General features: G+C 41.2%; 1 protein-coding gene across 1 annotated transcript; it reads right to left on the bottom strand.

The window, feature by feature from the left end:
* Positions 1-55397: 55397 nt before the first annotated feature.
* LOC148024669 (uncharacterized) lies at positions 55398-133389 on the bottom strand. Its single transcript, XM_087693600.1, has 7 exons — positions 133383-133389; positions 133042-133240; positions 101599-101806; positions 101378-101514; positions 91763-91843; positions 56111-56177; positions 55398-55986 (listed from the first exon to the last, which is right to left on the bottom strand). The coding sequence occupies exons 1-7, from the start codon at positions 133387-133389 to the stop codon at positions 55693-55695; spliced, it is 993 nt and encodes a 330-aa protein (XP_087549726.1). The 3' UTR covers positions 55398-55692.
* Positions 133390-144179: the final 10790 nt, after the last annotated feature.

The raw sequence follows: 144179 nt of genomic DNA, 5'->3' as shown, positions 1-144179 counted from the left end.
TGGCTCCCATGACATCACTATAATGAACAAATCCATTGACTTCCAAACCTTGCACATGTCTATCATAAAAATATCTGTACTCCTTAAGTTTATCTTCAAGATCCTCCAATAACTCCTTCAAATCAAAAGGAACATTGAAAATTTCCCTGATATAGCCAAACTTGGAAGAACTTCTAGTGGTGTGTAAGAAATCAAAGAGCCTATCATCAGATGTCTCAATTATCTCCTCCTCATCCATTCCTTCCAGAGATAGCTTCCTCTTTGTCATCTTGACCAGGAAAATAGTTATCCCTGAAAAAAAAGCAGAATAAAACCAATATCCAATAAAACAAGATGGAACCATGGAAAGAGGCCCCAAAATTGATTTTCCAAGACAAAAAAGTCAAAAAAGGAGAAATTTTTTTAGTTGACCGGTGAAACGCGAAAATTCAAGTGTCCAAGGCAAATGCCTGTGAAGAAATCGCGTTTCACCGGACACTACCTTGAAGACAAAAATTATTCCAATATCTCGCTGGTGAAACGCGATACTTAGCAAAATATCACTAACAGGGACATTGTTTCGCATTTCACTGGTCAAAAGATGCAAATCAAGAAGAGAAACATGAACTATAAATTCATTCTATGGAAACACAGAAATTGATGATAAAATCATTTTAGGAAAAGCTATGCTGCTTTTAAAAGATACAAAGCACATAACATCTATAATTATTCAAGTGTTATTAAAAATTCTTTCTATATTAATCAAATTTATTTTGTTAAAATACTTGTAATTAAAAAAAAATTGTTACCTATCAAAGATTGTTGAACTGCTCTCCACACAGGAAGCAAGGACCTTGAAGGGAAGTCGAGACGAAATTTTGGCAGAAAAGAAGACAATGTCGGAGAAATGGCTTTGAAATGCTTTTATATTGACCATTAAGCATGTGGTGATAGTTCCAACGAAAAATTTTGTGTAATAATGGAAAAATACGTGTACACGTGTCTCACTTAACTCACCGTATCAAACTCCTCAGAAGACGTGCGCATTCTCTTTTTCCAAAAATATGTCACACGTGTGTTACATAACCCTTTTCCAAGTAAAAAAGAAATTCCGGTAAGCAAGAGTACGTCACACGTGTGTTATTAACACTTTGCCAAGAACGTTGAGTCCATACAAATTCACCGCCTTTGCCTTTCATCGCATTTCATCGCTACTCCACCTTTACCTTTGGTGTTCCTTCCAATCTCCAAGCATTTCATTGCTTCCCCAACAAAGGAAACCTTCGAGCATATTGTCGTCTTTAGGCTGAGATTGTGAAGAACAAGCTAAAAAGAAGGTATGGTTTCTGCATCTTGCTTTTCAATAATAGGCTCCATTCAATGCATTCTTTTGATACTTTTCCTTAATGATTTATGTTATTATGAGCTTATGACCACTACACAAGAATTTTTTCCATAGTGGGAGCATTCCTTAATGTTGTGGAGATTTAAGGAAATCTTCAAACTTCTTCCCTAATTCTGTGGATATTTTATGTAATCTTAAAAGCTTTCCTTAGATCAAAGCTCTTTTTTTCTTGGTTTTGTCGATTTTTATGCTATCCATGAGTTGTCCGGTGAAACACGAAAATAAGGTGCTTCAAGCAGGTCTCCTGGCTTAAATTCGCATTTCACTGGACACAATGGACAACAAGTCCGGTGAAATGCGAAAAGAAGCAGCTGCAAGGAGGCGCCTTGCTTGACACTCGCGTTTCACTAGACACCTCGAGAAAAATTCAGCTGAAACGCGAAAACGCCATGCAGTATGGATACCTCTTGTCTGGACTCGCGTTTCCTGGACATGCTGGAGAAGAAGGAACATGTCTTTTTTTGGCAGATGGCTAGGACTAAGGCAACAGCAAGAAAATAGAAGATTGATCCTAGGGATTTAGCATCAAAGATTCATCAGTCTTCAAAGCCTCAGAAGGTCTCTAAAAAGTCAAAGCCAAGGAGAAAGTTTTCTCAGAATGTCAGGTGCCTAAGGGAGATTAGGAAGGAAATAAATGCTCTTGACAATGCAATTCCAAAGTTGTCTTTTCAGAGGCTTGTCAGGAAAATTTGTGACAGATATAGTTTAGATAGTTTCAGATGGACAAGAACAGCTCTGAATTGTATACAAGAAGCCACAGAGGATTTTTTAGTTGAGTTTTTTCAAGATGCCTACATTTGTGCTGCTCATGCTCATAGGCTCACACTCATGGACAAGGATATGGTAATTCTTAGGAGGCTAAGATATAGATTTTCAAAGGTCATTGAGCCAATTCCCCTCACTGATATGAAGACATTTAATATCCTTAATGTGCCCCCAGCTAGGAGAAAGAAAGATGATTCTGGTCTCAGGGTTGAGGATGTCACCCATGAGAAGGATACAAGGCAACATGAAAAAGAGGAGAAAGCTAAAGAGAAACAAGCAGATAAATGGAAAGAGTATAGGAGGCAAAGGGTTGAAGAAAGGGAAACAGAGCAACTAGAATCCTTTGAAAATGAGCTAGCCACCCTTCTTGAAGCAGCTAATCCAAAAGGATTCAGTGTGTTTTGTTTCTTACCTGGTGACTTAGGCAAAAGAACTGAGGTTATCTCCTTTGATGCTGCATGTGTTCAGATTCTTAAGGATAAAAGAAGAGAAGTAAATGACAGTATTATTCTTGTTGGCCTAAGGTATGTCCATCCATAATTACTTATACTTTTTGATATTTTTTTAACAATAAGATTTTTCTTGTTTATACTCACTATTTCTATGCCTTTTCTAGGTGTATAATGCATGAGTTTCCTTTGGATATACAACAAAAAATTGAGGTTTTTGATCCATCTATCTCATTCTTTATGAGGAATGAGCTTGATACAAGTTTTATTGAGCACTGGCTCAATTTGATTGACTTCAATACTTTGGAGCTCCTTATAATTCCATATAATGAAAAGTAAGTGATTCAATATTCTATTAGAGTTTTTGAGAATTTATCCTACTAATTTGTTGAGATATGATTGCTTTTAGTTCTCATTGGAGCTTGACTGCAATAGACCTTGTGGATAAGCAATGTTTGTAATCAACTCTATGAAAGAAAGCCATGGAAATGCTAAATTGTAAGTTATATTATCCAAGGGACTCCTTGATATTTCAATTCTTTTTTTTGTAAGTACTCTAAATTTGAACATATTTTATATACAGAGGTGCCAAAAGATTAATTGAAGAGCTAGAGAAAAGACCCCCTATGCCATCTGATTTGCTTGCAACAATGCAATATAGACAAGTTGCGGTAAGTTATTCATTAAAATAATTGAAACATGAGTTTATTCTATGAACTACCATTCGTCCTCTTTATAGTTTTACTTTGTGTTGGTGGTTGCAGTGTCCCCATCAGGATGATAGCCATTCTTGTGGCTGGAGGGTGATTGCAAATGCTAGAAGAATGGTTAACTTTGCTTATCTTAATGATGATAAACATGTAAAGGTAATATGAAAGATGCTAAACTTTAAGATAGATATTAATTGCAAATAGTCCATTGATGATAAAAATATAGTCTATTGTAAGAACAATAATGAACTAAAACTCTTTTTTCTATAAATGTGTGGCAATCTTCGAAGGATTGCTATACATCTAAGCATGTTTGGTACATCAGAGCAAAGCTCTTGAAGTATATAATGGTCAATTGTATACAACCAACAACAGAGATTGGTGGGGATTTGCACCATGAAGGAGATGCGGTGCCTATAACCACGGAAGGCAAATCCATAGCTTCAACACCTTCTATACCCAAGACATCAAAGAAAGGCAAAAGGACTCCTAGAAAGGATAGTTCTCCAAAAAAGAAATAGCTTTGCCATATCGCCTTGTAAGCCTTCATATATAGAAATTTGCCCTTCATCCCTTGTATATCTCATAGAGATGGCAGATAGACATCTGCTACAAAATTTGTACATATATTTTATATTGATAGTAAAGATATCTTTTCTTGAATGTCCTTGCGGTGTATATTATTTTCTCTCCTTTTCGATATCTGCAAAAAATAAATTACAAATGTTTGTTAGTTAGAAAGTGAGATCTTGATATACATCTAAGTAGATATAATATGATGTGAAAACTTACTCGTTTCTTGTCAAGTTGGAATACAAAGGAGCATGGTAGTTCAATGTCTTCATTTTGTAAATCCATCCTCACTTGATGTAGCGTACATGATTTTCTGATCTTTAAGATTGCAATAATATCCTCGTTGAACCAAATATCAAGATCCACTATAGGATCCTTGCTGAAATCATTAAGATTCTGGTCTAAAGCAACTAGACTACTACCAACAAAATGCCATCGACTATAGTAAAAGCTACGGATAAAATTTTGAGTAGCAATCATATATTTACAAGCTATAGAGTCTTGATCTATCTGACATATAATCTTTTCTTCTGTCCTTGTATCCCATCCTTCATCAACAAATTGTATGATATCATCATATGTTAGTCTCTTCACTGAAAGCATGGTTTTTGTTATTCTTATCTCCATATTAGAGAAGAAATCAATAAATATATTAATAGGCATAAATAAAGTAACTTTGCTTAGCCTACTTGAGATATTAGATTTTAGTGCTTTCTGGGTCTCAGAAAATATATTACATCTATAGCCCTCACTAGTAGCTGGACTTGGCAAAGGCCACTCAAAGCTTGAAAAATCTGGCAAAGGAAGGAGTTTTATTGATCCCCATTGGCAACGCCGCATAGGAATAACATAAGAATGGTCATAAAAGAATATTCCATTCTCTGCGAGCTCTATCTTCTTTCTGTCTCTATACATTTCTTCTCCAATTGAACCATGTATAACATCAATAACATCAATAATAGATTCCACTGGTTGCCATTCCTCAAGATTAGAGGGATAGACATCTACAAGACAAACAAATATTATAATGGAAAAACCTAAACCATGTTTAAGAAAGGAAAAACCTTAAGAATCAAATTCTTACAATTTGGTCTATGCATTGGAAGCTTTGAAGATCCAGGTTTCAAACACAGCTCTCTATGCATGAACACATGTTGCACTAGTACCTCTTTGATGCTATTCTTATTTGCTCCAAGCTTAAAATCTCGAATTCTACTCTTCCAAGCAGAAATAAACGAGCTCTCATGTCTTTGCCTTTTTCCACGTTTTGCTTGTTGCATGGTGATCCAATTACCTTTGCTAATGATAGTAGGAATCCATCTTCCATCAGTTTGGAATGAGTTAAACACTGATATGGATGTGATTTGGGATCTTGGACGCCTTGTTGAAGGTCGAATTTCTGTATCCATGGTAGAAGAGAGAGATACATGCACAGAGAGAGAGAGAGAGAGAGAGAGAGAGAGAGAGAGAGAGAGAGAGAGAGAGAGAGAGAGAGGACTAGGCTACCATAACGGAGGGAAAAACAATAGAGGAATAAAAGAAAGGAGGGAAAAAACTGAGCGCCATGCTTTTCACCAATTTGAATTTCGATTACATCAGTCATTATCATTAATCTAGAAACATCATTAAATAAAAGTAGCCGGGACTCTATGCCATTAATGCAAAAGATGTCATAATCACGAATATAAGAGACTAAAAATACATAATAAAAATACAAATTCGTAATATTATCATATTTATATATTTTTGTAAAATGATTTTTTAATTTTTTTAATAGAAGTTCCGTTACGGAGGCTTTGCTCTTATTGGTCTAGAGCACTCTCTCTCCACATCCTAAAAGGCATTTTCGAGACCTCAAAACTCCCCTAATGTGAGGAGTGTGATCCTGTCAAAACTAGAGCCATGAACTTGCAGTGTTAGAGCAATGGGAGAACCGTTGCCACCCTTTCAAGTTCTCCTTCACTTTCCCTTGCAGATTGGATAGAGTATTATCTCCTAGGGTGGTGGAGGACATCATCAATATTTTAGCAAGGCGAGGAAGGAGAGTTGGTGGAACATGCCTGCAAGAAGTTTCAAGCCAAGACATCACAAGTTCCACAAGTGGTCATCCCTCAAAGTGAGGAGCACAATCCTGCCACTTGGAACTAGGAACTCGCATTGTGGGAGCAATGGGAGAATATATGCCACCCCTTTGAGTTCTCCTTCACTTTCCCTTGCACATTGTATAGATTATTATCTCCTAGGATGGTGGAGGATGTCATCAAGCTTTCAATAAGGCTAGGAGGAAGGCACCCCACAAGGTGGCAATAGGAACCTACAAACTATTGGGAAGATAAAGTTGTGGAGGTATCCCAAAGGGTAGAGGCATATGAGACACAACCTAAGTGTGGCGCAGGAACATCTCGGACTCTAGCTTAGAGGCCTAGATTGCTTTCTGTAGCACCCTATCCCATGAACAAGATGATCCTATCTACATTCCCTACCCAAGAACGTTTGGAGTTGATTTTAATCGAGAGGTGCATGGTAGATATGACTTCCCTCTAATCTACAATATAAATGCCTCAAACCCTAAGAAGAGAGCTTGATCTTCATCGAAAGGGACCTCGGCCCATCTATAGCAGGTTTCCTCAAGGACTTCTCCTCATGCCCTAACCCCGCTTTCATCACCACATGTAACTACCTCTGCCTACTATGGATATTACTAAAACAAAAACCTACTATAGAGGAAGAGCAGTTGCCACCCCTTTTTTTTTATCTCAATGCTAGGGTAGATAGTCGTGTGATGGTGCATCTCATGATGAGAGCCGCTCTCTTGCCAACATTTTGTATGAACCTCTTAGAAGATATGAGTGATAGTAGATTCACTGGGTCTAACCACCCATTTTTGTTGTCTACTCCACTCAATGTGAGAACCAACTTGAAGGGGTATCTGTAGAGCAGAGCATTCCTTAGTAAAGCTCTCAGGTCGGCATGCAACTTGACCCTTGCTCATCAATGGGATGCCTCCTAGCATGCTTCCTTATTAAGTTAAATTTAGAAAAAAAGAAAAAAAAGAGAAAATAAAAAGATGAGACAAAGAAAAAAGACAAGACGGAAAGAAGTAGAAAGAAAAGAAACATAGCAAGGAAATCACCCATTTGTACTCTGCGATGAGTGCCGCACAAGCACTGCATCTAGGGACCACCCTAGCCCTTTCCCCATTGCACACACTTAGGGCACATCAAGAGTAGAACACACCTAGTGAGCTCTTGCTCACCTAGACATGTCTCCCTAAGTCACATCCACAACACCTCCTTTGCATACGAACTGGGTCCTCAAGTGTGGGACAACACTAGGGACCCCGACCCAACTCCTAGTTCCATGAGCACAGACACCATACATCACTACACAATGAGGTAGGCATATCCCCAGGTAGTGCACTTCCTTTTCCTTTCAGGTATATTTGGCAACCTGCAATCAACCACCAACATTGGAGGCGCCCATCATCCACTCAATCCATCCTCGGCCTCCACAACTCCACATCCATTTTGGTGTGTTTCTTATCCATAGCCAACCTCCCCAAAACCCCATCATTGATCCACATGATAGGCTTTCAACCACTCGAGCCCTTACCAACAAGTGCCATGAGACTAGCACTCAGCTAGGAGGGGGTAATGTTACAACACAAAAAGAAGTCCAAGATGGAAAAGCCCTGAAAAGTCAAGAACAGAAGACATCCCAAGGCGAGAAAAATGGAAAAGAAAGGCAAGCGTAGACAAATGTAGGAAAGCCCTCAAATGTAAAAGGAAGCACACAATAATAAGTGCACCAAATATTCTAGCAAGGAAAGTGCTATGGATGCATTGTAATTTATTTTGTAAAAGAGCATCAAGCTCCCTTCTATGCAATTTGTAAATATAGACAAGCATGGATGAAGGAACCGTGAAAGTAGGAAGGAATAAGGAAAGAGGACCTACGCTAAAATGGTCGATCATATAAAAAGGGATGGACGTCCAAAGAGAAGGAGGGCATGTATAAAAAGGAAAAAAGTGAATGAAGAAGATCATTCTTGTGTGTGGTCAAAACTAGGTCTCTTATTATTACTATTATTATTATTATTATTATTATTCTTCTTCTTCTTCTTCTTGAGCTTGTACTTGAGAGGGGGAGTGAGAGTGAGAGTGAGTGTGTGAGGGTGAGGGATCGTGGTGGAAAAGCTCACCATCTTCTCCTCTCTTCTTCTTCTCTTCTCTTTTCTCCTCTTGTCGTGTGTACAACAATGGAGTACGGAGCTTAGAGCTTGAGGATCGAGCTTTCTTGAGCTTGCACATTGGATCATGGAGCCAATGGAGTACTTGGGAGAGGATGCGACTAGATCGAGCATGGAGATAATCTCACTACACTCGTAGGGCGTCAGAGCATGTACAGCTATGTGAGAGGTAGCCATTGCACTTAGCTTGAAATGCTTAAAGCAATAAGCAATCTGTGGGTCTTGGGAGTGAAGCAAGAGCTCCCACACATCAATATCTGAAAAAATATTTCTTTTATAACATTGATCTAAGCAATCATTCCAAATATACAAGGGGGGATATATACGAGGTGTTTTGTTTTATTCCATTAGGCTAAGAGGACCGGTTCTTTTTAGGGTTTTAATGCTTAGGCTAAGAGGGCCGGTTCTTATCGAGTTTAAATGCTTGATTTCTTTCGGCCAAGAGGGCTAATTTTGGTAGGTGTGAAATGGGATATTTCCTTAGGCCAAGAGGGCCATATGTCTATTTGGTACAGGTACATTTTTTTTTCAAGTGGAAAATTTGCATAGATTTGTGTTCTGTACTTGCACGTGCAAACCTTCAATAGCGAAGGGAGAGAAAACAAAAATTTCAAATTTAAAAAAAAAGTATTGACCTACCCATCGCATTTGTTGCCGGCTACCGTGGACTGGTCGCCGTGTGAAAGTCTTGTGGCGTGCTGGTCCTGGTCGCATGTGCCAATCCCGTTTGCATGCTGGCTACATGCCCTCAACTGCCTAACCCCCCATCATGACTTATCGTGTGCCCTATGGCGTCTACAAATTGCCACTTACTACTCATCGATCCCGCCTATGACTCCTGCAACACCTATGAGAGAGCATGAGTTTGCTCATCTTGACAGTCTCCTGGCCCATCGACAGGCCTGCGTCCCACGTATCAATATGGAGATGCTCGCCTATCCCGTGGCCTGACACCTATTCACTGACTCTAATACCAATTCGTTAGAGCATGATGGATCTAGACTAAGTGAGCTGAGGGTGAGCGTGTCATATATTGCACAAAGAGTAGAGAGGAGTGTGAGCAAGACAAAATGGATGTTCGGTACAAAGACGACTTTGAGACCATCTGATATCGGATGAATCATACTCAGACAGCCCAAAATGGATGTCCAATTTTGGGAATCGGACTAGAACCTACAAATTAAACAAGAGAACAAAACATCAATTTCTAGCAGTTTTTTACCTTCCCAGATCTTGTAGGGGCCAAACCCTAGCTGTAGGACATCTTAGTAGATCCCCAGGCAAGTAGATAGCGCAATAGAGCCAACTGACTCAAGGGTTGAGACTCGATAGTCCAAGAGCGACTATGATCACTGACCACACTCTACTAGAGGTCTGAACTGACAATTTGAACCAGCTATCCTTCAAACCACACATCAATCATACAATAGGGACCTAGAGTGGACCACTAAGAGTGGCCGCCACTTGTACGGGAGAACTGCAACTAGCTGACATTAACTAAAGGAGTGTGTTTTGCATTTATTATGATTGCACTCACACACTTCATCACATAACCACTTGAAGTACACAAAGAAAGATAGAAGGAATGATTTGGCACCTGTCCACTCCACCACGTGTGTGTTCATGTAACACTGCAAACTAATTTGTATAATAAGAAACATACTAAAATAGGTCTAAGTAAGAAACAAACCCACTAATAGGAAGAAAATCCAAATATAGCCTAAGAACTAGAACTTGAAGTGAACAACTTAGAACCAACACAATTAGGGATGCAACTTTGCCCAATTTGAACAATTTGATCGATACTCTAGTTGCTCAGGAAACCATCGACAAGTCATCGTGAGCCATCACCAATAATGCATATGACAAGTTTGACTTGGAAGAATTCCCTAGTCAACATTCAACAAATGGTACACTAGTACGGCCTACAAACCAAAATGATGCATCATGGTAGATCAGTTGAGAACATCATAATCGATCTTGAGGAAGAGAGAAATTTGGCAAGGAAAGTGTGACAAAGCATGGCTGCCTACAACCAAGAGAGCAATGAGCTAAAAAATTGAGACAAGACATAGAAATGTGTAAGGTCCATTGTATCTTGGCTCTCGCCAATAGAACTAGGACATGACCAAATGCTAAGAGGGAGAGAGTGCTAGAGGCTAAGTGAGCTTCTCACGAAGTGACTCTCAAACAATATAGTTGCAAAGCAGAGTGGAGCAACCCTAGTGACTATGTTTCTAGCACTCCAAACTCTAAGAGCCATTTCTAGTGCAAGACTAGGGATCAATCCAAACTCTAAGAGCCAGATCAAAATACCTATGGTTGCTAAGCAGCTCGATAAATATCAGCCTAATAATGACCCATATAGCTTTATAGAGCAGTTGGAGCAAGTATGCGAGCCAAACGGCCTCATATACCTTGCTCAATGAGCATAAGCTTTTGCACTTTGCCTAGGAGATAAAGGACAGACGTGGTTTACTAGCCTAGAAAATGCCAAATGTAATAATTGTAATAACCTCAAGAGTCTCTCCATCAAGAGGTTTTTTGAAGCGAGATACTCCGACAACCTCATCATCAAGTTGATGAATGTCAACCAAAAGGATAAGGAGGATATCCAAGATTATGTCACCCTTGTACAGAGTCTCTTTAAGAGAATCCCAATAGAGTAGTAGGATGACCTGACAAATAAGCAATCTCCACTGTATTTATAAATGGAATCCAAAGCAAAGATCTCTACAAGACCTTAGTGAGCAAATCGAGCCTATAAAGAGACGTGCTAGCTAGGGTATTTGAAGAAGCCATACGTGTGGATGGCTTGATCAAGGAGAGAAGCTCGAGAACCATGACTTGAGATGGCACTGCCTCTAGATCCTCAAGGAGAGCTACGCCCATTAGCAAGAGGTCTGTTGGTGGTGAGAGCACACAAGACAAGGGAAAGGGTGTTAGGAGTTGGCAGACATGAAGCTAGAGTTTGCTAAGCTTCAAGAGATGATGAGAAGGCCCACACAACCTCACATGCAATGCATGCATTGTAGGGGAAATCACCTCCCAGCTGAGTGCTTCGATCCTAGGTTAAGATCATGTGCTAATTGCAGTAGATTTGGCTATAATGTGATTCACTGCAAATTGTTAAGATGATTTTCATACTTGCAATCATATAATTAGCCATACTACCTAGGGAATAGGCCATCAAACTTCAAAAGGGGAGCTCCATTTGCTCCGTGAGCACCCAACAACTCAAAGCTAGCCATGCCTAGGATGGACATTAATCCTACAAGGATACCTAGACCACTTGGGCCCATCATGACCCATCCACTGAGCGATGCTCCAATAGATTACATAGAGGAGTCGAATGAGGACGAAGCATATGTAGATCCTTATGTCTTGTACGATGAAGAGGGTAACCCCATCTTGATGGATTTCAAACCAGTGTTGGTGATGGAATTAGGCAAGTGAAGAGGTAGAGGACTAGGAAGACATCAACAATAACTTGCAGTCACCTAAGGCATATCTCATCTCGCTGCCCCAAAAGGGAGCAAGCCAATCGAGACAAAGCTAACCTGAGATGTCCAAAGTGTGGGATCACACACTTGTACATTGAGTGCGCTAGGCAAAAAACCTTCCACCAGTTTAGCAATCATGCCATCCATACCCTTGGGGTTGTTTGGAGTCAAGAAACTTGATAGTGAGGGCACAGTGATTTCATTAAATGTCATGACTTGAGCACAAACAAAGCAAGCTGGTATCTCATTATTCGGACCTAACAACCTTGACGCAGCTTCAATAGGAAAGAAGAGTCATAGGAGAAGGAGAAATAGGGCTGAGATGAAGGTAACTCTTAAGATAGATAGTGCTACCACATTACCCAAGGGGAAACAGAAAACGTCTGCTTTTAAGATGGCAAAAAAGGGGAGTACCAAGATTGAAAAATATCCTAGCCCGATGTGTCAACAACCAGAAGTAGTGGATAAGGTCAAGAAGTGGGTCAGAGAATCCCAAGAGCACCTCAAAGATACTAAACTTATCCTAGAATATGAGATCAATGAGCTCTCTAGCGTGAGCACATCAATATCGCCAATGTAGTTAAGATTAAGAGATGCATATGCACTCCATGTAGCACTGCATGGACAAAGCCTAGACACCACAGGCAAGCAAATTGGTCGAAGGTCACTAGCGAAAGAGTATAGAGCCTAAAGAAAAGCAAGCGGTTGGAAATCTACTCATGAAATTGATATTAGCCCTTGTAACTCTATCTTTGGGGGAGCTACTAGGGGTAGAACCCAACACTATGGCAAGGGTTGAAGCAGTGGGTAGAAAGACCTGACGATGAGCTTGGAGTGATCGACTTGCCTGACCATAAATGCAAGAAAACACACATACTGAGCTTAACCTTGAACATAGCGCCAAGTATTTGCACATAGATTCTTTTGGGAAGCATAGAGATGCACACGGTACGATCTTACCTGCCAATGTATTAGGAGATGCCACAAGGAAGGGAATTGTAGATATAGGAGTGGGAGTCAATATGCTTAGGCATACAGTTCTGCAAGCTTGGGGTAACCCACCTGTGGAGACCACTAGGTTTAATGTAACACTGACTAATGAAATTAAGGTGAGACCATTCGGAGTACTAAAAGACTGGCACTTGAAGATAGCTAGAGTCTAGTTCTCAATGAACTTCATAGTCATGAAGAGAGTGGACTATGATATTCTATTAGGTCGACCCTAGATGCGAAATGTACGAGCAATAGAATACTAGGGCAATGGTCTAATATTCTTAGGAAAAAGATCAAAAGTTGTAAGAATCAAGATGGACACTTGGAAAACCACATGCATCAATCTAGATACGATCTTTGCTATTTTGAAAGGAGACTCATAAGTCAACAATTCCTACATGCCATTAACAAGGTATATCCCTTGCTCCAAGGATGAGTGGGATTGGATGCATGTGCTAGCCACCATTGATCTGCCATTCTCAAATGATAAGGAGAATTATAAGCAAGCTACTAGGGCAGCCATGAGCCCCACAAAGTCACACCATCTCAGCTGCCAAAGAGTAGGATCCCACCATCAGTACCACTCTATATGATGGCTAGGAGCTCTAGCAATCGACCACAACATATGCCCCCTTCCACGTCCCATCTAACAGACTCAAACTCCAGGGGATTCTTGAATACTTGATGAGAGAGCTGGCTCATAACCCAGCTACCAATCTCAAACCCCTCAAGGATCTCATGGATGAGCAGAAGTGGCAATGGACCAAAGTGCATGACTTGAATCTATTGTACAATTGGCCACTAATCATGGATAGAAAGAATGCTAAGAGCAAAAGCCTAGGAGATGATGAGCAATGACAATTTGGACAATGAGTACAAAGACTACTACTCTAAGAATGAGGAAAGTGAGAAAGAGGCTAATATAGTAGAGTATGATACGAACGGCCGGGATCAAACAGATACAAGTAGACTCCAAGCCACAAAAAGCCAATGTCTTTAGGATTGAAAGAGGAGCCTTTAGGATAGAATGCGACCATAATTGGTTGGACCACTTGGGTGTAATTCACCATGAATAAGATGGATTAGTTTAACCAAGTACCGCACCACTCTTTAGAACTAAATCATGCTTAGTATTATGGCCACCAAGGGAAACTCCTTATAGAAAGGGCTATAAGTTTAATTCCGAATCCAAAGTGAGCTCCGAGAGCGATCCAGAGATACCCCAACCACCTAACACCAAACACACCAAAGGGGATCTACCGGTCTACCTAGACGTAGGCGATTGAAGGAGAAAAAGAGGAGGCACTCAAAGGGGTTAGAAGTTGAAGAGAAAAGGAAGCCCCAGGATCTATGGAATCACTTCACAAGGTTCAAAAAGAGCAACACGATAATGATCTTGCTAGGAGATAAGAGGCAAGGATAGGCAAGAAAACCAATAGAGGGGCTTGCAAAGGTCAATGAGGCCAACTTAGTAGGGGAAGGTGAAAATCCTTGACCGTATTCATAGCTGATGACCTAACTAAGCAAGAAGAGGCCGATCTCATCGCTCTCTTGTGAGAGTACATAGATGTGTTCTATTGGTCCTTGGACAAACTAAAAGGAGTAGATTCAAGGGTTGTGACTCATAACATCCATATAACTAGACTTGACGAAACGCTAGTTAAATAGCGACCATACCTGATGAATCCAAAGCTTGCACACACTGTTAAGGAGGAGATAGATAAGTTATTGAAGGCCAAATTCATCTATGAGATTGAGCATATAGACTGGGTGTCACCTATAGTGATTATCCCAAAGAAGAACATGAAGATTTGAGTGTGTGTGTGTGAATTATAAAAAGTCAATGCTACAACTAAGAGCGACAACTATCCACTACCCTACATGGAGAACATACTTGAAAGAGTAGTAGGGAAGAAAGCCTACAGTTTCCTGGATGGCTTCTCAAGCTACAACCAAGTGCAGGTCCACCCTACCGATAGACATAAGATAGTGTTTGTAATTGAATGAGGTGTATCTACTGACATAGTCATGTCATTTGGACTAACCAACACACCAACTACCTTCCAGCTGCCTCATGTGTGCCATCTTCAAATACATACTTAGGCGAGTATTGGAGATATTTTTTGATGATCTATGTGTCCACTCCAACCGGAGGGATCATCTAGATAAACTTCATGTAGTATTTAAGCAATGTAGATTGTATAGTCTCTCCTTGAACCCCCTAAAGTACCACTTCTAGGTAAAACATGGATGTATCCTAGGGCACGTGGTGTATAAGAACAACATTGCCATCGACTTCTCCAAAGTCAAGGTCATTGTTGGTTTACCACCACCCATGAACTATAAGGGAGTTCAGTGCTTCCTAGGACACAAAAGACACTATCGACGATTCATTCTAAACTATACATTGATTGCTAGACTCCTTTACAAATTGATGATTATATTCAAGTGGATCGAGGAATGCCAACATGCCTATGAGGAACTACGTGGGAGCTATTTTGTGCCAACATGGTGAAGATAATCTTGATTATCCTGTGAGCTTTGCTAGTAGATAATGCATAGATATGGAGATGAATTACTCCACGAGCAAGAGAGAAGGCCTAGAGATGGTGTTCATTGTGAAGAAGTTCCGTCATTATCTTTTAGCTACGCCCTTTATCTTCTTCATTGACCATCGGACTTTTCTTTATTTAGTAAACAAATCTTACACTACAGGACACATAGCTAGATGGTTACTTTTGCTTCTAGAGTTTGATTTCTCTGTGGTTGTATGCAAGGGTAAGAAACTTTTAACTACACCCTTTACCTTCTTCATTGACCACAGACTTTTCTTTATTTAGTAAACAAACCTTACACTACAGGACACATAGCTAGATGGTTACTTTTGCTTCTAGATTTTGATTTCTCTGTGGTTGTATGCAAGGGTAAGCAACACTATATGGCAAACCATATGTCCCGCATACCCATAAGAGAAGTTTTTGACCAAGGCATGACCTACCAATTGTGCACCTTTTTAGCATGTCCAATGAGAGAGACCTATTCAGGGCCGATCTAACACCATATTGGGTAGATGATATAGTTCAAATCCTAGAGCATGGATTTCCTAAGAGACCTATAGAGAAGGCTAAGCAAAAGCACCTTATTCTCAAGGTTTAGCCCTATCAGTTGATAGCCGAATAGCTCTATAAACTAGGATATGATGGGTTATTATACAAAGATACATGTGTGAACACTGAGATGCACGATGCACTTACTAAAGTGTATGGTGGAATTGTTAGGGGATACTTCAATAAAGGTAGTATGACATGCAAGATGCTACAATCTCAGTTGTGGTGGCCCACCCTATTCTGCTATGTAGCTAAGTTCAAAGCATTGCAACTAGTGCCAGAGAACCAAAGTCCCCATCCGTAAGGAAAAGAAGGAGTTAACCTCGGTAATAGCAAAACAACCCTTTGAAAAGTAGGGAATCAACTTCATTGGGATAATCAGTCCCACAGTGCAGTACTCACAAGTGAAGTACATAATTGTGGCAAAATCATCTTACAAAATGGGCTAGCTCGGGCCACTAAAAAGAATGATGCTAGGACCATGGCTAAGTTCCTTTCAGAGTACGTGATCTCCTGATTTGGTTGCCCCATTGAACTAGTTAGTGATCAAGGCACACACTTTATGAATGAAGTGATTGCCTATTTGTTATCGACCTTGATCATCCATAGGAAATCTTCACCATATTACCCTCAAGCTAATGGCTAGATAGAATTTACAAACAAGATCCTAGTAAATATCCTGACTAAGAGAGTCTCCACCTTGTGCACTAACTAGAACAATAAGCTCATGGTAGTGCTATGGGCCTATATGACAGTTTATAAGATGGCCTAGAACAGACACTATTCAAGCTGACCTATGGGATTGAAGCAATCTTTCTAGTGGAGTTCTTCATTCATAGCTTGAGAGTGGCAATATAAGAGAGATGGGATGGAAAGGAAGCATGGAAAAAATGTCTATGCCTCTCTGAAACCTGACTCTTGGAAACCCATGCATTGATTTGCAAAAAGGCAAGATGCAAGAGTTTGTTTGACAAACATCTCAAGCAACATGACTTTGAGCAAGGCGACCTCGTGCTCATGTACTCTATGAGGGGCCATAAGTAAATGATGAAGTTTAGAGGAGTACCTTTCAAGGTCCCTGATATTAGTCGAGCTGACAATGTAGAGCTCAAGACTCCTGAGGGAGAGAGTATAGGCTTCTGTAATGGCAGTCGCCTCAAGAAGTACTACCATCCAAAGCACCCAATGTATGAGCCTCCAATGTTGGACCCACCTATGAATGTAAGAGTAGCCACTATTACTGAGTTAGAGGACAAAGATGAGGAAGTAGTGGCACTTGTATACTTACACATATTAGTCACTAGCCACAAGACATGTGCCTTTGATTTACTCATTAACAAGGGAGTTGACTACTAGGACATGCATTCAAGAAGTAGGCACACTACAATGTCAATTATGACTCACACCATATTTACTTTACCATTGGCAATGTTTGGATAATGATGGCTTTTAGCAAGGGCAATGCCTCTATCTAAGACTACAGTGCCACTAGTAGAGCAACTTAGTGCCAAGCATTAGGGGAGTTTTGAGGTCTCGAAAATGCCCTGTAAGCGATCCTAGAGAGATAAAATATTTTAGAAAATAATTTTTTTTTATTTTTAAAAACTTTTATATTTTGGTAAGTAAATATATTTAAAAAATTTAATAAGTCATTATCGTGATATTCTCGTGGTCACATCAAACCTAGAAATCTAGGCTGCCATAAAGGTGACAAAGATTGCATAATCAAGATCTTACTCATCCTCATTAAAGTGAAAACTAATATTCAATTTAAACTTTGTTCGACATTTGATTAGTTCCCTCCATTCTCACTCTCTTCTTTCTTTCATATCCTTACTAGTTTCTTCTTCATTTTTCTTCTTGTTTCTAATTCACATACTTTTTCAATCCAATCTTCTAATCACATCCTTAGCTATGGATCAATCATCCAATGATATCTGTAGCTCTAGTAAAAGGCCTCTCTATCATCTTCATATTGAGCTGGATAGCGAGTATGAACCAATAAGGAAGATAACAAAACCCATTACCGTTACAAAGTCTACGAAACATATACTTAGGTTTGAAGGAAAGAAGAATCTTGATCTTTGGTTAGATGGCAAACTATATCTCAAAGATACTAGGAAAAATAACACTTTGCCTTTCTATAATAGCTCTTCATTGTTGAGGTTCATTGATGATGGTTATAATGGGTTTCTAGGCTATACAGTTAACTTGGTTGCAGAAAAGGATGTCCTCAAATTGGAGAACCATCTTTTATCAAAACATAACAACGAGTTACTGCAGATGCTAGAAGGCTATCAACAGAGGATTCATTTTTTGGAGAAAGGCATCAAATCTTATCAACGAAAGCAAACTATTTTAAGACTTTGAAATTGAGAAAAGGCTCTTAGAAATATTGAAAGTACTTGTCATTCAAAACTAGAGAGGATCTCTATTACCTTGATGAATAGAGTACTTTCATCAAATCATTACAATCACTCAATGTCATTCAATGTTCAATCAGAACACAACATCTGGTGGCTAGAAGCATTCGAAGTAGATACATAGGATTTTGATATATTGTATTGGGTTTTTCATCGAACACCAATACTCGATGTTATTAAGAGACAACAAGCAAGAGAAGAGCTATTTGTTGAAGGATTTGGGAACTATAAGATTGAGTGGTACATAGTGTCAGAGTACAGCAGTGCGGAAGCGTAGGACTGAGAGAGAGAGAACGCAGAGAGAGAAAGAGACAGTGGACGATGAAAATCTGCTGTATAAAGAATGCTGAATACAAAGATATGCAGATATATACACGGGCGCAGTGCGCTGCACTGCGTGTCTCCACCTCGACGATTCAACCTGCTGTTCACCTCGAAGTCCGCTGCAGTCTGCACTGTCTGCTGCCTGAAATCTGTGAACAGAGACGGAATCTATGTGTGTCACCGGTCTGTAATCTGCGAGCAGAGAAGTGTACCAGACTGCTGAAGAAGTCGGGTATAAATAGCCAAAAAACCGGGCAAAAGAGGGCGCCAGAAATGCCCAGTCGGCTGCATTAAATGCAACTGACTGACTGCTGCAGGTCGGACTACCACGTGGCAGTCCGATTGCATGCAGTCCGACTGCACCAGGCCACCTGCCCTGCTACCCTGATCTGATCTCTAACACCCCCTCTCAGAGCCTGGGCAGGGCAGAAGCCTGAGGGATCTAGAATGTCTCCGAAGGAGAGCCTGAGGAAGTGCCTTTGTAAACAAATCCGCAAGATTGTCCTCCGTCTTGCAGTACTCCACAGTGATGGTCTCATCCAGAAGCTTTTCTCGGATGAAGTGGTACTGGATCTCTATGTGCTTCGTCCCCCAAGCTCCTCCAATAATCTCCGAAGCCACACAGCCTCGCAGCATGTGGTGGAAGATGCGGCCCGATACTCCGCCTCAGTAGACGAAAGGGCTACCGTGGGCTGCTTCTTGCTACTCCATGAAATAACACCTGCACCCAAAGTAAAATAGTAACCTGTAGTAGACCGCCTGTGGTCCACATCACCGGCCCAATCCGAGTCGCTCCAACCTACAAGTACAAGATCTGACCCATCTGTCCCTGCGGGGTAATGAATCCCTAAATCAGACGTCCCCCTCAAATATCGAAGTATCCTCTGAGCAGCCTGCCAATGCACTGTCTGAGGTTCACTCATGAGCCCTGTCAAGAGCCCAACAGCAAAACATAGATCAACCCTAGTGTTGAGAAGCCAAATCAAGGACCCAATCAACTGAGATAGCAGGACGCATCTGCCAAAGGAGAAGCTGAATGGGAAGTGGCCTTCCAGTTCGAATCCATAGGAGTAGATAGAGCCCGACAATCCTCCATCTCAAAAGACACCAAGAGCTCCTGTACATATCTCTGTTGAGAGATAAAGATCCCCCTCTGAGATTGATAAATCTCATGGCCCAAAAAGAAATGGAGGAGACCCAAGTCCATCATCTCGAACGTCCGATGTAAAGCTGACTTCGTCTCTTGGACCTGCTGTGCATCATCACCTGTGACAATCAAATCATCAACATATAAGACAAACAGCACACAACCATCCTCGGAAGTGTGAACATATAGCTGCGGATTGGCCTTGGACCGCCGATATCCCAACTGAGATTGGAGGAATGAATCAATCTTCTCGTTCCATGCACGCGGAGCCTGCTTGAGGCCATACAAGGCCTTCTTCAACCTGTAGACTTTCCCATCTGAAGATCCAAAGCCAGGAGGCTGCTCAACATAGATCTCCTCCTTCAAATCACCATTGAGAAAGGCCGACTTCACATCCAGCTGATAAACAGGCCATCTCCTATGGCCAGCCAAAGCAAGAACAGCTCTAATGGTCGCCATACGAGCTGTGGGAGCAAAAGTATCATGACAATCAATACCTGGGCACTGTGCAAAACCTTTAGCAACAAGGCGAGCCTTGTGCTTATCCAAAGAACCATCACTAAGGTATTTGGTCTTGAACACCCACTTGACTCCAATCACCTTCTTCTTCGGGGGGCGGGGCACGAGTGGCCAAGTGCCATTCCTCTCAATAGCCTCCAACTCGGCTTCCATAGCTTTCTTCCATGGTGCGGTCTGTAAAGCCTCCTTCACGAAGGTGGGCTCTCAATCCTGCATAACACGGGTCATCAAACAATAGTTGGAGCAAACAAGCTCCATAGAATGTGCCTGGTGCCGCCGTGACCGCCGCGGACCATCCTGCGGTCCCCACTCCTCAGGAACCCCCTCGATCCCTGAATCACGGAGTGTGTCACGGGCCCAGCGAGGAGGAGGCCGAACCTCCCCTCGTCTTTCTCCATCAGCAGAAGACTCTGGAATATCCACTGGTGGTAACTCCGATGAGGTGTCCGGTGGAACAGTAGACTCCGTGTCAGAAACAGAATCATAATCAAAAGGCACGGGCTCCAGTGGAACTGTAGAAGGAGCCCAACTCTCCCCTGGATCTCCAAGAACGGGATGCTCCTCACCGGTTGAAGTAGTCGGAACCTCCACAAACCGCACATCACAGCTAGTGTACACATCCCGCTTGACGGGATCATACAGGCGGTAGCCTTGGGACTGGGAGCTGTAGCCAACAAATACCTGTTTTCGGGAAGTTGCTTCAAATTTATCACGGTGAGCCTTGGGAATGTGAACATAGGCATCACACCCAAAGACCCGAAAATAAGAAACATCTGGCTTTGTCCCAAAATAAGCCTCAAATGGGGTCATCCCTTCCACGGCCGAAGTAGGGGATCGATTAAGGATATGGACTGCAGTAGCCACAGCCTCAGCCCACAAAACCTGAGGGGTCTGTCGGTGCTCCATCATGGTGCGCGCCATCTTGATCACACTGCGGTTCTTCCGTTCAAGAATACCATTTTCTTGAGGAGTGTTGGTATTAGCAAACTCTTGGTGAATTCCTCTATCTGCACAAAATCGAGCAAACTCATTAGAAACAAATTCACCTCCCTTGTCGGATCGCAAGGTCTTCAACTTCCGGCCCGATCGGTTCTCCTCAAAGAGAAGACAATCCTTGAAGTGCAAGAAAGCTTCTGACTTTAATGCCAAAAAATAGGCCCATGTCATCCTGCTGTAGTCATCCACGATCAGCATGAAGTATGAGCTCCCACGCAAGGACTCATTCCTCATAGGGCCACATAGATCCGTAGATACTAGCTCCATCGGTGAAGTAGACCGCCACGAAGCTGTGTGGGGAATGGCATCCCTATGCTGCTTCCCCCGAATGCAGAAGACACATGGCTGCTGGCTCACCACGATATCCGGCAACCCTCGAACAAGCTATCCACGTGACGCCCTCCGAAGATAATCATAGTTCAGGTGACCAAACCGAGCATGCCATAACTCTGACTGTGACAGAGAGGTAAGAAGAAGAGTAGAGAGGGCAATGGAAGGCTTCAGTTTATAAATGCCGTTCTCCTCATATCCGGATGAGAGAACCTTCCTCTATCCACGATCAAGGACTCGCACCGTAGTACTGTCAAACTCGACCAAAAGACCAAGGGAGCAAATCTTATGAACTGAAAGGAGATGGTACCCTAGTCCTCGTACATGCAAAACCTCTGAGGTATGGGTACCACCTCGTCCATCGGGAATAAGCTGCATCTTACCCCGACCTGCAATAGATACTGAAGAGCTGTCTCCAATGAGAATCTACCCACACGAGGGTTGCAACTGGGCAACACCATCTGATGAAGGAGTCATGTGCTGTGAGGCACCACTATCAACAATCCACTCTCGAGCTTGGGGAGCCGTCATCGCAGCATCAGAAGCATTCGGTGAAGCGTCCTCAATGACAGCTAAATGAAGAAATGCAGCTGATGAGGGTGCAGCCACCGCTCCAGAATCCTTGGTGTCCTTCTTCTTGGTGTCCTTCGTGTCTTTGTAAGGGATTCTTCTTCCAATGGCCAGTCTTTCCACAAATATGGCATGTGGAGTCTTTGTCCTTGTCCTTCTTGGACTTGTTATCCCCCTTCTTCTTCTTTTGGTCCTTCCCCTTCTTCTGAGAGTCTTGACCTGTCAGCGCCTCCGACATGGAAGCATTCTGTCCCTTTAACTGTTCCTCTTGGTCCAAGACCATAGGAACCAACTCTTCCCACCGAAGAGTAGACTCTCGCCCCGAAGCAATAAGAGCAGAGTAAAATGTACCGAATCATGGCGGCAACTGGGACAATAGTGTGATCGCCATGTCTTCGGAGGAAATCGGCTTCCCTGCATTTTGAACCTGCATCTGAAGCTGCCTTAGCTTGTTAATGTGCTCCCGTAGCGAAGAATACTTATTTATGGACAGGGTCCGCATCTGTACCTCCAAAGAAACCTGCTTCATTAGGGTCATCCGATTGTACATCTGATCAAGCTCCAGCCATATCTCCCAAGCCACCGTCAAGTGCTCGATGTGAGCGATCACGGCTGTAGTGCATGATAGAAAGAGAAAGGATCGAATCCTGGCATTCAGTTTGTCCCAATGAGACTGGGCCTTGGCAAACTCCGCACGAGCATCAGAAGAGAGTTTGGACTCATCTCTTACCGAGGGCCGCTCAATCTCCTCCTGTACCAGCTCCGCCAAATCATAGGACTCAAGGATGGCCAACATCATGACACGCCAAATGCGGTAGTTATCGCCGTCGAGCTTTTGATCCGCAGAAAGAGCCGGTAAGACAGGCACCTTCTGGTTCATAATCGCCTGGAACTCCAAGTCAATCTCTGTAGACATCTTCACCTGCAATGCCTTCACAAACGCAAAAGTAGCCCCCTCTGACTGGGAAAACTTAGCCTGCTAAGGCTCTTCCGCGTCCTGAACCTTCTTCACCCGCCGGAGGCGATGAAAAAGCAAAACCTGCACTTGTAGGCTGAAAACTCAAACTTCCTCCGCATCAAATAGCAGTAAACAGTAGCAAATCCACCACCTGTGCGCCCACACTCGTTTCAGCCTTGTTCCAAGGCGCAGCCCTCCTGTCTGCCCATAAACGCAAAAAACACAAATTTGTGTCGCGATGGAAACTCCTCTTCAGGTTGATTCTGCGCTCAGTCAGCCCTCATACACTGCTCTGATACCATGTCAGAGTGCAGCGGTGCGGAAGCGTAGGACTGATAGAGAGAGAACGCAAAGAGAGAAGAGAGAGAAAGAGACAGTGGACGATGAAAATTTGCTGTATAAAGAATGTTGAATACAAAGATATGCAGATATATACACGGGCGTAGTGCGCTGGACTGCGTGTCTCCACCTCGACGATGCAACCTGCTGTTCACCTCGAAGTCCGCTGCAGTCTGCACTGTCTACTATCTGAAATCTGCGAACAGAGATGGAATCTGCACGTGTCGCCGGTCTGTAATCTGCAAGCAGAGAAGTGTACCAGACTGCTGAAGAAGTCGGGTATAAATAGCCAAAAAACTGAGCAAAAGAGGGCGCCAGAAATGCCCAGTCAGCTGCATTAACTACTGCAGGTCGGACTGCCACGTGGCAGTCCGACTGTGCAGATCTCTAACACATAGCTGGTGACTTAAAGACACTTAAATGTATGTGCGATGTATTAAAGGGAGCCAACTCTAGATCTCCTTGCCTATAAGCATGTCCCCAGCTAGAGAGTTGAACTCAAGAAATTGGAATAGAGCTCTCTCTAGGCACAACAAGGATCCATAGTTTAAGCGAGTCCTAGATATTCCTTTAGTGAATGCCCATATCTGTACACTTCATGCACTTTGTAGGATATTTAAAAATCATGTTCATCTTTATATAGGATTTGCATGGAAGCTGAAGCCATTATCAGTTGGAACAAATGCTATAACAAAGATTGAAAAAGTATTATCTGCAATTTGTTTGCATGGTGGTAATGTTGTTATTGAACCAGATCTTCAAAAGTCTAAGGATGGCGATTGTGTCCCCAAAAAGCCATCTATTGGTGGAGTGAAGCCTAGAAAGTTCCTAGACTTTCATGGGAGACTTGGTAAGATAAACTCTAGGAATGGTGGCTCAACTATTAGATACAATCAATGGAAGTGCCTACATAATGCAGTTAAGGATCATGCTGATAATGGACAAGCCTGGAATAGAAAAGCCAATGTTTGGGAAACACTAGACAAAGTATTCTTTTATTGTGATAAAATAGAGTGGAATGATGATGATCTCAAAGACTTCAAAAACCAATTGAAACTTTTTAAAAAGGCAATGACAGAAGCTTGGGGTAATCAACACTTCACTCACTATATGGTAAGAAGTTTTCATATGTATGTCTCTTTATTGTCTACTCATATAAGGTTTTCTAATTGAATTTCTTTATTTGTTAACTATGAAACATATTCTATACAACCATGATCCATATTTTATCAAGAAATATGGATCTCTATCTATTTGGTCAACCCAAGGTATGGAAAAATCACATTACCAAGCAAGAACAAAATACTTTAGACACACAAGACATGGACGTGGAAGATACAAAGCAAAAAGTTTATTAGAGGTCTTTCAATGGTTCTACAAACAAAAGTGGCACAAATTCAAGCTCAAAGACACAATCGCATCATGTAATGCATCACCTTTGGCAAGGACTATATCCACTGTTACGCAAAGAAGAAAAGAGGGATATTTAAACTCTTGTTCAAAGCAAAGATATTCTGAATGGTTACAAACTAGACAAAGAGATGGAAAAAGATGGATTTCAAGAAACCCTTAATATATTTTAGTCAGACTCTATTGTTGCAGAAGAGTCTTTAGTTTAAGGGAATTCACTGGGTTCTCTAAGGAAATCTTTTGTTTCATCCCACTCGATGAGACCTCTACATTTTAGGAACTCTTGTTTCCTATAGCCTGGAAGGAGCTTCAAATTATTGGCATCTTCTACATGGGAGAGCAAATAAGAGGCAAGAACTCCAAAGTATCATTCCCTAGATCCACTGTATCCAGGTATGAAGCCAAAAACTCGTACAGCTTCTTCCTTCTCCACCAAAATTATCTTGTCTGAACCTCTATTGAAAGCTTGGGATCCAATCACCTTGGAGATAGCTTTCAAAACCATTATTGGTAAGCTTGGAGAGCTTGACAACCTGCTATGATAAACTGCAACTGTTTGATTATTAAATCTTCCAATATAATGACCAAGGCCTTGACTTTTGCCAAGCTTCAATGGCCTTGAGCCCTTGGCTCTTCTAAGAAAGTTGTCTGCATTTTCAATTTCTATCTGCATAGTAAACCACAATAGTATAAGATGTCAGTAGATAAATATCCAAAAATATTTGTGTATAATGCATAACATACTCTAATATAAATCACAATGGATATCTTAGAATTATCTTTCATACCTTAGGGTTTTCATCTTCTTCAAGAAGACTATTATCATATAGATTTATTGAACTTTTTGGTTTCTCCTCTAATGGAGACTTCAGTTTCTCTTCATACCCCATATTATCAATACCAAGTCTATGTTGAATTTATAAGTACTCTTCCTCTGAAGGTATCCCCCCCCCCCCCTTTTCATATTCCACGATCTGATTAATACAAGAACGCAAGGCTACATAACTGTCTTGAAAATTCTCTCCCTCAACATCAAGAGTTGCTAGCAATTCCTCTTCATAACCTATAAAATTCTTATCATTTTGACCCCGTGCAGCAAGGATTGCCAAGCAGTAATCTTCTCTAAGATCAAAAAGGTGTTGAATATCATTTAGCAATACATATCTCTTTTTGTTGATGAGATAACTGGGAAATATTGGGACACATTCAAGAGGATCTATTTCAATCTCTGCACTCAACTCTATCTCATTTTCTTCCACTTTTGTAATGTTCTCACTTTTAAACAAAGCAACATCAAATCCTTGCACTAACTAGTTCTCAATATCCTCTTGAAAACATTTCACCCTTCTCTTCAACTTCTTTGTCTTTGCATGCAATATCCTCCATATTCTTCTCTTGTATTGTATCAGAAGAACAACTATCCATATATTGAATGTATACAAGAAATCCAACATCCTTCTATACAAGAAGACATTATTGCTAATTCTGATGAAAAGGGCAATCCACTTTGCACTTCTTGAATTCTTCATCATTAAGGCTAAACCTTGTTTGCAAAGTTGTTCTAGCAGCATTAGGAGCTTCCATTACATCGCTATAATGGACAAATCACTCAATCTCTAGGCCTTCCACATGTCTATCATAAAACACCTTAAAATCCTTCAGTTTATCTTCAAGATCCTTCAAAAGGCCTTGCAAATCAAAGGGAACATTGAGCATATCTCTTATGTAAATAAATCTAGATGAATTTTCAGTTGCATGAAGAAAATCAAACAACCTTTCATCACAGGTGACCTCTAGATCCTCCTCCTTCATTCCCTCTAATGACAACTTTCTTTTAGTTATCCTAATTACTCACAAAAGAAAATTCCAAAAACAAAAATAAGGGTCATAATATACAAATCCACATTTGCTCATATGCAATAGACTAAAGAAAGATTGCTAAGAAAATTAAGGAAATACAAGATGAAAGAGATGAATTAAAATTTTATGCAGCAGAGAAAGCATGCAATTACAAGTCTCATCGATCAAACTTTGTTTAAAATTTTCGACTCATGAAACGCGAAAACAATGATTCGGACCGCCTCACAGTTTATAAAATTGTGAAACTATGTAGTAAATTGAAAGCATAGAATGTGCCTATTGAAAGCTATGAATGAGAAAAGGGAGGTAGATCCCCTAAATGGCTATGGATATGCCTATTAAGAGCTGTGAATGAGAATAGGGATGTAGATCCCATAATTGTCTATGGCTATGTAGGCTAGGGTTTGAGTTGCAATGGAGGAGAGATTGAGGACAATCAGAGGCAAGGATGTTCCCATGGCTCTAAATGCAATGACAATAGAATTCTTCATTCTTCATTAATGTCATGCCTCTTTAAATAGTCATATAGATGATAGGTAGGATCATTAGCATGTCTTAATGGACAACCCTAGGGCATGGATACCTTTCTCTAAAAGTGGGGAGTGACTTCATGAACTACTCCACCTCCTTAACACTTCCACAATCCCAACAGACTAGGGATCTTTAGTTTACATCAATAATCCTATCCAAAGATGATATCTAGAAACAATGCTTGGGAGTATTTTAATAATATATTATGATACTAATATAATGTACTATACCGTTGCTTCTTAATCAACAAAATTGTAAATTCCATACCAAGCAAAAGATCCAACTCACCTTCATGAATCAAGTTTGTTTCATTTTATACTAATTGGTAAGAGTGCATATCCAAACAATATCTCATGTTAGCTTGAGTTAAGGATAAATTTCGACTATGTAGTAAATATGATGTGCAATGGTAGATGAGTTGAACATGACTAGGATTGCCATGTTTGTCATGTGACGTATGAAACGTGAATGGTGTTATGTTCTTTTTTCTGAGTAAGGCCATATCGCATTTCATCCATTTTGAGCCTACATTGTTCCCCTTGTGCCGTGTGAAACGTGATATGATGTTGAGTTCTCTCTGTCTTCAAGGCCTACTCGCATTTCATACGTCTTCGTACTATTTTATTGAGATTGTATTTAGACTTTGTGATTATTATTTACCTGTTGCTTCGTGATTGAAGATATATTGATATGAGAGATTAGGAGATCTTTCCTAATTTGTTAGTATTATTTGTTTTTTTGGATGTTCTCGATGGCTAGAACTAAGTCCACTACAAGGAAGTAGAAAGTTGATCCTAGAGGTCTTACTTCAAAGATACATCAGTCCTCCAAGCCTTCCAAACTTTCAAGGAAATCAAAGCCAAGAAGAAGGTTCTCACAACATGTGAGGTGCTTTAAGGAGATTAGGAGTGCAATGAAGGCTCTGAATAATGCAATTCCAAAGCTGTCTTTTCAAAGGCTTATCAAAGAAATCTGTGACAAGCATAGTCTACAGAGTTTTAGATGGACTAGGGCAGGTCTCAACTGTATTCAGGAGGCTACATAGGATTTTTTGATTGAGTTTTTCCAAGATTCTTATCTATGTGCAGCTCATGCACATAGGCTTATGCTTATGGATAAAGACATGATTATTCTTAGGAGATTGAGATACAGGTTTTCAAAGGTCTTTGAGCTAGTCCCTCTTTTTTATGTTAAGGCTTTCAATATTTTAAATGTACCTCCATATAGAAAGAAGAAAAATGATATTGGTCTAAAGGTTGAAGATGTTATGCATGGAAAGGACACAAGACAGCATGAGAAAGAGGAAAAGGACATAGTAGAGTAGGGAGATTGACCTTTTTGTTGCAGTTAATCTAAATATTTTGATATTTCTTTTGTAATAACTCTAAATTTTATTGCCTTTTTTGGTACAGAGTTTGCAAAAGATTAATTGAAGTGCGCTAAAGAAAAGGCCTCCCATGCCTGCTGACTTACTTGCAACAATGCAATATAGACAAGTTGCGGTAAGTTCTTGATTAATATGGTTGGAATATACTAAGAAAATTTATTCTAAAAACTGCCATAAACAAGTTACTCTTGTTGATTGCAGTTTCCTCATCAGGATGATAGTTACTCTTGTGGTTGGAGAGTAATTGTAAATGCCAGAAGATTGGTTCATTTTATTTATCTCAATGATGATAAACTTATAAAGGTAATGTGAAATATACTAAACTTTAAGATAGAGTTTTATTGCAAAATATTCCATTGTAAAAAATGACAATGAAGTAAAAATATTTGTTAACAAATGTATGATAGTTTACAAGGGATTGCTATACAAGTGAGCACGTTTGGTATATAAGAGCAAAGCTCTTGAAGTACATAATGACCAATTGTATATAACCGACAAGAAGTGGGGGCTTGGGCATTGAAGGAGAGGAGGTGCATGTAGCTATAGTAGGTGAAGCTATGCCTTCAACAACCAAAACATCAAAGATAGGCAAAAGGACTCCTAGAAAGGATGTTTCTTCTTTACAAAAGTAGCTTTGCCTTAGATTGTAAGCCCTTGTGTATAAGTCATGGAGATGATTGACAAAAAATTGTATATGTATTTTATATTGATAGTAAAGAGATCTTTTCTTCAATATCCATGCATTGTATATTCTTCTCTCCTCCTTGATATATGTAAAAAAAAGTTACAAATGTTTATTAATCAGGAAGTGAAATCAGATATACATCTAAATGAATATAATATGAAATAAAAACTTACTCATTTTTTATTAAGTTGGAACACAAATAAGTATGGTAGTTCAATATCTTCATTCTGTAAATCCATCCTCACTTGATGTAGCATGATGATCTAACCTTTAGGATTGCAATAATGTTCTCATTGTACTAAACATCAAGATCCACTATAGGATCTTTGCTAAAATTATCAAGATTTTTGGTCTAAAGCAACCAGACTACCGCCAACATAATGCCATCTACTGTAATAAAAGCTAAGGATGAAATTTTGAGTAGCAACCATATATTTACAAGCTATAGAGTCTTGATCTATCTTACATATAATTTTCCCTTTTGTCCTAGTGTCCCATCCCTCATCACAGATTTTATAACATGATCATGTGTTAGTCTCTTCACTGAAAGCATAGCCTTTGATTTTCTTATCTCGGCATTAGAAAAGAAGTCAAAAAATATATTAATAGGCATGAACAAAGTAATTTTGCTTAGCCTACATGAGATACTAGGTTTTAATGCTCTCTGTATCTCAGAAAATATTTTACATCTATAGCCCTCACTAGTAGCTGGACTTGGCAAAGGCCACTCAAAGCTTGAAAAATATGGCGAAGGAAGGGGGGATATTGATCCCCATTGGCTAGCTACATGGGGACAATATAAAAATGGTCATAGAAGAATATTCCATTCTCTGCAAGCTCTATCTTCTTTCTACCTTTGTACATCTCTTCTCAAATCAAGCCATGCATCACATCAACAATAGACTCGACCGGTTGCCATTCCTCAAGATTAGAGGGATAGACATCTACAAGACAAATGAACGAATATTATAATGGAAAACCTTAAACCAAGTCAAGAAAAGAAAGACTTTAAGAATTAAATCCTTACAATTTGTTTTATACATTGGAAGATTTGAACTTCCAGGTTCCAAATATAGCTCTCTATGCATAAACACATGTTGCACTAAAATCTCTTTTATGCTATTCTTATTTACTCCAAGCTTGAAATCTCAGATTCTACTCTTCCAAGCAGAGATGAATGAGCTCTCATATCTTCGTCTTTTCCCACGTTTTGCCTGTTGCATGGTGATCCAACTGCCTTTGCTAATGATTGTAGGAATCCATCTTCCATCTTTTTGGAATGAGTTAAATACTGATATGGATGTGATTTGGGAGCTTGGACGCCTTGTTGAAGGTCTAATTTCTGTATCCATAGCACACACACACACACACACACACACACACACACACACACACACACACACACACACACACACACACACACACACACACACACACACACACACAGAAGACTAGGCTACCACGAGAGAGAAAAAAGAAAGGAGGGAAAAAAATATGTGTCAAGCTTTTTACTCATTTGAATTCAGAGTAAACATGTCATTATCATTAATCCAGACATATCTTTAAATAAAAGAGGCTGGGACTGTATATCATTAATGCAAACAATGTCATAATCACGAATATAAGAGGCTAAAAATAGATATTGATAATACAAATTCGTAATATTATTATATATATATTTTTGTAAAATAAATTTTTACCTTTTTTAAAATAGAAGTTCTTTTACAGAGGCTTTGCTCCTATTGGTCTAGAGACTCTCTTTCTATCTCCTAAAAGGCATTTTCGAGACCTCAAAACTCCCCTAATGGCCTAAGGAGGGGTCGTGACTTATCCTGACCCAACACAACAAATTGGTCGTAGCCACTAGCAAATGCACCCAAAGCCAATGAGCATCGGCTCAAATGGGTACCAAATGATGATCACAACCACCTAGAAGCCAACCCACACAAACTCATAATCCCAGGACCTCACACCTTAGGCACAAGTCTACAACTTGCTAAAATACTGCAATGTTAGCAATTTGGAAGAGCTAGTGACCAAGAAAGGCATGAGAAAGAAAATAGTTGATCAATACAATCTCCACAAATACATAGAGAAGATTGGTCAAAAAATTGACCATGACAGCTGCACTGAGTTCCTAAGAACTTTTGATACAATAAAGAATAATGGTACAGTAACCATCAGGTAAGGAGGCTTACCCAAAAGGATAGAAGTTGTACTTAGCCTTGAAATAGTGGAGAAGGCATTAGGATTGGTAAACACATAGGGAAAGAGACCTTACGGCATGCTAAAGATGTTGAAGACAAAGGTCCACACCAATTATGGGATTAGTCTAGTAGACATCCCTAAACCCACTGTCTAGTTACAGGCAAAGATGGTGCATGCCCTTTTCTCTAGTCACCGATACAGAACACTCATGGCCTAGATACTAGTGCCAATGCTTGAAAGCATCATAGTAGGGGCCCTAGATGAAGTGAATTTGAATGTATACATCTGCAAAACGATTGAATGGTCAGCCAAGGCATTGTCATCAAGATAAATACCTACAGAAGGTGAGTTATCACGGCTACCACAACTAAATCACACAGAAAAATGTTGCATCGAAAGCATCCATGGTAGGGTTTGGAGGGGTGCTAAGAGCAATCATCCAAGAAGTGGTGGGAGAGATGAAAAGGGAAGAAGAAGTGGGGGAGACACTAGAGAGATCTCCTATTCAAGCACCTCTCCTCGGTCACAAAAAGGTCATCAATGTCTCCATAAGTGAGAAATGCAGGGGACGAAAATGTTAGCAAGCCACAAAAGAAAACAACAAAGCAAGATGTAGGGAAGGAAGGAGCTCAACCCCAAGCAAAACACTAATAGAAGGGTTCCAGTGAGAGGACTATTAGTGACAAAGGTGAGGAGGGTTCGGTTCCATTGACCAAGAGTGAGTAGGGAAAAATCATGTTGCAACTCTAGAGCAAGAAGAAGGGAACTACAATAGGAGAGGACAAAGCCTTAGCAGCCATGCAGAAGAAATCAAGGAAGCTAGAGGAGGAATGGAAGAAGAGTCAAGAAGAAGAGCAGGAATGCCTGCGGCGAAAGGTAGAAGAAGAGTCTGAAAGGTCGAAGGAAGAATGAAGGAAGAAGCAACAAGAGGAGGAGGGACGACTAAAGAGAAAAGAGGATGAGTAGATGGCTCTTGCCATTAGGCTATCAGTGGAGCAACCCTCTCGAATAGAAGAGTTGGCTAGGAGGAGCCTATAAGATGCACTTAGTACTAGCTCCACAGTGACAAAAGTGACTCGAGGACCTGTAGTGGAAGGCAAAAGGAAATCCCCATTAGACCCACCCCTGCCTATCATGGTTTTCGCCACTACCACCACACAAGAAACCATAGATGTAATAGTGAACGAAAGCAACATGACTGCTTGGGTATAGTATCTAGTCAACATGGTGGTGCAGCAACTTTTGGTCCAATACCCAATGGAGGAGCCCTAGTGCAAAGTACAAAGAGGCTTGCCACTGTGGATGAAAAATAAAGAAACGACTTGAAGAAGGTCAGAGTAGAAGCCTCAATTATCTCCATACCCTCGGCCATGCCAAGGTCGGCACACTATGATGAATATGTCCAAGAACTACTAGGCCAACTAGAAAGAGTGAAAGAAGAGAGGAGGGCAGCAATGGCACAGTTGGAAATAGAAAGAGAAGAATTACCAGCTTACCAACTTAAAAAAACATGCCAAATAGCCACCTAGAAGAGGCAGATAAGTGACCTAAGGAAGGAGCTGGAAGCCAAAAAGAGAGTAGCAGGAAAGAAGGAGGAGAAAGATGTAAAAGAGGCCCAAGGTGAGGAGAGAGGAGAACAAATGATACTAGAGGAGAAATATGTAAAAGAGGCCCAAGGTGAAGAGAGAGGAGAACAAATGATACTAGAGGAGGACTTTCAGTCCTCTTGCAATAGAACAAGGAGATGCAAGAATACCTCGACCAACTAAACAAAATCAAATATGAGCTCGTTGAGGAAATGGAAAGAGTAAGGACCTAAGCCTACATTGAGTGCCATAGGAAGAAACAACAAAAGGAACAACTGATTATTAAGAAACTACATGAGGCTAAGGCACAAATAGATGAGATGGCCAAAAGGTTGACAAAGGTGGAGAACCAACTCCATGTGGCCCTCCTAGATTAGGAATGATTGGCAAAGTAGTTGAACTGCCTCAGATAGTAGAAAGAGGAGATGCTCAAGATTCAGAAAGAGCAACAATAGATACTCATGATGCTATCTCAATGCTAGAATCAAGGCATAGAAAGGATGGATGAAAAGGCCAAGGCTTGGGAGGAAAAGACCATTGAAGACGCAAAGACCTTGTTGAATGCCTTGCCTTGGTGGAAAGCGAATGAATAGTGGAATTTGCAAGGATGAAAGCAGTGAAGGCAAGTCTCGAAGTCCAATAGTAAGCCTTCCTGAACACAGTCCTACATGTGTCCCATGCCACGAGCAAGGATACAATAGAAGAACTAAGGAGGAAGTTGTAACTTACAAGATGAGCCTTGAAATACGGTCTCCATGAAAAGGTACCAGGGTTGTGGAAAGGAAGCATAGGCAGAGAGAGCAGGTGGAGCTAGCAGGAAGGAGACTCCAAGAAAAGCCATAGTAAGTTCTTGAGGTCCAGATTCTACAAAGAGAGAAATGCTATCCTATAAATTGGGCCTAGGAACTAGCTATCTGGAAGAAGCACTGGGAGAACAAAAGCCAACCATTCGTCTTCTCCTTCAAGTACTAGGGAACTGATGGACATAGGAAAGAGCAAGACACCCTACAAGGTGGCAGAGAGAGCCTACAGACTATTTTCAAGACAAGATTTGGGAGATTTCAAAGACCACCAATGGATATACGAAGCCCAACCGAAATGGCGACAGTGTTTGAGACTCCAACCTTGATGCTTGAATGGCCTTCTACAGCACCATACCAGACAAGTGCAATGATCCCATCTAATTACCATGTCCATAGAAAATATGGGTAGATTATAACTCGGATATGCATGGCTGGCAGGTATGATTTTTCAAGAATATACAACATGAATGCAAAAATTCTAAAGAAGTGCTAATCTTAACCGAGCATGACATTCACTCATCCATCACGTACTTTCTCAACAAATTTTCATCCTGCCTTGACCCCACCTTTATTACTACATGTAATTATCTTAGGGTACTTAGGATTTTGCTCAAGCAAAATCCCACGGTGAAAGAGGCCTAACTACCACCACTCTTTTTTTATGTAAATACAGGAATTGATCGTTGTGCAATGGCTCCTCTTATTATCAAGGTCATGCTCCTACCTTCCTTTTGTATGGCCATCCTTGAATATATAAACAACAGCTGCTTCACCAAGTGCAGCCACCCCTTCCTATCGACGATACCCCTAAATGCATGCATTAACATGAAAGACTGCTTGCAGAGTAGGCCCTTTCTTACCAAGTCCCTTAGGCCCCCTCGTAGTGTAGCTCCCGAAGAGCATAGGGATGATGTCTAGCGTGATTTCTCCCAATGTATTAAATGTTTTTTGAAAAAAGAAACAAAGAAAAAAAAAGCAAAAAAGAGAAGAGAAAAAAGGAGAAAGAGGGCAAAGATAGGACAAATGATGAAGCATAATAAAAGGAATAAATGAAATGTTCATATACCATTAGAGTGCCACCGATACTGCACCTAGGGACAATTATATCCATATCCCTTGTTCGCACTTCACACTTAAGGTGCATCAAGGGCACGACACACCTAGGTAGTTCCACCTACGGTTATATACCTATCTCCTCAAGTCCCATCCACAACACCTCTCCTTATACACAAATTGGGTCCTCAAGTATGGGACAACACCACAAGCTTGCCTTAGGTTTGTCAATCCACAACTCCCAATTCCAATGGCACGAACAACATGCATTGCATGGTGAGGTAGACACACCCCTAGGAAATACACTTTCTTTTCCTTTTTAGGTACATTCGAGAAATCATGATCAACCATTGACCTTGGAGGCCCCCATCCCCCACTCATATCCTCGGCCTTTGCAACCTCTTATCCATTTTTTTGTGCTTCTTCTCCATGACCAATCTCCCCCGAGCTCCATCATTGACCAACATGGAAACCCTTCAACCACCCAAGCCCTTACCAAATAAGTGCTATGGGACTTGCACTTGGCTAGCGGGGGGGAAATATTAACCCCTATGCAAAGAAAGTAAAAGAAAATAAAAAAGACACAAGACAAAGTAAAAGAAGGTAACCCAATGGAAAAACAGGAGGAAAAGGGTCAAAAGCACAAGAAGCAAGCTTAAAAGTTCAAGGCAAGTGCAAAAGAGAAAATATGCATTTTAAATACAAAAACACATCCTAAATCCTTGTAAAAGAGCACTAGGCTCCCTCCTATGTAATTTAAATGTAGACATGCATGGATGAAGGAACAATGTAAATAGGAAGGGAATAGGAAAAGAGCACCTAGGCTAAAACGGCGACCATGTAAAAAAGGAATGGGCACCCAAGAGGAGTAGGATATATATATAAAGTAAAAAGTGAATGAAGAAGCTCATTCTTGTGTGTGGCCAAAACTAGCTCTCCTCTTCCTCTTCTTCTTCTTCTTCTTCTTCTTCTTCTTCTTGATTGTGCTTGTGCTTGAGAGAGGAAGTGTAAAGGAGTAAGTGTGTGAGGGTGAGGGACTGTGGTGGAAAAGCTCTCCATCTTCTCCTCTCTTCTTCTTCTCTTCTCTTCTTTTCTCTTGTCTCATGCACGGCAATGAAGCTTGGAGCTTGGAGCTTAAGGATCGAGCTTGCTTGAGCTTGCACCTTGGAGCATGGACTTACCGGAGAGCTCATAGGAGGAGGCAACTCGATCACGCATGAAGGTAAGCTCACTACACTTTTAGGTGTGAGAGTGCGCACGGCTATGTGAGAGGTAGACATTGCACTTGGCTTAAAACGCTTGAGACATTTAGCAATCCGTTGGTCTTGGTAGTTGAGCAAGAGCTCCCGTACCATACATAACTCTCTTTGTTCCAATCCCATAAATAATATTTATTTAAATGAGAGACATTTCCATCATTCCTATGCAATGGTAAGTTGGCTTAGTAAAGGAAAGTCAACTTTAGAGGGAGCACCTGGAGTTCCCTTGCAAGTCATTGATTGTAGTCTCTAGCTTAGTACTCTCAAACTTTAGTGATACTTCCACTTCTAAAGACCTTAATACTTCTATGAAGTACACTCCGGTCTTACATCTATGGATTGTCTTCTAATTTTTCGTTGCGCGATCACAAGGATTGATGTAAAAACTCGCAAGGTGATTAATCTTACTATAAAGAATTTGTATAAAGTATCTCCTTTCTTTTACCTATTCTCTACTTCTATTTTTCTCTTCTTCCCTTCCTTCTCTCTTTTCTCATCTTCTCGTTTTGCTCCCCTATTCTCCTCCTCTCTCTCTCTCTCTCTCTAGCCGTCTGTTCTTATCTTTTTCTTTCTCTCTCTTATTCTCTTCTCCTCAACATTCTTCTCTTCCCTTCTTTTACCTCCTTCTATCTTCTCTTCTTCTTATTTCCTCCTCCTCCTACTTCACCCCTCTCTTTTCTATCTCCATATTCTTCTCCTCACTTCCTTTATCTCTTTCTCCCTTCTTTTCTTCTTATACCCTATCTTCTTTTCTCTCCCTCTTCTCCTCTTTTTCTCATTCTCTTCCCTTCTTCTACCCCTCCACCCTATTCTATCTTCTTCTTTGTCTCTTTTGTTCTCTTCTCCTCTCTTCTTCTACCCCTCCTCTCTCTTCTCCTCCTCCTTTTTTTTTATCTTCCCTTCTCCTCTTTCCCTCTACTCCACACCTCTCTTCTTCTTCTCCTCTTCCTACTTTGTGTGTGTGTGTTTTTTCAACATTGCTTCAAATTAATAGTTCCATGCCTCCCGCCCCCCGAAACGCCTTAATTATTGAGGCTTTTATATAGCCTTAGAGAGGGAGGGGTATCCCTCTCTCTCCCTTGCTATCTTTGTAATAGTGTTGTGTGTTTGGTGGCATGGCGAGGTCTGCTTGTTTTACAAACATCGAACTAGGGGAGGAGGATGCTTATGAGAGTGGTACTTGGGGGCAAACCAGCTGGTAGACTTCCATGGCAATGAGGTGTTTCAAAAAAGTTTTAAACATTTCAATTTTCAATTAATCCCCCCTCTTTAAGTCCCCTTCATGAGAGGGGATTTAGGGATATCGCATACAATGAGTGTAAGGGATCTAGGGGCCTTAGTAACCCCTCAAGGGATAATGAACACAATATCATTCATATATCATAGAGTGTAAGAGATCTAGGTGGTAACCCCTCAAGGGGTCTAGGTGTAAGGGATCTAGGTGGCTTGGTAACCCCTCAAGGGAAAATGAGCACAATATTGTCTACATATCATAGATTCGTATTATAACCCCAACAAGGCTTACCTTGTCATATCTAATGTTTCTATTTAATCCAAAACACCTCAATTTATATCCCTAGCAATGTGGGATGTGACAATGGGCATCCTTGATTTGACCCAATGGTGTTGGTTTATTATGTTCAAAAACCCACTAAGAGCACGTCCATTAACTATTGCTACCTCATATAATGCATATACTCCCCATTGTATGTCCTTTAGAGGCCCAAAATAGTCGAGTCCCATGACTATAATCCTCATTAGATGGCTTTGGGACCTCAATATCATTAAGTCTCATGAGCTTGGCTTGTGGTATTGTACCAAGTGTCTTATAGTAGTCTACAAAACAAGAACACATCCTCTTTCCATGTGCTTCATCCTCCTCAATGAGAGCCTTAAAGTTGAGTATGTGATCCAATGCCATATATCCTCTCCTAAATCTAACCAACCACTCAACTCATGCTTTGATTATGTATCCATTATTAGCCACAACGGTCATGATGGAATTGTTATTGTTGGATATCATATGATTGATGCTTTTGAAAAGTCATACAATAGGATAGAATGGCTCTCTTCAATAGGTGTACTTGCAATAATAGCAAAGTATCCCATGCCTAAAGGAGATGTTTTGTGACTAAGCCATCATGATTCTAAGCTCATCCAATATATCAATCACATCCATTAACATTCACTAGGTGAAAAAGCTAATATGATATATCGAAATTATGAATGGCTATGAGATGAAGTGGGATCCCACTACACTATTTGGAAAATTTTTAATTTATTTGAATTTACACTTATGTCTTATAATCACATCGTGCCTTGATTAGTATGGAGTGGGTTGTTTCTTTTCTCTTATATTACAATTCCTCTTATTGTCCTTAAAACTAGCATTCGCCGCTTCACGGAAGCTTCGCTGCCTCCAAGCGGCGAGCAAAGTTGGCTCAACAATCCATTTCTCATCTTTCTCTCTCCTATTTTTCCTCTTTATTTTTACTTTTTTAATTTACTCTTTCTCTCTCTCTCTCTCTCTCTCTCTCTCTCTCTCTCTCTCTCTCTCTCTCTCTCTCTAAATTTCCTATGTCTAATACTCTCTCTCTCTCTCTCTCTCTCTCTCTCTCTCTCTCTCTTTGCCTTCTATTTTAGTTTATTTTTTCTCCTCTCCTAGTTCTCTCTCTCTCTCTGATTTTTTTCTCTCCCTACTTCTCTTCTCTCTCTCTCTCTCTCCTTTTATTCTCCCCCTCTCTCCTCTCTTTTCCTTCTCTCTCCCTCTCCTCTTTTTTTCCTTTTTTTCCTTCTTATTCTCTCTCTCTTCATTCTCTTTTTAAATTTTTTTCTTTTCTCTCTCTCTCTCTCTCCTTTTCTTCTCTCTGTGCTTTTCTTCTCTCTCTCTCTCTCTCTCCTTCTTCTTTCACTTTCTTTCGTCCCCCCAATCTCTCCTAAAGTATGTAAATTTTATTCTTTTTCTATATATAATTCTCTCTTTATGTTTATATTCTCTCTCTTCTTCTCCTCTCTCTTTCTCTCTCTCCTTTTATTCTCCCCCCTCTCTCCTCTCTTTTCCTTCTCTCTCTCTCTCTCTCTCTCTCTCTCTCTCTCTCTCTCCTCTTTTTTCCTTTTTTTATTTTTCTTCTCTCCCTCTCTCTTTTAAATTTTATACTCTCTCTCTCTCAAAAAATATTTAAATTAAAAAAATCTTTTCTCTTTTCTCTTTTTCCCTATCTCTCTTCCTCTTTTTCTCTTTCTTCTTCTTCTTGTTCTTCTCTCTCTCTCTTTCTCTCTCTCTCTCTCTCCCCCTTCTCCTCTTTTTTCCTTCTCTCTCCTCTTTTTTCTTTTTTTTTCTTCTTCTCTTTAAATTTTTTTCTTTTCTCTTTCTTTTAAATTTATCTTTTCTCTCTCTATAATTCTCTCTCTGTGTTCAAGTTCTCTCTCTTCTTCTTATTATTTTCTCTCTCCTTTTCTTCTCTCTGTCTCTCTCCCCCTTTTCTTCTCCCCCCTCCCCCCTTTCTCCTCCCTTTTCCTTTTTTCTTTTCCTCTCTCTCTCTTAAATTTTATATTTCCTCTCTCTATAATTCTCTTTCTCTATGTTCCCTCTCTCTCTCCTCTTCTTTCTCTTTTGCTCTTTCTCTCTCTCTCTCTCTCTCTCTCTCTCTCTCTCTCTCTCTCTCTCTCTCTCTCTCTCTCTCTCTCTCTCTCTCTCTCCCCCCTTATTTTAATTTGACAAGCTTAAATTAAAAAGTTTAATCTAACAGAGAGAGACAGAGAGAGAGAAAACATAGGCCCTACACATGAGAGAGAGAAGGGAAGGGGGAGAATAAAAATGTTAATTTAAAAAATACTATTCTCTTTCCTATTTTCTCTTTCCCCCCTCCTCTCTCCGTCTTCTTCTTCTTCCTCTCTCTCTCTCTCTCTCTCTCTCAAAGTGTGTGAAAAACTATGTTCGAAAAACTTTAAATTAAAAAATCTTTGAAAAATATTTAATTAAAAGAAATTTTTAAATTTTAAACAAATATATTTGAAAAACTTTAAATTAAAAAAGCTTTTAAATATATCTAATTTAAAGAAAAGTTTAAATTAGAAAGTTTAATCAGAGAGAGAGAGAGAGAGAGAGAGAGAGAAACTTTTGATTTAAAAAGAAGTTTGATTTGATTAAAGGAGAGAGAGAGAGAGAAAAAAAATTGATTTAAAAACAAGTTTCATTTTATTAAAGGGGAGAGAGAGAGAGAGAGAGAGAGAGAGAGAGAGAGAGAGAGAGAGAAAATTTGATTTAAAAACAAGTTTCAACCTAGGCCCTACACATGAGAGAGAGAGAGGGAGGATGGGGGGAGGCTTTAATGAGAGAAGGGAGGGGGAAGAGAAAATGAGAGATTACACATGAGAAAGAGGGGAGGGGAGGGAAAAAGGAAGTAAGGAAGGATATGTGCACATATCCTTCCTTGCTTCCTTTTTTTAGAGTAAGAGAGCTTGTCTTACCCTTGTCCTTTTAATATATTAAAGTAAACTTTCCTAGGTGTTCATCTCCTACCTGAGTTACATGAAGCACAGTATTTAGAGAGGCTTGTTGTTGGATCTTTAGCTTGCCTCCGCTGCTTCGGCCCTTGTCTCTGCCATGATCCAATCCATTTTTTTGCTAGAGCAAGGCATTTGGCTAGGTCTATGATCCTTCCAATATTTCTCTCTTCCCAATCTTTTGCCTTCTCCTCCATCCTTCCATGACTGTCACCTAGCTCTCTTGATAATGTTGCCATCACTTCTTCTTATTCTTTCCGAGTGTCAAACTGTTTTTCTTTGTCTTGTCTATGGCGGGCCAACTCTTTTTGTAGTCTTTCTTGCTCTTGGAGAGTCTTGACGAGTCGATTCTCCACCTCTAGCAACTTTTTGGTTGATTCATTATCCTTTTGGGCCTTAACCTCCTGCAACTCCTTGAGCAATAGTTCTTTTTGGCTTCTCTCTCTCTGTGGTATTGTGTATGAGCTTGAGTCTTCACTTTTTTCAGCTTATCTATGAGCTCATCTGTGGTTGTCTTCAATTGCTGAAGGACCTCTTCCATGTCCTTTTGTCCTTACAGGAGGCTTGAAAAATCCATTTCCAAGCTTGTTTCTTCATCTACCTTCTCTGACACGAGAGCTTCTCGACCTGCCCTAATTGGAGTTCCTGTGTGCCTTCTTCTTTTCTTAACTCCACCTCCTTCTTTGTTTCTTACTTCTTTAGGTCATTCAACTGCCTTTGATGTCAGTCTCTTGTTTTGTCTTCTCGAGCTGATAGGTAGTGAATGCCTCTTTTTCAATCTCAAGCTTTGCTATAACGGCCTTTCTTTCCTCTTTCATCTTCTCCAACTATCCTTGGAGCTCCTGCATATTCATCATATTGAGCCGTTGGTGGCAAGGCTAGCGGCATGGATGTTGTTGATGTTTCTACCTTGGGTTTCTTGGGGTCCTTCCTTGATTTAGCGTCCTCTGCGGCTACGGCCTCTTTGTCCCTAGCATAAGATCTCCACCACTAGGCACTAGGCCTAGCTGCTTTGAGTTCAACAAGTACGGCGCCCACATTACCACCTTGCTTTGGTCCACTTGGACTCCTGAGGTCTCTTGAGTGGCGACAAGTGTGATAGTCAAGGGGGTTGGAGATTGTGGGTGCAACGGGGTTGTTCCCTTGCCCAACACAATGGGTTCTTGAGCCCTCTCTTCTGCAGTGGTGCTTGATCTTGGTTCTTCTCTTAGGCTTCTCTTTGTTGGCTCTCAAGGGCAGGAGGCCTCCTCAATCAATAGCCTCATGGCCAAGGCCAGCTGCTCATCATCTTCTTTTTTCCACCTCTCCTCCTCCTCTAGCCGCTTCCTCTTTCTTTCCTCCTTTACTTTTCACAATTCTTATTCAATCTTCTTTAGCCACACATTCTCTTCCTCCTAATTTTCCTTCGCTTATCCTCCTGCTTCTTTGACTCTTCTAGCTGCTTCCTCTTCCTTGCAGCTTGCTCAGCTTATTCTCTTTGTACCCATGCTACTTCTTTGTCTCCTAGGTTTCTTGTGGAGAAGGAGACTAGAGTCTGCACCTATAGTGGTGAATGAGCTAGTGATTCATGGGCAGGGGAGCACTCTGGAGTTTCTTCCACTACTTCAAGCTTTTCAAGGTCTCCAATGGTCTCCTAAATGATCGTGGTGAGCACATCTCCAAATCCTATGCTGAAGTCCTTGCCCGATAGTTTCTTCCGTGCTTTTCTTGCTATGGAAGCTGAGGACTCCCCGCCTATTAGTCTTGCATTTGTGGCTAGTGCCTTTGCTGAAGCTTCAATGGTTTTCCCCACATAGTTGTTCCAATTCACTTCGTCTAAGGACCTGGCCACAAGGTGCTCTAGCAATGGCACTCCAATCTTGCTAATTAAAGTGTTGTAGCTCTGATCGGATAACAAAGCATAAATTGTTCTCACTTGCAGGGGTGACCTCAGGGTCTGGGATGTCAGCTAGACTGACTCTATCATTGGTGTGAGCTAGGGTATTGTCCATTGCTAGCATGCTGTAGACATCCCTTTTCGATTGCCTCTCAATTTTGTTAACCAAGCCTAGCACTCTTTCCACCAGTTCGGGGCTCAGTTCAATTTCAACCCTGCGGGTTTCTTCTACTTGTCTCACTTTTGCAATGCCATGGTTCCTGTTAACATCAAAATTTTGTAGGAATTCCACGCACTTGCTATAATCCACAGCTTGTCTGACCTTCTCTACGTACTTGCTCAAGTTGTATTGGTTGACAATCTGCTTCACAGCTTGTTCTTCCATGACCAAGTCTTCCAAGTTAGGTAGGAGCTACATAATTGGGGTCATACTCAGAGGGTTTGATGGTGTGTCTCTGTCCAACATTGGTCATAATTGGGAAGTCTTCTTGTTCCCATTGGAGACGAAGAGCATACCATTTAGGTAGAAAGGAAGAGTCAGTGACAGCCAACTTTTTAAGTTCTTCTAGCTCTTAGCTTGTGGCAGAGACTTTGCTCTTGCTATAAGAGGTGATTAGCCTTCGTTCACAAGCTTGCTTGTGAGAAATCTCATTAGCAATTAGTTCCTTGGCTACCATGGGGACTTTGATGAGCATGATTTCAAATTCTTCCTAGGTGCATAGGAGTGTACATATATCAGTTGCTAAAGGCTCTTCTAGGAGACTTAAGTCCAAACTGCTCATAGCTTTTAGCAAGCATAGTGAAGGTGACATACAACCATTTAATGCAAGTGACCAAGTCATCCCTCATGTTTTTGACTAAATCCGAGGCTAAAGTGATAATAGATCGATGCTCATAAGAGGGTCTAAGACTTGCAGAGGCTGGATAACTCTGCAATTGGTGCCTAGTGTGTGGATTGATCGCGGTAGAGCGCTCATCAGCGACATGTGAGGGGCTTATCTAGAGGCTTTGAGGTTGCACTGCTTCTTGCTTGTGGAATAACAAAGACACTGAGTGTCAGGTTGCATCAGTTGTGGAGTAGTAGGCTACAGTTTTGGTCGATAGACACGTTGAGACTCCATGGATTCTATGGCTTTTAATTCAGGTAGTTTCTCAGTTCTAGGCAACTTTGAGGTTTTTGAGATGGGCTAGGAGGTAGCGGATGAGGGGTGTGTATAGCACTTATGATCTTAGGCAACCAAATCTAGTTGTTGCCTTCGTAATAGCCTTGAGCATGCAACAAGGATTTAAGCACCCAACACAGCTTGGTCGTTTGTTTGGTTCTATACTGCCGACTATATCGCCTAGGCTTAGGGCGTGATGTTCGAGGATTACGGGTCCGTGCAGGTTGGCTTTTAGGTGGTTGTGATTGTAGTTCAGGTACCCATTTGAGCTGTGGCTTAGTGGTTTGGGCTATGTCTTCTTTGTGTTGTGGTTGGTTTGTCCTGGTGGGGTGGGATGAGTCATGATCCCCCTCCCTAGACTTTGCACTATGTTCACCTACCGGTGGCTCTGCGGCCTTAGATGGAGCTATGCTGCCCTTGTTGAAAGCCATCACTATGCGAACACTGCCAACAGCAAGGTGAATGAGTTGCGAGTCATACTCAACATTGCAATGGGCTTGCTTCTTGAAGGCGTGGCTTGGCAGGGATTTCCTACCAACGGCCTTAGTGTTAGGTAATACATAGAAGATCATAGGGAGGCTTTCAATCTCGATGGAGACTGCTACTTTGCACTTTCCCAGCAGTGGGTAGGACCGCCCCCCAAACGGGTTGAACTTAGCATTCGTGGGCTGCAATTGGGGCTGACCAATGAGAGTCCAATGTTCATGGATTAGGATGTTGAAGTCAGCTCCCTCATCAATACGCACGTTGAAAACATTTATTTTTTTAGCAGCAACTATTATCCACAAAGTAGGCAGGTGCTAATGCTTCCTCGTCCATGTCCTCCATCTCTATGATAGTGGCTACTCTTACATTTATAGGTGGTTGCAGTATTGGAAACTCATTCAATGGATGGGTTGGAGCGTAATAGGCGACTACCATTGAAGAATCCTATGCCCTCTCCCTTTAAGGTCTCAAGCTCAACATTGCCAGTTTGACTAATGTTGCGGACTTTGAAGGGCCCTAATCCTCTGAATTTCATTTTATACTTATGGCCCTTCACATAGTATAGCAACACAAGGTCGCCTTGCTCGAAGTCACGCTGTTTGACATGCTTGTCAAACCAACTCTTGTATTGTGCATTTTCACATATTAACACATGGGTAGATAAGAGTCGGATCTCATAAAGACGTTCTAGCTCTACTAGGCGTTCCATCCATGCCTCCTTTCCATCCCATTTCTTTTGTACTACTAGTCTCAAGCTTGGAACAAAAAACTCCAATGGCAGGATCGTTTCGGTTCCATAGGTCAGCTTGAAGGGTGTTTGCCCCACACTACTGTCTTATGGGCCCATAGCATTGCCACGAGCTTGTTATCCAATCATTGCACGAGGCAAAGACCACTTTAGTCAAGACATTCACTAGGATTTTGTTCGTTGGTTCCACTTGACTGTTGGCTTGAGGGTAGTAAGGTGATGATTTCCTAAAGGTTGATTAAGAATGTGGATAGCAAATGAGCAATCACTTCATTACTGAAGTGTGTGTCTTGGTCGCTAACTAGCTCAATGGGGCAACCAAATCGTAAGATCACCTACTCCCAAAGGAACTTAGCCATAGTCCTAGTGTCGTTCTTCCTAGTGGCTCGACCTTCGGCCCACGTTGTGAGATAGTCAGTGGCCATTATGATGTACTTGGCCTGGGAGTACTGTGTCGCGGGACTGATCGTCCCAATGAAGTTGATTTCCCATTTTTCAAAGGGTTTTCATGCTATGATCGAGGTCAAATCCATCTTATCTTTACAAACAAAGACTTTGGTCCTTTGACACTTGTCACAATGCTTTAAAATTTTGGCAGCATCGCGGAATAGGGTGGGCCACCACAATTGAGATTGTAGCACCTTGCAGATAGTGGTATCTCCGTTGAAGTGCCCTCTAGCAATTCCAGCATGCACTTTGGTTAGCACATCATGCATTTCGTGCTCACACATGCATCTTCGCAAGAAGCCATCTTGTCCCAATCTATAGAGCTGGCCAGCAATTAACTGATATGAATATCATATTAGAGAATTTGGGAATCTCCCAAGTTCCACTTTTAAATAAGGAGTAAAGATTTGAGCAAGTGGCTAAATCTTAATCACATATTTGAGAGTGAGACTTGGGGGGATTTCTTGTATAGTATCTAAGAAAATTTTCACCTTCAAGGGGATAAGATTTGACCATGTGTCCAAATATTAATCACATTAGGAATTCCCAAACTTTATGAAAATTCTCAAATTCTTTAATATGTGGTTTAGGGCTGAATCTTAAGGATAAGGTGCTTTAGTCTGGCCTTTTCGATAGGTCTCCCAGATAATCTATACTCTAAGATCTAGACTATGTCATTTGCCCAATATGGTGTTAAGTTTGCCCTGAACAAGTCTTTTTTGATGGGCATGCTAAACAAGTATGTATCAAGTAGGTTGTCTATAATCCCTTGTCTAGCGGCTTCTCCTGTGGGTATGCAAGACATGTGATCGGCCATGTAATGCCGCTTGCCCTTGTGTACTACCATAGAGAAGTCAAACTCCAAAAGCAAAAGCAACTATCTAGCTATGCATCTTGTAGCACAAGTTTTATTTACAATATAAGGCAAAGTTTGATGGTCCACAAAGAAGGTGAAAGGCATAGCCAAAACATAATGTTGAAACTTCTTTACAACAAATACCATGGCTAAGCCTTCCCTCTCGGTTGTGGAGTAGTTCATCTCTATATCCATGAGTTGTCTGCTAACAAAGCTCACCGAATAGTCAAGACTGTGTTTACCAAGCTGGCACAAAATAGCTCCCACGACAAACTTTGACACATCAATGTGCACATGAAATGTCATACTCTAATCTGAGGCTCGCAGAATAGGTGTGGTAGTGAGATCCTTTTTCAGTTTCTCATAAGCACATTGGCACTCCTCGTTCCACTTGAATACGATCAACAACTTGTAAAGTGGTCTAACAATCAATGTGTGGCTCAAGAGAAGTGCCGATAGTACCTTGTGTATTCCAAGAAGCACTGAACTCCCTTATAATTTGTTGGTGGTGACAAGTCAACAATAACCATGATTTTGGAGAATTCAGTGGCAATGCCATTCTTGAATACCACGTGTCCTAGGATACATCCGTGTTTTACCCAGAATTGACACTTAAGGGATTTAAAGAGAGACTATACAATCTACACTATTCAAAGACTACATGAAGCTTATCTAGGTGTTCCGCCCAACTAGAGTGTACGCATAGATTATCAATGAATACCTCTAGTTCTTGCCTAAGCATGTCCTTGAAGATGGTACACATTAGACACTAGAAGATGGCAGGTGCGTTAGTCAACCCAAGTGGCATGACTATGTAAGCAAACACGCCCCATTCCGTGGCAAATACTATCGTTTGTCTATCTTCAAAGTGCACCTGAACTTGGTTGTAGCCTCTAAGAATCCATCTAAGAAACTGTAGACTTCTTTTCTTGCTACTCTCTTGAGTATGTGCTCCGTGTAGGGCAATGGATAATTGTCTCTCCTAGTTGCACCATTGACCTTTTTGTAGTTTACGCACACTCGGATTTTTTCGTTCTTTTTCAGGACAATCACGATGGGTGATAACCAATCCGTGTTCCTTGACAGTGTGAGCATGCTTCGGATTCATCGTGTAAGATCATTGCTCAACTAGTGTTGCATCCAGAGTCATTGAAATGTTATGTGTTACGACTTTTAGATCAACTCCTTTGAGATCATGTAAGGATCAAGCAAACATGTCTATGTACTCTTTCAAGAGAGCAATGAGATCAACCTCCTCTCACTTGGTCAGATCGATAGCTATAAACACAAGTCGGGGCTTCTCCCCTTCCCCTACTAAGGTGACTTTCTTGACTTTGGCAAGCCCTTCTATCAATTTGCTTGCATGTCCCTACCTCTTTGTTCCCAACAAGATTACTACCCTATCTCCCTTCTTGAACTTAGTGAAGCACTTTGGTAGGTCCTCAGGCTTCCTTTGTTGTTCGGTCTCTGACCCCTTTGGTTGTCCTCTCTTTTCCTCTTTCCCCCATATGTGCCTTAGATGGACCAACAAGTCCCCCTTGGTGCATCTAGTTTTAGATGGTCGAGGTATCTCTAGTTTGTTCTCAGAGCTTACTTCCGATTCTGAGTTAAACTTGCAATCCTCACTAGAGGAGGGAGTCTCGCTTGGCGATTGCATCCCTGAGGCTGATTCTGTTCAAAGAGAAGCATAGCACTTGGCTCGACTAGCCCTACTTTCCCATAGTCTATCACGTCTAAGTGATTCAACCAAGTGTGATCACATTCAGTTCTCAAAACTCCTCTTTCAATTCTAAAAGCATTGGCTCTCTGCGGCTTGGAGTCTACTCTTATTTGTTCGACCATTTGTATCGTACTCTATTGTCTCAGCCTCTTCTTCACTTTTCTCATTCAAGGAATAGTAGTCCTTGTACTCGTCAACTGAATTGCTACATTTTGACTGCTCATCATTGTCTACGTCCCTCTTCTCAGCCCTCTTTTCATCCGTGATCAGTGTCCAATTGTACAAGAGGTTTAGGTTGTGCACGTTGGTCCATTGCCATTTCGGCTCATCCATGAGGTCTTGGAGTGGCTTGAGATTGGCAACTGGGTTAATGGCTAGCTCCCTCATCAAGTGCTCAAGAATCCCTTGGAGCTTAAGTCTGCTAGAAGGAACATGGAAAGGGGCAAGAGTTTGTTATCTACTAGGGATTCTGGCCATCATGCAAAGTGGCACTGAATGTGGGGTCTTACCCTTTGGTAGCTAGGGTGTGGTGGCTTTACGGGACTCATCTGCTCTTCTCCATCCGAAAATGGCAGGTCAATGTTTGCTAGCACTTTCATCCAATCCTGCTCGTCTTCAGGACATGGAATATACTTCGTTAATGGCCAATATGAATTTCTAGCCTGTGACAAGATAGAAGAGATGACATCCAAGACGACTTGCATGGTCTTCCAAGTGTCCATCTTGACTCTCAATGCCTCCGACCTGTTACCTAGGAATATAAGATCATTATCCCAATCTTCGATTACTTGTGTATTCCACATCCAGGGTCGGCATATTATCATAGTCCACACCCTTCATAACTATGAAGTTCACTAAGAATTGGACACCTACTATTTTCAAGGGCCACTCCGAATGGCCTAACTTTCATGCTATTAGCCAGCGTGACGTTAAACCTTGTGGTTTGCACTGATGGGTTACCCCATGCTTATAGGACTGCATGGCTAAGCACATTGACTCCTGCTTCTGTGTCTACAATCCCCTTTCTTGTGACATCTCCTAATGCTACCACTGGTAGGACTACATACATCTCTGTGCCCTCTCGGAAAGCATTTACTTGCAAGGACTTAGGCACTAAATTCAGTGTTAGGCTCGGTATCTACATAGCTGCGTCGTGGTCATGCAAATCGGCTACTCCTGGCTCGTTAGATCCCTCTACCCACTACTTTAACTCTCGCCATAATGAGGAGCTTTGCCTAAGCAAATCCCCCATCGGTAGAGTCATAGGGGCCGATATCAACGTTGTAAATAGGCTACTACCTGCTTGCCTTTCATTATGCTCTACACTCTTTTCCCATTGCTCTTGGGCAATCTTCACATCTATGGCGCCTAGGCTTTGTCTTTGTGGTGCTGCTTGGGGTATGGATGCTTTTCTAGATTCTATGTGAGGAGGCAAGATAGGTATGTTCACACTAGAGAGCTCATCAATCTTAACTTCTAGGACGGACTTGGCATTCTTTAGGTGCTCTTGGGCCTCTCTCACCCACTCCTTGACCTTGTCAACCACTTCCAGTTGGTGCCTTAGATCGGGATATTCCCCAACCTTGGCACTCCCCTTCTTTGCTGTCTTGCGAGCAAATATTTCAGTTTCTACATCCATGACTTGCTTGCCTTTCAGTAGTGTAGTGGCACTCACTTTTGAGTGCGATTTGTGTCTCATGTCTCTTTCTTCTCCTCCTATGACTCGTCTCCCTATGGAGGCTGCATCAAGGTTGCTAGGTCCAGGTAATGAGATGTCGGCCTGCCTTGTCTATGCCTTGGTCATGACATTCAACGAGATGGGAGTGGTTTCGCCATCAAGTGTCTCGACTCCAAATAGCCCCAAAGGTACGAATGGCACGATAGTTAAACTAATGGACGGTTTCCACTTAAGGGCACTCAATATACAAATGAGTGGTTCCACACTCAAGGCATCTCAATTTGGCCTTTTCTCGATTGGCTTGCTCTCATTCAAGGCAACGAGATGAGATGTGTCATGGGTGGCCACAAGTCCAACGTGCGATAGGTTATTAGTTTTGACCTCCTAGGCCTCTACCCCTTCCCCGACCTAACGCCATCATCGGTACTAGTCTAAAGTCCATTCGAATGGGATTATCCTCTTCATCATAGGAGACATAAGGGTTTATGTATACCTCTTCCTCACTTGGCTCCTCCACATAATGCACTAGAGTGTTGCTTGGTGAATGGGTTATGAAGGATTCAAGTGATCTAGGTATCCTTGTGGGGTTGATGTCCATCCTAGGGATAGCTAGCCTTGAATTATTGGGTGCTAGAAGAGCTAATGGAGCTCCCCTTCCGTAAAGTGGTGGTCTATTTCCTAGGTAGTAAGGTTGATTGTATAGCTATGGGTATGGTAACTACCTCGTTAATCAGCAATGCATTGCATCATGACTAAACCTACTGCAATTGGTACAGGGTCTGGATTAGGATCCATGCACTCGGTCGGAAGGTGGTTTCCTCCACAATGTACACATTGCACATGAGGTCTTGAGGGCCTTCTCATAATCTCTTAAAGCCTAGCCAACTCTAGCTTCATGTCCGCCAACTCCTGGCTCCGATCGACATTCTTTCCTTTCTGCTAGGCACTTTGGCTCAATCCTTGATCGTGGCTCTCTCTGAGGTTCTAGAGGTTGCACTATCTTGGTTTCTGGTCCTTGAGCTTCTCTTTTTGAGCAGGTCATCCACTTGTATGGCTTCTTCAAGGACCCTAGCTAGTACATCCCTTTGCATGTTTGAATTTCCCACCAAGGCCTTTTAAAGCTCCTCACTTTATATTCCACTTATGAACACAATGGAGACCACTCGTTCACTAGGTCACTCTGTGGTTGGGATTCTCTTAAAGAGACTTTGCACATGGGTGATGTAGTCTCAAATGTTCTCTTTGTCCTTTTGACCAATCAAACCCCTACCTTAGAGAATCTCTTTATGAAGAGACTCTTGAGATTGTTAAAATTATTCCATTCGGTATTGTCTAGGCTAGTGTATCACATCTATCCTTTATTCCCAAGGCAAAGACCAAAGCATGTGCGCATTGAGCAGGGTCCATTAGGCCGTTTGCCTTACAAACTTTCTCAAACTACTCTATGAAACTATATGGGTCGTTATCAGGTTGATACTTATCGAGTTGCTTGGCAACTACGGGTATCTTCATTTAGATTTTGGAATTCAGAGTAATACCTAGTCCTATTAGCAACAAAGTTGCAAGGGCTGCTCCGTTCTGCTCCGTAGCCATGTTATCTATGAGTCACTTTGTAAGAGTAATACCTAGTCCTATTAGCAACAAAGTTGCAAGGGCTGCTCCGTTCTGCTCCGTAGCCATGTTATCTATGAGTCACTTTGTAAGAAGCTCGCTCAACATAAGGTCGGCTTCAGCATTTGGTTCTGTCCTATTTCTATTGGTAAGTACTAAAACTCATTGAACCTCTCGCATTTCTATCTCTTGCCTCAACCTCTAAGTTTGTTGCTCCTTATTATAGGCGGCTATGCCTTGCTTTCTTTGCCAGTCTTTGCTCTTCCTCGAGGTCTGCTATGATATTCTTGACTAGTCTACTGTGGTGCTCCATTTTGGTCTACAAATCGTATCGATTTATCATTTACTGGATGTCGACGGGGAAGTCTCCCAAGTCGAGCTCACCCTTTTTGAGATCAGTGCTTGTCAGTCTCTTGGGCTTCTAGATTATCGATTAAACTGATCAACTCGGGTAAGTTTGAGTCCCTAATCATGTCAGCTCCTAATGTTCTCCAAGAGGCTTGCTCAGATGCTTTGTGTCCTCGGTCACACATTCAAGATCTGAGGGTCTTCTCCTATTAGTGGGTTCGTTCAATCTTGCTTATCTTGCATGTGAGTTCCTTGTTATTTCATATAGTTCTCAATTTTAAGTGCACTCGGGTGCTTGTAGGGTGTTTCCCTTCATGCGGTGCAAAATAAGACTTTTAACTTTTTAGGTGCACTTCAAATGATCATTCATGCAGTGTGATTGTGATGAAAACAATGTGGTGCAACATACTCTTCTACTCCACTCATGCACAAGTGATGGTCGCTTTAACATATCTGTTTGGGTCCTTTAAGACATCTCGGATAGGTGGTCTAAGAGGTTGTATACGCAGCCGCTTCCTAAGCCGCTAAGTTGTGATCTTTGGGGTCTTGAGGCTCTATGAGCCTTTCGAGGTGTCTGGAGGCCTAGGGGGGTGTTGCTTAGCTTCGGATTGGGCTCTATCTAGTCTAGGGTATGCTGGTTTTTCAGCTTTCGAGTTGTGGTTTTAATGTTCAAGTATCAGTTGTCTGATTCCTAGAATCGGACTCTCCGATTCTAGCTCTTGTTCAAGTGGTTGGCTCGAACAGTCTACGTCTGAGGGGTCAAGTTGGGCGGTTTGAGACTGAGTGCTTGATTTTGGACATTTGAGTGTTTTGGGGTCCAAGTGATTGGAACTCGGGTCAGATTGTGTCCGAGTCGGATAGTCCAATCAATGTGGTCCCAATTGGGGGGACAGATGAGTGTGTCCGAGTGGACAAGTGGTTCGAGTCCGAGTGTCTGAGTATGGTGACTCAAACGAGGAGAGAGGTATCCAAGTGGACAAAATTTGTATAGTTCAATTAGGACAATCGACAACAAACATCCGAGTGTAGTAGCTTGTTGTTGAACAACAAAAAATCTTTAAAAACCCTACTCACACCTTGTTAATGATTATACCAGGGAGTTGACATTGATCAATAAGCACCAAGCGATATCCAAAACATACTGGAGGGTCAAAATAAGCTGCGATGAAGATCAACGCGCACAATCTCTCTTTGCATGTAGCCTCTCTCTCTCTCTCTCTCTCTCTCTCTCTCTCTCTCTCTCTCTCTCTCTCTCTCTCTCTCTCTCTCTCTCTCTCTCTCTCTCTCAGATGAGGAAATGAGCTCCCCTACCTATTCCTAGCTTATTAAAGCCCTTCTCTACTTAGTTCTGATCTTTCCTCTTTCTTCCTTTTGATGCATTACACATTAAAGCTCTTTTTCTCTCCCTTTTTTCTTGCTTGACTTGTTTACAACAATGAAAACCCTATTGTGCATAACCTTCTTACTCCTGTGTTTTTCTTGATCCTAATGCATTCAAATCATAACCAAGTGCCTACACTAATCCAACCTACCCATCTAGATCCAAAAAATCATAAAACTTACTTGCTAAGGAGTTCGAATACCTCTTTGAACTCGCTCGCTTTGTACCTATCTACTTCAAGTACCGGTTCGAAAAAAACCCTACTTTAATGCTTGATTCGAAGTATGCAAGCACTCAAAGCTTGAATCTATTTGTCCTAGCAATGGAACCAAAATGTGGAAGCTCACGCTTGATTGCCAAGACCCACAGACTACTTATTGCTTCAAGTGTTTCAAGCCAAGTGTAATGGTTATCTCTCACATAGTCGTATGCGCTCTCACACCTATGAGTGTAGTGAGCTTACCTCTATGCTCAATCGAGTTTCTCCTCCCTTAAGCACTCCAATAGCTCCACCATCCAAGTGCAAGCTTCAAGCAAGCTCGATCCTCAAGCTCCAAGTTCCATGCTCCATTGCCACGCGTGCGAGACAAGAGAAGAGAGGAGAAGATGGAGAGCTTCTCTACCATGGTCCCTCACCCTCACACACTCCCTCACACCCTCACACTCCCTTCCTCAAGCACAAGCACAAGCAATCAAGAGCAAGAAGAAGAGGAGAGCTAGTTTTGGCCACACACAAGAATGAGCTTATCCATTCACTTTTTAGCTTTTATACATGCCCTGATCCCTTTTGGACACCCACCCCTTTATTACATAACCGACCATTTTAGCTTAAGTTCTAACGCTATTTTACAAGGATTTAGGAGTGCCTTTGCATTTTAAAATGCTTCCATTTTTGCACTTACCTTAGGTTTTTAAGGTGTCTTTACACTTTTGGCTCTTTTCCCTCTTATTTTTGTTGTCCGCGGCCACTTTTTTCTGCTTTGCCCTATATTTCAAATTTTTATTTTTTGCATTTCTTACATTGGGGTTAACAATCCTCTTTTAAACCTTGCTTGTCTTCATGCCTGATGTTGGTGTTTTTCTATCCCTTTGCTTAGCCCATGCTTTAGTATCGATCCATAAAGCTTGCCTAATAGCACGAGGCCAACCATGACCTTTCTATTGTTCGTAGGAACCATGGGGTCTCCAGCTTTCATGTAGATACTAGTATTAGTTGACCAACTGGTAGGGAAGCCTTCATATAAGGTCTTGTTGAACAAATGGGCTAAAAGGGATGCAAGAATATCTTTGCCATGAGATAGATGCTTTGCTACTAGTCCATGAGAGAGAGAGAGAGGAAAATTTAAGAAAGAGAGACCATTGAGAGAGAGAGAGAGAGAGGAACGAAAATGTAAGAAATAGAGACATGGAGAGTGAGAGAAAAAGAAAATAGAGTATGTGTTAGTGAGAGAAAAGAGAATTGAGAGGAGAAAAGAGAGAGAGAGAGAGAGAGAGAGTTGAGGTAAGCAAAGTTGAAGTGTGGTAGCACGGCAACTCCGCTTCCTTGATGAAGCAACTTCGTGGGAAGTTGCCATCTTTATGGCCTAGCATTCACTAGTCTTCATAATAGATTAATTAGATGATATGCATTAAAATGGAGCCTCTCAATGCGCTAGGGTGGTGACCTTGAGCTTGACCAACCTCAAGGAAACTGGGAACACAAGCATAGGTTTGTATAGACGAACTTTGGGTGCTTAGATCCAAAGTTAAAAGGGAAATAACGTGATATTTGCATATGATATGTCTCTTTCTTTCCTAGAAAATTAGAACCTTCTAACCTTCAATCAGTCAGCTGGCTATAAGCAGTTACACCCTCGGTAGGCATTGCACATACCTTACCCTAGCTTAGTTTTCCCAAATACTGTCTCATACGTAACTCATTGGTAGCACTAGCCTGCACCTATGCCACCCTTTTACCATTAAAGCGCATTGGGAGCACTGGCGTGCAAATATGCCACCTTTTTACCCTTTCTTTCTTGTTTATTTTAGGGACGGCTTCTTCTAGCAAAAAGCCGTGAATTGTTTGCAAGAGTATCGTTACAACATATACAGCCTCTGGAATGTTCTATTACCGTGTACATCATGTTGATAGGTTGGAGATCAACAAGCATTGCTATATAAGCTGTTTTCTGCTCCTCTACTAACTCCACATAATTGCGATGAAGTCATTCATGTCCATGCCAGCAAGCATTGGGATATTGCAAGTCAGCGACACAGTCCACAAAATCTTGTCCGAAAAGGCATGTTTGAGGTTGAAAAGCTCAAGCATTGTGTCAGTCCTTTCCCGAGTAGAAGCACATACTCTTTAGACAACACCACAATAAAACCAAATGTACTCGTTGCATCACTTCACTTGCAACAGAAGAACATTTCAATGTTGGTCCCTTGGAAAGGCTAAAACTCATATTTCACAGCGTCATAAAAAGGCTCCACAAATATTGCAATCTCCAAACGTTCAACCCAACCATGAAGGTTGTTTTGTCTAGCTCATGATTTGTAGACACAGCATTTTAATATAAAATATCTTTAATGAAAAGTTCAGAATTTTTGTTTTTCATCCTAACGCAATAAAGGTAACGCTTCCTCAGTTTCCTCTCTTCCCACACACTAAGATTCAAGAACACTACTAATTGATCATTCAAAGGAAAATTTTCAAGATGTGGAAAGACCACATTCTTCTTAGCATAGCTGCTACTGAAGACTAACTGCCTTCTAACCAACAACTTTCTCGTTATTACATGCGATGCAAAACACCCAATCAAGGATTCGCAGATATTTTGGATGGAAAAGTTCTCGCTGTTGTGCATAGCACTGCATGATTATTGCTGTTGAAAAGCAGAATATTGCAACTTCCACAAGCTTTGAAGCCTTAATCAGATTAGAGGGCAATACATCCATATCACTAAGACAAATGACAAAACTCTGGAGAGCTCTAGCAAAACAATAAAGAGCAATTTCCATTCGACGGTTTTTCTTCTCAATCAAGAGTGCCAAACCTGTTGGGAACTGTCAAATAAAATGATGAGGGGTTAGTTATCAATCGCTTTTCTAATTAGATTATACATTATCATGTCCTGCAACTGCAAAGGATAATAGCATCTACAGCAATTCCCATTATACCCTAACGCACCGTGCTCATGGCAACAAGTGTGGGAGTGCAACTCCCAACTATCTGAAAGACACCACACGACCAAATCCTGTCAAAAATGGGCCCAATATAAGCTTTAAGAGTTCAACAACTAAGCCTTAAGTGTTTTTTAGTTACACTATTTTATGTCCACCTCACCCTCTTAGTCATTTGAGCTTAAATGTTTGGCTTGAAGAGTAGATTCCCGTGTCCTTGGCTAGATTGTGAGATAAGGACAAAAGGAATAGTGAAACACAGACTTACACCTGTAACTGATGTCTAATATTTCATTCAAACACAAATTGATCCAAACCTCACCTAAAGCTGGTGACAAAAACCATGGTATCATACAATACTTTCAAGGAAGACTCGGTGACAAGAGAGGTGTTAAGGGTAATATATATGTAGTTCTTGGGCATGGGAAGCATAATGCTGAGCATGGCATTGACTTGTACATGGAAGGGACTGCACAACTCAAGACGTAAACTTGGGCAGGATGAGGAAAAAAAGGTGTGCCCTTCAAGAAGGATCTCTGCACCCAGGCCTATCAGGAAGCTCTAGAAGGATCTCTGCATCAAGGCCTATCAGGAAGCTCTGAAATGTTTTTGCATGAGCAAAGGGGCTTATGCAAGCACACTATTTCCCTGGTTTGAATGCCAAGCTCGTCACGCAAACACCATACCAGAAAAGCTACCCAAAGATTGGAACTAAAAGATTAAGCATGTGGATTGGGTTCCCTAGCCCATGCTTTTTGATACCCATAACACTTTGAACATAGGGTTTGCAAATAAAACAAAAAGTGTATAAGCAGGACTAACGTGGTGAATTCAGACAAGAATGCAAAAGAAGAAGAAGAAACTGAAGAATGAAAGAATGCTGTAATGAATGAAAGATGAAGGAATGAGATACAACTAAGGGTGCTCAAGGAGTGGAGGCTGCCCAACAGCCACTATGTCACATGGGAGAGCTGAGGGGGAGTGTTTAAGAGTGTCCTCCCTTAAGAATGGATAGTGCAGCAAATCATCAATGTAGATGAAGATATCGGATGCAAAGGGCTGAAGATAGCAGGGCAACAGGCTGGATGCCAAAAAGTAAGAGTGCTTAGGATTGGAACTACAAGTTGCAGCAATGTACTGCCTGGCAACAGCCTGTGTGGGTGAAGCACAGCTGAGATCAAAAGGCAGCCACCAAATATAATGCCAACAACAGTCAACAGCAGCATTGGCAGCACCAAAATGCAGCTGTGAAGGTCCACATGCCACTACCAAGGGGCAAGCAGAAGCAGCAAGAGGTGAAGCGGCAGCCTCACAGGCATGCTGCAACTTCCTGTGATGGGGGGCATTGAGCTACCAAAACTTGCCTCTAATTTTTCATGTTTTTCAAGCACTTTTGGATCATTAAAACAGCCCCAAAAAGGTATTTTTAGCCATTTTGTATGGCACTCTAGATAACTGTACAAGACACAGCAGTCAAACTTTGGGTTCACAGCAGTCAACTTTGGGTTAGCTGGGAAGCAGCCCCCCTGTTTCAAGCAGGTCCCCCTGCCTTATGCCTGTCAACTCGGCCACAGCCTGCCTTCACCTGCCACCACAAGCCAGCAATCAGGCACCATCTTCCCTCCTTCACATATGGCATCCTCAGCTTCCTCATCCACCCTCGCAGCATTCATCCGGTCCCTCGCTCAAGCCACATCCATCTCCCCTACTTGGGCATATCCCCCCTGCAGGTGCCAGAATCACTAGAGCAAAGCTTGGCACCAATTGTCTAGTTAGCCCCCTGCACACACTCAGCTGATGCCTTCCTGCTGATTCGCTTCACTCCAAGCACAGAGCTGGCACTTAGAGACAGAGTGATGGCCCTTGAGGTGTCTTCTGTGGTGTGCAAATTGGTTGGAGATCGCCCACCCATTCACATTCTCAAGGACTCCATCCAGTTGGCTCTTACTGGCACTCCCATCAGGATCACATGAGTGGTACCCCTGGGGAAGGGGTGCTTCAGGCTCCAGTTTGGGCTCACCTGAGCAGATGGAGGCAACACTTGCTACTAGATCATCAATGACATACTTAGACGAATGGATTGAGGGTTGGGACCACTCAACGCTCGGAGATGGAATTGCCATCACCATCTCTTTTCCTGGCCTTGATGAGTACTTCACGCTATACCTCTCCGAAATTGGCAATGCATTCGGCCGTGTCATACAGAGAGAGAGGACCTTTGCCCATGCAGTATCGGAAAGCCTACACAGATACCCATTGGTTCCAGTTATTGTTCCCACAAAGTCCCTACATTCCCTTAGACCATCAGGATTCCCTCTGTCCACGAGGGTTTTCTCAACCAACCCATTCCTGGGCTAGTGCTTCGCATGTAGGATGATCACGGAGTGCCCCAGGACTCACCAGCACCAAACATCCTTCAAAGATGAGGGAGGCAATAGACCTAGGATACGGAGGAGCAGTGATGCAGAGCGCCAAAAACACCGCAATGCTAGATAGAGGAGACTGTGCCAGCAACAACAAAAGCGTGCATATGAGGAACAAGGGCAGGAGCAAAGAGGCCCAAAGTTGAGACATGCCGAGGGACCGTGGAGAGTGGTCAAGGAACTTAGACCACCAGCCCATACTATGCTACCCCAACCTCCTATGGTTTCCATAGCCACTCCCCTAGTAATCTAGGAGCTAGAGATTCCACAATAGATTACGGTAGCACCACAGACAAATGTGACGCAACCCACAGAGACAAAGGCAATGATACTAGTGGTGTCGGAGCGTTTGGGGTCAAAAGTCTACCACGAGGGTAAAAGACAATAGGGTGAAGGGAGATTCAAGGAGAGCAATTGATGAAAGAGAAGGGGTTCGAAGAAATAGATGTAGAAGAATACTCATAGAGGTGAAGCCTATCAATTTATTTCTGCATCCTAAGAAGATAAATTCCTTGTAGACCAAAAACGTGCATCAAACAGTAGCTTCTTCTCTGCTGCTCAGACCGCCAATTCTGATGCTTCCATTGGCTCTGAAAGGGGGGTAAAATACTAGGATACCTGATCAAAATTCTCCCAGATTGCTCCTTCTTCTTCTCCCAGTTGTTCGGAGTGCTATTTGCTGCCTATAAACTACGATCCCGCGTTGCGCGATTTCGCCAATCCTTTTTGCATAAACTTCCCCAAAAATGACTGAAAGCCACTTGCTTTTTTTACATGTCATCCTATTCTAGAAGTTGTCTACAGCTTTTGGTGGATATTTACAAGAAATAACATCCAAAATATCAAAAATAAGCTAAACTTAACCAAATATCTAGTATTTTTGAGCCATCCACACTACGCACACTGACACTAATGACTAATATAGCATTAACTCTTTAGATCAATAAGAAAGCCGAATGATGATGCACTCTAGAGTTTTTCATACTATGTCTATATAGCAACACGACAGCGGTGACTCAGGAGATGTAGTACATTGCATAGTCTCCTAGACTCCTACCTTGCCAAGTGGTAATCCCAGAGTTGAGGTACTTGACACCCAACAAGGTGAGGACGGTGAGGAGACATAAGAGAGCAAGTAGGAGGCAAAGGACTTGGACACATACTCTGATGACTCCCCCTTCCCCCCCCCCCCCCCGGCAACTCTACCTTGCAACAAAGAGAGTAGAGAGGACTGAGAGGGTGTATGCTAGGAGACAACACAAACGGGCCTGGGCGGCAGAGCCACATCGGTCTCAAAGAATAAGGCATACTCCATGAGGATACTCTCATGGAATGTACGAGGCTTCATAGGATGATACTTCAAGTAGGGCAAGAGCCTCATGAGGTAAGATTTGCACAAAGCATTAGTAGGAGCAGTTGATTTTCTCATGTTGTAGGAGCACCACCTCTCAGTAGAGAGGATATTCCATTGTTGCAGGAAGCTATTGCCACCCAAAGTCACACTTATTGGGGAAGCAATTGTGGTAGGTGCAGAGATACAAGCTGGAGTTTGCATGTATTGGGGAGCAATGGACCCAGTTTGTACAAGACTGGGGTATTGAGATTCCAAGGAGAGCTATGTGGGTCTCAGTGAGAGTGGAGTCGTCACTTATTGGCCTGTTGGTCATTTATGGCCCAAATGGTCAATGAGATAGGAGACAATTTTGGACTAGCAGTCCCTACCACAGGTGGACCATTGCATAATAGGGGCGACTTTAATATGGTGGAGGCTGGAGGACAGGAGAGGAAGATACATAGAAACTATTAGAGGAGGAGAGCAAGCTGGCTGGGAGTTACTATTTCAGATCAGAGGCCAGGACCCATGGTTCACAAGGTAGAGTTTGGCAGGTCCACAGAATCACTCCAATTCTCCAGGAGAGAGGGGGTAGTGGGAGCCAAGACTTTCTCTAGGATTGACCGATTTTATCTGGACAATTGGGCCTTCAATACGGGCGGCCTAACAAGCATCATACCTAGCACGACCCTCTCCAATCACTCACCTATTCAACTACTTCTCTTTTAGAGATCTAGAGGATCCCACTCTAGTGTTAGGACTCTAGAGAACTTGTTCTATGAGGACTATCTTAGAGAGTCAATCGCACATATATGGAGATTTAGACCTCCCCAATTGGACGAGCAGCTAGCGACTTGGATGAGAGCTTATAGGAGATTAGTTCCTTCTTCAAAGAGGAGGCCACAAGGAAAAGAGAGGGCCGAGGGCCTTTTAGAGGACAGATCTGCCAAAGAATCATTGGCTGCCTTACAAAGAGAAGAGGAGAGACAGCCATGGTGCAGATGGACAGTTATGAGGATGAACATCACTAGAGTAGAGATCGATACTATGAAGGAAGCCATAACACAATACAAGTATCACACAAGAGCTTCATTTTGGACTTAGCCTAGTGACATGGTTAACATAGATTTTCTCCACACATGAAGTCCAAAATTCTGTAGATAGGGTGTTAGGAGACTCAAGAGAGTAGATGGATCCATTGCATAGGGCCCTTTGGAGGCAAGATAGGTGGCTACACAATACTACAAGGCTTTACTTGGGTCCACTACTAGGCCCCCAAGCTATAAGAGGGATAGAAAGGGAGTATGGCAGAGCACAAAAAAGGTGATTATACAAACAAGGTGAGTAGATACTTAATAGCCCACTTTACAGAGGAGGTACAGAAAGCACTTCTGAGACTGCCCTCAGGCAAGTGTCCAAGAGAAGACGGTCCTTTCTAAGCTATTGGGATCTCATTAGTATAGGCCTCATCTCAGCTTTCTATGAGATCATGGCATCGAAAGCTGAGATCATGGCATCAGGGGTCATGCCAGAGAGACTTTCCAAGGGATCAATTCACCTCATTCCCAAAGGAAGTGCAGAGTGATTGAAGATGACACAGTGGAGACCAATTACTTTGCTTGGAACTGCCTTATAAGACCCTTGCAAAGGTGACCAGTCTCAGATTAGCCCCATTGATACGAGATATCATCCATCCCACATAGACAGGTTTAGTCCAAGAGCATAGCATCTTGACAACATCTTCACTTTCTTGGAGTCCACAGTTTTGGCTCAATCTCGAAACCAAGACCTTATCGTGATACTTCTCAACTTTGAGAAGGCATATGATTGCGTCGATTAGGAATTCTTAGAGGGTATGATGCTAAGGATGGGATTACGAGAGCAGTGGGTCAAGGGAATAGCGACTCTTTACTCCTCAGCTCATAGCCAGGTTATGACTGGTGGGGCACGAGGAGACAAATTCAGCATTCAGAGATCAATTAGATAGGGCTGCCCATTAGCCTCCTTCTTGTTCTTATTTGTTGCAGAGGCCATGAGCTCCTTCTTGAGAGACAAATCTATAGGTATCGAAGGCATCAAGTTTCCCATCCTTGATTTTGAGGAGCTTCTAGATGTGACATTTGCAGATAGCACAACTCTATCTAGACGGGGATGAGAGTAACTTTAGGGCCTTTGTATCAGCCATAGAGATATTTTGTAGGACAGCGAGTGCCTTAATTAATTGGCACAAGTCCTATGGATTTTGGGTATGTGACACTAAGCACCCGAGTGGCGACCGCATGAGGATTTCAAGTGGGTTCCCTCCAGGACTGCAATGAGATACCTTGGATGCCATGTGGAGATTGACATTACCTCAAAACAACAGCTGTCACCTCTCGTCTTGATCATAAGATAGAAGCTTCTTTATTGGAGCTCAGTGAGGCTTTCACTAGTTGGGAGAGTTGTGGTCGCCAACCAAGTCCTTGCAACTATGTGGTACATCATTTCTTGTTGGGCATTCTCTAGATCATGTATTGGCCAAGTGAAGCGCCCTATTAAGAACATTTGGTCTAGAGGAGACCGGAGCTCGACCATGGAGAAGGTTGCTTGGGATGCCATCATACAACCTAGATCCAAGGGAGGGTTGGGGATCATAGACCCAAATAGCTAGAGCAAAGCCTTGATGGCTAAGCTCATTGTTAGGGGTTTGCTTCCATGTGAGGAGCCCTCGAAGAAACTTCTAATAGGGAGTCTACAAGCTATGCCACCTACACACAGAGGACCATGGAAGCCCAACATCCACTAGATTTTCAGGAGATCAAGAAGACCAGGGAATTAGGGAGGAGCTTTGAGGTCGGATATGCAAATGCTATTATCAGCACATGGAAATCTATACTACCAGGGCTTCACTAGCTTCCCTCCACTACAGTCGAAGAAAAGAAAAGGCATCCTCTTCTCTTCAATTACCTTTTGAGATTAGACTCTGGCCACACTCTTGGATACAGAACATACTTATCATGGGGGAGATTCTCTTCATAGGTTGCTATATCAGTAGGAGATTGGTTTGCATTCTAGGAGCTTCCGCAACAGGCTCAAAGACATAGACTACAGGGGCTCAAGAGAGCTAGAGTTATGATTGAGGTCATGACGGAGGGAGTTCCACCAGATTGGTGGACAAATATAGGCACCTCTTAGACTTGGATCAATCTCTTGAGTGGGAACATTCTTCTAGTAGTCTTTGCAACTAGTAGAGATAGGACATTTACTTTTATGGTTGAGGAGGATGGCCGTCTCCGATCCCTAGAAGAAACTTCTAATAGGGAGACTACCGGCTATGCCACCTACACACTGAGGACCATGGCAGCCCAACATCCACTAGATTTTTCAGTAAATTAGGACCAGGGACTTAGGGAGGAGCTTTGAGGTTGGATATGCAAATGCTATTATCAGCACATGGAAATCTATACTACCAGGGCTTTACTAGCTTCCTTCCACTACAACCGAAGAAAAGAGAAGGCATTCTCTTCTCTTCAATAACCTTTTGAGATTAGACTCCAGCCACACTCTTGGATAGAGAACATACTTATCATGGGGAAGATTCTCTTTATAGGTTGCTATATCGGTAGGAGATTGGTTTGCATTCTAGGAGTGTGTGCAAGAGGCTCAAACACAAGGACTACAGGGGCTCAAGGGAGCTTGAGTTATGATTGAGGTCATGACGGAGGGTGTTCCACCATATTGGTGGACAAATATAGGCACCTCTTAGACTTGGATCAATCTCTTCTCGAGTGGGAACGTTCTTCTAGTAGTCTTTGCAACTAGTAGAGACATGACTTTTACTTCTATGGTTGAGGAGGATAGCTGTCTCCAAGCCCTGGAAGAAACTTCTAATAGGGAGGCTACAAGCTATGCCATAAGTATGTCTTTCAACAAGTCTCTATCAAGAGAAATCATAACAAATGGAAAGTTGCATGGATTGTGGAGACACATTGTGAGCCCCCGTAAGGGTGACTAGATAGCCCTATGGGTAACATTTAATGTAGGCCGTTTGCAAGATTAATTAGCTAGGCCTTTTGAGGTACTAAAAGACACTAACTAGGGGGACTATTCATAAACCACATAACTAACAAATCACCATTGGATCATATGGAGACCATGAGGATTAGGAATTGTGGGAGAAGTATTGAGCAAGGCCCCCTCTTAACTACCAAGGAGGGAGTACTAGCCATGGGGAGTAAAGATATAGGAAACACACTCCTTGTCCACATGATGCATGCACTAGCAATGAGTAGAGTATCAATTTTTTAAGGCATATTCTACCAAACTAGTCTAGTATTTTTCATTCTGTCTAAAGAAGGAGAGTTAACCTTATTACGATTTGAGTGTTCTTGCTACCTCTAAAATTTTCCTTATTATAGAAATGGAAACTAGAGCCCCCTTTGGAGATAGTAACGAGGACAAGAATGTCTTTCTATGGACTTGATCATGCAATTCAACATGACACAATAGCTTATATTTAAATTCATGAAAGGTCAACAATCCAGGCAATGAAATAATTTGTTATATAAATGGAAATAAATAGTTATTAGCTTGTTTACAAAATACGTGACTTGATCATCAACTAACTTGGGTAAATCAATGGTGGCAAACTCAATAAGAAAATTGGCCAGCTTGACTTTCAAATCATCCTCTTCCTCGAGGGAAAACTCTTGGAGCACATGATTAGATTTATGCAATGGATTCAATCTCTCACCGTACAGCAGTCCATAAGGTGACTCCCAAGATCAAATGCTATTGAAAGTGTTGTAATTGAGGGTGAAACTCACATCATAACTCTTATATCAACTCAACATTTGTTGTGGCATTTTGAGCCTTCCATTGATGGACAAGCACAAGATGGGCAAGTTGACTAGGTCCCAAAGACCTTAAACTCAAGCATTTGTTGCATAAGATTAGATCAAACCATGAACTTTGACCCATTAAATCAAGTGTTGTAAAAAAAATGTATTTTTGGCCATAGCAATCAAAGTGTGAGTGTTGAGTGAAGGATAGGGAGGGCATAGATGGGGAATGAAGTACACTTGGGGGTTGGCTCAAAAGTGTCCACAATGCATTAGTGAAGAAGTACGAGTGCTAAGTGAAGGATAGTGAGGGTAGAGATGGGGAATGGAGTACACTTGGGGATTGGCCGAAAGTGTCCACCATGCATTGGTAAAGCAGACAGTGTGGTATCAACTATGAAAATGGGCTAACTAGGAATAGGCATGGGCATTTTCTAAGTAATTGAGAAGGAGAAACAACCGCACGTATGGAATGGATATCTATTATCCCTATATTTAACTAGCCAAAGCTAAACTAACAAGTGTACCATAAGCATTTTGTTATGGCATCATTACAAGCCTTTCATGGATGGACAAAAACAAAATGGTCAAGTTGAGGATTAGGCATAGACTCTAGACCATAGTTGCCTCCATACGACATACGGTACTAATCGTATTGTATGATCCGTACCGTACCATACGTATCCATACGAAAAAATGGGCCCTTTTTTGCCACTATGTATAGGCGTCCTTCTACGTTCCGCTTGCGCTTTAATCCTGCATGCACTTTTGGGGGGTTGGGAAGCCTTGGATACCTCATCTCACCCCCTTTTACAGCTATGCACTCTCCTCCCCAGCCCTCCCCATCTAGTTTGACAACCCTCTTTGACTGTTGACCCCTCTTTGGCTGTTTGACCCTTCTCTCATCTATAAAAGGCACTCATCTTCTCCATGATTCCACACCAATTCAGCAAGCATTTACCATTCTCATCTTCCTCTCTTGGATCTTGAATTGACTTGTGATTTGTCATTCTCATCTCCCATCCCCACTTTCCTGCACCTTATCAAAGCATTTTCCCTTCTCATCTCCCATCCCCTCTCTCTCACTCTTGCTCTTTCAACTTTATCCCAACCCTCACGCCCCTCCCTCTCTTTCAACTTTCAAGTTTCAAGAGTCAAGACTCAAGCATCTCAATCTCCCTCTCTCTCTCTCTCACTCTCCCCTAGGCCTCTTCATCCGTCATCGGCACCATGATCCATGAGAAGCATGAGGCCTTCAATTTGCATGTGAACCATGTGGAGAGGGACACAAAGAAGCCAACTCCCACCATTGGACATGCAAGTATTGCGGGAAGCGCTATACAAGTGGTGCAGCTCGGCTCCTCCAACATCTTTCCAAGACAAGGGGACACGTTGCTCCATGCAAGGCGATCCCCGAAAACATGGCGGAGGAGATTCTCGCCAAGATGAGAGGGGGATCCACAAGAGGAGGAGGAAGTGGCTTATCGGCACCATCTCTATGCCTACTGACAAGGAAGCATCGAATGTGGACGTATCTTCAACCGATCAGGGAGAGGCCTCTACCATTGGTGGTGGGGGCTCTACATCCATATCCGGCTCCAGTAAAAGACAAAGAGTGAAGGCTCATGCAGCACCGGAGAGACAATCCTCGCTCTCTCAAGCTCCCAGTCATGTGCGTGGATTGGTTGCCTTTCTTAGAGAAAGGCAACAACTTGCAGACATTGAAATTGCACACATGGTGATTAAGTGTAAACTTGCATTCAATGTCCTAAAGCCAAAGTAATGAAAGAAGATGGTAAAAGCCATTGTCAATGTGGATCCATGTGAAGGATGGACCGGTGTCACATACGACATGAGGACCAAAAAGATTGAAGAAAAGGAAAGGATTGATAGAGCCCTTGATCCTATTCACGCCACATGGATAAAATATGGTTGCTCCATTTTCACCGACGGATAGAGTGATCGTAAGAAACGGAGCATCATCAACATACTCGTCTCATGTCCACTTGGCACTTACTTTTTGCGGGCAATAGATACTGGCAAGAGGGGAAGGAAAACAACAGGCACATTCATCTACCACCACATTCGGTAAGCTATCATTGAGATATGCATTGCCTTTACATTTATTTCACTTTCTTTCATTATGATAATTGATTTATGCATAACTATCTATCTCCCTATTCTAATTTCTCTCTAATATCTATCTTGATTCTCTCTTTTCCCCCCAGCCCCCCAACCCCCACCTCTCTTCATTCTTGAATCTTGAAAGTTGAAACTTGAAAGGCTCAACTCTCTCTTTCTCTCTCTAACTGCCAAGTATTGTTAATATACTTACTTGTAATTTGTAAATTGTGGTTGTAGATGGACCCCTCAAATGTGGTGCAAGTTGTTACCGCCAATGTATCGAATTGTCAGCGCGTGGGCCGTTTGCTTGAGGCCAAGTTTCCCATGATTGTGTGGACTCCATGTGCAAGTCATTGTTTGGACTTGCTCATGGAGGACATTGGGAAGCTCAAGTGGGTGAAGAGGGTGGCCCGCAAAGCTACATCAATTGTCACCTTGTTTACGGTAAAGGTAAAGGTGCTTGCGATGTTTTGTGAGCATAGCACATTGGAGTTGAAGAAGCCTTCTTCAACTCGCTTTTCTTACATGTGGTTATTGTTGGAGCGCCTTTATGAGGTGCAGTTCACAGTGGTCTCCACTCTATGGAATGAGTGGGATGAGCATGAGACAAAGGAGACCAAAGCCATGCAGTACTTGTGCCTTAATGAGCAATTTTGGCAAAAATTCTATGCCATTGTCATTGTCATGACTCCCTTTTAGAGGGTGCTACGTATGAGTGATTGCGAGGGCTCCACCATAGGCCTTCTCGTTCACTTCTTTAGAGCAGCATTGGTGGAGGCACGTGTTTGTGCAATGATCACAGAGACACAAAGTACACATGTTTTAGAGATAGTAGAGAGGAGATGGACATGGATGCATAAGCCTATCCATGGTTTTGCCACATTGGTACATTTGGTCTACAAGTTGCCGGCAATAATGCATAATACAGAGTTCCGTTCGGACCAACTTGCTTATTTGACTCGTGTGCGTGTTTCTTGTGGATGACCACAATGCAGTGCTAGAGGATCTAGAATGCTATGTAAATCAGAAAGGGCATGTGACTTTTGCTTCTCCCACTTGTTGGAGGAGAGAGTCACTTATGAAGCCTTTATTTTGGTGGCAAAACTTTGGATACGCATTGGAGACCCTTCAGCTCTTAACCATGAGGGTCCTTGCCCAGGATTGCTCTTCGAGTACATATGAGAGAAATTGGAGTGCCTATTCTCTCATTCACACAAAGATTCGCAATTGGCTTAGCACACGATAATTAGAGCAGCTAGTCTATTATTGTACTAACTTACGCATGATGAGGACTATGATGCACATGGGTAGTCCAAAGCAGGTAAAGTTTAAACACTTAACCATAAAATTTAAAATGTGTTGTTTTAAACTTTGAACTTTGAAGTTTATACTTTACAAATTAGACTTTAGCATTTACAATCTTACATGCATTGTGTAGGTGAATGTTGATACATTCAAGTTGACGGGCGACACTCTTCCGAGTGTACATCAGGAGGTGAATGAGAAAGAGATGATTTTTGCAAAGCTCTATAGAGAGCTTATAGCAACAAATACTCGTGACACTCACAGTCAGTGTGCCCGTGGGCGAGGAGTTCAAGTAGGTGGTAGCATGAGTATGGTCATTCGACGCCCTCCAACATCGAGGAGGGGTGGTTCGAGTGGCTTACATACATATATAAGGAGGAATTCTAGTAGCTCACATCCTGTGCCTCATGATGACATCCCCCCCTTGCCTACACAGCCACCACCTATGGATCCATCATTTGATGATGATAGTAACCTCATCAGTGAGGATGAGTATGAGTGTGTCTCATCATCCGATACCGAGGAGTCATCTTTAGACTCTCTTGATGAGCACTCAGATGGTTCTAATGGTGATGATAGTGATGCCTCATCATAGATTCATAGGTCTCTCTCTTTTTTGTATCTACTATCATTGTATCCACATGCATAATGCCACTATGATACACTAGAATGAAGTTGTATCACACGTTTTACGCAGCCCATGCAACCGCGATGGTCACCCTCATGTATTCATCTTATTTTGTAATGAAATGGCTATTTCCACTTTAAACATATATTCTATCATTTAATGATTTATGGTTTTTTTTAAATCATGTTATAAAAAAATTCGTACTAATATCGTACCTTACATTATAAAATCATAAGGTACCATTTAGTACCGTATTTTATCGTACTGTACAGTATCATACATTTCGTATCTGACTACTATGCTCTAGACAATGACAAGGTCCCAAAGATCATGAGACTTGAGCACTTAATACAAAAGATTGAGCAAGCCATGAAATTTAATGCATTAAAATGAGTCATGTCAACAAAGGCATTCTTGGCCATATCAACCTAAGTGTGAGTTTTGAGTAAAGGATATTAAGGGTAGGGATGGGGAATAGAGTACGCTTGGGGACGGGCCCCAAAGTGTCCACCATGAATTCGGTAAGCATAGATAGTGCATCCAGCTATGGAAACTCACTCACTAGGTATAGGCATGGGTGTTATCTAAGTAGCCCAAGAAGGAGAAGCAAGCCCTCCATAAGCATGGGATCCATATGTCTACGTTTGACTAGCAAAAGTTAAAATGATAGGCATACCATAAGCATTTCGTTGTGGCATTACCGGCCTTCTAATGACAGAAAAAAAAATGAGAGTGTATAGTTGAAAGGAACAATGAACATGACGTGAATAAAGGATACAGGAGAAATGCAATGGACTGAAGAAACAAAACTGATAAAAATTTTAATGATACAAGGTTGTTCTCAGTCAGCATCTACACATAGCTACTAGGAGCATTAGTGAGGGTGCCAAATGGAGGCAAAAAGGAAGAAGATGAGGAGGATTGGCACTAAAAATAAGAGTGATTAAATGAATGATTGTGCAATGCTTAGTTGCAATTCGTCCACGGACAGAATGGATCCATCCAATCCGTTAGGCTGACCAGATCCATCTGATCCATCCGCTGGTCTGGACTAGACCCAAAGAAAAAGACCTTGCCAATTTGAAAACAAAAGACATTGAAAATCTTCCTCTTTCTCTACCTCTACCTCCCTTACCAACTCCTCTTCCTATGCCTCTCTTACCACCGCCTATTCCTCTTGGTATCTCATGGTTGGGACAATAGATTAACTGATTAGATTTTGGAAAGGACTTAACTAGGATAAAGCAAAGTTCTCGTATAGATTAACTAATTGTACCCCTGTCTATAGTTTAACTTTCCCTTACCCTTTGATGAGGGATTACGCAAATCAGATGGCATATTTGTGAGGAATAAACACAGCAGCAACAAATCTTCAAAATTTTGGAGAAAAGGCTCCATTTAAAGGCAAATGTTTATTTAGCAATGTGTAGTTGGAGCTCTTCCTATGGGAGACATTGGATAAAAGAAAGATTGCAGCTGCCTTTGTTCTCTTCCTCTACCTTTCTTCTACCACCTCCTCTTCCTCTACATCCACTTCCACCTCTCTTACCATCTCTTGCTTACTTGTCTCTTACCACCTCCTTTTCCCTTACCTCTCCCTTACCACCTTCCTCTTGCATTTTTCCCTACCTCTCTCTTACAAGTTACCACCCTATCTTTATTAGTGCTCATTACGTGAAAGTGTTTACATTTGGTCTCAACTCTCATTCTGTTCATTGTTTAAGCAACAAGGTCGAAGTTAGTATTGAATAGATAATGCCTTGTGACACTATTTCTTGGGTCATAACTCTCCTGTTGAATCAAGTGATATTTACTTTATTAACCCTTAACTTCTTATGTATTTCTAATTACTGTACAAAACGCCTTATTTTATCAGAGCTGAAACTGGCTTGCAAAAAATGCCCTATCCATGGCAATAAATGTATGCTAAGAAATGAGAAAAGGAGGGTGCCAGGCTCCAGCTAACAAATGCAAGGATGAATCTCCACCAAGAATGTTTAGGACAAATGAACTAACCGATAAATACACAGTCAAAGCTCCTAATGTCCTCATATAACTCAAACAGACGCTCACAAGTAAGAGATAACCATACATGACACACATGACTTCTAACACCCCCTCTAAGATACTGGATGTGGCAAATGGCCAAAGGAGATGGAACAGATCCAAGGGTGGCAAGAGATGTGCCATTGCCAATGAGATCTGTCAATCAGGAATACCAGCCAAGTAGTATGATCCCCTCTCAAGATAAAAGCCCAATCCAATGAGAGGCCACCATAGGACAATGGAAGTGGAGAGGCCTCGAATGGATTGTTCCAATGATATCCAATTGGGAATAGGCAAGCCAAGCCAATGACCCAACTGAGAGATGACAGTGGCGAGCTATGAAAGGCATCATAGCTTGCCAACAAAGAGCAACAAGGACCAAGGGCCTTGGGATGGGCATGCAAGAAGCAAAGGATGGTGGCTGGATGATGAAGAAAAGAAGCTGTCTCGTGAAAGAAAGGCCCCCAGAAGACTAATTATTGAAGGAGCTCCTCACAATCCCCCTTTGAAATAAGAAGGGCCTTCACCTTGGAAGGGGAATGGTACTAATATAGCCCCCTCTCCTACCAACCTGTTACAAGGATGACTCTCGATGTAGAGTCGTTAACAAATATGGCCTATGCAGTGAACACAACTTTGGATATTGAGATGGGTAAGGCCATGAACAAAAAGGAGATGCAACCCAAATCTAGAGCATGGAGGACGTTTGATATAGAGCTCTAAGGTCAATGGGCAAATAATAAAAGCAAGGTGGCAACACCACAAATAGGCACCAATAAGAGATCACCAACAATGACAATATCCTCGTGAGAACGGAGATCCTAGAATCATATCCGCACGGAGTTGTACAATTTAAGGAACTACTATGGATAAGTGAAGGCCTCTTTGAAGATGAGATAACTAAAAGAACACTCCTCTAATTGATGGATGTGAAGAAAAACTATCTCTGATAACGACAGATACAAAGCTAAATGTAGATTGAGATTCCATTATCACTCCTTCCTTTTCTCCTAAACAAAAATAAGGATTTTTGAACTAGCACTTCTCCTTAGGGTGCAATGTTTTCGCACAATGTGGACACATGGGATATCCTTTGCACTTCCCCTATATATTTATATCACAATCCAATGGTGACTCTAATTTCTTTTAATTATTCTCCCCTTTTTTTCTACTTGGATTGTACTTTATCTGATGAAGAGGCCACAAAAGCACAGCTCTCTGATTGGCCCCATGAGAATCTATCTCCTTGTGATGCACATCTTACTCTAGCTTCATTGTTGTTTTATAGGACAACGAGTTCGTAAATTCATTACAACTGCCCCTTCTTAAGCTCTTCTTCCATTGCAAGATCAAGAAAAAAAGCCATATCGATTTATAGCAAATCAAAAATGGAGAAAGGCTGATTATTCCTCTTTCTACTCTTATCATATGAAGAAGTCGGTTGTTTTTATTACACAGTAAGTGTGTACATGTACATCTTTTACACGATCTTGTGAGAGTCAAAAATACTTCTTCTCATTCTCATGTCCTCATGTCCTCCTAATATCTATCACAAATGAGCTGATGAACAAATATACTATCAGAGCTCCTAATGTCCTTGTTAGAATCAAAATAGGGCTCATAGGCAAGACATGACACAATGATTGCTAACAAAAATAGGATGGGCAATTCAAGGATCACACATACCCTATAGACAACGACTCCGTCCCGAAGATGCTAAGACTCAAGGAGTTGTTGCATAAGATTTGACCAAGACAATGAAATTCGACCCATTAAAAGAAGTCTTATCACTAAATTCATCCTTAGTTGTAGTGACTAGATTGAGTGTGCTGAGTGAACGATAAGAAAGGTAGGGATGGAAAATGGAGTACACTTGGCAATTGGCCTTGAAATGTCTGCCATGAATCAGTAAAGCATGCATAGTGGATCCTGTTATGAAATGAGCTAACTAGACATAGGCATAGGTATTGTATAAATAGCCCAAGGAGGAAGAATAGATGCACCATAAGCATGGGATAGATATCCCTGCATTTGAGTGGAAGTTAAAGAGATAGATGTACCATGAACGTGGGATGGAAGTCCTTGTGTTTGAGTGGCCAAATGTGCAAGCCCAATGTTACATCCTTCGAGATCCAGATAGTCTGATGTCCAAGGATGCAACATCCAAGGGGTGAAGGGTAATACCAACAAAACCACATTAGGATAGACACGTACTCACATGAGGATAGCTTGGAGGAGCATGTGGATAGGTGACATTTTCGGCAATCGAGCACCAAGGTGCAAAGAGTGGCATTCATCTTAAGGTAGTGGAAAGGCCTAAAGCAGGTCTAGCACTTTAATGGAAAAGAATTAATGTAATGTGAGAAAAGGAAGGAGCCTAGACTTCAAACTATAGATCCTAAACTTAATGTGCTCGAGAGAGATGAAATAGAACCTAAAGAAGAAGAGGTAAGATGGAATTTAATCCTAGTTGCTAAAGGCATGAGGAAGAGAACCTAAATGCACATTTAATGAGGGAGGGATGGGAGGGATTTGAGAATAAGTAACACCAAGAACACACTCAAATGAAATCGAAGGTAAAGTAGCATGTGGACATGTACACATTCTTCTATGTCTAGATCCTCTTTATGTGAGTCTGCATACTTGGTTGTAGCCACTTGCAAGTATTCAATGAAGGAAGAGGTACTTTTTCTAATAATCCATATTGTCCATATCCCTTGGGAAAAATAGACTTGTACCAGTCTAGGTCTCTAGAGTAACTTACAATCGATTCCTACAAAATATGAGAAACAAAAGGGGGTTTTGGCTCATACAGATCAAACCGATTATATGAACTTGACACCAAGCTTGTCTAAGAAGACGTTGGGACCATCAATCATCCCAAAAGTGGTTTGTCTTCCCCCAACTTAGAGGTTACCAATCTCACAAGCTGAATACCCCAACTGATCCACACATTTTGACAATGAACCTATGAGAAAGTAGAGGGATATATGGAGGATAAAACTACAAATACATTCTTTACAAGAATTCGGTACACTGCTTGTCCATCATCCTCCAAAAATCTGATGTATTTGGAGAAGAAGAGGCAGTTGATGAGTCAGCTTCCACATCAAGAGAATGTCTCCTCAAGGCCTCCAAAGCAAGAGAAGCCTGAGTTAACACCATGGTCTCCCTACATGAAGATGTTGAGCCAGTAAAATCCAAGGCCCAGATCAATACCAAAATTATCGTGCATATTGGCCTAATTTTACTCCACCTAAACAGCCCCAAAAGGATTTATTTATGAAAAAGGTATTTAATTTATTAAGTAGGACAAATGCCCGAAACTCCCCTAGACAAGGACATGTTTTGGACATCCTATCCAATGCCTCATTCTTGTTATCTAAGCCATCAGTCAGTCACACCAGTCTCCCTTGCTGTCCACCACTGCACCAAGAACTGCCAGCCAGCACTCAGGAGGCTACCAGCGTTATCAATTGCTACCACCCTATCCTCTAGAAGCTGACCCTTGCTGAACCAGCTGCTGCACTTGCCTAGATCTGCAGCCACCAGTCCCCCCAGAGCATATTGCCATCAGCCATATCATTGCCTTCTCCCTGCTACCTACATTTTCAATCACACTGCCTGCATTCACCAGCCAAGTGTAGGAGAGCTGTTGCCATCATCATCTGCACTATACACTCATGATAGGACTGCATTTCCAGCTTCCAAACATTGAATTTGCTGGATGGATTCTCTTTTTATCATTCTACGCATGGAGGACTCTGTTTTGCTCCCTCTACTGCTGTCTACATCATCATCATTGCCAATGGACTGCTGCTGCTGCCTTTTGAGATCCATCATGAGTATGACAAACTGTCAGTCAACGTCTTCAACACCACTCTTGGCTAATCTCTTCCTTGGTCATTGATACATGGAGGTTCACTTGCTGTCTTTAGCCCTCTTCATCAACATTAGTTCTTTGCTATGCCCGGGATCCATTCTCAAAGGATGACATACTTCAACACTCTCCCTCACCCCATCAAAACACAGCCACCAAATATGATATCCGGCAGTCAACAGCAGCACTATCAACACCAAAGTGCAGCTGAGAAGGGGATGTGGTAGGTATGAGTTCTAGTGAGATCCATGAGGAAGAAAATGCAGCTGTCAAGGATGTGCGTAGCAGCTGGGCAGCACCACCAAGGGGCAGGTGGCTGTTGGGTTCAGCAGCATGAGATGAGAGAGAGAGAGAGAGAGAGAGAGCTCATGAAAGTACACAACAAGCTGAATAGATTAATGTAATAGATGTTGATAAAAGCACAAGTGATAGAGCTTGAATATATAAGCTAAGTTATGTAGCTAACCATTTTACCCTTATTAATGCTAAGTGGTGTAAAAAGTGTTCACACCTAAGCGCGCACTTTTACACACAATAATGTGTGTTCACACACGAGAATAAATAAATCTAGCAAACCCCCCTTCAGGTCATGGATGACAAAACCCATGGCACGAAACATACAAAAAAGAAAAAAGGGAAGGACTTACCTCGAAGAGACAGAGCCTAATACCATACACTGATTTTAGAAAAGGAGATACATCAATAAGAGAGGTGTAACATGAGGATGACATAGTCTACTAAGAAGCTCAGGGTGCCAAAGGAAGACATGGGTTAGCGGTACACGTGCATGGCTCAAAGGCTGATCAAAAGCGAGCGTGGCTTAGAGGCACTGGGCACATGACTAGAGGTCAAATACATGGCTATAGCTTTTGGGATCAAACTCAAAGGTCATGCATAAACTAGTTCCAAACCCCCCGAAATAGAACTCCTAATATAATTATAAAAGGAAATTACAAACGTTTTTGGATAAAAATCCAAGCAGAGTATCCCATATAATAAAGAGATGTATTTGGAAAGGCCTTAACACATGCATTGGCATGGTAAGTGTCTGATTCCAAAACACATTATTTATTTATTTGCTTATGATTTAGTTCAAAATGCACATTGATAGGGTTCATCATTGCTAAGAGACAATGATTGAATAGATACATTAAGGGCCTTGTCAAATGTAGTTGGTGGCTCATTAGGATCGCTATCTAATAAGGCATTGGAAACGTCACATTGGGCGTGTTGCTTAGGCGATTGTTTCTAGGTGCAAAAGGATGTTGGTTCTATGTCAATGTCTTTGTTGCGCCTTTCATCGTTCAAAAGGATAACAACCATTTCTTCATAATTCATCCCTCAAGTCACTTTGAGAGCTATCACAGTTTCATGGAATAGTGCTTCTTTCATCAAGCTATTAAGAAGTATAGATTGTTTATGGTTGTGTCCTCGAGCCATTCTTGATGTTGTGGGTTGCCCCCAACATGTTGGGGTTCGTAGCGGAGCCAATCCTACATGTGCCTTCTTGCATAAGTATTGCATAAGTATAGGCTTGAATCTTTGTCTTCCAGACAGAGAATCCAGAAGTCGAGAATTTTTCAATTGTGTTATCATATCTTGACATCCAGATGGTAGATGCTATGGAGAGGGCTCAGATTTGAAAAAGACCCAAATTTTTATGAAGAAATTTGAAGAGATCAGGTTCGGATTTGGAAAGGCCCAAACGCGTGTACACAGCCTCTTACAATCCAATGCTTAAACATGAATTGAGGTTTAATGAAAAACCTTATGCATGTGATAAAGAAGCCACGGCTGAAGCTAGATGAGAAAGAAATGTGGGTAGGGAGAGTCGCTAGGATGAGACGAGACGTGGAGTGTGGCATGAAGTCTGAGATAGAAGGCAGCCAGGCGCATGGGGCAGACGTGAGCAGGTCGATTGGCGGGAGCAGGGCGACTAGCGGGCGCACGGGAGGTACGTGCTTCTTTTTTCTCAATATTTTTAAAAGTAAATAATAGTTATCTTAAGTGCTTGCCGAGCCTACCATCATATTAAAGATTGATGACGTGGCTTGGAGGTGGAGAGGCCAACGATGAGACGAAGGCAAGCCGAGGTAGGATTTGACACGACAAGAGTCGGGCACGCGTTAGGTAGGTGAACGAGTAGTGATTGTGACGCCTGCAGCAGCAGCTGACAGTCGTGGCGATGATAGGCAAGGACAGAGGCGTAAAGATAACGACCAGGGTCAGAGCCTTCTCCCCTTTCTTCTTCTTCTTCTTCTTCTTCAATCGCACAAGCAATCACACTAGACTTCACAGTAGCAGCATCTGTTCATAAGTACACATCTTGATGCTCTGATACCACTGTTGGATTCAACAACATGAGGTGAGAGAGAGAGAGAGAGCTCAGGTGGATATAGCTCCATCAAGCTGAATCTATTGATCTGATAGATGTTGATGAAAGTACAAGTGATGGTAGCTAACCCTTTCACCCTTACTTAATGCTAAGTGGTGTAAAATGTGTTCACTCCTAAATACGCACTTTTATGCACAATTATGTGTGTTCATACACGGATTAAAAAATCTAACAATGATAGGAGCAACAGACCAAGCAACAACCTTCAAGGGCATGTGGTAGCTCAAGTTGCTTGGCGACTGCTTCTAGTTGTTGTGAAAGATAGCACTAGGCCAACTTGGTAGCATGATGAGGGCAACAAGGATAATGATGTCAGAGATGATGATGGAAGCAAGAACTTGGATAGTTTCCATCCACTTTGGATCCTCCATAACATCTTCAAAGCTACCACGCTCTTGTATTTTCTCCAACTCATCAATGCATAGTTGACCAAAAGTTCTTGAACTCTCCTTTGTCCCTCTATCCTCTTCAACGTGTATGGCACACCTTGATCTTTAATCATTGGTGGATCCCTACCATCCAAGAGCTAAGTTACCCAATGAGATAATGGATTTCTTTTATCAAAATCTATAGATTCATTATTCTTATAATATTGAAGTCCTTCATGTATCCTAATCACCATAGGGATAGGTAGACACGCATCTCATGGTTATGGCTAATGTGTAGGAATTTCTTGGATATCTAAAAACTTTCTTCCTCCACTTAATACAACTACTCCACAAACACTATATCATGACTTATGATAGCCTTCCTTCAGTAGGGTAATGGAGTCAATAACCCTTTGACTCTTCACCATACCCAAGGAAAATGCATTTTTGGCTCTTTGCATCCCCCTTCCCACTAAGTTATTAAAGCATCTGGCACATGCTTAAGACATTTAATTCCAAAGGTGTTGAAATGAAAAACTAAAGATTTCTTACCAATAAAGACTTGCAAAGGAGTCATTCCTTTCATAGCTTTGACATACATGTAATTTAGAATATTGATAGTAGTGTTAACTACGACTTAAGCCCAAAACATGTCCATAAGATTTGTCCCTTTGAGCATACTTCCTGTTATCTTCACTATGATATGATTATTGTCCTCTACTATACCATCTTGTTGATATGTGCGTACCAACAAAAGCTGTGCTTAATTCCATGATCCTTACAATATTCTATGAATTCATTTGAAGTTAATTCAATCCCTCTATCTGATTCAAGTTTCTTTAGCATTTTGCCAGATTTCTTTTATAACTTTGACATATATGTAATTTAGAATATAGATAGTAGTGTTTACTGCTACCTAATCCCAAAACATGTCTTAAAGATTCTTCTCTTTGAGCATGTTCCTTGTCATCTTCACTATGACACAATTATTGGGCTCTACTATATCATTTTGTAGAGGTGTATATGTGACTGAAAGTTGCACTTACAATGTTCTATGAATTCATTTAAAGTAAATTCACACTCTCTATCTAATCCAAGTTACTTTACCATTTTGCCAGTTTCCTTTTTTACCAAAGCATACCATTGTTTGAATTTTGCAAAGGCTTTGTCTTTAGTCTTCAACAAATATATCCATGTCTTTCTATTGGAGTCATCATTCAAAACATGAATACTCAAATGACCGACGCTTGCTTGTATTTCTTACATCATTTGTAGTGTAAGCTATGAACCCATGCAAGTTACTTCTTCAAGTGGCCCTACTAACAACTTCACCATCAACATTTGTGATGTTTGCACCATTCTTGTCAAAGTGAATGCTCATGTCATAATCAATGATTGCAACAACAAAAAGTAAGTTTCTTTTTATATTCGGCACATAAAGTACATCTAACAACTTTTTAGTAACTCCATCACTTGACAAAATGAAAATAGTACATATATCTTAAAGAGTGGACTACTTTTGCCAAATCTCTTCAATAACAACCCAATTCAAGGTCTATTTGAACATCATTACTGCACTCTTTATGGGCCAATCTAGTGGATTTGACCATGTCATTCTCATCTATAGTTTTCTTCCTACATTCACTTTGAATGTGTTGTCTTCTTGTAGTAGAAGTGCTTCAATCTCATCTTCTTTCTATCATTTGAAGAAGATGATGAGAGGTTACCAAAGTCTGTAGCTTGGCATTTCATTGTATTTGCAAAGCAATATTCTCTCACTGCAACTATTATCGTGCCTTTTGTCATGATTTTTTCTTGCAAGATTGAACAAAAATCATTCGCAATTGAAGAGCATGGAGATCTATTTCATCTAATCTCTCCTAATTACCATTGACCACGATTGAAAAGAAGATAAGACAAGCTCTTCTTTTATATCATTATTTAGTTAGAGTTGAGTGACACTATTGAACAAAGAACTTACCTATCTTAGGGAGGATTCTCTATATAGGTTGCTATCTCAATTGGAGATTGATATACATTTCATAAGTTACTCCAAGAGATGTAGATGCAAAGACTATAAGTCTTAAGGGCATTAGAGCTAGGATAGAGACCATAACAAAATAAGTATTTCTAGAGTGGAGGACAAATTTGACCACTTCTCAACCCTAAATTGGTCTCTTGTTCAAAGAGACATCCTTCTTGGGTTATCACAAAGATAAGATATTCACTTTAATAATGGAGAAGGATGGTCCCCTTCAACAAGAGGAATTGGATTGAACACAGTTTACAAGACATTCTAGACAAAGAATCATAGTACTGACCTAGTCTGAAACAAGTTGATATATCAACCAAACCAAATCACCTACTTGTTAGATCTATGGAGATACTACCTTATCCAAGAAAATCCCTTCAAAGATTACAACAAAATTCAGCATATTGGGTTTAGAAGGATCAATTCCTTGATAGGCCATAGAATGTGGCCTTCTTTCTTTGCACTACCATCATAAACAAGAGGATTCAAATAAGTAAAATCAAAACCTACATTTGATAAATCCCTTAATATTTTTTTAACACAAATAAATTTTAGATTTATCTTTCGTATAACAAGTTATAGAAAATTCATGCTAGTCAAATATCATATAAAAAATATAAATGATAAGTGATATAATAAAGTATCTAATTAAGATAACAAAAACATGAATCTAAAAGTTCACAAGTCATGGCATAAATGTTCAACCCAATTCAAATATATGTTCCTACCAAGGCTCCATCATAACTATATGCATTTAGAAAATAACCATCCAATATAAGCACCAATCCATTGTACTTAATAGATTGTTTGCAATACTTCATTATAAAAAATAATCTATGCATGGAATACTTAAGGTACTCCATGAATTCCCAAGCATAATTAAAAATAACAATAGTCACTCTAATCACTCAAGTAACATGATTCTCCTATTTTTTGTTTCGATTAACTATCCTAAATATCTTTCCAATCAATTTGGGAGCTCTAACATGTATCAAAGAATAACAACATGATGGCATCCAATATATGAAGACCTAAGCTAAACGTTAAGTTGCTCTTTATTATATTTTTTAGAGAATCCACAATCACATGAAATAATACCTACTAAAAAACCATGCTTATTTACAATAAATGTATCACACTTGGATATATATCTCATCAAGTCCTGATAATACTATAAATTTTTGAAGCATCATGCATGCCCTTATTTCTTGTAACACATATAACATTCTAATAAAATTTCCTCGCATATTTATACACTTTTAAATATCAACTGCTTGGCTATTAACATTGAGTTTATCAATTGATCTTTTCAACTATTCTTGAGTCTTTCTATCATACTTAATTGAGTTCATGTGATATGAAGAATGATTGAATATATTCAATGCATTGAATACTAGTATATCCTCAAATCTATTAACAAACGTGCTAAATATTTTGCACATATGCTTGTGTAAAACAAACACAATCGAAAAGAGAATCTATCTCATTTTGCAACACCTTTCAAATTATATTTTAGTCCACGAATGCATCTTCTTTTTTCTACATCACTTTTTACTTATACTTTCTCTCTCTTTTTTTAGACGCCTTGAAAACAGCAATGTATTTTAGTATATGTACATGTAAAACACCATTAGTAATCATATATTTTTAACTTTTTATTTCTTACCATATTTAAAAATGTAATAAGATGCTTTATGCTAGCATCAAATTTATTATCATCACATATAAGACATCTATTATTAAGCTTCTTAAATATCAAATTTAAAAAATTACTAATAGTTATCACATCTATCTCACAACTTCGAAATTCTATGTTTAGTTTATTTAACTTTACAAATACATCTACTAAGAGATTTATAAGATAAATTGCACAGTAAAAAATATAGTATATTAATATCACTTTTGAATGTATGATATTATAAATATAAAAATACTACAAATGCATGCAATTTTATAGCTTTCTAGTGACGGAATCATCAAAATATTTTTACAATGCAGGCATATAGTTTCTTAATAATAAAAACGGCATCTAAAAAAGTGATAAGAATGCTACAACTTTTATTGTGTAATTCAACATATAACTCTTAGTAGACAAATTTACAAAGTTACACAATCTAAACTCAAAATTGTAAAGACAAGAGATGAAAATGACAACTATTGATCATTTGATCTTTGAAAAGCTTAATAAGAGATATCGTACATGTAATAATAATCAATTCAATATTGACTCAAAGCACCTTGTTGCAGCCTCAAATATAACAAAAAATTAAAACATAAAATATATAGATGCTAATGGCATCTCACATACACATATATTAAAATATATTGTGATTCTCTAAGTGTCAAAAACAAGAGAAAAAAACTATGAATACAAGCAATTTAGAAAAGAAATATAATTGAATAAAATTATTGAAGATAGTGCAAATGAGACAAGTACTCTTTTGGAATATATTTCTATTGCTTAACCATATGTGCAAAATATTTTACATGATTTAACTAGTAGATTTAAAGAACTATCAATATTTAACAAATTCAATATATTTAATCCTCTCACTATCACATGGACCCATGGACCTAATTAAGCAAGACAAAAGGACTCAAGCATAATTCGAAAGACTAATCAACAAACTTAATGTTAATAGTCAAATATTTGATCTTTAAAGGTGTAGAAAACAGCAAGGGATTTTGTTGGATGTTATATTATATTGATAAGAATAGAAACATACATAATGCTTAGGAAGTTTATAGTACTACAAAGACTTGGTGGAATCTATATCCAAGCACGATGCATTTATGGTAAACAATGATGGTTATTTCACCAAGTATAACTTCATGTGAGAGAAGATTCTCTAGAAAAAATATATTTAAGTGAAGTGAGCGATGCACAGTGGCGATGCAATGTCATGTGATGAAAATATCAAGTAGAGAGCAAAATGTGAGCAAGAGTAGAGAGTGAGAGTCACAGAGAGAGATGCACGATGTTCTTGGGTACAATCTTTCTATGTATACCTCTTTAGGTTTTAGATAGATATATGTGAAAGTACAAATGTGCTAAGGGTCTGTTCACACCCGTGCACATATAAAAGGCACTGTGGCCCTTTATTCCCAACAACCTCCCACCTAAAGGCAATGTGTCTTAAGAGGAGAAAAGAATCAGCTAAGTCTAGTTATGTACAAAGCTGAAATACGTGTACCTATCCAACTCCCATCATCTGTCGGCAATGAGCAAACCGCTCTGCTGGAAGACCCTTCGTGAGAAGATTTGCAGGATTATCATCTGTATGCACTTTGACAAGCTCAACGCTCTTATTGTCAAGTACATCTCTAATAAAGTGATACTTCACCTGCATATGCTTCGTCTTTGCATGAAATACGGGATTCCGTGCTAGCATGATAGGACTTTGACTATCACAATGGAGAACAGGTAACTCTGTAATGCCAAGCTCTCCCACCAAACGTAAAAGCCATAGAGCTTCCTTGCATGCCTCAATGGCAGCCACATACTATGTCTCTGTAGTAGACAATGCAACACACTTTTGTAGCCTGGAGATCCAAGAGACTGCTCCTCCTGTGAAGGTAAACACATACCCAGAAGTGGACTTTCTACAGTCCACGTGACCAGCATAGTGTGTATCCATAAAGCCAACGACATATGCCTTCTGCTTTCCAAAGTAGATGCACAAATCCTTTGAGCCTTTGAGGTATGTCATAATACCTTTCACTTCTTTCCAATGCTTTATACCAGGGTTTGCCATGTATCTGCTAACCACTCCCACTGCAAAGGCAACATCAGGACGTATAGCAACCATAGCATACATCAAACTGCCAATAGCTGAAGCATATGGTATCCTATCCATTTTAGCCTTCTCATCATCAGATGTAGACCTATCCTCTGCATTGAGTTTCACATATGGAGGCAATGGAATCCCAATTGTTTTCCCCCCCTCCATATTGAAACGCTGCAAAACCTTGGAGAGATACTCTGTTGAGATAGATAGAGTAATCCTTTTGACCTATCTCTGAGTATTCGTAGGCCAAGAATGTGATTTGCATCACCAAGATCCTTCATGTCAAAGCTGCCATGAAGACTTTGCTTCAGTGAGTCCAAGGCATGAGTATCCCTGCCAGCAATCAGTATATCATCAACATACAAAACCAAGATAATCAGGCTACCATCTGTTGTCTTCTTGGTGTACAAGCAGTAAATGTATCAAACTTATGATACCATTCTCTTGGTGCTTGTTTCAGCCCATACAAACTCCTTTTGAGTTTACATACCATCTTCTCTTTTCCTTTTGCCACAAACCCTTCAGGTTGCTACATATATATGTCTTCATGCAGATCACTATGTAAGAATGCAGTCTTTACATCCATCTGTATGAGCTCCATACTTTAGTTGCAACCAAGCCCAAAATGGTTCTCAATATAGTCATCTTGACTACAGGAAAGAAGATCTCAAAGTCAACTCCATGTTCCTACTTGTACCCCTTCTTGCTTTGTACATTGGTGAGGAACCAGAAGTGACCATCTTGTAAACCCATTTGCATGGAAGGGTTTTCTGCCCTTTAGGCAACAACACCAAGTCCCAAGTGTCATTTTTCTCAAGAGATTCCATCTGTCACAACATGGCTTTATACCATTTCTTGCTGTCCTATCTGTCCATTGTTTCCTTGAAGCAAGACGGTTCACCACAATCTGTCAACATGACATAATCAGCCACATTGTTTGCATTAGGAACGAATCTATCAAGTTGTCTAGTAACCCTAGACGATCTTCTAACCCAATGATCATTGTTTGCTAACTATTGAGCCTGCAAATTTCCATTTTCAGCTTGCTGTCCTGGCATTTCAACCTGCAAATCAGCATTAACAGCTTGTTGTCCTAGCTGTTCCTACACATCCAGTGGCTTACCATTATGGGCAATGGCTGGCTGATCATTTCCAACATTATTTTCTACATTTGCAAGCTCATTTGCAGCAGGAATTTGCTGCTGTATAGCGGACACATTTTGCTGTCCAAAAGGTATTTCTTCCCGGAATACAACCCTATGGACCTCCTCAGTCCTTTTTGACTGTTTATGCATGTAATCTTCCCGGAAGATAACATCATTGCTGCATACTATTTTCCTTTTCTCGGGATCCCATAATCTATACCCCATTTCACCCTCATCACCATATCCTAGGAAAATGCATTTACAGGACTTTGGCTCAAGTTTGCTATGTTCTTCTTTACGAATGTGCACAAAAGCCTCGCAGCCAAACACTTTCAGGTAAGCATATGAAGGTGGCTTGCCCGACCATACTTCCAAAGAACTGTTCGGTGACCGATTAATCAAGTGAACAGCTGTTATAACAGCCTCTACCCAAAACCCATGGGATAATCCAGCATGAGAAAGCATAGTATGGATTTTATCATCTATGGTCCGATTCATACGCTTTGCAAATTCATTTTGGGGTGGATTATGAGGGGCAGTGAGCTCCCTCTTTATCCCTTTGCTATCACAAAATGCCTGAAAGGCCTTCGACACATATTCCCCACCATTGTCAGAGCGAAGATACTTAAGTGTCTTATCAGTCTGATTTTCAACCAATGCCAAGAATTTTTTAAACTTGTCAAGCACTTCGTCCTTGCTACGAATAGGGTAAACCCATACCTTCCATGTAGCATCATCGACAAAGGTGACAGTATTTCTTTCCCTCTAAAGATAACCCTGGCATCTGACATACATTGGAATGTACTAACTCTAGAGGAGAAGATTTTAACGAAAGAGACTTCTTATGGGACGTCTGTGCATGTTTACCATAAACACAATGATTACAATGCTCAAAATCAGCATAACGAAAACAAGGCAAGTAACCCAAACGGAAAATCACTTTTACTTCAATTTGACTCATGTGTCCCAACCGGCCATGCCACAAAGAAACACTTGGCTGCTCGGTCACGGCAACAATATGGTCACGCACACTAGATACATGGAGAGGATACAAGGTATCACTTTTACAACCTCTGGCAATCACTCTAGATTCCTTACAGTTCCTCCATTTCCCATCACCAAAGGTGGTATGAAATCCATCATCATCTAGCTGCCCTGTGTTAATCAAAATCTTCTTGAGCTAAGGTACATGTCGCACATGCTGAAGTGTGAAGACAAAACCATGCTGAAACTGCAACTGCACACTGCCAATACCTGCAATGTCACATGCATAGTTGTCCCCAAGATGGACAACACCATGTCGACCCCTTGTATAGTCAAAAAACCACTCATGATGAGGGGTGACATGAAAGGAAGCACCTGAATCTAGAATCCAAGTGTGCATGTCATCATCCGTATCTAGTTGCCCTGTGCTAATCAAGCTTTTCTTGAGTTGAGGTACATGTCGTACATGCTGAAGTGTGAAGACAGAACCATGCTAAAACTGCAACTACACACTGCCAATACCTGCAATATCATATGCATAGTTGTCCCCAAGATGGACAACACCATGTTGACCCTCTATATAGTTAGAAAACCACTCACGATGAGGGGTGACATGAAAGGAAGCACCTGAATCTAGAATCCAAGTGTGCATGTCATCGTATCTAAAGTAAAGCATATGTACTAAAGTGTGAAGAGACAAAGAGTACGTCATTCCCACAGTCACTGTCATGAGTGACTACATTCATCTCTTCAATTTTGACACTGCTCTTTTTAGGCCGACTCTCTTTCTTCTCTTCCTTGCTATCATATGTTTTCTTGCCCTTTCCTTTCTCTTTCTTTCATTTGTAGCAGTCACGTTTAAAGTGACCCTTCTTGCCACAATGATGGCATTCAACATCCTTACCACGTGATTTACTATGTCCCTTGCTATCAGATTTGCCTTTCTGCTATGATCTGCCCCTAGTATGCAAAGCACTGGAAGACTTATTGGATGCATTGTTCTGCCGATTCATTTCTTCCATGAGTAAGAGTACTCTCTACATCAAGATACAAAAGCATCGCATTAGAATTGCTCATAGCAGTCCTGAATGTATCCCAACTCTCTAGCAGTGTGCAAAGCAAGAACATAGCCTTAAATTCTTCATCAATCATGAACTTCAAGGCAACCAGCTGGCTGGAAATGGAGTTAAACTCACTCAAGTGAGTAGACATTGCTGTACACTCTTTCATACGCAAATCCATAAGATTTTTCAGCCTGTAAACTTTGCTTGCGGCACTCTTCTGGGCATACCGTTCTTCAAGTCCAATCCAAATAGCATAGGCAAAATCCAAACCTTCAATGTTAAACAGCAAGGTATCAGAAATCGATAGCTCGATGGTTGAGCATGCAAGCTCATTTAACTCATCCCAATCTTCCTGTTCCATATCTGCGAGCTTTGCTCCTTTGGTCTTAATAGGCCGTGTCTGCTTCTTCTGCAACAGGATATTATAGCATTGTTTTTACCAGACTGCAAAGTTATATGCTCCTTCAAGCTTCTTAAAGTGCATGAGATGACTGTTGTCATTGCTGCCAACCATGATTTTCAGCCCAAATGTGACCCAAAAATTCAGCAAATGCAGGCCCAAACTGTCACACAAGTGACCAAGGTATAAAAAGTGCCAATTAACAATACATAACCACGTAAAAGCAGAAATTTCAGATCTGCAAATAAATTTTCAGAAGCACTAAACCTTGTGCTACAGCACTCCACAACTGATTACAGCTGTTCCAAGGACAAATACATCACATTACATGAGAAGTCCCAAATTTTAGCTGCAATTTCTGTTGTACATGCACCCACAGGCACAAAATTTGACACGCACACTCAATAGCCCCAAACTTTTTGTGCTCAAAGCATCAACGATACATCTGCACTATCTTTGACATGCATAGAATAGGCCAATTTTGCCAAAATAGAGCAATTTCAGCAAAACCCCCAAATTTTTCAAAGTGCTAGATGTCCAAATTGCATGGAATTAAACCCGCATGTATATAAAATGACCAAATGGCGCACAAATTTCGCCCAAACAGCAAAAGCCCCAAATTGCACGGGGTCCAATGTGCATCAATGTCAAGAAATTGGATAAATTTCAACCCAATTCTTGCATGTACATGAAAGGCCCCAAATGTCAGAGGCAAAATGTCACAAATTCCTACAATTTCTAAGACAAATATCACTCTTGTGTCTTGCTCGCATCAAATCTGGACAAATCCTCAAATTTTTGGCACAAATCTGCCCAAAATTCTGAATTTTGCTTACATGCATAAACGCTCGTCAGTGAGCAAAGGCGAGTGACTACGTCTGACCAAGAAATGACGATTTTGACCTGCATGCAACCTAGAACTGTCGCCTGACTGAAAACGTGGCCTGTTGACCTGCGCCTGACTGCACGAGCTATCGCATGTCTGTCCAGTGAAAGAACGATGACGAGCTGACCTGCACGGACTTCGAGAAGCACAAACACCTTAGCCGCAGCTCTGATACCAATTTGAAGTGACCAATGCACAGTAGTGATGCAATGTCCTGCGATGAAAATGTCAAGTAGAGAGCAAAAGATAAGCAAGAGTAGAGAGTGAGAGTTAGAGAGAGAGATGCACGATGTTCTTGGGTACAATCTTTCTGTGTGTACCTCTTTAGGTTTTAGATAGATATATATGAAAGTACAAATGTGCTAAGGGTGTGTTCACACCCGTGCACATATAAAAGGCACGATGGCCCTATATTCCCAACATTAAGAGCAAAATGAGGTTTAGCTTACGACTTAATACATTGAATGTCTTAACATTGTTATCCATTGATACACGTGATAGCTCTCAAATTGATTGAAAAGATATTTGGGACATTTGAATAGATGCAAAGAATGAAATGCATTGCCATTGGAGTGATTGGATGAACTCATGTTATTGCGACGTATCCAAAGGGGATTCATGAATTGTCTTAAGTATTTCATACTTAGCTTATTTCTTATGGTGAATTGTTATTAGAAATCTGTCTAATTATGATAGATTGTTCGTCATGATAGATTATTACTTCTTGAGCCTATATAGTTATATTAAATACTTGTTACAAATATGTCTATAATATTTAAATCTCTTATGACTTACGAGCTTTAAGATTTGTTTTTTTCATCTTAATTAGAGAATTTTTTAAATGTTACTTATCATTAAATATCTTTTATTTATCATTTGACTAATACGAATTTTCTATTATGTGTCATGAATAAGATATTCTTAAAGTTTGCCAATCATCAAAATCTTTTAAGGGAGTTGGGATTCATCAAATTTTAGGTCTTGTAGCTAGTAACCACTTCAAATTGCCATATACAAGACATCTACAATCACTTCTTCTTAGACTTTTAGAGGATGCTAGATGATAATCTTTATGCTTAGAAAGATCTCTCTTCCGATGGCTACTAGCTTATAGAAACTTAGCGGTTGGTACATGGCTTGGATGGGATAAGGTCCCAATGGCATGTGCAAGATGTGGTGAGCCAATGGAAATCTAGAGATATTGCTTATGAGACTATCCCAAAACCAAGGCATAGAGAAGAGCCCTCAAGATGGTCTTTCAAGGCATAGAGACCACACTCATAACTTGGGGAGACATAGCTTGGAGCATAGAGAGAGACCCAACGTGTGGATACAAGGATTTTCAGAGAAGCCACTCCTTTTTTCATTGACTAGGATTCAGGACTACCACTCTAAAATAGTCACAAGCATAGTGGACCCAGGCATGGTATCAAAAATCGGAGCTGATAGCTAGTATTATTGCTTAGCACATTTAGACTGCAAGGTGCAGCCAAGCTTTAAATCTCCACGATGTCTCCACTACAAAGACTCTTTGAAGGATTTGGACAGAGATCGTCCATACTTTATGCAAGAGATCTGAGAGGTTGTAGGGTGGCTCTGAGAGGATGAGCAGGAGAAGAGATACCCTTTTGCAGATTCCAAAGTATCCTTTCACACAGCCATTCTATTTATGATGCACTTGGCTACTCTTTGAAAGATTCTTTTGTACTTTTGGCCTTACCTCAAGGGGATTTTCTCGGAGATGTTATTAATAGACTTCCCTTTTGTTGGGAAAAGAAGGGCAAGTCTCCTGTGGCATCTAGAATATAAAAATGATTTTTGGGGCTGTTTAAGAGCCTTAAAAATATGATAATTTGGAAGGAAATTTTAGGTGCCTTAACAGATAATGCCTTAAATCCGATGAACTTTCATTAATGGCAATATCCTACAGTTCACTACATCTGAGTGCATTTTGGAACTTGGATAACTCATTTGGTAGCCCGAACTATGAGAAGAGATGCTCCACTGAGAAATACTCATATCCAGATGTTCGTCCTCTGTCAATAGTCCAAGCCACTATAGATTAAGTCTCTATCATCCTGCCCTCTAAGCCTAGTAAGCTCTGGGGAAGTCCCAAATGTTCTCTCTCTAGGACTCAGTTGCACCACATCTCCCACACGCTAGTCAGGCTATGCCAAAGCCAAGAAATAATGTCCTACCAAGCTTCTTAGTACCAAAATGCAAAGATACTATAATCTTTCTTGGCCTACAGCTATCGTCAAATCACCTCCAAAGGTCTATCTGAGTGATACCTCATCTGTAATAGTGTTGTGCCATCGCTGAGATTGCCTTGATCCTACTTATCCAGATGATCTTTCCTAATCCTGGAGCCATATCCTGGCTCCTAACTACAAGTAATTGTAAATGGATAAACGTATCATCCAATTGGAATGGCCTACAACCCTAATCTGCTAATGGGAGCATGTCCTCTGAAATAAGCCACACCATCCATCAACTCCTCTTAAGACCTTGTATCTGTCCCAAAAATAAAGTTGTGGAAGAGGTGCTTCACTTGTACAATACACAATCAGAGAGTGAACAAGATGGAATAATATACCAGCAGGTTACTAAGAGGATCTAGCCAGCACTCTCCTGAGTCCCTACAAGAGACAATCTCGCTGAGCTCCAATAAAGAAGCTTCTATCTCATGCTTTAAAAGAGAAGAGCAGCCAACTATTGCTCTAATGTACTGTCAATCCCAGTTCAGCATCCTAAATACTTCACAAAGGTCCCATGTGGAGCCCGCTCCTTAGGCCTGCAAACGTGTGGTTGGCTTCACAAACCTACAATTCATCCAATTTATGTGAAATAATGAAAGCATTTGATGCTAGGCAAAGATCTACATAGCTGCAACAAAGGTTCCATCCAGATAGATAGCAGTATTATCTGCAAATCAGAATGGGAAGCCTAATCCCTTTAATACACAAAGGACCTCATGGTTAGCAGCCACAAAGAGAAAGAGAATGGGGACCAAAGGGCATCCCCATCTAAACAATCTACGTATACTGAACCTATCCCCTTCTAACAAGCACTTGACTTAATGCTGAAGTAAAGAGTTGCAACACCTCAGACTAACATCATGCCCTCCATAAACTCTGAATCAACTTTCTCGTATGCTTTCTAGAAGTAGAGAAGCAAAACAATATGGTCCTAGTCCCTCAAAGGTAAAAATATTGTCTAGGATATTATGTTTCCAGACAAAGCCTGGTAAGGGGGATTAATGATTTCTAGTATCATTGAAGAAAACCTGAGAGAATGATCATGTTTGCTCTTGGAAGCATTTCCTAGCAAGATGATTAGTGTCCACTGAGTGATTTCAAATCCATTCCCACTAGAAGGTGAGACAGTCCCTCAGAGAGTCTCTCTCACATATTTTCTAATGAACAGTTTATTAAATACAGTAACATATCTTCTTCTTCTTTTTCTAACAATACTGTTCCATACCTTTACTAGGTGATGTGGAGCACTACTATATACCTGATAAATGAGAGATTGGAATCTTTTGTCTTACCAAAGACCTCCTTGTTGATTACGAAAGATTGGAATAGTTTGTCACATGCAAAGGCCCCAAGTGTTCATCTTTTATAGTTTCTTCAATGGCATTACATAGAAAATTTATTGGCTAATAGGCTGTACCATCTATTAATTTATTCATCCCTAATAGTATGCATTTATTAAGGGTCAAAATATTTTCCACAATATCCTGTGCAGATTCAATTTGATTATGCAAACTGTTCAAATCAAAAGGTGGTAATGATCTAGTTGGATATAAAAGAGCCTGCAATCAGATCAATTGGTCATCTCTATCACAACTTAGGCAACTCTAGGTTTTGAAGTAAATTTGTCAAGTCAAATCCGTGAATATGGACAAACAGGAGATATCAGACCTCAATTGTTTTCAAGATCTGCAATATATTGGAATCTGCACTGATACATTATATACTATAGAGATATATCTAAGCAGCATTCAACACTTTAGGACAACGCATGGAATCTTACCATGCTGAAGCACAATATGTTGACAAGAAAAGGCTTGATCTCCCAGCTTGTGCCAGAACTTTGATCAATAGATTAAGTGGCCTACAACAAAAGTTTCTGCTTTTAAAAAAGCATCAAAAACCGAGACTAACTAACAGTGAGAGTTGTCAATGATCAGAAAGGTACAAAAAGAACAATCAAATACATAGCTTGTAAAAATATTACATAGCTGTCCAATTGCTTCCAATTATGTAAGAAAGGTTTAAAGCTATAGAATAGTTCTTCTAGTAATAATGAAATTTTTACTGAGATGAAGAATTGTGATTTATGCAACGTTTTTCACAGAAATGACTGATAGTAGCCAAGCCTGAGCAGTGGATATGAGCAAAATAATTAGTGTAACTCCTTTTTGAGCGACCTCTTAAAAAGAAGCTACTAGAAACTACAATATGTACCAAAAAAGTCAAACATAAGTAGGCAATAACACATTCCACATGAATAAGAGTCTTGTTGAAGCAATGAGCGCGAATGTGAAAAGCAAACACTATTAGTATACACCTTGATGAACCTGTTTTGGATGGATTTATGAAAATCCAGTCAATTATGGGTCACCGTCACTGTGTTAGGGTCATTATGAATAGGGTGATAACATTGTCACTCCACACGTGGTACTAATGAACAGAAATGCAGCTAGTAGAACCTTTTGCTTACCATGCATGAACAAGCAAGCAAATCACTATTAAACTGATGCAAAAAAGAAATAATATGAGAGGGATCTGCCTTGCCATCATAATACATACTCATGGAAAATAGCTTCGGGCTATATGGTTGACTTGGAATCTTTCTGCACACAAGCTATCTCATGGGCAAATGACTCCAAGGTAGTCTCATATGAAATTGCTACCTCATTTCATTCAGCCTAAAGTGTTGTCTAATTAACTAGCTCAAACCTTATGCACTTTCACCATCCACCAATGAAGATTTTGACCTTTTTTTCCCCCATTGTGTGTCAGATGCTTGGTCCTAACTGTACAACTCCAAAAAACAATAAGAGAAACCCAAGGCAAAATTGACCCTCTGATCATATACTATAGTAGTAATATGGATGTGTGCAAGCTATAGGTCAACAAATTTAGAATAGTGGAAGGTGGAATAACATGAAGAAAAGCATGCACTGAAGGTATATCTGATGGGAGCACTCTAACTGTGGCCTCAGCCACAAGCCCAGATGCATCGGAACCACAATAGAAACCCCTCTAATTGGGAATCATCAAGTACTAGTTCATCATCCATATGATGGTAATGGTCTGTCCGATAGACGTTTTGTAAGCTGTGCAGTAAGCCCACAAGGCTGCCATCAGCTTGTTATCCCAGTTGCTGCGTGAGGCCGAGACTACCTTAGTTAGGACATTGACTAGAATCTTATTTGTGGATTCTGCCTGGCCGTTTGCTTGAGGGTAGTATGGAGAGGATTTTGAGACACTGAAGGCTCCCTCCCAAAGAAAGCCTCATAGGGAGTCATGTCTTGTAAGGCCAAAGTCAGAGAATGGTAGCAATGTGAACCGCAACAGCCACCGCCTCACCCCAAAGGGAATGAGGAAGACTCCGATACTCCAACATCAATCGGGCCATCTCCACCATGGTCCAATTCGCACACTCCACCACACCATTCTCTGATGGTGTGTTCGGATGAGAATACTCCACCCGAATACCATGATCCCTGCAAAAGTAGGAGAAGAGATGAGAAGTAGACTCGACACTGTGATCAGCTTAAACACCATGAACTTTGGAAGTAGTTTTGCGTCTTTGCAAACACCTTCCACTCGCAGAATTGAGAGTACACCTCGCTCTTATATTCCAGAAAATATGGCCACACATAACAACTGAAATCATCAACAATCAACATCAGATACTTGGCCTTCCCTAGGAAGGCCATGCCCATAGGTTCACAAAGATCAGTATGAACCGACTCCACTAGAGAAGAAGCCCTCCTAGAAGCAACCTATGGGTGAGGCTGCCTATGCTACTTGCCCCTCAAGCAACTGGGACATAAATTTTGAAGAGGGAAATCAAGAAGTCCCTCCACCATCTTCCCCCTCAAGCCCGCCAAATCACATCAAGGTTTAGATGCCCATAACGAGCATCCCAAAGCAGCCCAAGCTCGTGGGAAGCTCTCACGGCTAAGGCTGTGAGCTTGTAGAGCCCACTCTCCTGTAACCTGTCCAAAGAGTTGCACCTGTAGAAGCATCCTCCACAGTGATTGCATCCTGGGTGAAAATGATTTGGATACCTAGCTGTGTAAGACCATGGACAGACAAGAGGTTAAAACCCAAATCAGATACCTAAAGAACTTTGGCGGAAGAAGACCTCCTGTCTGAGAACAAAGATAAAGTCCCCACGCCTCAAATAGGGACAGTAGAATTGTCACCAATGGTGACAATGCCCCCTCTGGAACGTACATTCTGAAGCCAATCCTTCCTGAAGGTCATGTGAGAAGATGCTCCGTTGTCCACAAGCCAAGGTTTCTCCTGAGTGGTAGAAGCTAGGGCTATATCCTCCACCTCAAACAAATGTAAAAAGGCAGACTTTGTGATTGTCGGGGTAGCCTTCAAATCCTTCTCTTTTGGCTTCAAATGAGGGTACTTCTGCCAACACTTCTCTTCGGGGTGAGTGCCCTTCCCACAGTGTGGGCACTTGGGCTGCTTCTCCTTCAAATCATTCTTGTCCTTGGCCTTCTCTTTCTCCTTCTCCTTTTTCTTCTTCTTCTTCTTCCTGTCACCTGTACCTGTAGTAAAAGCCTTGGTGGAGCCAGAACCACTGGCCCCTACCTCTCTGAGTCGCTTGTCATGCTCCAAGACAAGCGGTGAAAGCTCCTCCCATAAGAGTGTCTCGCCGATCCTCGAGGTGATAAGGCTGGTGTAGAAGACATTAAACCAAGGAGATGGCAGCTGAGTCAGAAGAATCATAGCCATGTCCTTAGAGGAGATCTTCCATCCAAGAGAGACAAGCTCACCCCTCATATCCTCCATCTTCGTGATGTGCTCCTTCAAAGAGGGAGAATCATCAAGACTGAGCAGCAACAACTTCTTCTCAAGGGAGATCTTGTGGGCAAACGTCTTGTGTTGATACAAAGAAGCAAGCTTTGCCCACACTTCTGCCATAGTCTGCAACCTGTGAACATGCACAAGAACACAAAACGGACTTAAGAGTTGAGTTGATCCCATAAGGTGGCACAGTCCATGGAGATCCCACCATCAAGGTCCTCCTCAGGATGAGCAATAGGTGAAGAAACAAGCGCCCATAGATCGAAAGTGTCGAGGATGCACCCCACCTTGCACGACCATAAGGAATAGTTGGAACCATCCAACTTGTCTTCCTTGGAAATGAAGGGAGAATGGATACCTATATAGAGGGAATCAGTGAAGACATGCGAACATCCAATGGTTGCTTCTTCGATGGGGCCTTCACAGTAGATGGAACCCTCTAAGAGACATGGACAGAAGAAGGATGCGGGTTCGAGGAGACTCATCCTGTCTACGATCACGAGACTCCTGATAGTCATGTCTCCGTTCAAAGGAGTGGCGAGAAAGAAGCTCCTCCTCCGAGTCATCAAAGCCTGAAAACCCGTAAGACATCTCAAACCATAAAGTTTCCTAAATAGTAAGAAAATGCTACAACTCTGTTTAAATGGCTTCGCTTCTTGCCTTGGAAGTGGTTTTAACAAAGTTGCTTAAAGTATTTTAACAAAAGAGAACAAAACCCACTAGACAAACGACAACCGATATTTCCTCAACGTACATCGATCCCGAACTCAAAACCCTTAGCGTTGGCCTTTTCGATGTAAGTTTATCGACATTTATTAGTTATGAGCTTATAGGCTTAAAAGATATTAAGCTTGGTCATAGCAACGGATACTGGATTATTACTTTTATGGCTACAGTATAGCGGAGTTGTTGTTGAGCTAGCTTATTTGAAACCAAGAAAGAAGCTCCTCCTAGTCATCAAAGCCCAAAAACCGGTAAGATATCCTTCAAATCTGTAATCACCAAGCAATCTGCAACAGAAGACAAGCAAAATGGACCGCCTGCTCAAGGGGGATCACAGTGAACGTTGTCACCTACAAAAGCAAAGAGAAAAAAACTGCCACCTATCCTCCAAATGAAGTCACCTCCTCTTTAGTTGCTATTGGAGACCCCCAGAGGGCTGCATTTGATGAAAACACTGGCTGCAACTACTAACATAGTTGTCGCCTCCACCTCCAGGAGTTCCAGATCAGAAAAAACGCAGGTTGTAGAGGCTACGTTTGGGCCTAGAGCTGCACCGCCTTGGCTGCAATGGGTGGAGAAAGGATTGATTGGATGGTTGGTGTTCTCCTCTACAATGGAAGCTCTCCTCCGTGCTCTCAATTAGGCGATGATACCATGTGAGAGTGTGCAACAGAAGAAGGAACACGGACACACACACACACACAGAGAGAGAGAGAGAGAGAGAGAGAGCGAGAGAGAGCAGAAAATGAAGGGAGAAATATTGCATTGACTGAAATGAATGCTGAATACAAAGCTGTGGACTGATCAGTCCTTGCACGCAGCCTAGGCACGCAGCCCAAAGCATCAGTGAGGGTACTAGATCAAGCTAGAAAAGATGGCAGCACCAATGTCACATAGGAGAGGGAGCAGTGTGTGCTGAATCTGCAAGAAGTGAATGAGAATGACTAGGGGGGCTGCTATATATAGCCCCCAACCTCCAAAATCTGGATGACCTGCTAGTGGCAGCCCTAAACTGGCCGACTGCCCAAGAAATGGGCTGACTGCATATGAAACTCCTTAATTGGGCAGACTGCCAATCCAAAAAAGAAATGCACACTAAAACACCAACACACTAGACTGATAGAGCTCCTCTATCTCCTACCAGACTATGAAAGGAGCTCACAACCAGGAGATGACAGACTGACATACAAAATAAGGCAGGCTAACAGTGGTGTAGTTTGATCCGTTGAAATGAGTCTTGTCATTAAATGCATGCTTGGCGGACAAGAAGTTTGAACCATGAGGTATTTGTGGGGTAAGATGGATATGTGGGGTAAGATGGAGGATAAGATGGTGGTAGTAGTGGTGGATAAGGAGGGGGTAAAGGTGGATAGGCAAAAATAGACTGCTAATGTCCCATGGACACAACATAATGATGGGATGGTCCACTAGGTAATGCCATAGAGACAAACTACGATACCAAACGATCCACACTTGAGTATGTCTAGGATGCACTTCTAGAGGGATAACTCGAAAGTGTGTGGATGAGAGGTCTTCACCGCTAGTATGCCACCCGGAAAAGGGTATGTAGAGGTCCTAAAGGATGTGCCTAAATGTGCAAAACCCCCTGGTGTAGTGTGTTGTGGATAATGTAGTGCAATTAATGGACGTGGAAAGGAAGGTGCAGCGAAAGATGAGGAAGGGATGGGTGGGAACCCAAATGGATTTATAATGGATGTTATTGTGGGAAACACGATCGGTCCCTTTTGTTCATTAAATGTATTAGATGAAGCTGCACCTACTCCAAATTGACTATGAGAAATAAAATCATTTAAAGAAAAAGGAAGGGATAGATTACTTACAAGTTTTTCTTTCAGCTTCTTACCTAGTTTGAGTTCATAAAGAAATGCATGTCTTCCTCATTACTCAGAAACCAAAGGTTTCTTTGAAGAGTCCCTTCTTGACGAGAATCTCCTGATCCAATAGAAAATATACATTCAGTTGACAAAGAATCTCAAATAATAGGGCTCGTACCTAGCATTGGAGAAAAAATGTATTGTGGAAGTGATGTGTAATCCGAGCCAGGTTCCACTTGTTGCGGATGGCCAATCAGTGGAGATTCTAAAGGTCCTACAAGATTATTAGTTTTGTGCACTGAATCTGAAGGAGAAAAGTCTGGCTTACCATTAACCTCCTGCTAAGCTCTATGCATAAGGATGAGATCATACTCAACGGAGGCAGAAATCTGATATGGTCTGTGGACTCCATGGTAGTCCGGGCCCATATCAAATTGGACAAGCTCAAAAGTCCAATCCTCATCATTTCTATCCATGTTTGGCTGTGGAGACTGGAGTAGTGTTGTGAAAGTGTTCGAAGTCATCTGACTCTTTTATTGTTCCTACTTTTGCGGATGAGCTTTCCGATCAAAGGCCAAGGTTTCTCAAAGAGTACCTAGCTCTAATACCATGTGAATAAATGTTCTAAACATAGGAAACACAAAATCAATCATACAACAAAGCATAGACTGATAAACACAAAACACAGTTAGAATTAGGATTAGGGTGACCCAGAGACAGTGAACACAATGAATAATAAAGTGAATGAATATTGAATATATAATGCTCATGCAGAAAACACACTACGCAATGAATGTTGAACCTCGAACTCTTGTATCTCTAGAAACAACGCAAAGGTTATGAGTTGGAGAGTGTGTTATACTCCAAATGGATCCTGAGATGTAACAAAGGTAGGTCTCTGTGTCAAACACCAACAAACGCAACCAGGGAAGGCTAGATCTAATACAAACATTAGTGCAGGAAAAAGAAAGACTAAAAACGCAGGTACCTAAGGCGAGAGAAAAACAGGCGATTATGCAAAATAGGTAAAATGCAAGCTGACTATGCTAGGCGACAGGTGGAAACTGATGGCAACAGTTGGAGGAGAGAGGTTAACTGCAAACGCAGGCTAGATGATGATGGTGACAACTGCCATTGATGGCAATTGGATACAGACGATGGGTAACTAACTGTAGCAACAGCAAACGCAAATTCCTTGATGTTGGTGACAACTCTAGGAGATAGATGATAGGTATAGAGGATGGAAATAGGCACTAGATGATAGTAGACTACGATGGAAGGCTCTGACCAGGATGTCCTTCACTAACAAGGTGTGGGCAACAGAGATATGGCTCTTGAAAACTATAAAACGAGATTGAGGAAGAGTAGTGGGCGGCATGCCTATTTATAGAAAGTTTGGGGCACCCACATTTGGGATTTACACGTGGGACACACTCTCGAGGATTGCGCTTCTTTTCAAAATAAAATGGTTTCTTCATTAATTAAGCATGTTTTGGGGCTGTTTAAATCAGGTTAATGCATTTTTAGCTCAAAAACTCCTACACGAGCCATCAGTTGTTGGCAACTCTACCCTTGAGCATCTTGTACTCTCTTTTGTTCATTTTCAACTTTCATTCATTCACTTTAGAGTTATCTTTCTTCTCTGTTTATGTTTGTGTTTTTGCGTTTTGTGTTTGTGTAGTGTTTTCTTTTGCAAACCTTAGCATATCTCCATAGAGTAGTGAAGGGAATGCCCACAACATGACCTTACATAGAAGATTTTTTGGTATTTCTCTACTACCAAATAACATATCTTTTCCTTTAATATTCTTTTTGGGGTTTTTTTTGTGGGTCAAATTAGGCCAAAATGTATAATAATATATCAAAAATTAAGACATGTTGCTCAACACCTTCGACGTGGTATGACCAAGGAGGTTAATGCAGAAACCAAAATACATGGAGGTACCAAAGGAGGTGAGATAGCGGTAATTATCTTTGTATGAGTCAAAGTCAAGCCCAAACTCCAAGGGAGATGTTAAAGGAGATCACTACCACCATTGGCCTGAAACAAGGTTGCCTACTCTCACCCATACTCTCATGGTTCACAAGAACATAGAAAACAAAGGGAATGCTTCCAATTTCCACAATTACTATAAACTTATATTTCCCTAGCAAGAGCATAGTTGCATTCTGTCCACAGATGGAACGGATCCATCCAATCAGTCTAGTCCAATCAGATCTGTCTGATCCATTCTGTATTCATCTAGTCCTATAAACACAGATAGCAGCTTCCAAATGGCACCTGGACGAGGGGGGCAGCAACAATCAAGAGAGAAGCAACAGCTCACTGAGTAGCGCACGGTAGCCACCAACGGGGAGAGAGAATGAACCTTAAACCCTAAACCCAAAGGTGATGATGGATGATGAGGAGTGGAGGGAATGCCCTGAACATGCATTAAATAGGATTTGTCTACTATAAGTAACATATCTTTTGCTTTAATAATTATTTTTAAGGTTGTTTTTGTGGATCAAATCAGGCCAAAACATAACAATTAATTTTAGTTGCTCAACACCTTTGACATGGTATAACCAAGAAGTTGATGCAGAAACCACAGTACATGGAGGTACCAAAGGAGGTGAAATAGGGGCAATCATCTTTGTATGAGTCAAAGTCAGGCCCAAACTCCAAGGGAAATGTCAGAGAAGATCACTAGCACCATTGGCCTGAAACAAGGTTGCTTACTCTCACCCATCCTCTCATGGTTCATAAGAACATAGAAGAGTAAGGAAATGCTTTTAATTTTCACAATTATTATTAACTTACATTTCCCTAGCAGCACTTCATCTATGAGAGTGTCGATTCTAGCCTCTCTTATTGCAATCAGCCTAACTCGGAGATACACAAGAGGGATAATTGGCTCATCCTCAGAGTTCAAACCAGTGATATATCGAACAGATCTCTAATTACATTGATAGACTTGGAGGCCCAAGTCCAACTAGGAGGATTGTTGACTCCCTTGTTGCTCTATGCTAATGATATTGTGGTCATCTCAGATACAACTTAAAGACTACAAAGACCCCCTAACCTTTTGCCAGGATAAGGACCTCACAAGTGAACCTTGGAAAGACCAAGGTAATTGTGCTTAATACCTCAAGTAGTGGGCAAAGAGACTATTAGACTTCACTTATGCTGGCAAAATGGTACAAAGTCATAAGCTATGTTTATTTGGGGTTCACCTTTGTTGGACTGCACTTAACCATAAGGAGGATGGCAAAGGATATATTGACTAGAGGTTATGCTACACTTGCAGCCATGGGAGACCAATGTGCACACATCCAATTTAATGAACTCAGATGGCTTTGGTTATCCGATACACTAGTTACCCTGGCACTTGTATACAATGCTCCTATCTGGGAAGTGAGTCTACCAGAAGTGGATTCACAACAGAGCAGCCATCATCAAGCATAGGGGAGTTGTATGATGGATGGGAGTATATGGAAAGACTGTATACATATATACGTATGTACACCGAAAGCGTGCATACTTATATCACATCATTTTACAACAAGTGCGTTACATGCTCAAGTCACATAGGCCATTTTGGCCTTTTGCAGACATTAGTATGTCTCTCTTTCCCTTCTACACCCCCCATCCCCAAACAAGTAGCACCATGACATTGACATGGAGGGCTGTGTGTTCCATGAGAAGCTGAAACCATAGGAAAAGTGGGAACACAGAATAATTAGGAGCAACTACTATATTTAGAGTATATGTTAGCTGATGCATATCTAGTATTAGAGTGTTCAACATTTTTTACCTTGTAAAATTAAACAATTAAAACACTAATCATCTCCAATATGTTTTACTATTGTTAAACTTTTTTCTATTGTTAAACAGTAGTGCACATTGGTCTCCCATTGGTCCTATTAATTTTTCATGTTTGTGTGCATAGTTTAGAGAATTGGCAAGCCTTATGATAAGCTGTTGCTTGTTACTAGTTAATAAAAGCAATAAAAAGAAACCAGAAACTACTGTTAGTTCCAAATGTACACACCTTCTGGTTAGTTCTTTGAAATGCATGATCAATGCAGGTATAACATAGAAGGGGACATATAGCATCAGTGATCGCAGGTATGATGGGCCTAAGAAGCAAAAAATGTGTGAAATGCAGTCCTGGTTTCCATGTATCATCTGAAAAGTGTATAGCTTGCTGTTAGATTGATGTTGGGTTGAAGATAAAAACAGACTTAGACATAAAGAGAAACTGATACTTACAGTGCATGGGATTTTCATATCTGGATCAAGATAAACACCATGGCCTTTTAATCTGTGATATTCCTCAACTGATTTTAATGTCAGTAATGGCTTCCCAAATGCTAGATCTTTTATCCCTGTTACAATAGGAGTTGTTTTTCCCCCATGTTTGTTGAGAAAGCTAATGTACGACGATGGCAAGCTGTGAGGATTCAACACCCAAGACGATCTGGAAAATGGAAGAATCACTCAAAAGTCCAGCAAATTGAAGTCAGCGCTGCATAAAAGTAAAAACTGCTAAAATGCTTGAAAGAACAGGTTCCTTTTCTCAAAACACAGATAAGACATAAATTATACCTAAAATACCCATTGAATGAATAAGAAGAGGCATTTATCAAGCAACGAGCTCACATTAAAAAAGAATCTCATTCTACATTGCATTAGACAACTCCCATGAGAAACTGTGACATCAGAGATACACAATGTGCTTGCGAGTTCAATGCATGTGAAAGGCACGTAAAACATAGGTGAGCTCTCATTACAATGTTCATCAAGTGACTCAGCAAATGCATTAGAGGCACCTCAAGATCAAGGCAGCCAAATCCTATTTAGAGGACTCATGTTACCATATTTCGGTAGTGATGTGAACACAGTTGGGACTGCCAAGGTACTTTTTTCCGTCTCTAGGAGGTTTCCTCCCTACCCTTGTATATATGCCGGGGCACTTTAGGGCATACTTAGTTTTGTAAATCTTTTACTTTGATACCACTCAATATACTTGTGTTGTGTGCTCTCAAGCTTCTTCTTCTCCAAGTTGTGTGTGCATTCCTGCAACCCTATCCAACAATTGGTCTCAGAGTGGTTTTGATCTCTTGGGCAAAGTCGTCAACACCCTCTACTTGATTTCCTCCAATTGGGACAAGATTTGACAAGCATTCATAGGATGAGATTTGACGAGCATGTGTTTTGACCTCCGTTTGCACTATTGTCAGTACTGCACAGGCTATTTCATCCGTTTGTGTAGAATCTTTGGTAGTGATCTTTTACACAGGTAACAACCTTACAAACTACTTTGTACTATGCTACATAGTAGAGGCTGGTTTGTGCATATTTTCCTCTATACATGTAACTTTTGCATCAAGTACAATCAATGCCCATAGCCAACAACAATGATATATTCCATATGTTGGCTATTGAGGAAAAGTTTGATGGAACCAACTATCCACTATGGGCTTATATGATATGTTATGTATTGGTTGTAAAAGGTCTCTAAAAATAGCCTCAACCCAAAGGCGCTTAGGAAGCGAGTAGCATAGAGCATGCCATATTCATCACAATTCGATTCCTACACTCTATGACTCCATTTTGAGAGGGGAAGTTAAGAAGGTAAGTTAACTATTGGAAATGGAGGGACTGAGAGAGTGTGTGAACACAAGACAATGAACAAGAGTGGACAGCAATTCCACACTCAAAAGATGCAAATACTAGAATGATAGAATGAAAGTACAATAGGTCTCAAGTAAGTTAGACCTATCCCTAACTCAACAAGAGTTAAATGGAGTTCATTTAACTCTAGAACTAACTCTAGAAGTAGTGACACAACTTATTAATGTAGTTGTGTTTGCACTACAAACCAACTAACTAAAACATTAAGCTCTACCATAGAATTAGTAAATTCTAACACGATCAAGTATGGCACATACCATTACTATTGCCATAGCCTACAAGAGTACATCATCATTGGACATCATCTTCTGTAGGTGTCCCTTTGAATAGAGCAGTGGCACTCACCTAGTCTAGGCACCCACATCCACCCAAATGAAGGCTTAGACATCCACACCGCAAACAAATTAGAACCATCATTGAGCGCCACAAGAGACAAATGCCAAGACGCCTCAACCATGTAGGGATACATCTCCTTAGAGGACAAACATCTCATTGACAGAAAGGAACCACGTGAGAGTGGATTAGACCATCACAGGGACATGAAATTTTGAGATGCTTAATTTTGCCAATAACATTTCATTAAGTTATTAATCAAAATACAAGGTTATTTAGCACATGTGATGCACATGGCAATTATTTCGTGGTAACAAGCCAAGGACCCCAAGGATCCAGTGGGTGTCAGTATTGACCCTAGGACAATTGTTTGCCCAATAAGTGTCAATGATGACACTAGGAACTAGCATTAATTAATTAATTAATGCCAATCTAAGAGTCAACAAAGATTGGAAACCACTCTAGGTTGCGAATGGCCCTGCTAATTTAATTATGGATGGGTACATTTAATTTTGGGTAGTGTCAAAAGGGCTGAAATTAATTTTTAGGATTATTTAATCCTGAAAATTAATTAAATGGCTAGATAATGTTGAAATTTTGATTTAGAAGGCTACTACTTTTGGCAAAAATGCCCATGCGAATTGAGAAAACGTTTTTGGGGGTTTGTGGGTCTCAGCCATCCAGTTAGTTTACAGCCTAGGAGAGAGAGAAAGAGGGAGCAACCGGTCCATTTTCTAATCAACAAATAGTAATTTGCTGCAAAAGACAGCCATTTGGGGGCCTCATCAAGCAAGGGACAACAAGAAAACACCTTCCAAGGGTGGGCAATAGCATTGTTAATCAGGTGATAGCGTTTTGGAGGTGCCTGGCAATAGGTGACTACACTAAATGTAGGCTAGAGCATGCAGCAAGTAGATTTTAGGGTTTTCCCACGAAGAAAATCAAATTTCTCTCTCATCTTGTCTTTCTTTTACCTTCTCTAGTAATTTCTCAAAAGATCTCAGCACTTCTCAGCCATTCTCAACAGATCTCAGCCAGATTTGGTGGATAGAAAGAGGACTTCTGCTACAAATCCTAAATTTTTGCAACAATGAGGGTTTGATAACCACCTTGGGACCCATACCAACAAGAGAAAGCATCATACACTGAAATTAGCACCTGAAATTTGTGGAATTGACAAGGATTTCAAATACTAGCCCATCCATTGTAAATTGAGGTAGCATTTGACCAGTTGGTGGTTCCATTTATATAGTCTTGGCTGAAAATCAAGGGGCAATTGGCCCAAATTGCTTGCTGATTGTATATACAACGAGAGGCTTTTGGATCAACAAAGGAGATTGTGGAATCTCAACTTGTACACAATCCATTAGCAATTAAAGTTAAAGAAATACCAAAAGGGACACCAATTTTAGGGCCAACCAAATGTCTATTGTCCAAGATTGTTAAGATAATGTGCGCATTTCAGTTTATGCTCAGTTATTAATTGCTATAATTAAGTGATTTAACAAGTTTTACCACCCTATCGGAAGAGGAAGACTGGTTTCATGGTTCCATTGCGGTGGGCCTAAGGCACCTGATTGCAAGCCAAAGCTTTGTGCTAGTGTTGATATTTGCTCTCAGCTGAGAAATTACAGCAATATGTCTTCATATAGTGAGATGGGATCAATCAATGATGATGCCTCTTAGTATGAACATTCACATAGAAATGAAGGAAATCCAATGCCTGATCTTGGACAAGGCTCAGAGACCAAGGACAACAAGTTGAAAATGTTGTTGCTAGGCAAGATGTAGGGCCTTCAAGGCATAATGACACTAATGACCAGTAAAGTGAAGAGAAATTTGACGACCAGTTCAAGAATCGGATAAGAACAGTAGCAAATCTCTTTGCTAAATCGGCAAAGGATCCTCAGTTCACATGATTTTTGAATACTCCGAAGAAGGACAACAAAGGCAAGAAAAAGAAGTCATCTTCTACACCTTTGGGATAGCAAGGTGCATCGAACGTAATGCCAAAGCCTTCACTTGAAGCTCCCAAAGATGCTAATGAAGGAAAATAATTGGTACCTATAGACAACAAATGCAAATGCAAGGCCATCATGGAAGTACTAATTCAATGGATTAAATTGAACAACTGAGCATGGATGCTATTCATGCTATGGTTGGACAAGGACCATATACGGATATGTATGATACAAATCCCTATGGTATGCAATAGCCAATGCATGGTGTGCAAGACCCAATGTATTCGGGTATGGCTGAAAATATGTGAAATCCCTATGGTATATAACAGCCAATGCATGGTGTACAAGGCCTAATGTATTCAGGTATAACTGGAAACATGCGAAACCCTATGTATGGCAGCATTGGCTTGATGCCTGGGGCACAAAGTAGCATGTTTGGTAATGCATCTACACCTCGAATGCTTACGGGGCTCAAGGAATGAGTTTGGTCATGCAAATGCTCTGTTTGGTGTTCGCTTAATTTAGCAAATACACCCTTTTTGCAGCAGCCAGTGTATGACAACTTAACACCCAAAGGGGCAACAAAAGACTATGAGGAGGGCAAAAAAACAATGAAGTTTGAGTCCTTCAATGGTGCACAAGATAGGTTGAAAGCTTTGACTTTCATTCAACAATTTGATGCAGCCTATTCAGGGAGAAACTTCACTGAGTCCTCCAAGATTCAAAAGACAGCCACTTTCCTGAAGGGGAATGCATTGTAGTGGTGGTCCACTCTTTTGATGCAAGGTAGAGCACCGTCAACATGGGTACAATTCAAGAAAATGTTTGCATCAAATTGGTTGACAAGTACCTTTGAGATGGACATCATGATAGCTTGGAATAAGTTGGATGCTAAGGAATGTAAAAATTTGGAGCAATATAATAATAAGGTTTTGAGAAGTGTTGCTACTTGTCACTTCATATTGCCTCATACCCCTTCATGAGTAAGTGGAAAAATATGTTTGTGGGTTGCCCAAAGGAATCTGCGATTTTTGCATTAAATCCATTATGTAAAGCATCTCTCAGCTCATAGAGACTGCTGCTACAACAAATACTTTGCTGCATGGGAAGGATTCCAGCTTCTTAAAGAGTGGGGAGATGTTGAATAAAAAGTTATTTAAAGTTGAGAAAAGGGGCAGATCTGAAAATCAACCTGAAAAGAGACCAAAACAGCAAAGAGAGGGCTTAAAAACATTGGCACAACATGGGGAATTGATGGCTGCAAATAAATGCTTCATTTGTAAACAAGAGGGTCACATTGCAAGAGACAGTCCCAATAGGCAGGAAGCTGGAAAATCAGAAAATTAGAGAGAAAATAAGGAAAAGAAGCCCAAAACATCAATGGAATTCATGCCCAATATTGTTAGTGATCAGCCCAATGATGATGCTACTGAGTTGTGTAGAGCATGGCACAAAATTAAGGATCAACATGCATTGACTTTCTTTAACAATGGTGCACGAGCCAACTTCATCTTTGTTGACATGGTAGCCCCATCTAGGCATCAAACAGGATCAGATGGAACCCATGGGGGAAGTTGGGACCCATGGGAAAGTTTACATGGCATATAAAGGCCACGCAGAGCTTGTCACACCACTCATTGGAAAGCTTTAGTTGCATATACAAAAATATGTGTACAGCAAAGAATTCTTCATTACTTAACTTAAGGTTATGATGTGTTGCTTTGAATGCCATGGTGTCACCGTATGCATGCAATGATTGATGCCCACGTAAAAGACATCACTATATAGCATAAGGAAAAGACACTCGCACTTGATATAAAATTTAAAGGAGAATCTATCCTTATTATATTAGTGACTGAGTTAGAGTGCTTTGCAATGGTATTTGCTCTAGAGAAGTTTCAACACTATCTAGTATCGACGCACTTCAAGTTTTATATGGATCATGAAGCTTTGTCATTCCTAATGAATAAGGTAGAATGATGAGATGGCTCCCTCTGTTTCAGGAGTTCGATTTTGAAGTGGTCAATATCTGCAGCTGCCATTTCTAAAGTAATGAAAAATCATCTTTCAGCATTCTTGGTTGCATATACAGAAATATGTGTACAGCAAAGAGTTCTTCATTACTTAACTTGAGGTTGTGATGTGTTGCTTGGAATGCCATGGTGTCACCATATGCATGCAATGATTGATGCCCATGTAAAAGAGATCACTATTCAGCATAAAGAAAAGACACTCACACTTTATGTAAAATTTAAAGGAGAATCTGTCCTTATTGTATTAGTGATTGAGTTAGAGTGCTTTGCAATGGTGTTTGCCCTAGAGAAGTTTCAACACTATCTACTATTGACGCACTTCAAGTTTTATATGGATCATGAAGCTTTGTCCTTCCTGATGAATAAGGTAGAATGATGAGATGGCTCCCTCTATTTCAGGAGTTCGATTTTGAAGTGGTCAATATCTGCAACTACCATTTCTAAAGTAATGAAAAATCGTCTTTCAGCATTCTTGGTTTTTACTAAGGATAAAGATGATAGTAAGAATGTTGAAAGCATGTCTAAGTTAAAGAAAGATCGCATGTCATTTCTAAAAATGTATGCAATTTGCTTCTCTCAGTTACTTCCAAGGCAGCTACCGCCTAAACAGCCTAAAAGATCATAGAATAGATCTTATCCCTTGAAGTAACCCGTGAGTAAGCCCCTTACGAATTCTCAAAGTGTGAGCATGAAGAAATAACACGAGTCAAAGAATTTATTTAGATGGTGTCTATTAAGCCAATTTTCTCCCCTTATGTGTCCCCAATCATGTTAGTTAAGAAGAAAAATGGCTCTTTTTACATGTTCATGACTACAGAGACTTGAACAGGATTACAACCAAGAGCCTCTATCCTATCCCCATGATTGATGACTTGATTGATGAGTTGAAAGGGGCATGGTATATTACTAAGATTGATTTGAGATCTGGCTATCATCAAATACATATGAGTACTTTTGGTACAGAAAAAGAATGGTTCATGGAATATGTGAATTAATTATCGTGCTCTAAACAAAATCATGATAAAGATTCGCTTTCTAATTCCTCAAATCAATGATGTTATGGATAGATTGTAGGGCGCAGCCATATTCAACCGTATAGATTTGAAAAGTGGGTATAATCAAATATGTATTTGACCGGAGGATATGCCTAAGACAGCTTTCAAAACATCTTTTGGGCTATATGAGTTTATTGTCATGCCTTTTGGGCTTACGAACGTACTTGCCACTTTCAATCGGATGATGGATTGCATTTTCAGGCCACATAAGAGGATTTGTGGACACTTTCTTTAATGACGTGATTGTCTATTCAAAGAATGAGACGAAGCATAGAAGACACTCGGACATCGTATTCAATAACTTGCATGAGCATAGACTAGTTATCAATGACAAAAAACGTGAATTCTTTTTTCATGAAACCCACTTTTTGGGGCATATTGTATCCATTGATGGTATTCGTATGGGCCTTGCAAAGATTGAGGTAATATGATCATGGCCACATTTGAGAAATGTGCATGAGATCCGCAACTTCTTGGGTTTATGTTCTTACTACAGGAAGTATGTACACAAATTAATTGCATCTCCATTGCATACATTGCAGATGAAGAATGTGCCATTTAGATCGACAACATTGGAAATTTCATCATTTGAAAAGTTGAAGGATAGGATGACTTCAGATCCTATGCTTGTGTTGCCCAATCTAAGGAAGTCATCTATGGTTCACTGTGATGCTTGTGGTAACAACATTGGAGCTATTCTTATGCAGGATCACCCTGTTCTAAATTAAAGGAGCTGAATTCTCCACGATGCAAAGAATGATTTTCAAGTCTATGAGGAAGATCTCTTGGTTGTAATTCATGTACTCTCTACGTGGAAACATTATTTGTTGGGAGCTGATTTTAAAGTGCAGACAAATCATTACACTTTGATGTGTTTTCTAACACCAAGGTTGTCTTCGTACGTAGTACGAACTAATGCATACGATACGGGATATCCGTACGATTTAGTATTAAAAAATAGGCACTTTTTGGCCTCTCTCCTTCAAGCCTACAACTTTCTTTTTTTCTTTCTCATTTCTTTTTTTTCCTTCTTTTTTTCTTATTTCTCTCCCCCAAGTCTCTCTCTCTCTCTCTCTCAAGCTTCTCACACCCTCTTTTCTCTCAAGCCTCTCTCTCTCTCTCTCTCTCTCTCTCTCTCTCTCTCTCAACTATAGGTGCACTAGTACCACGTACGAAAGGTTTCATACTATACCATACTTAAGGTACCGTACCTTACATATTAGTACCATAAGATACCAACTTAATGGATACATCTTTTCCTATTCAAACTGCACTTTGGGATGAGCTAAATGCTCCTTATATTAATATGATTCTCCCATGAGATTGGGTTATTTGAGTCAAACAATTTCTCTCAACCTTCTCTGTAACCAGCCTTCCTTCCATGGATAGGTGGTAAATCCGTGATTACAACTAAACTACAGCAACAAACAATTAATGCAAATCTGAAAATACAAATTTACCTATTGATCTTGGACAATGCACACCCAATTGGCCCCAAAATTGGTGCCCCTTTTGGTATTTCTTTAGCTTTATTGAAGAATAAGTTGATTTACAATGGGATTCTCACAATTCCTTTCGGTATTCCAACTCTCCTTGTTGTGATGAATCACCAGCAAGTCTTTAATCCGATTTGCCCCTTGATTCGGGCAATCAATTGGCCTTCACCCGCTTTGATGGAAATGGAAAATGCCCCAAATTCAATTATTTGCTGGTCTCTCCACTTGAATAGGCTAAAAACAGCTTCAATCCTATTCAATCCAGGTCTTGGAGCTTCCAATTTCTTGCACAATTCTCGAGGCTGCTGCTAAACCCTAATTTCTGTTGCATATTAGGGTATACAGCAAAGATATCTGAAATTTCTCAGCCTCCAAGGGTCCAAATGCTGAGATCTTCAAAGCAACGCTATGAAATGGCAAAGAGATGAGAGGGAAAGTTATAGAGAGAGAAAATTCAGAGTTTTGTCATGAAGAATGACTGAAAATCAGTCCAATGCAGCTGCTGCCCTGCCACAACAGCTTGTAAATGCAAAAAACTGAAGAAAATCAGTCATTTACAGCTGCTACCCTATCTTAACAGCCTGTAGATGTTGTCTCCTGCTGTTGATTGGTCTTCTCCTGCCCTTGGCAGCCTCACAAGGTTCTCCAATGGCTGCAAATCAGACCAGCAACCTCCCCTCCCTCTCTCTTGCAGACTGAATTTATAAAAATGCCTCTCTCCAGCCTCTAAAGACGTTTTTCAATCTTGCATGGGCATTTTTGACAAGTGGCAACCTTTCCAAATGGTTTTTTCAACATTTTTCATAATTAAATATTAATGTTTAATCTTTAAATACTGAAAATTAATCTAATAATTATTTCGATGCCCTGAAAAATAATCTGACTGGCCAATAATTAAATTGGCTAGGCAACTTCCATTCCCGAGTATCTCTGCGTCATCTTTAACCATCAGATTTGTGTTAGGTACCATTAAACACCACTTCTCTAGTGTCATCAACTGACACTTATGGCCAAATGGATGACCTAGACCAACAACTGGCACCAGATACCACCAAGTATTTGTGCGGCATAACTTATAGCAACTTTTGGCTTTGACATTCCGTGATTTCTTCAGGTCCCGGGCTCGTAAATTTACTTTAACCCCAATTGCACCTCACATGTGCAATATTTACTTAATCATGTAATTAAAATTAATCCACATGTTAAGCGAAGTTTCAAAAATACATGTCCTCATGACTAATCATGTGATTAAAATTAATCCACATATTGAGTGAGATTTCAAAAATACATGTCCTCATGACAGTCTCTCTCTCAAGCCCATACTTCTCTTATTTATATGATCATTCATGTATGATGTATCAACTCCCATCTATGTAGTTGTAAGTTGTAGGTAGCAGTAGCGCATGTTGCGCATGTAGCATTAGATTTTGGCATTTTACTCTCAAGTATTCATCTTATATACTCTAACAGCATTGCTATTTACACATAAAATATCTATTCTATTATCTTTAGTCCAAAATAATCAAGTTTTTTTTTCGTACTAATATCGTATAGTACCTTACAAAATCTTAAGGTACCATTTAGTACCATATTTTATGATACCGTACCTTTCGTACTTGACACCTATGTTTGACACAAACAAAGTTGTCAGAGAAGCATATGAGATGGACGAATTTTCTCTCTATGTTTCATTTTCAAATTGTACATATTGATGGTAAAAAGAATATTGTGGCTGATGCACTCTCATGTAAGCCATAAATTTCAGCTCTCAGCATGGTTTATCACATTCAATTGGATGCCATGAAAGAGCAATATGTTGTTGATTCTATCAGAAGTGGTGTAGCAATGGAAGCATGGACAAGTGGCTCCTCTCTTCAACAGGAGAACCACATGAAGAATGATGATGATGGAATGAGGAGGAGAAGAAGAAGCCCCTAAATAAAAAGGCGCAAAATATGCCAAATATGGCAGTTGGTTGGCCAGCATTCAATGTTAGCTAACTAGTATAAAATGCCATAAATGCCACAAAAAAAAACACTAAAATACTGCCTAAATAATGACTAGTATGCCCAGCCCAACTGGCATGCACAGACTCACACATGAGCTAACAATCCTGCTAACACCCTCTCTTAGATCATGGGGGATCTGATACAATACAATGATACAATGAGAATGACTCATCACACTCCATATAACATAGAACCGCCAAAGCACAACCATGTATACCCAAGCAATGGGTGATCAAACCACCACCAAGGTGCCTCCGAGAAAACCTAATGTTGATGTCGATCGTACTAGCTCTTGAAAATAGAAAAGAGTCATAGCATATCTCTATGTTCGTCAACAATCTCTCACAATAGCATACAAGGCCAGCCTATCAAAAATGCCTCTAAATATACGTAACCATCAATTCCCTGCCTTTGGCCAAGACCACCAAAGCGGCCCCTCATGTGAGCTCAAACTAGGAGCCAATTCCACTCTCTGAAAAAGAAACAGCCCATCATAAACCTAGATGTCAATCCCAACTCCAAAATTTGAACCTGTCGATGCAGCAAGAATGTCCCTCTCTGGAACCTGTACACGTGTATATCTATACAGATGAGGCTCACCAACCCCATCTCACCATCCTATCACACTCTCTCTAGCACTGGAGAGTCATGAGGGGTGACTGCATCACCTAGACTAGAAAGCAACAGAGGAAGGGGCAGTCAAGCCCTTCCCTTATTTTGAAGAAGTGGATCCTTGCTAGACCTTGGACTTCCCCTTGGCTGCAAGATCAAAGTCGGAGTCAGATGACTCTGCACAAGAGTCCACATCCCGCTTCTTCTACTTCTCCTTCCTCCATGAGACTGCTAACTTCTTGCAATCCTTCAACAAGTGTCCCTTCTTACCGCATTGATAACACTAGGTCTTCAACTTCTTTTTTCGGTCAACCCTCAATAAAGCAATAACGGCCTCACTGGAATCTCCATAATGAGACGAAAGCCTCCCCTATAAACACAAAGATGTCACTCAAGCAACATCAAGGATATAAGAGTAAAGCTCAAAGGCACAGAGGATGTATGCACCCTCAAAGCATTCACCACTCCATCAAACTCCAAGGGGAGCTTATAGAGTATCATTCCTACTAGATGTGCCTCTAGAAGGACAGACTACATGTGTCAAAGCTGGTCCTATACCTGTGTAACATGAAGCAAAAATGATCGAATGGTTTCCTTCAGCTCAATCTTCATCTGTTGAAGCTGTCCATAAAGGGTCACAGCACGCATGGGGAAAGATGCTTCGTACAACATCTAAAGCTTCAACCATATTTCGAGTGACATCCTACAAGAGGTAACTATCGATAGAACTTCTTTAGAAATACACCAAAGCAGAGCAGAATGCGTACATACATCGTCTAAATCCCATGTAAGCATAACTTCCTTATAGTTGTCCTCATCAAAATTTTTAGAAAGAGGAAAAGGATGCTAAGGCCGAGGAATAGCTCCACTTACAATGTATCAAACCCACTTCTGCAAAAACCAAGCTTTCATCACATCACTCCATGTAAGATAGTCAAGTCCATGTAAGTTTATCATCTGTAGAAGTGTGCATAGAGAAGTCATTAGAGAGGAGAAGAAAAAAAGATAGAGGATAGAGAGTATATGGAGAGGGAATACAACCAAACTAACACCAAAAACTTCACAAAATGAGAGTTCACATGCAATGTAACCAAGATAAAAACGAATGCCAACTACTGCAAAATGAGGAAAAACCAATCAAAAGTTCCCAAAAATAGCAAAAATGGCCTGTACAAACAGTCGCCTAGCCACGGAAGGGGTAGAAAATGAAAAACACAAGCTGATGGAGCATTTAATGCAGCAAACTAACGATTGTAGGCTGGAATCCATGTTCAGGCTAAAAATGTAGATTGCTCGTCTGAAAAACGTAGGCCTGATCAGCACGGGGAAGAAAGACCTGTAATCAGCAAAAAAATCCCAGCAGGAACCTAGATCCTACGATTTGATACCATGTCAAAAGTGGTACAGCAATGGAAGCATAGACAAGTGCTGAAATAAACTGCTAAGCACAAGACAAAAGAGAAAGAAAACAGAAGAACACTGCAAAAGAGGAGAACTCAGAGATGTGCTCGGAAATGGAATCCATATATCAAACACGAGAATGACACGTACAACAATGAGTCACTGGATGCGTGGACACTGGCACTGGCTCCTCTCTCCAACAAGAAGACCACTTGAAGAATGATGATGATTGAATGAGGAGAAGTCCCTAAATAAATAGACACAAAATATGCCAAATATAGTAGCTGGTTGGCCAGCATTTAATGCTGCCAACTAGCATAAATTGCACTAATTCCACACAAAAAATCACTAAAATAATGCCTAAATTATGACTATTGTGCCCAATCCAACTAGCATGCACAGACTCACACATAAGCTAACAATCCTGCTAATAGATATTGGGGGTAAAGGCGCCTCTGCCTAGCTACCCATGTATTACTACACTGACAGTATCCGCGCCTACACACTGCATGCGGCGGGCGCCCGTCATCGTCACTTTATTCTTTATTCTTTTAATGACAGATGAATAAAGATAAGGTCGATCACACATTGTGACAGTTGGAGTTCCCACATTGTGAGTCTCTCTCTCTCTTGCTCTTGCTCTCCCACCATAGCTCTCCCGTGCAAGCTTCGATCCTTCTCACCTTTCAACTGGTATCAGAGCACGGTTGCTTGAGCATTCGATCTTGGTCCGTGACTCCTTCAACATTCATTCGAATCCCTACACCATTGGTTCTCACTCTTGGCAGCCATATCCGCTGACTCCTTCGAGCTCCGATCACTCCCTGGCTTCTCGAGCACCTACCCGACCCATTTGGGCATCCTCAGGGCATTCCTTCAAAGATATTGAAGCATTCTTTTGAGTGTTTATCTCAGTTTGCAAGGTACAGCAGAAGCCAGTTTGCAAGGTACAGCAAAAAGGGGCTGCAAAAAAATTAGTTTTTTTACTTCAGTCCTCCCTTGGCACTCATTGGCAGCTTGAAAACACTTCATTTGGCACTTGGAAACACCCCCTTGATGCTTGGCATTGGTGGTTTATCATTAGCATTGATTTGTGGACTGATTTACCTCAGTCCAAGACTGTTTTCCACAATCCACAGGCAGCCACAAACAGTGTTACATCAGCACTTTATGTTTATGCTTGGTTGGCATGGACATTTGATGCCCGATTGGTCCCAAATGGTCCCCGAATGTTAGGGAATGTATGCATATTGATTGGTCATCATTTGGAGCTGATTTAGTGGCCTGAAATATTCAGTTTTACACACTAAATTACTGTTGTACACTCCAAGACTGAAGCTTATTTAGTCACTTTATGCTTTGCCTATTGGTCACGGGTGCTTCCCAATGTTTCATATGACCATTGGGATGCAAATGAAGGTTGGCAAAGGCTTTGGATGGTTCCGGAATGTATTTTGAGCCTTGTTTGAGCTCCGTATTGATTGGCATTTACTTGACATTGGTCTACACTGGCATGCTTTGTGACAGAGGTTATATCTATGGTCTATATATGACCCGTTGGTACATGCTATTTGGTCTTGCTTTGGCTCGTCAAAGATTGATTGGGATTGTCTTCATGACATTGAATGCTATCATTGGATACTTGACCGCTCATATGCTCTAGATGTCTTATTGATGTATGATCTTGGATACTCCGTTACTAGTTCTTTTGCATGCTTTGTTTGAGCTTATTTGCTTGACACTTACGGCTTTTGTGCTAGTGGGAACGTCTTTGTATGCTTACCAAACATTGAGCAGTGCGGGTTAAACATATTAAGCTTTTGGATCTTTGAGACCGAGATCTCCTTGTGGATGATGTATAGTTGATATGCCTTGGTCCGTGTAGATGTACTTGGGCTGATTCGGCTTTGTATTCACTGAGCAGACACCAACTTGTGTCAGGTCTTGGTAGTAGTATGTACATTTTGCCCTGTTGATTGGGTGGTGTACCGACTTTACTAACGGACTTTGTTTGACATGCTTGGGTGTTAGCTCCTATCAGTTTGGCTGTTACATGCTTATTGATGCCCACTTGATGCTGGTTTTGCATTGACAGTCAATGATTGACTTTGAATATTGGGTTTTGCCTACTGTCAACTCTCATTGTACACTGCTGTCATAAATTACAACAAGCACATATCTTCGAACTGTCATGTATTTTTCATGCTGAACCATCCTGGTTTGATGTACTTTTGATAATTTGCGGGCGTATTCCAGCCATTAGCAGATCTTGGTTTATGATAAGTTGCGCGGACTGGTCGTGATGGAGTGGAGCAGGGCTCGTACCCGGAAGGACAAACCGAAAAGGGGAAAGGTGTATAGAAGGGGATGACGCCCCATCTACACCCTCAAAGGTGTTGGTCAGGGCTTCCTATGGTGGTAATGAGGGTTGCATACCCTCCACCTAGAGGCGGGAATTGTCACACAATTTCTAAGCGTGTGGTGAGAGGAGGACCTGAGGAGCTCAGCCTGTCAAACCCAACTCTTCTCCCTGCACTTGACTACCGTTGCTTGTGTGTATTGATATTATCTGTACAGGGTCACAAAACTCATTGTTTATTTATGTATATATTTACAAATCCATGTCACATTGCGAGGATAAAAACCAATTATAGAACTCAGGATTGTACTGGAGTGTGACACATGCATCCAATACACGTGGTAGCCTTCTTAATAACATCAGGTATTTTGCAACGTCAAGTATCATGGTACCTTGTCCGAGTTTACTTGCAACATGTAGCTCCTCCTCAGTGAGAACCTTATCGGCCAAAGAGTTCTCTTGGCTAATTCCGACTAAGTCCATACCCCGCATGGCAGTCAGTACTCGAAAGGAAGTCGGCGCCACATAGATTGGGTCTCTTTGAGACCACCATTTGGCCAATCGCTCCTCTACAACAAGCAATTTTGAACTATTTCAACTTGCAGTATGGCATCTTCTTCCATTGGTAGTGCTATCTCCAACATCACTAAGCTTGATGGTACGAATTATGCCTATTGGAAGAGCCAAATTTGGCAAGTATTGGTGCAGAAATCACAGATAAAGCCACTAAGGTTGAATGGAGAGCAGCCTGAAACTATGACTAATGACGAATGGATGGAGCTTGATGAGTTATGCAAGTCCACCCTCATCTTGTCTCTCACTGAACAGGTGCGAGCCCTTGGCTTTGATTCATTCCGATGTCTGTGGGCCCTTGGTGTGAAGTATTTTGTTACTTTCATAGATGATTTTTCACATAAAGTATGGGCTTATCCCATAAAGCAAAAGTCCAATGTATTGGTAGTTTTTCAAAGATGGCTTACTTTGGCATATCCCATAAAGCAAAAGTCTGATGTATTAGCAGTTTTTCAAAGACGGCTTGCTTTGGCAGAAAACTAGTCTAAGCATAGGCTAAAATGCCTAAGGATAAATAATGGGGGTGAATATGTCTTACATGCTTTTGAGCAATTATGTGATGAGAGGGGTATTAAGCATCAATTGACCACCCCCTACACCCCTCCCCAAAATGGTAAGGCTGAGCGGATGAATAGGACCATCCAGGAGAGGGTTCACAGTATGCTTAGCCCTGCATGCCTACCCAGCACTTTTGGATTGAGGAAGTTATGACTACCCTGTATATCATTAATAGATCGCCCTGTAGTACCATTGATTTCCAGGTTGCAGAGGAGGTATAAACAAGAAAGCCACCCTCTTATGCTCATTTACGTGTCTTTGGATGTGAGGCATTTTGCCATGTGCCCAAGGACAAGTGTAACAAGCTGGATTCTAAGAGTGTTAAATGCATATTCCTTGGTTATGGAGATGCAGGAGAGATGGGTTACCGTCTATGGGATCCGCAGGCGCGAAAAGTCATCTGCAACCATGATGTAGTCTTCCATGAAGACAAGATGCATAGGTAGCCTGAGAGAGTCGTGGGGATACGTAAGGTTATATTTCAGGAGGAGCCACGTGCTCCCATATAGCCAGCTAGATAGCTTGCAACAACAGTAGATGCTCATGGCCAGGGTGTTGGACAAAATATTGGACAAGCAGCAAAGCCGGTAATGCGGTGTTCTACTACAGATAGGCGTCCACCTGACAAATTTGAGACCTCCGTATACTATGTCTTGGTTACATATGCAGGAGAGCCTCTCACCTATGATAGGCTATGCGCAAGGGTGACAGTCACTCCTAGGAGAGGCCTATGCAGTCTGAGATAGACTCCTTGCATAAGAATATGACTTGGGATTTGGTTTCCTAGCCTGCTGGCAAGTAGGCTTTGCCATGCAAGTGGATGTACAAGCTGAAAAGTACTCCTGGACACCCCAAGCCGGCATACAAGGCTAGATTGGTAGCAAAGGGTTTTAAGCAGGAACATGGTGTTGACTTTGATGAGGTCTTCTCTCCTGTGGTTAAGATGACCCTGCACTTAGTCTTGGCTTTGGTTGCACAGCTTGACCTGGACTTGTACCAAATGGATATCAAGACGGCTTTCTTACATGGGGACTTATATGATGAGATTTACACGGAGTAGCCTAAGGGCTTTGCAGAGCCTGGCAGGGAGCACCTAGTGTGCAAGTTGAAGAAAAGTCTTTATGGCTTGTAGCAAGCACCTAGGGAATGGTATCATAAATTCGATGCTTTTATGCAATCACAAGGCTACAGTCGTAGTGCTATGGATCCGTGCTTGTACACGAAAAAAGCCTATGATGGTTCTTTGCTTATTTTGGTACTCTATGTGGATGACATGCTATTAGCAGGGAAAGCTCATGATGAGCTAGATGCTCTTAAGACTCAACTCAAGAAGAGCTTTGAGATTATGGATTTGGGACAGGCCTCTCACATACTTGGTATGCGCATTAGACACGACAGGCATCAAGAACTCCTCTACTTGTCACAGAGAGAGTACATTCATAAAGTCCTTGAGTGCTTCCGCATACATGACGTAAAGCCTATTGGCTATCCAATGCCTTCTTATGTGAAGATATCACAAGCCGATTGTCCACAGACAGATGAGCAGAGGACCAAGATGGCCAAGATTCCCTATATATCCGCAGTGGACAGTCTTATGTATGCCATGATAGCCACTCGTCCAGATATTGCCTTTGCAGTTGGTGCTGTGGCATGCTATATAGTTACACTTGGCAAGAAGCATTGGGATGCTGTGAAGGGTATCATGAGGTACCTGAAGGGCACTGCAGATATGTACATATGCTATGGCAGCCAAGATACAGGAGTCGTGGGATACATTGACTTTGATTATGTAGGACATGCAAACAATAGGAAGTCCATTTCTCGCTATGTGTTCACTTATGCTGGAGGTGTTGTTTCATGGATGTCCAGGGTGCAAAAATGCACGGCCCTTTCTACTACAGAGGCCAAGTATGTTGCAACCATTGAGGCTTGCAAGGAGGCCATTTGGTTGAGTTGTTTGGTTCATGACCTTGGTATTGATGCTATCCCTACCCTGCATTCAGATTCTATGAGTACTATTTAGTTAGCCAAGAATCCGGTTTTCCATGCTAAGATAAAACACATTGAGATGAGATATCACTTCATACGTGAGGTCGTTGAGGACAAGTTTGTTGACCTTGTCAAAATCTTGACTGACCAAAATCCTACAGATTTGCTCACCAAAAGCCTTTCTATAGAGCGCTTTGCCTTCCTCGGGAGATTGATGGGCGTGGGATGAGATGGCATCTTTCCTCATCCTGTTGTACATGTATACATATTGTACTGTCTTTTTTCTTTCTTTCTTTTTTACTCCTCACTGGGGCAAATTCCCCTTTAAGTGGGAGGTTGTTAGGGGTAAAGGTGCCCCCACCTAGCTGCCCGTGTATTACTATACTGACAGTACCCGCGCCTGCACACTGCAGGCGGCGAGCGCCCGTCATCGTCGCTTTATTCTTTATTCTTTTAGTGACAGATGAATAAAGAAAAGACCGGTCACACATTGTGACTGTTGGAGTTCCCACATTGTGAGTCTCTTTCTCTCTTACTCTTGCTCTTGCTCTCCCGCCATAGTTCTCCCATGCAAGCTTCGATTATTCTCACCTTTCAACAAATTCGGACTTTGCAAATGTTTATGATAAGTTGTGCAATGGCCAAAGGTATGAGCACTTTGTGTTAAGAGATGGATTTTTATGATGCATGGACGACTGTGTGTCACAAAGCAATTGAGGCCTAGAGTTATCACTAAAAGTCATGCTCCTCCATATGCAGGACATAGAGGTATTGATCCCATAATCGTTGAAGGAAGTGAGTCCTAAAGTGGAAGCAGAGAGTGAAAGCAAGAGCTATGGTGGAAGAAGCAAGAGCGAGAAAGAGAGAAAGAGAGAGAGAGGATGTGGAAACTCCAACAGTCACAATGTTTTAACCAGCCTTTCCTTTATTCAAATGTCACTAAAAGAATAAAGAATGAAGTGACAATAATGGGTGCCCGCCACACCTGCAATGTACAGGTGTGCGAGTAACTAATACACGGTAGGGGTACTGTCAGTGTAACTAATATACGGGTGGCTAAGCACTGGCACCTTTATCCCTAACAACCTTCCACTTAAAGGTGAATGTGTCCCTGGTGAGAAGAGAATAAGAAAAAAGTAACAAAGTACAAATGTACATAGGTACAACAGGATGATGAAAGATGTCATCTCATCCAATGCCCATCAACTTACTAAGGAAGGCAAAATGCTTCACTAAGAGACTTTTATTGAGCAGATCTGCAAGATTTTGGTCAATTGAGATCTTGACAAGCTCAATGGACTTGTCCTCAATGACCTCTCTAATAAAGTGGTAACACACCTCAATGTGCTTCACCTTCACATGGAAGACTCGATTCTTAGATAATTAAATAACACTCATAGAATCCAAATGCATTGAAGGGACCTCATTAGTAATACTAAGGTCTGCCATCAAACGGCCTAACCAGAAAGCCTCCTTGCAAGCTCAATGGCTGCAACATACTCTACCTCTGTAGTAGATAGGGCCGTGCATTTCTTCACCCTGGACATCCAAGAAACAGCATCTCCAACAAAGGTAAAGGCATAGCCAGAGGTAAACTTCCTAATGTCTGCATGTCCTGCATAATCAGAGTCAATGTATCCCACGACTCCTATATCCTGGCCACTATAACAAATGCACATAGTTGTGCCCTTCAAGTACCTCATGACACTCTTGACGGCATCCCAATGCCGTCTGCTAGGTGTAGACATATAGCATGTCACAACTCCCACGGCAAATGTTATGTCAAGGCAAGTGGCTATCATGGCATACATCAAACTACCCACTGCAGATGCATAAGGGATCTTGGCCATCTCGGCCTTCTACTCATTAGACTACGGACATTCGGCTTGACTAACCTTCATATGAGAATGTAAAGGACAACCAATAGACTTAACATCCTACAAATGAAACCGCTCAAGGACATTTTGGATGTACTCCTCCTATGACAAGTAATGGAGCCCCTTAGAGCGATTGCGCGTAGGGTGCATCCCAAGAATATGTGGCATGTCCCATGTCCTTTATCTCAAAGCTCTTCTTGAGCTGACCTTTCAAGGCATCCAACTCATCATGAGCACTCCCATCAATCAACATATTATCCACATAAAGGATCAAAATCCTAAGGCTGCCATCACGAGCCTTCTTCATGTATAAACACGGATCCATATTACTATGGGAATATCCCTGTGAATGCATAAAAGCATCAAACTTGTGGTCATGCAAGTCCCCATGAAGAAAAGCCATCTTGACATTCATCTAATAAAGATCCAAGTCAACTTGAGCAACCAAAGCCAGTACCAAGCGTAAGGTAGTCATCTTCACAATAGGAGAAAAGACTTCATCAAAGTCCACACCATGCTTTTGCTTGAAATCCTTAGCAATCAATCTGGTCTTGTATGCCAGCTTAGGGCGTCCAAGGATACTTTTCAACTTGTACATCCACTTACATGGCAAAGCACACTTTCCACTAGGCAAAGAAACCAAATCCCATGTATGATTTTTCTACAATCAATACATCTAAGAAACAGAGCTCGGCTTGTCATAGACATTGTGAATCCATGCGGACTACCCATTAAAGACAACATTATAGAACACCTACTTAGAGAGGGACAAAATGATGATGGACTTGTCAGAGTGCAGCGATGCGGAAGTGTAGGACAAAGACTGAGAGAGAGTGAACACAGAGAGAAGAGAGAGAGAGAAAAGGAGATAGTGTAAATGCAGAAAATCTGCAGTGTAGTATGATGTATAGGAGTGCAGAAATATACACGAGGGCAGAGAAAATATCTACGTGTCTCCACTTGATGACCTTGATCTCCGTCAGCCCGAGCACAGTCTGTCTCAGCCAACAGATCTCAAGATCAGAATCTGAATAATGAATATCCTAGAGTGTGCCACAAATTGGCTATAAATAGCCAAAAAATAGGAAATACCAGCCCCAGGTCGCCTGCATTAAATACAGCTGACTGCAGTAAAACTATCCGACTGCACAGAATTGCAGTCTGACTGTACTTGTGCCACGTGGCACTTATCTGCCCTGCTGACGTGGCATCCTGCCATACTGTGCTGACGTGTCTGCTTGCTACCGTACTCTGCTGACATGGCACTGCCATCCAACTGTCCAGAAAATGACTGTCCAACACCCCTTCTCAGATCTTGGACGGGGCAAAAGACTGAGGGATCTGGAATGCTGCCAAAGAAGAGCCTGGGAAAGTGCCTTCGTAAACAAATCTGCAAGATTATCCTCCATCTTGCAGTAATCCACATCAATGGTCCCATCCAAAGCTTCTCCCGAATGAAGTGATACTGGATCTCGATATGCTTTGTCCGAGCATGGAATACAGGATTCCGCACCAAGGCAATGCAACTCTCGTTGTCACATCGCAGAAGAGTAGGACGAGTCTGGGGGCAACCAAGCTCCTCCAACAATCTCCGAAGCCACACAACCTCACATGTGGTGGAAGACGCGGCCCGATTCTCTACCTCAGTAGAAGAAAGGGCTACCATGGGTTACTTCTTGCTACTCCAAGAGATAACACCTGTACCCAAGGTAAAACAGTAGCCTGTAGTAGACCGTCGGTGGTCCACATCGCCAGCCCAATCCGAGTCACTCCAACCTGCAAAAACCAGATCTGAAGCATTTGTACCTGTGGGATAAGAAATCCCTAAGTCAGAGGTCCCCACCTGTTTGGGTTCAGTCATGAACCCTGCCAAAAGACCCACATCAACGTGAGTGTTGAGAAGCCAAATCAAGGATCCAATCAACTGACGGTAGCGAGAAGCATCCATCACGGAGAATCTGAGTGTGAAGTAGCCTTCCAATTCAAATCCATAGGAGTAGTAATGGGCCAACAAGTCTCCATCTCAAAAGTCACCAAGAGCTCCTCAATGTAGCTCTGCTGAGAGATGAAAATCCCCCTCTGAGACTGATAAATCTCGAGACCCAAGAAGAAATGAAGAAGCCCCAAATCCGTCATCTCGAATGTATGATATAAAGTTGTCTTGGTCTCTCGGACCTTCTGTGCATAATCCCCTGTCAAAATCAAAACATCAACATACAACACAAACAACACACGACCAACCTCGGAAGTGTGCACATAAAGCTGCAGATCGGCTTTGGAGCACCGATATCCTAACTTCGACTAAAGAAACGAGTCAATCTTCTCGTTTCATGCACGCGAAGCTTGCTTGAGGCCATACAACGCCTTCTTCAACCTGTAAACTTTCCCATCCGAGGATCCAAAGCTAGGAGGCTGCTCAACATAGATCTCCTCCTACAAGTCATCGTTGAGAAAGGCCGACTTCACATCCAACTGATAGACAAGCCATCTCCTATAGCCAGCCAAGGCAAGAACAACTCTAATAGTCGCCATACGAGCAGTGGGAGCAAAAGTATCATGGAAATCAATGCTTGGGCACTGAACAAAACCTTTAGCAACAAGGCGAGCCTTGTGCTTCTCCAAAGAACCATCGCTAAGGTACTTGGTCTTAAAGGCCCACTTGACACCAATCACCTTCTTGTGAGAGGAACGAAGCACAAGAGACCAAGTGCCATTCCAGAAGCTCCTCGGGGATAGCCGATGGAAGTGAAGACTCGGAATCAAAAGAAGAATCTCCATCAAAAGACTCTGGCTCCAAAGAAACTGCCGTGGGAGTCCAATTCTCCCCTAGATCTCCAAGAATGGGGTGCTCCTCACCCTCCTCTGTGGTTGGAACTTCCACGAACCGCACATCTCGGCTCGTGTAGACATCCCATTTGACGGGATAAACTTGGGACTGGGAGCTGTAGCCAACAAAAACTTGTTGTCGGGAAGCCACCTTGAACTTATCACGCTGCGTCTTCAGGATGTGCACATAAGCGTCACACCCAAAGATCCTGAAATAAGAGATATCAGGCTTAGTCCCGAAGTAAGCCTCAAAAGGTGTCATCCTGTCAACGGCAGAAGTGGAAGATCGATTGAGAATGTGAACTGCAATAGCCACTACCTCGGCCCGCAGAAACTGAGTTGTCTGTCAATGCTCCATCATGGTGCGCACCATCTCGATCACACTTCGGTTCTTCCACTCCAAAATGCCATTCTCTTGGGGAGTGTTGGTGTTAGCAAACTCCTGGTGAATGCCCCTATCTGCACAAAAACAAGCAAACTCATTAGACATAAATTCATCTCCCTTGCCTAAACGCAAGGTCTTCAGTCACCGGCCAGAATGGTTCTCCTCAAAGAGAAGCCAATCCTTGAAGTGAGAGAAAGCCTCCGACTTCAAAGTCAAGAAATAGGCCCAAGTCATCCTATTGTAGTCATCTACAATCAACATGAAGTACAAGCTCCCCTTCAGGGACTCGGTCCTCATCAGGCCACAAAGATATGTAGATACAAGCTCCGCTTCAGGGACTCAGTCCTCATCAGGCCACAAAGATCCGTAGATACAAGCTCCATGGGTGAAGTAGACTACCTCGAAGCTTTGTTGGGAATCGCATCCCGATGCAGTTTCCCACGAATGCAGGAGACACATGGCTGATGGCTCACCACTATATCCAGCAAACCTCGGACAAACGATCCTCATGACGCCTTCCGAAGGTACTCATAGTTCAAGTGGCCAAACCGAGCATGCCATAGCTCAGACTATGTCTGAGAGGTAAGAAGAAGAGAGGTAAGAGCTTGGAAAGACTTCAACTTGTAGATGCATCCTCCTCATACCCTGCAGAGAGAACCTTCATCGATCCACTATCAAGGACGCAAACGGTATCACTATCAAACTCCACCAAGAGACCAAGAGCACAAATCTTATGGACCGAAAGTAAATGATACCCCAAGCCTGGCACATACAACACCTTGGAAGTGTGGGTACCACCATATCCATCTGGAATAAGCTGCATCTCACCCCACATAGCAATAGATACAGAAGAGCTATCTCCAATGAGAATCTGCCCATATGAAGGTCGCAAATGGGCAACACCATCGGAAGGAGTCATATGCCGTGAGGCACCACTGTCCACAATCCACTCTCAAGCTTGGGAAGCTGTCATCCCAGCATCAGAAGTCTTCGATATAGAGTTCTCAATGACTGCTAAGTGTAGAAAAGCAGCTAATGAGGGTGCAGCCACCACTCCAGAATCCTTCGTGTCATTTTTCTTGGTGTCCTTGTCTTTGTCAAGGCAATCCTTCTTCCAATGACCAGTCTTACCACAAATATGGCAAGTCGATTTCTTCTCCTTGTCCTTCTTGGATTTGGTGTCCTCCTTCTTCTTCTTTTCGTCCTTTTCCTTCTTCTGAGAGGCTTGACCAACCAAAGCCTCCAATTTGGAAGTATTCTATCCCTTCAACTATTCCTCTTGGTCCAAGACCATAGGAACCAACTCTTCCCATCGAAGAGTCAACTCTCGCCCTGAAGCAATAAGGGCGAAATAAAAAGTACCGAATCGTGGCGGCAACTAGGACAGTAAAGTGATCGCTATGTCTTCAAAGGAAATAGGCTTCTCTGCATTTTGAACCTGCATCTGAAGCTGCCGAAGCTTGTTGATGTATTCCCGAAGCGAATAAGACTTATTCACGGACAAGGTCCACATCTGCACCTCCAAAGAAACCCTCTTCATCAGGGTCATCCGGTTGTACATCTGGTCGAGCTCCATCCATATCTCTCGAGCCACCGTCAAGTGCTCGATGTCAGCTATCACGGCTGTGGTGCAAGACACAGAAAAGATCGAATCCTGGCATTCAGTTTGTCCCAATGAGACTAAGCCTTGGTCAACTCCGCGCGAGCATTGGAAGAGAGTTTGGACTCATCCCTCACCAAGGACCTGTTAATCTCCTCCATCACCAGTTCTGCCAAATCATAAGACTCCAAAATGGCCAACATCATCACCCGCCAGATGCGGTAATTGTCACCATCAAGCTTTTGATCCGATGGAAGAGCCGGTAGGACACACACGTTCCTGTCCATTATCGCCTAGAACTCCAAATCCGTCTCTATGGACATGTTAACCTGTAATACTTGCACAAACACAAAATCAATCCCCCTTTGACTATGTAAATGCAGCAATCAATGGCTTATCCCAAGAGCTTCAAATGATGCCTAGAATCACAAGAACAATGTTGGGGAAGAGTCCACAAGGTTGGCAAGTGTTGGGAGCAGTGCCAGAAGTTGAGTGTTAAGAAGTGGGCAGCAACAATAAGCGCAATTTACGCTATTGTTGATGCTCTTGTTGCTGCTCTTGCTGATGGAAATGGGATTGGGGAAGTACCTCAGAGGACTTAAACAAGTCTATCCTATGAAAAAATACCCTAACACAAAAACACAAATACACTGTACGACAAAGTACAGACTGATAGAAAAACACAATTAGGGTTAGGGTAACTCAGAGACAATGAACACAAAGAATGAATGAAATGATAAAACTATTGAATATACAATGCTCATGCAGTAAACACACTATGTAGTAAATGAATATTGTACCTCGAACTTCTGTATCTCAAGGATCTGGACAGGGGTAATGAGTTGGAGAGTGTGTCGTACTTTGAACGAATCCCGAACTGCAGCAAGGCAGCCTCCAGATGTCGAACACCAACAAACGCAACCAAGGAAGGCTAGATTTGATACAAACATCAGTGCAGAAGAGAAAGACTAAAAATGCAAGAAAAACCAGTAGCAGCAATTAGCATGTTGAAATCAGCTCTGAACAGTATGTGGTAGACTAAAAACAAGCACCAGTCTGTTGTAGACAACAATTGCCAGCTTGGACCGTGATGTCCTCTACGTCCGGGGTGTGGATAGTACGCAGAAATACCTGAAATCTGCAAAAACAATATTAAGATTCAATGAAGGGCAGCATACCTATTTATAGAAAGTTTGGGTCCTCCCAACTGGGTTCATGCTTATGGGATACATACGCTCTCTAGGAACGCATTTCTTTTTAAATAAACAAGGTTTCCTCCTTCATTAAGCATGTTTTGGGGTTGTTTAAGTGAAGCTAATGCATTTTTAGCTCAAGACCTCTCTCAGACCCACCAACGATACCACGAGAAGTAGACCAGCCAAGCCCTTTTTTTTAAATCTTTTACCCCAAGCATCCCACCCCAAAGCAGCTAGCACATCCGACAAAGGGTACGCATCGGCTGCCCAATGGCCTACTAAGACTACAAAGATGACCATGGTTATCTTACCAAGGGAGCCCAAGTGATCACCCTAGAGAGGCCAAGGCATCGGACAAAGGATGCATGTCAATTGTCCTCTGGCCTACCAACTCCTGCAAAGACGGATGGAATCAACTATGGAATTTTTTCTTTTTGGAGGGCTTTGTAGTTTTGATAGATGTAACATTAAGAGAGTTTCAAATCAGTTTTCGTCCTATTAAGTATCCATGCCCCAAACGGGAGAGTGATAAGGGATGGTCAGCAAACCCAAGATCTTCACAAAACAAGCAGACTATTCCTACCATTACTTGGAGTCGATAAAAAAGAAAAATTGCTAAGGTGTGGGTGATACAAATATAGCAAATATGTAAAGCAAGCAAAGCAAGCTAGGAAGAACTACCTTGGAGACTGCCATGTGCAATTCCACAAATACGGCGAATTCAAAGTCGACCACTCCAAAAGATCAAAAAGGGATAAATGCGCACAGATGCATGTTTACATGAACAGAATGCCAATGCATGGGATAATGCAAAGGAAGATGCAAGATATTACACTCATGCAAAATGCAATGCAACGGTGCCACTTGAACAGTGCCCTGGCAATGGAATTGTTCACTTATCCAAGTGTCCTTTTACAATCATGTCATCCTGACAATGCGGATGAAGTTACAAATATCCATAAGTACAATACAAAAGAATAAATGAATGAATGAATGTCTAAAAACTGTAAGCATCATCACTGTCACTATCAAGAGAAATAGCCGTCCTCTCTCAAACTAGAAGAGAAAGTAAAAGGAAAGCACCCTCTCCCCGTCAATTTGAAGCATAGTTACACTCGTACATAGTACGAACTAGTTCGTACTATACGATTCGTACTGTACAAATTCGTACCAAAAAATAAGTACTTTTTTTGGGTTTTTTTTTTTTACGTGGTTGTTGTTGGTGGTGGTGGTTTGGGTTGTTGACTGTTGTTGTTGTGGTGGTAGTAGTGATTTTGTAGCCTTGATCGATCAACCAAGAAAGGGGGTGGAAGCTTGATTAGACTCCTCATACATGTTTTGTTATGATTTATCCTAGAGCCAAAGGCTATACATAAGGTATTCAAGCAGTTCCAAACGTTTCTAATTGATGTTCCATCATTTTTCACAATATGTTAGTGTCATCAATAAATAAATTCAGCACCATTTGAGAATCATCTAGTAGCTTAATCCTATTGATTTTACCTTTGTTCACAACTCATTTTGCACCACCCAACCCAAAGCATTAGTACACATTGATAATAAAACTAGGCCAGAGGATAGCTTGGCCTAACGTACCTTCTAAGAGTACACGAATTAGTGAATGTACCATCGGTAGCTACTTTAGTCTTAGCAATGCCAAACAAAACCATAACAAAATTCATAAATCTTTTACCAAAACCTTTGGTGGTTTGTTTGGTAACTGTTGGTCTCACAGGTCATTTTGGCCTCTTGTAGACGTTAATAAAGCATCTCATGTCATTTCATCTCTCTCTCTCTCTCTCTCTCTCTCTCTCTCTCTCTCTCTCTCTCAAGCATGCATGCCTCTTATTTGTATGATCATTCATGTATGTTCTATCATCTATATTTTTTTTTCATACTAATATCGTACCATACCTCATAAAATATTAAGGTACCATTTAGTACCGTATTTTATCGTACCGTACTTTTCGTACCTGACAACTATGATTTGAAGTAGGGGAGAGTGTACCCAAGCCAATCCTAGATAAAAGGTACTAAAGAACCAAGCGGTTGACCACTTTGGTCAAAATGTCTATAAAGATCACAAGAAAAGGAAAAGAAGGTCAGTTGGTCACCATAGACATACTTTGCAGTTTGCAAAGGGCAATTATGTATTGCTGAATGTGAAAAGGCAAGATTGAAAAAGATGAAAGAAAGAGAGAGATTGTATCCGAAGTTAAGTGTGAGATATAATGGATCCTTCCAGGTGCTAAAAAGAATCAACAATGTGGCATATCAATTGACATTACCTCCATATTGGCAGATACATAATGCCTTTCACGTGAGTTTGTTGAGACCTTTTCGTGGTGATATGCCAGAGGATATGTCTGTTGAAATTCAGCTTGAGGCGGAGAAGCTAGATGAGATTTTGGTACCTAAGAAAATCTTGGTACACAAGAAAAGAAAGGTGAGAGATAAAGTTTCCAATAGATATTTATTAAAGTTTCAAAATTATTCACCAATGGATGGAAGAGGATGACTTAGTAGAACATCCTTTGTTATTGAAGCTTTACCCAAATGCCTTTCAATTAGAGCCAATTTCAGTTCAGACTTAGTCAAGTTCAGCAAAGCAGGGATCCAAAGTATTGCATGATACTCAAGGAGGGAGGGAGCACTTCCACTCCTTCAGTTGTGGACAGCTCTCACATGTAGTAAATCTCAGATGTATTAAGAATGCATCCAAGGTACTGTGCTAGCATTATGTCTACCATGAGGTTACTACTCAGTGTACTAGTCACTGTGAGATGTATGTAAATGTGTATGGTTATTACCACGACTCTGGAACTATACTTTTGCACTAGTTTGGGTTTAGTTCATGATCAGTTGGACATGAGCTTTTACCTCAATTTTGAGATCAATTTCAGCTCAGTTTTTTATCTTAGAACCATTCATGGTCGCTTTTGGGATCAATTTTACATCCATTACTCATTAGTTTTTGCAATCAATTTGTGATCAATTTGGGGTCACAATTGCAGCAAATTGTGATCAGTTCTCAGAGTACTCTTGTTTGTGTTGGAAACACGAAGAGGATTTTATACTCTCTACGCCTCTTCCATGTCGGAAGTCTTGTTTATAGCTTATTATACACATCATTGTGTGATCACTATTCTTGGACATGCATTCATACACTAGGAAGGTATGGGCTAGTGGTATGGGAAGCGAGCACTTGAAACACGGTTGTGACCCAATTTGCTACTAGCTCCTAGGCTCAAGGGTAAGTCCATTTGGCTCTATGGTTGGGAAGCGAGCCTAATGTCCGTTCCCTTATGTTCTTTGCCATGGATTGTTGAGGTAACATAAGCATTACATGCTGAATTAGCCGCTTAAACAGCCCCAAAAATGCTTAATTAATCAAAACCCTAAAATGGTGTGCTCTTCAAGAGAGTTTTTAAAATGGTACAGTACGAGGTCCTAAAACTTTCTATAAATATGTAGGCTACCCTCCATTCAGCTCCAATCTCGTTTTTGTAGGTTGAACAAGCCCTCTAGCTTCACTGCCCACAACCCATTCACAAAGGACATCTTAGTCGAAGCTATCCATTGCTATCTACATTAGTTGGTACTTGTTTCCAATCTCCTCCTTGCTGATTGACACTGTTTCCAGCCAGGCAACTATTGTTGATTGTTGTATTACTGTCATCCATCCTGTCCACATCAGCAAACTCCTGCATTTGCAGCCCCCGTTGCTGCCCAGTCATCAGTGACCTCATCCCAACTGTCACCATCAATCTGCTGCCTAAGTTTACCATGCAGACTACTGCCACATTGTTACTTGAATCTATGTTTTCAATTCTCTCTCTCTTCTACATGTCTGACATTGATCCAGCATCACCCTTTGCTGGGTTTTGCTGCTGTCTGACACTTGCAGGCTGCATTTCAAGATCCATCACAAGTATGGCACACTCTCTCCCGCTCATCTTCTTTGCCTTGGTCCTTGAGACATGAGAATTCAAGATACAGTTCCATTCCTTGCATAGTTTGTTTGCTGCATGAGCATTGTATATTCAATATTCCGTAATTGATTTAGATTTCCACCATGTTCATTGTCTCTGAGTTACCCTAACCCTAACTCTGTTCTGTTGAGTTTAAGCTTTGTTATACACTTTTATTTATGTTTTTATTTCTTCACATGGGTATGACTTGTGTCATGTCTCATGTGTAGGTTGGATCCCAGGTGGACATTTCAACATTGACAACAGCAAAGATTGGGCTAAGTCAAGGTGGGCTAATGAGGTCATCTAGCTAGAGGTCGCAACTGTTGCCAGTTGCCCAATTACAAAAGACAAAGCAAGTAATGACAAATTGCTAGAGTTGAGGTGGGCTAACTAGGTCATCTAACTAGTGGTCAAGGCTGTTGGCCTTCCAGCCTGATTTCACCATTTTAAGATGTGGTACTAGCAAGCTCAGGCAAGTCGACCAATCAAGATATTCTGAAGAAACACAAAAAATATAAGAAATTGTTACAAAATTACAGATTTAGTGGTAATCATTAAAATTTGTATGACTATGTGAAAGCTAGACCTTTTTGGCTTGTATATAGAATTGGAAGGCCTCCTACAAAATTACAGACTTAGTGGTAATCATTAAAACTTGTGTGACTGTGTGAAAGTTAGACCTTCTTGTCTTGTATATAGAATTGGAAGGCCTCCATTTCAAAATCTAAAATTGTCACTTCCATGTTTGACATCAGTTGAATGGATTGTAGAACAAATGAAGCATGCTTGAGTATTTTTATATGGATAGTTTTATATACGAAATGAAGATTTATGTTTGTCAGTTTGAAATGAAATGATAGATTCTAATGTTCTAGCCAAGTAGTAGGATGCACATATGCAGCTCACTAGCAGGATGCATCTGATGAATGACTGCATACAAGGAGAAGCCCACCATGAATCAACGATAATGATGTCAGTAAGAACACCAGACTGCTGCAGCAGGATAGTAAGATAGAACAGGCAATGATGAAGCAGAGGGCAATGTAAATATGATGGCAAGAGCATGTAAGATCGCTGCGCTATATAGCAGCTCCCAGCAAACCTGGCTGACTTCTTTCTAGAAGGGGGCCGACCTGCTGTTTGCAGGTCAGGACCAACAAAAGGAGGCCCAAATGCTGACATAAAATGCACCTAAATGCATCATAAACGCAGGAAGATCGCAGCTAGGTAGAGAGTGCATAAAACTGGAAATCCATGAATGTCAGAGCTTCAAATGCTTTACAACAAAATCCGAAGCTTCGAAAATGCAAGGTCTCGGCTAATGGAAAGAGTGTAATATAGATATTGGAATTGAATTGCGTGATGCTCCAAAGACAGGCAAACCATATCAGCCAGACGACTTGAGATGCATGGCTATAACCTATTTGAGGTTGCTAACTTAGCCTTATGCAATGTATACGAGCTCACATGAATCATCTCTATGCAGTTTTCTATGCGGTTGCTAGCTTAGTCTTATGCAATGTACATGAGCTCACATGAATCATTTCTATGCGGTTTTATCATGACAATTTTGGTTAGAATGGAGATGAAGAATGGTTATAGCCTATTTGGGGTTGCTGGCTTAGCCCTATATTGTGATGCATATCAGCTCACATTAGTCATTTCTATTCATTTCATCACGACAAATTTTGTTACGCCACATGCTTGTTCAATGTCTTACCCGAACAGAAGCTCTCTAGGTTTCAAAGGAAGGGATGGAAAGAAAGTAGCTGAGATCTTACAGGATTTGACAAGACGACAGGCACATGAGGAAGGTGTCGCCATGCGTCCACTGGAAAGGACGAAGGAGGCAGGAGGTCTTATGGCTGGCGATGGCGCGACGGACTGCGAGGAGGCAGGCGCGAAGAAAGACGTAGGCGACGAGGCTGGATTGGCCCGTGCCCTGAGGGAGCAGCAACACAGAAGACCCCGCTGCCGCACCTGCGACAAATGAACGCCACCTCGTCCACCTGCAGCAAAGAGGACGAGGAGTTCTATTTCTATTCCTCGGGGGTTTATTATTAATAACGCTCGCACAGAACGGCAATTGAGTGTATTTGTACCGGCTGCAATTCTAAAGTACCGGTCATGACCCCTTTTAATACACGTAAAGGTGAATCTTTCGAGTATTTCTTAGTTATCAAAGTAAATGTGAATTTTCTTAGTTATTAAATCAAATTTTTGAAAAGTATATGTGAATTTTTCAAGTATTTGTTAGTTATAAAATCGATTTTGTGTTTCACTTCGTGCTTTTCTCCTGCTTTTTTTAAAAAACGATTTTAAGCGGTAAAACTATTTGGTTTGGGAACCTCCCTTCATCTTCATCAGTTAATAAAATATTGTTTAAATTTTTCCAAACAATTTTTATTCTTAAAATTTTAAAAACTACCAATTATTCATCTCTTTGTGCACTTATCTTCAATCCGTGACAATAAGTTTTGGAAATCTTTAGGCTAGCAATATAATATGACTTACTAAAAATCTATTGAACAAGTCAGCATAAGGCCTTATGGGCTCAAGCATTGCCCATTTTGTGTGTGTGTGTGTAATCGTCAAAAGCAAAATGTAGAATATTTGTTGTGTCACATGTGGATGTGACTCTAGCTAAGTCAAGGCAATTCTATAAAGTTTGAACAAGCAAGACAAACTATTATCTTAGCATATGCCTTATAGGTAATATTACCAAAAATCAATTGAGTAGTAAGTATTTATGAATTTGATTTGATTAAATATGTAGATAACAGGTTTTTAATGTAATTATGAGCTCACATAGAAGAGAAAGAGGCCAAGCTAAGTCCATTGTTTCATGAACAAAAGATCTAACCTTGAGTGCCTTATATAAAATCAACAAAAATGATATCAGTAATAATGGTGTTTGTCTCCATGAATCATAAGCTTTTTCATATCATCAAAATATTATACAATAAAAAGTTATTATCCTATCATCCCATGTTTATGAAACATCAATATACTCATTAAAGCTTACATACTATGACAATGAGAAAATTTTTGAAAGCAAGTTTATATGCAATTTTGATTCAACTTAAGAGGTCATTTTGGGGAGTTTGGGCAAAATGGAGAGGTGTGTTGGAAAAGTTAAGAAGAATATAATAAACATTTTGACAACTCTCAAAATGTAAGGGATGTTTTAGCAATTTACTCTACATTATAATGATGGCTAAAAGACATGTAATTCTAAATGTGAATCTCCATGAAGGAACACGTTGATGAAATCAAAAGGGTCTCCTTTATGGAAGGCTTTGAGGAGATCATGAGCAAATTAGCTAGGCACACAAGTGAAGTCACACTACCACACTTTAGTGAAAAGTGATGGTGGGGGGAGCAGTTTACTACACTTTTCGAGATAAGCCACATAATTGTTGCTTCTTATAAGATTGCTAATGTTCTAGCGTAGCTCTCATACTGTCACAAAGTTTGGAAGAATATGAGAGGTATTTTCACGACTTTCAAAATTTAGGGATGTTTTGATAATTTCTCTCAAGTATAATCATTGTCAAATTTCATGCCTTTCTTAAGGTAAAATTGATTATAAATGTGAATTTGCATCAAAGAACAAGGCAATGCAATCACCAAGATCTAACTCATGGAAGGCTTTGAGGAAAGAAGAGGAAAGTAATTAGGTCAAGGGGTGAACTTAGCACTAACACACTATTGTCAAAGGTGATAGTGGGGAGAGTCGTTTCCCTACACTTTTTGAGGTATGCCACACAATCATCTCTAAAATTAAGATTCTAAAGAAGTATCAACATTTCTCATTCATGGAAAACAACACACTTTAACTCGTGGGAATGGGCCTAATTTTGTAGTATCAATTATCAACTTCTCCTTATTTTTTGCAATAAGCTCTTAAGTGTGACTGGTATGCTTATATGGGGCTCCAAATGCCACTTGACCCACTAGTGCTCCTTGTAATGAGGCTACTAGACGCAGAGGCAATAGTAGGTCAATGAGAGATTGTATGAAGGATAAAGCCAAATCTTATTATGATGCAAAAATATTTTGAATAGAGTTTAATAAATTTATGAATGTTCAAGTTCTAAAATGTCTATATTCTTCTTGTTGTTGTTCTTTCCCATCAATGAAAGCATTAAATTTATCCAAAAGTAGCTAAAGCAATGGATAGAATAGAAAACTTTTGGATGCTCTCAACATTATTACAAGGAACCCTATTAAAAAATGTAGTCTTTAGTCTTTAATGGTGGACAATGAAAAATGTCTTTTGGCACACCCATAGAACATTTAGAGCAAGCAACTGCAACTTGAATAATGCACATTCACTTTAGTGCTTTAGAAGTTATAAGCACTTCACTCGATAAGAATTTGTTGATTTGTATATCAATAGGAAGCTTACAATTAGTAAATGCAATGTATAATAGGTAATCTTCATGTGCATGTACCTAATACACCTCTTGTATAACCTGTATCCCTTAGGACTTTAGGTCTCTCACATCTCCTTGTGGGTGAGGATTGGTAGGATCTCCCAAAATTTGTCGCTTCCTCTTGATGATATCAAAAGGGAATGGAGGTAGAAGAGATGGGATTTGACTTAGAGACACAGTGTCCCCATTGTCTTCACAATAAGAATTATCTCTCTTACTCTCCTCTTGCCTTCTCTCTTGATTCGAGTAGAGTCTCCTCCATTAACTCCAAGCTAATATATTCTATAGCTTCTCATGCCTCGTATTTATAGTTTAATTTAAGGGAGGGGGATTCTCATGAATCATGACCAAGAAGAGGAGTCATTTATGGAGGATATCTTGCTAATATAGCTATCTAGGAGCTTTTGAGATGCAATCTGATACTAGCAATCAATTCTTTGAGGTCCAGAGAGGCTACTTTCATGAAGCCCCCTCTCCCTCCCTTCCTTTTCTCTCCCTCTCGAGAGAGGGAGGGTGAGGGAGAAACAAAGAGAGGAAAAGAAAGAGAGAGAAGGAAGGGAGAGAGAGGGGGCTTCATGAAAAATAGAGAGAGGGAGAGGAAGAGGAAGAGGAAGAGAGAAATAGAGAGGTGGAGGGAGGGAAAGAGAGAAACAATGAGAGGGAGAGAGGGGGGAGAGAAACAAAGAGAGAAATAGAGGAAAAGGTAGTGAGAGAGAGAAGGGAGAGGAAGGGGAGAGAAAGAAAGAGAGATGGTGGGAAATAGAGAGAGAGAGAGAGAGAGAGAGAGAGAGATGGAAGGAGATAGAAAAAAAGAGATGGAGGGAAAAAGAAAGAGAGAGGGAGAGGGGGGGAGGGAGATGAAAAGAGAGATGAATAAGAAACAAATAGAGAGGGAGAATGAGAGAGAGGGGAGAGAGAGGGGGGAAAGAGAGAGACAAAGAGAGGAATGGGAACATTGCTTCCCATTTCTTTGTTTTTTAAGTTTCTTTTTTTCTCTCTTTACTTTTTTTTGGAGAGATGATGAAAAAGAAATAGAGAGGGAGCGTGACACAAATACAGAGATGGAGAGAAAGATAAAATTAGAGAGTGAGAGAGAAATAGAGAAATAAAAGGAGAATGAGAGAGAGAGGGGAGAGAGAAAAGTAGAGAGAAATGGGAAAATAGAAACTATGAGAAAACAAAAGCATATTGTATGCCATAACATAGACGATATGGGCAACAATGATAGCCATGGCATTTAAGATCATGAGACATATCTCAGCATGTCCTATGCCCTTGCACTTAGTACAAGCTGGCAATTCAACAAAAGAATCGCTTGTTTGTAGACCACATGAGCGCTTTGGCAAGTTTCAATTGGAGATTATTGACCAAGCAATCTTAGACTTTGAGCTAACCCTAAGAAAAGTATATACCAATTATGCTTTATATTCAAACTGTAATTGAATATCATATACAATAATATTAGATGTGCCTTGGAAATGTATACACAAAGATGTCGTTTCATCCAAAGGAATGCACTTATTATGGCCCATAAGAAGAGTTCGTGGGCATGCAATAGATAGAGTGTCTGAGCCGATAAAGCCATTGGAGGGCATGACGCTAACTATGCCCTCACCATTAGAAGAGATAGTGGGCCTTTCGGACCTTCCTCAAATCTTGGAGGCAATGCTTGATACATTGTTGAGATATTGAGCTCCACTCGTGATATGCCAGGGTGACCGTTATGCATTTATGTCACCGACTTGTTAGTTGCAAATGCGGTTGGTACACCGCCCATGAATAATAGCTAGATGACAGCTATCCTTATCTACTCTAGTTCATGGCTCAGTTAGTATGCCACCTTAGTTAGTTGAGTTTGGTTTGAGACCCATATATAGGGTTCTTCTATTTCTTTGTACTAGAGTTCTTTTGGCTTACACAAACAAGAAGAGAAAAACTATTTTCAGCCTCCACCTTTGTGTGTATTCCCCCATTGTGTAAGTGAGAAAGCTACAAGTGAGACTCCTTCCTTCTCTCCCACAATCTTGACATGGTATCAGAGCATGGTTCGTGGTAAGGAGCTCAAGAAAGCAAACCAAGTTCGCGGCGTTCTGGTAAGAGAACCAGTGTTGCTTTCATTTTTCTGTTTTGGGAGCAAGTCTCTGCAGGTAGCACAGCCGGAAAGTGCAAGAGTGCATTGTCTCAGATTGAGACGCCCTTCGCGGTATAGCAAGAGGGCAATATATACTGCGGGAGAGGGCTTTACCCATGATTGCCCTGTTTTTTTGATTTGAGGCCATTTCGGTGCCTGTTTTGGAGGCGGAAGTTTTCCGCACGCACTCAGGAAAAGGCCCTTTTTTTGCTGTGTGACCATTGTTCTACAGGTCGGTGAAAAGTTATTGTAGAAATTACATCGTATGCCTGTGCGCAAAGACATTGGGAGTTACAGAATCATCCTTGTTGCCTGTTGATGCAAAATCGTCACTAGGAAGTGATTGTGTGGTCAAATACCACTTTCGTCAGTTTTGTAGATTTGCCCTTGTGAGGCTGAAGCTGTGTTTTTTGCAGTGACAGAATTTTTTGCAGTGTTCAGTAATGGCGTCAGATTCTCTTTCACAGATTGTCAGTGAAAAGCTTGACAAGAACAACTTCCAAGCATGGAAGTTTAGAATGACGAATTTCCTTATGGGAAAAGGATATTGGGAATTCGTTGCAGGAAATGAAGAAGAACCAGTTCTTCCTGATGTTCCCAATCAACAGCAAATGCAGGCATTTAAAGGATGGCATGAGAGAGCCAGAAAAGTTATATACTGGCTGTCTATCAGCATTTCAGACTCTATGATTGTGCATATTCATGATGCAAGTACGCCAAAGGAGGCATGGGATACTTTGTCAAAAATATATAGCACAAATATGCAAGCCAGGAAAATGCAGCTCAAGCAAGAGTTGCACAATGTGCAAAGAGAAAGTATGAGCATCAATGACTACCACATGAAGGTGAACAAGATTGCAGATGCACTTGCGTCCATTGGGTCGCCAGTGGAAGATGATGATTTAGTTTCTGTGACCTTGAATGGTCTAGGAAAGGATTATGCACAGTTTCGAACATCGATTTCCGTCCGTGAAATATTTCCTGATTTTGAGGAGTTGATTGCTTTTCTAATTTCTGAGGAGCAGAGAAATGGTGGTGCTTCTTCTTCAGGAGGAACTTCAAAAGAAGCTATCTTCTACTCAAATGCTGGAAGAGGTAGAGGAGGCCGATCTGGAGGCCGTGGTAGAAATCAGAATATGTAGCAAACTCAATAAACCCGTCCTATGGAGGAGGACGTGGTAACTCTAGAGGTAAGGGGAGCCAAAGAGGTTGTGGTGGATGGCAAAGAGGCCAAAATGCAAACAGTAATGTTGAATGCTACTACTGTGGTAAAATGGGTCATATGGCTAAAGACTGCTATAAAAAGCAGAATGATATCATGAGTGGGAAATTGCAACAAGGGAATTATGCATCTTCTAGTAGACAGGGTGATGACATAAATGAGCATTTGTTTATGGTGCAGCACATGACCAATTCTGTGACAAGTACAGAAGAAAGCAATGATGTGTGGTATGTTGACTCAGGTGCATCAAACCACATGACAGGTCATGCAGAATAGATGCAGGATGCAAGGAAAATGGAAAAACCAGGATTTGTGGAGACTAGTGATGATACTGCACATCCTATTGTGCAGATTGGAAAAATTCCTTTGTCTATGCAGGATGGGAAAAAGAAATACCTGTCGGATGTATTTCATGTCCCGAATATCACCAAGAACCTGGTTTCTGTTGGTCAAATGGTTGAGCAGGGCTTGTAGGTCAGATTTAATTCTCATGGATGCTTTGTTGAGGATATAAAAAATAAAGGTCGCTTGATAGCAAAAGGAAAGAAGAAGGGCAGAATGTTTACGTTGGATGCAGACATGCCTGAATTGAGTGCAGCAATGTTTGCACATGGGACCGGTGTAGTTACAGATATTGATATCTGACATAAATGCATTGGTCATGTTAATGTACAACGACTTAAATCAATGCAAGCCCAAAATATTGTTGCAGGATTGCCTAAATTCAAGGTTGCAGAAATGCATAAGGTATATGAAGCCTGTCAATTTGGAAAACAGGCAAGGAAACCATTTCCTAGACATGTTCAAGAGAGTAAGAAGCCATTGGAATTAATCCACTCTAATGTGTGGACTACTAAAGCTGCATCTATTGGAGGCTATCATTATTTTGTTACTTTTATTGATGACTATAGCAGAAAAGTTTGGGTGTATTTTATGAAAAAGAAAAGTGAAGTTTTTGGGCATTTCAAAACTCTTAAAGCTATGGTTGAAAAAGAAACAGGCCTGCAAATAAAATGCCTAAGGTCAGATGGAGGGGGAGAGTACCTCTCAAATGAGTTTGCAAGGTTCTTGCAGGAGCATGGCATAAAGCAGCAATATTCATGTAGTCATACCCCACAACAAAATGGAATTGCAGAAAGAAAAAATAGGCATATTGGAGAGGTATCTCGTGCCATGCTCAATGAAAAAGACCGGCCAGATTTTTACTGGGCTAAGGCAGTTGCTACAGCAGTCTACATAAAGAACACGACTCCTACTGTAGCAATACATGGCATGACTCCAAAGGAGAGGTATACTGGTAGGAAACTTGATATTTCTCATTTGAAAATTTTTGGTTGCATTGCCTATGTTCATGTGCTAGATGAGTTGAGATCCAAGTTGGATCCAAAAGCTGAGAAGTGCATCTTTATTGGTTACTCTCTATAACAAAAAAGGTATAGATGCTATAACCCTTCTACTCGTAAGTTTACAGTGAGCAGAGATGTTGTTTTTGATGAGATGAGTAGCTGTTATAAACCAGTAAATGTGATTGATAATGTAGATGCACAAAATGGTAATACTGCACAGAATTCACAGCAGCAGTCACAAGATATTAATGGACCTGGAGCGTCCTCTAGCAGTGGTTCACATTCTTCGCCATGGACAGACAGATTGAGATCAGGAGAATCTCCTCAAAACAATGCAGATAGTGGTATGCATGTTTCACGAAAAGGAAAAGAGAAGGTAGATCAGCCCATGGTTGATGTGAATGCAGGTCACTCTTATATGGATGGTGAATCCAGTGGCTTAGAACAGAGCATTGATGATGAGTTGGATATTCCTTCTATTGTTACATCTGGAGTAAGGAAGACCAGGGATGTTTTGAGAGAACTTGGGAGTGAACCTACTTTGCGTAGGTCTACCAGAGCTAGGTATCCTGTGGATAGGCTAAAACATGATGGATTTACATCCATTCACTATGCCTATATGGTCAAAGTGATACAGGAACCAAAACCCACTTCTTTTGAGCAAGCCATGGGAAAAGAAAAATGGAAGAAAGCCATGGATGAAGAAATGGATGCCTTGGAAGCAAATGCTACATGGGAATTGGTACCTTTGCCTAAAGATAAGAATGCAATTGGTTGTGAGTGGGTTTATAAGGTGAAACACAATGCAGATGGTTCTGTGAATAGATACAAGGCAAGATTAGTAGTCAAGGGGTATGCACAAACATATGGCATTGATTATGAAGAAACATTCAGTCTGGTTGCAAGGATGACAACCGTAAGAGCAGTCATTGCTATGGCTGCATCAAAGGGATGGTCTTTACATCAGATGGATGTAAAGAATGCCTTCTTGCATGGTGATTTGCAAGAAGAGGTCTATATGGAGCAGCCACCAGGTTATGTGCATGCTGTTCATCCTGAGTCTATTTGCAGATGAAAGCCTTGTGTGGCTTGAAGCAAGCACCTAGAGCATGGTCTGACAAGATAGGACAGTATCTTGTCACTATTGGCTTTCAGATTTCCAAGGCAGATTTCTCACTTTATGTGAGAAAAACAGAGAAAGGTATAATGCTACTTGTCATTTATGTTGATGATTTGATTATGACACGTGATAGTGATGAAGATATCCTTTATGTCAATTTGAAGCAGAAGTTTGAGATGAAGGATTTGGGGGAGCTACGTTATTTCTTGGGCATTGAGGTGATTAGATCACCAAGTGGGATACGACTCTTGCAGAGGCAGTATGGATTGGACATGCTGTCCAAATATGGGATGACAGGCTGTAAGCCTATTTCAGTTCCTTTGGAGCAAAATGTGAAGCTGAGCGCAGATGCAGGTGAGCTTCTGGAAGACCCTACTATGTACAGACGCATAGTAGGAAGTTTGATTTATATGACTATTACCATGCCAGATTTGAGCTATGCTGTTGGATTGGTAAGTCAGTTTATACAGGCTCCAAGGAAACCGCATTTGGATGCGGCTAGATGCATACTCAGGTATGTGAAGTCCACATTGCGGTATGGACTACTTTATGAGACTGGGATTCAGATACAGTTCCATGGATACACTGATGCTGATTGGGCTGGAAGTATTTCTGATAGATGATCTACCAGTGGATATGTGTTCTCTTTTGGGAGTGCTGCAGTCACTTGGAGCAACAAGAAACAGCCTACAGTTGCCTTGTCGAGCACAGAGGCTGAGTACAGGGGCGCAACAATGGCTGCATGTGAGATAGCTTGGTTGCATAAGCTACTTTATGATATGCATCAGCCTACAGATGGGCCAATTGTCATTTATTGAGCTCCACTCGTGATATGCCAGGGTGACCGTTGTGCATTTATGTCACGGACTTATTAGTTGCAGATGCGGTTGGTACACCGCCCATGAATAATAGCTAGATGACAGCTATCCTTATCTACTCTAGTTCATGGCTCAGTTACTATGCCATCTTAGTTAGTTGAGTCTGGTTTGAGACCCATATATAGGGTTCTTCTATTTCTTTGTACTAGAGTTCTTTTGGCTTACACAAACAAGAAGAGAAAAACTGTTTTCAGCCTCCAACTTTGTGTGTATTCCCCCATTGTGTAAGTGAGAAAGCTACAAGTGAGACTCCTTCCTTCTCTCCCACAATCTTGACATACATAACTACTGTTTACTGTAGAGTAGAGGAAGTGAAAAAAGAGGCATTAAGAGGAAAAGTGCAAGGTGGAAAAAAGGAAAATGCACCTCACAAGAGAGCCCAGAAAAAATCTAAAAGGATGGGAACAACCACCACGAGTCCAAGGTGCAACCATGGAAGCTGCAAAAAATCCAAAAGCAAGAAGGCACACCTTTAAATGCAAAGGAGCAGCCAAAATCTTTGTAAAAGAGAGTCAGGCTCCCTCCTATGCAATTTGTAACTATGAATGGGCTATAGGACTAAGCTAAGAAGTTAGGGCAAAGGGAAAAAGGGCCTAGGCAGCCATGTAAAAAGGAGATGACTGCCCAAGGGAAAGAAGGCATGTATATAAGCCAAAAAGTTAATGGAAACTCTCATTCTTGGTGTGTGGTAAAAAGCTGCTTCTTGTTCTTCTCTTCTTCTTGCCTTCTTGTGTGTGCTTGAGTGAGGGAGTGTGAGAGAGTGAGGGAGTGAGGGAGTGAGGGATCGAGGAGAAGAAGCTCCCCATCTCCTCTCTTCATCTTCTTCTCTTGTCTCACGCAGCTATGGAGGATGGAGCTTGACGGAGAAGGATTGAGGTTGCTCGAGTTTGCATCGAGGATCGTGGAGCTATCGGTGTTGACGAGAGAGGAGGGTACTCGATTGGGCATTAAGGTAAGCTCACTACACCCCATAGGTAGGGAGAGCGCATTGGCTATGTGAGAGGTAGCCATGGCCGCTCGGCTTGAAACGCTTGACCAATAAGCGGTCCGTAGGTCTTAGGGGTTGAGCACGAGAGCTCCCTTCATTTTGGTTCCGTTATTGGGACCAATGGATTCGAGCCTTGAGCGCTGCGTGCTTCAAATCGAGCATGGAAGTAGGGGTTCATCCCTAAACTAGTGCTTGAGGTAGATAGGAGATTTAGGCATTCTAATCTACAAAACAAGAAAGTATTTTGGGTTTCTGATGTGTAGATGAGTAGGTTGATTTAGCCCAAGCATTGTCTTGTGATTTTTGTTTGCATTTAGGTAGGATAGGAGCAAAATAGTGTGAGCACATAGTAGGGTTTTTTATGTTGTATAACAGGCTGAAATAAGTAAAAGAAGGGCAAAAAAATGAAATCTTGAGTTAAATGCTAGTAAGAGGAGTAAGATTAAGGTGAATGCAGACCTGGGTAGGGCAATAAGAGGCCAAGAGTGGCAAGGGAGATCTTATTTTCCATTTGAGAGATTAAGGAGAGCTTGAGAGAGAGAGAGAGAGAGAGAGAGAGAGAGAGAGAGACTTGCTGATCCACAAAGGAGATCATGCACCTTGATTCTGGTGTTTTCGACTTATCCAAGTACCTAAGAATCTCTTTATATGCCATTGATGTGATTTGGAATGTATGACAAGGGGCCGTGATGAGCACTAGGAGAAATTGGCCAAAAATCATCACATTGTGCCATCAGGGCTCACAGTCGGACCATTGCGTCTTGGTCCTTGACTCCTAGAGTCAGACAGTCGGAC

Source organism: Lygodium microphyllum, chromosome 15 (assembly GCF_053477565.2).
Source record: "Lygodium microphyllum isolate KBCC chromosome 15, Lygodium_microphyllum_v1.1.10, whole genome shotgun sequence".
Taxonomy (NCBI): Eukaryota; Viridiplantae; Streptophyta; class Polypodiopsida; order Schizaeales; family Lygodiaceae; genus Lygodium; species Lygodium microphyllum.
Note: the sequence above shows the minus strand (reverse complement) of the source record. Positions and strands in the feature narration are given on the sequence as shown.

Bases quoted from the DNA above. Each gene is read 5' to 3' on its own strand.
- LOC148024669 (XM_087693600.1), bottom strand. The intron at 91,844-101,377 runs GTGTGTACATTT...CTTTTGTTGTAG, and splicing joins TTCAAAGAACTAACCAGAAG to GCCACTTAATCTATTGATCA. The intron at 56,178-91,762 runs GTAAGATTCCAT...CATTTTTGACAG, and splicing joins ACATATTGTGCTTCAGCATG to GATTTGGTCGTGTGGTGTCT.